The sequence below is a fragment of the Manacus vitellinus genome, unplaced genomic scaffold (genome assembly GCF_001715985.3).
Source record: "Manacus vitellinus isolate BGI_N305 unplaced genomic scaffold, ASM171598v3 scaffold_54_pilon, whole genome shotgun sequence".
Lineage (NCBI taxonomy): Eukaryota > Metazoa > Chordata > Aves > Passeriformes > Pipridae > Manacus > Manacus vitellinus.
In genome coordinates, this window is record NW_021940645.1 from 1,039,995 (window position 1) to 1,184,173 (window position 144,179).

Sequence of the window (144,179 nt, forward strand, 5' to 3'; positions counted from 1 at the left end):
CATAATTACTTAATCCTCCACCACTGCTTTTGTTTCCAGTTCTTAGATGTCATTAACAGAAATGGAAACACAGTAATTATCGTGCTGGGAGAGAATTTTTCAGATCTTCAAAATAGTTTATATTGAATTTCCCTCTACTGTCATTCAGAAGAATGATTATTGAATCTAATAAGGGACAGAATTTTAAGGGAGACCAGATTCCTCACTGGCATCTAAGTACAGCCAGAATTAAAAGTGTCTGACTCCTAGAAGCTACTCTAAAATCTGGTGAAATTTTATCCATGCCTGGACCTCACTTGGTGGGTTCTAAAGCACTTGAGAAAGCTTCTCTTATTCTGCTTCACACTCACCTTTCAAGTTTGCATGGCTGAACTATTGCATGAGACTATTCTTTTTGTTTTCTGTAAAGACAACAGATCCTGAAGCTGCTATCTCTGGCTTACTGTTTCTGATGAAGTAGAATGTTTTCTTAAATATTCACAATTTTTTTTTTTTGGTAATTGTTATAAAAAAATACTGTTTTTCAAGTGATGGTTTGAAAAAACATACTTTTTTTTTTTTTTTCTATTGCCTTTCTCAGACCACTCTCTGGGAGAGCTGAACCTCTAATAAATAAGAGCCAGTTATAGGACAGCTTAGGAAGCATGTGCTGTGTTCTATTCAGGATGCATTACAACCTCCTAGTGTTGCTGCAGTATGAGTTAGAGGAAATGCTGTCTGCCAGTTAATACTATTTAAAGATTGTTCCAGTAAGCAGATTGAGCTTCCTGGTGTGGTGCTGCTTGTTGGGGGCTGTGTATTGCAGTGTTTGGGGTAGTGGCAGTGGCTGCAGGTCTGTAGTGTCCTAAAACTTCAGTGCATCTTGGAATTCTAATCACTGTGGTGATTATAATGCTGGAGGGAGTTTAAATTGCTGACTCTTAAAAAGCAATCTGATAATGAGTTTGGAGCCTGAGGATCCTGTTAAGGAGGTGGGGATGTTTTACTGACTCTCTTGCTAGATAATTAAAAAGCTGGTCCCTTTGGCTGAGCTTATGGAGAGGGAAGATGAGCTGAATTCTGTCTGGCCTTTTTCTTTTTTCTTCAGTTGTAATGACATGGCTTGCCAAGTTGCATATGAATTGGAAAATAAAAGTCCTTGCTATTTTACATCTTGTACTGGGGAAATTTCTTACGTGTCTATTGCCTTATGTGTTTTCATTGTCTCATTCAGAAAAAAATGTGTTCTACAGATGCTGTATTTCTACAGAAATATAGTCTGTATGCTTGACTGCTGAGATCATTCATGAATAAGCTGCGTGTCACAAGATGGTGAGACTTTCCTGCCAGTTCAGAGATTGGCAGGATGAGCTGGTTCTTGTCTGCTTTTGGGTATCAAAGGTACTGCTGTTTATCGAGGTCAGAGTGCAGACTGAGGCTTAGGCAGGATTGCCACATGCTGTCAGCATGGGCAAAGGTTGGGATATTTCTGAAATGCAAGCAAGAGGAGTAAATGTTAACATTTTATTGGCAGTCACGGTAAACTGTGAAGCCCCAAAACAGACAAAAAACAGAGGGGATGAGTAGGTGGTGTTACTGCAGTATTAGGCATGCTAGAAGCATTCAGCCTCCATAGGGGCCAGTTCTAGTGTGTTTTGAAGTCAATGGGGATTTTTTCAAAGAAACGCTGGACTTTCAAAGAAACAGGAAAATGGTAATAATGAAAAAAATTAACAGCTTTCCTTGATAAAAGATTGAAGACAACAAAGGAAACAAAATGAGGTATATAGTAAATGGGTGAAGACAAGTAAGAAATCACATCAGATAAACACATCTTCAGTGTCATTCATCATCTTGCTGCGGTGAATACTAATGAGGAAACAGAGGTTCATAACACTGCACAAAGCACTGACAAACAGCCAGGTATGGAAATTCTGTGCCAGATGAACTGTGATTTTTATATGCAGGCTAATCAGTTTCAAAGATTATGGAAAAATAAGACAATCTGGGAGTCTAAATTTATAGAACAGCACTGTTGAGCTAATACATCCTTTCCATTTGAATATAATCCTGCAAATCTGTTGTAAGAGGCACTGCAAAAGGTTGTTACCAGCATCAGGTGCTGATTATGTTGGGTGCTGTACAAATGCACAGTGAGCACTTTTTGCACCAGGGAAGTTTCCAACCACACTGAAAAATCAGAGGATATCTCATCATTGTCCTGGTGGAGGGTCAGTGGTGGAGGCAGTGAGAGGAACCAGCAGTGTTTCTTGAGTGAGGGCGGCCCAGGCTCTGCTCTGGTGAAGCATCAGCTACTCAGCACTGCTGAGAGAGACAATGTGCTTGGGTCTGAGGCTGACTGTGTGCCTCTAAAGCTTCTGAAGTAAAGCTTAGTCATCAAGGCCTCCACCTGGGGCACCTGAGGTATGTTTATGCTGCCTCTTCTAGGCACATCTCAGGACTGAGAGACATGGAGAAATTATTTTCTCTGCAGATGCCAATGAAAAAAAACTTATTTTCAGCAAAAGAAATTATCTAGAATAAATGGAGAAGTCTTTCTTCCCCTCTTAGTTGATGGATTGCTCTAAGTTAAGTTCATCTAATATTCTGCAGTGTGATGTATGTCTTATCTGAGGATTAATTTACTGCTTTAATTTTTTACAAGGTGGAAATGTGATTTATTTGATTTTGGCTTCAAATAAACTGTCCTCTTTTCAGGGGAAAAAAAAGTGGACGGTAGGTACCTGTGTTGATCTGAGCAGTAAAATACCAGAAAAAGACTTATTGGAAAGGACTCTATGCTGGGGAATGTACACTGCTTTCATATAGGGTAGTTTCTCTTCTCTGCCTTTCAATGCTAGTGAAAGGGTATTTTATCTGGTTCATAGGGTCTAGCAGATGCAGTTATTTTGGGAAAATCAAAAGATTTTTTAGAAAAGGAGCTATCATCATTTTACTTGCTCAGCATGAAACTTTTGTAACTGTGATGAAAACAAACCTAACAGAACAGAAGGGAAAGTGGAGGAGTTGGAGCAGGGGGTGAGCATATCAGAGAGGAGAAGTGAGAACCTGTGGTCATGCTTCAGTAAACTGCTTGGGGGAAAGAACTGGAAATAAGCTGATCTACAACATGGCATTAAGGTGCACAGCGAGCCCTGTTCTTTTCATGGGGACACATCAGCACACAGGGGGTAGTGCACAACAACATCACAGTGCTGGGAGAGGTGGGGCTGCAGCTCTCCCAGCGTGCTGCAGTGCTGCTCAGGCTCTGGAGAGGACATCAAAGATTTATTGCTCTCTGCAATTCAGATTACTTGGAAGTACTTTGATGGGGAATCCATTTTAGCAAATACCATTATTGAGTTTAGAGGTATGCTTCTGATTTATTATGAAAATACTTATTTATTCTTCTGTGTAAAAACAAGTAATCACAGCTACCAGACTTCTGTCCAAGATTTCCTGAAAAGAAGCACACACCTCTGTTGTGCACTGGATTTACTGTACATGTCCCTGTGCATGCTGGATGTGATATGAGCATGCTGTTTGTCTTGGATTTCTTGATATTTTACAATTCTCTTGCAACTCCAGGCCTGAGTAGGCTACAGATATCACCAAATCCAGGACAAATTGCCATTATGGACCTAGAGCACTCTGGTCCCTGTGCACATGCTAGAGACAGAATTTCTGCATATCCAGGGACCATGTCTGGAGTTCTGGCAGTTTGGTCAGGGTTTTATTGGGATGTACCTAATGGTTATATTCTCAAATTGAGTACAACATTTCCTAGTGGTGAAAAAAGACTTGTTCAATGAGTGTATGAATTGCTGCTGTCACTGGTACTTCTTTTCAACATTTTTTTAATTAATATACCTCCAATATTATGAAAATTTGGCCACTAAATCTTGTCTACCCACTAAAAAGTCCTAGCTCTATGAAACTGAGGCAGTGGTTCATCAGAACACTCTTATTTCACTTTGAGACTGGCTTAGCTTGGTATTCCTCATTAATTAAAAGCAGCAACACTTACAATATGGTCAGTAGTACTTCAGGTACATTAGGATTGTCCTTTCCTATACATCCATGAAGCACCTAGATCCTTTGAGCCTGTTTGTTTTTTAATAGTTTTGTCTGCCTTCATTCTCCATTGCTGCAGTTTTTATGTACCACTCTTAGCTTTCTCTTTTGTGTGGTGCCAGTGCAAGAAAAATACACATACACCCACAGATTTTTATGCTTTTTAGTACATAATAAAAATAGCAAATGAAAATGGAAAGCATCAGATGCCTGTTGGTTGGTGTGAGTATCTTCAGCTGAGGAAAAACCACCAACATATCCTACCTTTCCCTTGACTTGCATTTTAAAGAAGTTTATTTGGAGGTTTCTATGATTGACAGAGATCTGAAGGAATTGAAATCTGTGATTTTTATGAACCAGAAAAACCCCCCCTCTTTAAGAAAAGGCAGATGAAAAATACCAGTCATTTCAGTCCTCATTTCTAAGAGATGCTTCTGGAAGGCAAAGAAATGACTAACAGGAATAGATGTAATAGTTACAGAATTTAACTTGGGTCAGGAAGCTTGAACATGAAGATTCTAGTTGGTGGTAATGCTGCAATGCTCCTGGTTTCTTACTTTATGTGAGTATTTTTATGAGGCCCACATGCTAATGTTTCTCAGAGTAGCCAAAACACTATTCCTAGCCCTGCTTGGTATTGCAATAGTGTCATGGAAGAAATCAAGACTAGCTCTAAGGCATAAGCACCATTAGTTTCAGGATGATGACCAAATCACTGAGTGCTAAAGAGTGACTCTGTTCCATCCATACTGGATTTGGATTTAACATTTTAAGGAGTGGTGTTGGGCAAATGGTTTCTGTGGTTTCACTCCAGAAGGTCATTAATATGCTCGAGTTTCACTTCTAATTTGCCCATGTTGTGTTTCTGTCATAGTGGATCAAACACACCTTTATTGTGATAATCTGTTGCTATTGTGTGTGTTTATTTGGAAGTCTGGTGGGTTTGTACTGGTGCTGCCAGTGGAAGTCCTTGGGCTGCTTGAAAGGCCATTGCACAGACTTGCACCTATGGAGCTGCATCTGAAGTGCTGTGTGGTAAGATTTATTTCTTTGTAGTTTATCATTAAAGGGGTTAAAACAGGGTTAATATTGGCCTCTCTCCCTGGAATATTGAGGCCTTAGTATTTAGGCAGTGAATAAACTGACTTGTGAATTAGAAATCTGTGAGTTGCATTAAGGTAGTAAAGCCTATGCAATCTTAATGTGCATTCTCCTGAGCTCTGCTCAGGGGGGCAAGAACTGTGGATCCTTGTGACCAAAAGGCAAGTATGAAATCCTAGGTTGTCAGAGGTTCACTGTGAGAGTTTATTCATATAAAAAAGGAAGGAAAAAAAAAGAGAGGAGAAGGGGTATTAACTTTTCTGTAAGTTCCCTAGCTTTGTTGAGGCTGGGAAATGTCATGTCCTTTCATGTAACTTACTTTCAAATCCTTTTTCCCTCAGGACCTTGGTGAGTAACTTTCTGAGAGAAAATTAATCAATTTTTTAATTCCTTTTTAGAGACTAAGCAATGGTCAGAGGAGTATCAGTGATGATCTGAAGGGCAACTGAGCAAATCCCTTATTTAGGAGAACTGTTCTGCCACTATGTATTTGGAAAATATTTTGGGTATTGTGTGTACCAGGCAGATTTTAAATTAGCTATAGATTTTTCATTCTTCATGTCTGGTTCAGTAAAAAGATAATTTGCCTTATAGCATGTGTCACAGTAGCAGCTGACTGCACACTACCGACTTGGTTTCAGAAAAGTTTTTTGTGGTTTTGACAGTTCATTTTCTTCTGCATTGGGAAGATTTCATCTTCATTTTTATGTTTCCACAACCAGAGCTTTAGTGGGGTGTCATCTCTGGAGTGGAAACCTCGGGATTTCAGTTAGAACATTGTGGGTACATACCAGGCTGGTAAAGCTGGTTTGGGAATGGACAAATGCACACACCTCTGTTACTGTGTGCTGAGAATAGGTTTGAAATGAGTATTCATCCAGGTACATCAAAGATTTTAATATTAGGGCTAGTGCAATGAGAATGTCTCACTTTCATAGACAGACCTAGCCCCAACAAGCCTTTCTTAATGAAATGTTTATTGATAGGTCTCTGAAATACTTAGGCTTTCACAGACCTTTTTTTTTTGTTAAAGCCATTCTGATAATCACTAATTATTTCCATCCACGTGTGACAACATGTAGAGCACAAAAGGAAAGGTAGATCCTGCTTTCTGCAATTAGTACATTTATTACTCAGTGAAAAGGCATAGAAACAGGCATTAGATTCAGTTATTTGTACTTTATTTCTGTCAGACTCAGAGAATTCGTGTATTTGACTTCAGAATTCAAACAACACTGTAATAAGTAACATTAGTGAAATATTCAATAACTTCTATGCCACTTTTTAATTACCTATTTTTCTATAAATCCTGCTATTCTTTTTCATTTTATAATGGCGATCAGAGGAACTTCTTCACTGCTGTTGTGGATTTTCAACTCAGTCCACTTTGGTGATGAGAACATATCATTAGACATAAAAAGTTATGAGATTAGAGTTTTTTCTTCTTGAGTGGAGTTGCATATATAATTTCTAACAGTACTTGTGTTATAAGAAGTGTGTAAATACAGAAACATATCCTTATTTATGGTTTTGCTTATTGAACGTTTAGAAAATATTACAAACTTATTTTGTTAAAATATAACACCTGCAGGATACAATGGAGATTGGATACAACCAGTAATGGAGAATCACCTTTGCATTCAACCTGCTGTTGAATTATAAAAAGATAATTTGTTCATAATGAAGAATAGACCATAGTAAGTCTGGAAGTTAATGAATGTTTGGGAGGCAAACATCATGGAAATCTGAATCTTGTCTGTAATTTCAGAATTTCCACCTGTTCAGCACCTGCAGTCCTTACACCACAAAGGGATCCCTCTAGGAGAATAGTTTCTGATTGTAGATCTAGAGTACAGTGACATTTTTGTGGTTAAAATTTGGGTTATTGCTTTATAAAACAGAATGTAGTCTGTTTTTTTTATTTTTAGTTTGTAACACTGTTAGCTCTTCCTTTCTCCTTTTTTTCCAGTTCAGCTCTGACCTTAAAATGACTTCATTTATCAACCATCTGCATCTTCCTGCAGCTTGTTTTTTTTATGAGTAGGCATTTAGTCCCTGTTCTATATACTGAATGTCTGTAGTATCACTTCTAGAGACTGCAAGTATTGCACATCTTGCTCTACAATGGATTTTATTTCCAGAAAATAAGTAATTTTAATGCGTCATTTTTGTAATGGTACAACAACAGCTAAAGAAATATGGTCTCTGAGTATTTCTGTAGAATCATAGGAGAAGAGACTGAAATAGAAAGGGAGAAAATGCAATAAATGACAGTCTCAAGGACCTAATTTTCTGTTTAGCTGAGCCAGACTCTTTGTATACCCTTGGAGTCTGTGGGAAGGGCCTGGAGTGACGTTGGGGCAGTTCAAACTCCTGTGTAGCCTAGAGAAGCCTCAAGGTTGTTATAGTGCTCTACCTACTTTTTCTAGGCCCCAGGAAACCTGGATATGCATATTTTCTCTACTTAAACCACCACCTGTTCTATAGTGCCCTGCTGATGCTTTGTAGCTTGTCCTTCAGCCTGTAAGTTTGCTTGGTTTTGTGAGCTGTTGTATAGACTGTATGGAGCAACACCCCCTATGGCATGAGGAGTCCTTGGGAAACTGGCTCAGCTGGTTCTATGGTCCCTGTGGCTTCCAAAGAGCTACATCTGGGATAAGAATTTAGGCTGTATTTCCCTATTCTGCTAAATATCACATAATGTTGTGTTCCTGGTAGTTACTGGGCTTTCTTCAGGGAGGATACAGTGTCTGATCCCATTTCTTCAGGGACTTACGAAGCTCTTTAATATTACACAGTCTAGCTAATCCCATTGGTTTTACAAGAATTGACTATACAACATAAAGTTAAATGCTTGCTTCAGTCTATATTTTCTTTAACAGCTGGGTCAACAAAGGAGACTGTCGGGGACAAATATGCAATAAAATCCAAATAATGTTTAAGAAAGCACTCTTGTTTTCATTTTTGTAAGAATTACGGCTATGACAATTATTACTTTAAATGATTAAAGACAAAAAATAAAATTAGCGGTATGAGTCCTGCATCACTCCAATACCTTCTGGCATTTATCCTGTTTAAGTGCTAACTTCTTTTTGCTGCTTGATGACAACTCCACCCAGGAGCAGTCTGTCTCACTCCTGGGTGAGTTTATAGATTCATAGTAAATAAGCCAGAAGGGACTATTGAATCATCCCGATCATCACAAGCCATTACAGCTTCCCCCAGTTACCCATGTAGCATTTGTTCTTAAGGCTGACTAAACAGATCTGAGATCTTCCTGAATTTCATAGGAGAAAATGGAGTGGCTTCATGTGGTTCATTGGAGCACCCTAAGACTCAGAATTGGTGGTTAATTTAGTTTGCAAAGAACTGTTTGTGGTGCCAGTAGTGAAAAATTAAAAGCTTCTCACTAACCTACCTCATGTTAGTGTGTGACTCATCTCACTGAGAGACTAATAATTATCAGTATAATTTAATCAAAGGAGCTCCTTGTATCCCTAAGATGTAACCTACTGGATGAGAGAGTTAAAACTCCCCCCTCCAGCAAATTGATCACATTTTACCAGTCAAATCAGAGGGAGCAGGTCTCCGTATTTCAGACTTTGACCCACAATGCAGTTTGTTATGTTGACTATAAGAATTTAGCAATTACTGAATTCCCTGATGTCTCACCTTTACTTTCATGAGCTGATCTGCTTGCTTGCTGTCACGAGGAATAAATGTTCTCTTCTACCTCACAGGTTTAGCAGGGAGGTAGCAGTACACTGAAGGGCAGCACCAGGGGCCAGCTTTGTGAGCAGTCGGGAGAGCTGGGCCACAGTCTGTGCAGATGGTGGCCATGAGATAGTGTGCCTGCCTGGACATTGGGGTTGTGAGGAGAGGACTGAAAGAAGGATGAGGGAAAAAAAAACAATGAACTGCTTTGAAGTTTGGAGCAGAGCAGTTCCTTTAGGCTTCTGTGTACGTGGGGTGTGAGTGGGGAAGACCTCTGAGCTGTTTGCTTGTACACTCAGGGCAAGTGGTCTGTGGAAGAGAAGACAGGACCTATTAGGAAGGCAGCTACTAACGTGGAGTATGGTATGTACACCTTGGTCTGAGACATCACAGTCCTGAAAATATCACAGGAACTGAATGATGTGCTAACAAACTTCAAGGAGCTCTGGTTATTCCAACTGTGGTAGAAATGGACCTATAGGGAACTGCAGCCACCTGTGAGTGGCTTTCAGCTGGGGACTCGAACCATTACAGGCATGACTGTGCCCATGACTGGAGCATACTTTGGGAACTGAAGTGTAGCAGCTACCTGAGTCCTACTCGAGATTTCTGAGGGCAGCTGACAGCAGTTTCTGTCTTTCAGTGCTTTGCAGGGAGTGGAAGAGATCCCAACTGCTGATGATCCATTTGGATAGCAGTGAGAAAGTAGAAAAATATGAAAAAGTAGTAGTGGTACACTGCCTACCCCCTGGATTCACTGCCCCATGGTAAAATAAAGAGGTACTTAAGGAATTCTAAGATGAGCATGTGAAACTAATCTTGTTTGGCAATTAGAAATAATATATATTTTTTAAAATCTCAGAATATCCTCCTGAGGGCATGTAGGTGGCTTAGGATGACTTACCTAAAGGAAAGAAAAACTGGAGCAGTAGCCATAACCTGCTTGTATCCATTTTACTCAGGAATGGCTAGAATATTTGCCCAACATATGCTATAAATCTCTTTGCAGGAACTACTTTGTGTGGTACAGTGCTAGCTTCACCAAAGCAAGAGTTTCTGGAGAAGGAAATTCCTCAATCACCTCTGAGTACTTTGGTCATTTTGTGGCCATATTCTATAATATATTTAATATAACAAAGTGTATTGCCTCTGCATATTTGGGTCATGAGGAACGTAGAGGGCACATCTTCCTTTTGGGAAAGGGGAAAGGTGGGATGCCACAAGGACACAGTCCTTGGTTGCAGTGAGAGGAGGTGGGATGAATTTGCTTAAGCTGATCATCTTTCTCAGTCAGGAGCTGCTGACAGTGGGCAGAGGCTTAGTGCAGGAAGCAGCAGTAGCAGTGTAACATGCAGAAACTTAGAAGGAAGGAGGAAATAAAAGTGTGAAGAACTGCAGAGCATGACAGTGTTGGAGAAGAATGAGGAGGTGACTCTCATGACTGAGGGCATGATAAGGGAAGAGAGAATGAAGTAGAGCTGCTCTTACTTTGTAAGTCTGCCATGAGGGATTGATAGGGGCACATGTCTATTGTGAAACTTGGATCTCTCATGATGTTGCAAATAACTTTGAAGAGGGTATTTTCTGTCAGGTGAATGGAGCACAGAAGTGACTGCCAAAGCTGCAAAGGCTTGTATTGTGAAAATGAGCCAGTGGGCTTAATCCAGGTTTTGTGGTTTGAGACTGAAGGTGATTAGAGTTAAAAAAAAAAAAATAAAAAATCAGATAAGTTTCAGCAATGTCCTGAGCTGTTCTTTGTCCCACAATATGGGACAGGAGTGGAGAAGGTCTTAAAAAGGCTCTAAGTGAAAGGGAAGGATTTTCAAAATCCTTTAGGTACTGCTTTTTAAACTTTTGAACAGGAACTCAGCATCGAGATGTGGAAAGTGCTGAATATGATCTGCAACAGAAAGTTCAGCACTTATTTGCAGCAGAGTTTTTCCCACCTTAGGAAGTGAGCAGCAAGTGAAGCTGAAAACTCAAGAATAAAAGTTTTGTAGATTTTTCTATTTGACCCTTGAAAACAAAGAAAATTTCAGTTCTTATGGTGAGTGAAATTTTAAAATTAAAAAAAAAAAACCACCACAAAACCAGAACAAAACAAACCCACCCAAAACCTCACCAGAAACAAAACTACCTTTGTCTAGCTGGATTGTTGGCCAGGTCTTGCAAACAAGAGTCTGATAGTCAAAAGAAATCCTTTGAAGTCAGCATTCAGATGATGCTCTGCCTTCTGTAATTCTGTAGGATTGTATTGCCAACAAAGATGACAAGAAAAAAAAGTGGCTTAAATGGACAAAAATGCTATTCCCTGAAAGTAAGTCACTTGCATGATGCCACTAAAGCAAGACATTTTGTATATAAAGCTGATGAGTCACTTAAATGATTAAAAATTTTCGTATCAGTGGCCTTCAATTACACAAGTAATCAATTTAGCTGCCATAATGCAGTGTCTAATATGATGTGTAGCTGATATGATATGACTGCTGCATTATGTATAATGCAGCTAAATTATACCAGGGAGTATATTAAAGAAAATTAGCTTTCACATGATACATTTTGATGCACTTATGGTTAGGTAAAAAAAAGTGAATTAACTGAGCATTTTCATAAGTTAATATGTATCTGAGAAAAGAAACTTGCATAATTCAGTGCATGATATCTCTTGGGTAGCTTATTGTAATGAATTTCACTGAAAACATACCAAATGCTGGAATAATTTCATGTAGCAATTAGGTCATTCAAAGGTGTCTTGGGCTTTGCAGATACACAAAGCCAATAATTCCTATGAAGCAGAATACTGAATTCCTGCTTGAAGATATATATCCTGTCAATATGCAGAGAGCTGGCTCTTGGAAAGTTGTGTGCTGGGGGGACAGGGAAAGAAGAGCAGACTATACCAGTGTTCTTTAGACAGCTGTTTGTACCTGGAGTTTCATCCTAGGTTAGCAGCTCATTACAGAGATTGGATAGAAGTAAATCAATAAGAAAAAAAGGTGTGTAGAACCTTAAGAAAAACCTGTCACTGCAGAGTTGAAAGGCAACCAATTCTGCCATGGGTGACCTCCCTCAGTTATGGTGATTTCTGCTGAGAACCAGAGGGACTGATGTGTTTTGCACTTGCACCACACAGGGCTGAGCTGCAGTGTGAGCACACACTGTGCCTGACAGTGCACTGCAACCTCAGGAGCTGACAGGAGCAAGGCAGTGTGAATAGGAGAGCAGGAGGCAGTGCATTCTGCATATCTTTTTGAACTAAGGAATTCCTTGGAGGCTGTTGCCAGGGGGCCTTTTAATCTGTGTTAAGGCTAGATCCCTGCAGACATTTAGTGAGCTATAATTGCTTCCTAAGCAGAGCCTGCTGCCTGCCACCCGAGTACACCCCATTTGCAGCTGAGGGGCCAATCTGAAGAACTTGATTACTGCTTTGTAAATGAGATGAACACCAATAGGATTAGACAGCACAATCCTAGTGAGAGGATGGTGAAGTATTGAGAACTCTGTTTTAGTTAACTGCAGAGTATGTGAGTGGTTTGCCTTCTTTTTCTGCCCCTTTTCTGCAAAGTAATGTCTCTACAGTGCCTGGCTCATGGAACACTAGTTGTTACTTGCAAGCCTATGTACCATGTTTTCTTAGATGAATTCTCTTAAGGTATCTTGGCTTTTTTCTGTTTGGTTTACTTTACTAGCTTTCACTTTGAGTTATTTTAATAGTGGATGTTTCATTCTCCATTTGAAAAATTATGATGGGACTTGCCAGCTCTTTGATGTATTGTGCTATTGTGAGTATATTAATAGCAATGAACATCAAGTATGTACTGTTCTAATTTGGGTTGCATCCATGTCTGTACTATAGAGGTATTAAAACAGGTCCAAACTTACAGCTAACAAACCTGTATTAACCTTGGACCTTTGTAATGTCGGTCAGAACTTCAAATATCTACTATCAACTTGAAGAAAAATTGGAGAGCTGCCCTTTCCCCCAGCTCCCCAAACCTATGATAAATTGTGCTGAACCATGAAGGCATCACAGGCTCCACTGCAATTGTGTGTACAACAGCTGTAGCGTGGAACACGAAGGGATAGACCTAAAGTAATCTTGCTGGGTAGGATTGCCACACTGCCAGGCAAAAATAAGCACTGATGTGACTTCTGAAAGGCAAGTGGTGTTGCAGAGTGCAGAATTAACCTTGGGAGAGTGGAGTAATGAAGGATGGCTCCATTCTCTGCAGCCATGGACTCCAAACACTACCTTTTCTGGGTTAGTTCCCATCCCTTTTTCTTTCCCTACTGTCAGTGCTATCTATATCTAATTTCCGTGTGGGACTGAGGAGTAATAGATTTTAATAAAATAAAAACAACCAAAAAAACAGACAGCTGATAAGACCCTTGCCACTGTAAGTTATCATTACATCATTAAAATCCTGAGTTAGCATCACTTCACCTACAGCTCTATGACTGACAGCTCTTCTGCTGCATTTCTTTTCATTAAGATGAGGTTTTAATCAATCTATTTAATTCCTAATTTACTATACTTATCTCAGTTTTTTTCTTCTCTTTTTTTTTTAGTGATGGGAGTATCTTGTAGAAATAGCAGTCTGGAACCAGTACAGAGAAGATGATGAATATGCAAAGCCTGCCCATGCTCCAAAACCTGTCGTAACCTGATTTACTAATACTTGCCTTGTATAGAAAAGAAGGTCTGGAAGAACATACCCTCATTCCTGCTTTATGTGGTGCTTTGTAATGGAATAGCAGCTTCAGAGAAACAATCATTCTGATCCAGCTGCAGACTGTGCTGTTGAGAAATTCATTTTAGCCCTTAGAGGGAGCCACAGCCTTGACTATGGAAATGGAGTGAAAACAGGCAGGTTTTGTTACACCCAGATATCTGTGATAGAGGAGGTGGGGAAGGGTTGGGTCTCAATTGGTTTTGTTTTCTCTAGCTTTTAATTGATGGGAACTTGTGAAGCAGGGACAAGACTGGTTTGTTGTGGGGAGTGTCCTAACATATTTGCTTTTCCAGTGACAGATTTGCAGGGTTTGGAAGGTGTCAAACGAATGTTCATTTTACCTTTCCCCTTTTACATGATCAGCTTCCTCCTGCACCTTTTGGTTCCAAGTTCTACTGTTCTCTTTTTGATGCTGATACAGCAGGACTTGAACAATTAAAATGCTGCACACTCCTTCCTCATAAAAAATGGAAAATACAAAGACACAAACCACAAAAAAAAAATTTGATTAAGGCCATGTAGTTCACAGTCTGGAAATCATGATTGCCACATTTTTTGTTTACTGGTTTTTCTATTAATTATATCCCTTTCTTTAAGGAGAGAGTTGCATTACACCCCTTTCTTTCCCAGTAATGTGTGGCTTACAGCACAATATTTTTATGTAAATGACATGGCTAAAGTGAGTTATATGGCTGTGTCATAAAATCCAAATGAAAATGCTGTTCTGCTGGCTCAGCATTAATCAGCATTGGCAGCTATTCCCTGCAGGGAATGGAGGCTGCACATGCTCAGAGCAAAATGGATGAAGAGATTTGCAGGCCTTAGCCAATTAAGCACTTCCTCTTTTCTTAGAAAATGAAATTAAAATGTTTTTCTGTGCCTTTTCCTCTCCCTCCCCCTTCCCCAGCAAATGAATCCTAGTGGCAGTGCTGAGGAGTGCTTAGCCAGAAAGATGCTACACCAGAGATGGGATAGAATGTGTCTAGTCCCAGAAGATTCCATTTAAGATTAAAGGAAACACCAAACTTAAATTTTAAACAGCTCTGAGCTCCTTGCAGAGAGTGCTAATAGTTAGATCATCAAGTTGTGTGCCAGTAATGTAATGCCTGCAAACAAAGAACTGCATTAATAGTAGTTTTTATTTTGTGTACAGGCCTTTGAGATGTAATGTCTTCCTGTAATGATTTTTAACTTAGCTTGGACTGTTGAATGAGGGGTAACCAAGGTGGAAAAGCACTGGAGACTTCATTATCCTTTTAAAATATTCAAATACTTCCCAGGAAGGCTGGAAAGATGATGGATGGCCATAATCAGGAAGTGGGTATCCTTACTTCAAATTTCCCCTGCTCTTCTGAGTCATTAATTAATCCAAATATTAATCAGGCCTGGGAAAGGAAGGAAAGAGAGAAATTTTTCTTTTACAATTTTGTGTTTTGCCTGAGTTATCTCCTGTCCCTTAGCTTTCTGACTTTGTTGACTGGAGCTGCAAAGCTCATTCATTACAAAATATGAGCTAATCCTAGAAATAGCAAGAGTTTTTATAGAAGGTTTGGTGTTTCTTCAAGGTTGCCAGTTTTAGACCTCATAGAGTTGTTTATTTTTCTGAGAAATCAGGAGAGTTAATGATAATTTCTTCATGATAAGTCAGACCATGTATTTGAAATATTTATGAAAAGGTAAACTATGATGAGAATCAGTGTCTACTAGGTTAAAAATCTAATTTTGAATTGGCATAGGTTACCACTGGGAACATTTCAGGTACAGACAACAGATTCACTGGGATACAGAAGAGAGAAGCAGCTTTATCCCTGTAACAGGACCATGTCTCCAAAGCAGAGAAAAATTGTTTTCTTCCTCTCCCTTTGAAAGTATAAGTTCAGAGTTATAAAATCTGTTCTTGGTTATGGAAGGAAATCTGTGACCTCTCATTTTTTGACTTTAACTGTGGTGTTTTCTCTGAATTTCTGATTGTCAGACATCTCTCTCTAGCTTACTGTTAGTGAAGAGGGTGAGCAGGAAGCAAAGCTGCACAGATGCCTGTGACACCCCTGTGTGTTATGGGAGTGGGCTGTGAAAACACTACTGTTAAAAAAAAACTAAAGGAAGGATGTGAAGAGGGCAGTAGCATCTAAAATGATGTCTGCACAGGAAGGAAGACAAGTGGTGTAGAAATACAATGGTTCTACACAAATATTATTTCATTCCAGATAAAGGATCACAGCTAATCAGGATAGTTCTTACATTTGGACTCCCAGCTGAGGAAACTGGCTTCTCAAGAGGCTTCATCACAGTGGGCAGGAAAGCAAGTGGAGAGGCTTGAAAATAAACTGGGCTGGAAAAAGAATGAGGGGGAGAATTTTCCTGCAGTCCATCTTCTTTGTCATGATTATGACAAAGGGGCAGATGACTATGTTTCATGTAGTCAGGTTTTTTTATCCCTTGCAATGCATGTTTGGAGTCATTCTCACTGTATCAGAGAGGTCCTTTAATAGTTTTCTACTAGTGCTTCAAAAGTATTTCTTCAGAGGGGAGAAATGTAATTCTGAAGAGATTTGTCAGATGCAGAAGAAATTTGAGGTTCTGGAATAGTGGTTAGTGATTAAACTTACTTGTCTGAATTATTTGTTGCTTCTTAGTGCTTTTGGCCTGGTGGGGATATATGGAAGTTGGACCTACTGTCAAATATCCTGCAAGGTGCTCAGCATAGAATGGTGGTGTGTTGCCAGCTCCTGATGAGGGAGCTTCAGCTCCTGATGAAGCCAACAGGCTGGGCCTAGTTTGGCCCAAAATATGCAAAGCATGGATTTCTCAGAGTGCCACCCACCATTACTGTTTTCTAATAAGTGGAACATGGGATGATTTCTCAAGCGTGCCTGGTATTTACTCACGTGACTGAGGTTCTCTGTACCTTTGGGATCTGCAGGGAGGTAACCAGCTCTCTTCTGCCACACACTCTATTCTCGGATTGTTATCAGATCAAATCAACTATTAATTAGTAAGGGAAAAGAAGGGACTGGTGAAAAAACCTTGATTCTTTCCCCTGATTCTCCTGGATTTTCCACCCCATAAAGCAATGCAAGTCATAAAACAAATTTAGCTACCAGTGATAGCAAAGAGAGAGAAAGAGATGATGAAAAACTGTCACTCATGTGGGAGTCCAAAGACCAAGCGGTGTGTAGCAGAGTCTTTTTATCTTGGACAGGAAATTAAGGGCAAAATTTAAGATGTCTCTTTCTGCTTCTATTGGATCTTGACTTATGGCAGATAGGGTGTTCTTTTATCTTCCTTGCTTTTCCTTTGTATTTCCAGTTTTTTATTTTGGGATTACTGCAACCCAGAGAAAAACTACATCAGGGGAAGTCGATCAGATTCACTGCTGTGATTACATAACACTTCCACCTCTAAGAAAACAAAATAATTCCCCCACAGATTAATTCCACTTGATCATTTGGTTACCATCTTCAAATATTTTTGGTGAATAATCTTCAGGGTTGTTCATTTCCTTGCTCTTGCTGTTTTTGTTGGGTGGTTGCTCATTGAAAATTACCAGTAGCTGCCTGAAAATTTGTTTGTGTGCTGTCTTGTGTCTCCATCCTGAGCTACTTCTGCAGCTGAATGCAGTTCAGAAATGATTCTTCTTGTCATGCTTAAATGCACATAATCCGTGATGAAGAGTTTGTTTTTTGCACTGTGATAGTTTCTGATCAGGATTTGATTTCTGGTCTGGAAGTCAAGCAAAATAAAATAAGAATGATGACAAATGACTAAAACAGCAAAACTGCTTGCCCTGAAGCCTTTGAAAAGGTGAGTCTTTTTCAATTAGTGCCAAAATGTGGAGCCACAGCACTAATATAATTGAATAAAAGCAGAGAAACAAAGCCAACCCCCTCAGGGTCCCACTTTTCTGTACCTGACCAAGTGAAATAAAGAAGCAGTAACAAAATCTTCCTTACCCTAGGATTTTTTTTGCCAAACCCTGTTTCTTAAAAAATAATAATAAAAGAAAAGGTATTTTGTTTTAGGAGATAAAATCTGTACATAAGAGAGATCCTGAATTGCAGAGTAGCATGTGGACTTGAACTCTTTAAAGCCCAAACACGGGTTCTGAAATTCTGCTTTAACTGAAGGCATCATTCAAGCTTAATCTTTGGTTTCTAGGTGAATACAGTGCCACAATCATGCTTCTAGGTGATACAGTGTCTTCTCTGGAATTTTGGTTTATGTCAGTTTTGTTTTCTGCCTAAATTAGGACATTAGTATTTTGCATACGTCAAAAGAATGATACATGAATAGATGGATTAGCAGTTAAGTTTTTGAATATAATATCATGGAAGTCATTTAAGACTTTGACAGCTCCCTATCTATAAAGCAGATATGAGGAAATGCAGACCTGCTTTTGCTCTTCCTTCTTGTGCAAACATCAAGCAGAAGGATGTGGCTCAGCCTGCGAATGATCTGTGTTTTGTTATGACTCCGAGGTCTTAGTTCACCTCAGAAAGTGGCCCCCTTCCCACAAAGTGCCACCCTTCCCTGGAGGAGCTGAGAGCTGAGCCCCTGTCCAGTGAAAACTGGCTCCCAAATCCAGAGGGTTTGCTTTTGCTGTTTTTTATATAATTAATTGGCTGTTGGCCCTGGTGCTGAAATAATATTGTTTTACCGATTTTAATAAAACTGTCACATAGTGAAAAGCCATAATCTCCTGGAGAGCACCATTGTAACTTTCTCCAGCCACCAAGTGGAAAATGAATTACCATCAGGGCTTGCAGAGTCTGCATGAATTGCTGAGAACTTAGTCTAGTTTAATTAATATTAATTTATTTATAAAGTGATAAGATTCGTGTGGCTTTTGTTACATCTGCTTTTAATTTTAGAGGCATTTTAATCAGTTTGCTGCATGACAGTATTTGTCAACACCAGGTAAATAGGACCTCTAATATGACTTACTCTGTTGAGACTAGTTAACAGCCTAGACTGGGAAATAATACTCAAACTCGTTTCTCCTCTCTTATCAGGAGAGATCAGTTCCCAAAGTGACATAGATATTGTTAGTGTAGGTGATACCTGTAGCCATGACATCACTATAAACCCTTGGCAACACTTACACCCTTGGGAATGTATTGCTGCTGAGGGGAACTGCTTGACCTGAAAGTCTGAGACTTTCTCTCCATTGAATTTCCTTCTGCTCAAGGAACAAAGCCGATGGGTTCAAGCAAGAATCCCTAATTTTTAGTGGTTTGCAGTCAAGACCACTGAAGTGACTTTTTTCTTTTTTTCTCCTGGACTTTGCATTTTATGTGCTGTTGTTATCCTTGTCTGTTTCTCCTCCTTCCATTCCATTGACACTTGTCCCTACCTTTGGAGGATGAGATAAGCAGAGAACTCTGTCCCTGTGAAGTCAAGGAGCAGAACATGTCTGCACAAAGAGGGCCAGAGCAAGAATCAAACCTCTCCTGGGCAGGCAGGTGTGGGAGAGCTCCTTTGTTGCAGGTTTCTTTTTGGAGTGCCATCAGTGGGGTTTTGTCACTGTAGTGACAAGGATAATTAGAAGCAGATTTCTTTCTTTTTCATTTTTTTTCCTCCTTTTTTTTTTTTTTTTGGAGTCACCATGCTGCAGCAAATTTTGCGTGACATGTATATTGACCCTGAGCTCCTGGCAGAGCTGAATGAAGAGCAGAAGCAGATCTTGTTCTACAAAATGAGAGAAGAGCAGCTGAGGCGCTGGAAGGAGAGGGAAGAAAAAGCCCGACTGGAGGAGGCTGTGCTGAGAAAGACAGCGAGGCGCAACCAGAGTAAGATTTGTGACCTCCTTCTATGCTCAAGGTCTGGGGATGGTGGGCATGCAACTGGTTGTGGCACAGCAGGGATCTGGAGGAGACTACAGGGAGGAGTGCCATCTGTCCCCATAGGCAAAAAGACAGTCCGGGACAGCAAAATCACTTTGTTCCTGCTCCTTGTATCTCAAGGCTGGTTCTTTCTCCAGGGAGTAATTTAATGTTGGAGTAAGGGGAGTCATTTTGAAGTGCATGTTTCAGTCAGGAGTCACTGCTGCTATTCTCTCAGCAACAGATGTACCATGACCAAGTTTCCCCTCCACTCCTGTGGGTTTTTTCCTCACCTGCCATCCCCCTCCTCACTGTCAGTCAGGCAAAAGCCTGTGCTGTTGAGGTTTCTTGAGTTGGCATAAAATGTTTCCAAGTAGCTGGAGTAGGAGATAAATTTATGAATTTCAGCTTGTCAGGAAGGGCTGTTTGTGAATAAGACATAATGTCAAAACAGCCATGCCATATGAGACTAAATTTCCAACTGCACTAATGAACAGTCTCCAAGAGATTACGTCTAGGGAATAGGAAAATAGTGTGGCAAGGCTGCAAAAAAAGTAAACAACCAAAACCTAAGAAGAAGAAACCAGAAATGCATTTTCATGCAATATGTAGTTAAAATATGGAGCTCCTTCCACAGGCTGTTATGAATGCTGAATGTGTGTGTTGACTTCAAAAGCAAATAAGCAAAATAATGGAAGAAATATCAAAAAAGGCCTCTCCAAATGTCATTTTCAACTGACTAGTCTTGGGTCCAAGTGGTTTGAAATAAACAGAACTTCTTAGCTCCTTGCTCTTTTCTCTGAGTAAGTGACTTCCAACTCTCTCCCCAGTCACAGGATGATGTTGTTAGGCTGGTGTAAGATAGAAAACATTTTCAGCTTTGAAATGTAAGTGCAGTGATTCCTCACTCAACAAGGAAATGTCAGAGATATGTCAAACACTCTTTTCCCTGCAAAATGCCAAAGATCTTATCCTATCTTTAAATCTATTAAAGCTTGAATATTCAAAAATTTCCATAACTTTTGGTAGCTGATTTTGAGAAAGTGCTTTAATGGTTATGGGACTGCAGTCAGTGTTTAAGTGTTGCTTATTTTAGTGTGCCCATGGTAGAAAGCACCCCAATATAGAGAGATTTTTGGATTCAGTTGTCAGACTTGAAATACTTAGAGCTTCTGAACCTTATGAAGTGCCCATTAGGTAGTTATCAATTCAAAGACTGTTATTAGAAGTGTGTTACAAAACAAAACTCTTTTCCAAGGCTCCCTTGAAGCACAGGCCTTTATGAAATGACTAGACTAAGTTACAATGGCAGTCTCAAAATAAGGAGGGAATGTTCAGAACACCCTAATCGGCCATAACAAGAGTTTAAAATGTCCCCTCACAGATGGCAAGGTGGATGTTGGAAAACCGCATTCTGTTTAATTTCTGTTTTCTTCATGTTAGTGCTCTCACTGTGAATGGTGCTCTCCGAAGAGGGATGGCATCAAAATAGCTTCTCTCATAGGGCACAAAAACCTTGTTCGTGTCGATTGATTTGTAGCTGAGAAAGAATTAAAAATGCAGTTCTGCCCCACGTACCAAAATAACGTCTTATCATCGAGATAATCTGTTATGCTCATTCTTTGTGGAAGACAGATACAGAAAAATTTAGCTGCAAAAATATTTACATGAGGATTTGTCACAGTGTTGACACCTAAATTTCCATATATAAATTATACATTAGACCTGTTCAGCTTCCTACTACAGGAGACCATTTTCTGGGTAATTAATTTTCTGATTTATGAAGAGTAAGAGAAAGAAGAGCTGCAGAGTAACCTATAGATTACATTTGCTCTGACAAAGGAATTCACAAATACACATTCAGTTAAATTTCACAATAACCACTTTCTGTTTTACCATCTTAAATTGCCAATTTAAGGTATTGCTTAGGTCTGACTTTTGCCCACTCTTAGAAACTTCCTGCTTCCTTCAGAGCTGTATTGAAGAACTGCTGGAATCAGATTTGCAATTCAGACACTTGGTTCTGCTGAAAATATCTTTTACTTTCATGAACTGATGTGGACCAGAGTTAGAAAATACTTCTTTCAGGCGTGCTGGTCATTAACTGTACAGATACTTGTAATTGATTGCTACTGTGCAGTTCCATAATGTGCTGGTAAATGGTCTCACAGTGGAGCCAGCTTCTTGTTTAAAAAGAAAAGCTGAAAAAAACCCGACCACAAAATATGGGTATAAGATAGGAATTACTGTGCAATATTCTTGCCTATATGGCTCAAAAGGACAGAGTAGATCACAATAATCTTTTCTTATCTTAAAATATGTTGGTTTTTTTTTTCTTGAAGAAATTTGACATCAACTTTTTTTAGACCTTGAAGCTGCTTAATTTTCAGTTGCCATTGATGTATAAATGAATTTCCAAACATTTTTCCCCTGCTACACAGTGTAGAACGTAGAGTGGTTTTATTCCTGTTTTAAATTAGTGGCTACCAAAAAAATGCAAAACTACCATAATTAAGTGTTCCTTATTCCTTTGAAACTGAGGGATTTGACCTGTTTCATCTGCAAGTGTTGGTTTTGACTCTACTGCATGACGCAGGTTTTATATTCATGCCATTTTGTTGGAGCCAAGAGTTACTCTGGCTTTATAGAAATCTTGGCAGGTTGACATAGAGCAGAATACAGATGTGAGACTTTGATATCTCTAGTGTTGTTCTGAGTTTGTAAGAATGTATAATTGACAGGAAAATGTGTATGTTGCTGGTGAATATCACATTGCATTTGTATAAAATAATTTTATACTAATTTAATTGGAATTGTCTTTATAGGACTGCCTTTGAAATCCTTCTGGTTTTTGTTATAGTTTGAATAGCTGCATATCCCACCTCTTTGGGATGGGATATGGTGATATTGAACAAAAGAAGTTAATGACTTCTGTAGTTAAAAATGCTTTCTGCTTGATCTGGAGTTCTATACCCCAATTGCTACAACTGTCCATCAATTCAAGAGCTTAGGTTGGCTTATCTTAGCTTCAATGGTATGTGTGCATCCAACAGCATAGAGAAAGGGGTGGATTTTCCAAAACACAGCAGTGACTGTGAATCCAGTCTTGATTTCCTACAGTGACTTGAGGATGAAGTGTTCTTGTGCAAGGTTTAGGTGTACTGTCTTAGGGGAACTGTAAGTGCAGAGTTGGGACAAAAAGAGTGGCATATGCAGGTCAGAATGGCCTTGTGCTAGAGCTAAAACCATCAACAGGTTTAAGGAACACTCATTAGCATGATAATTGTTTAAATGTTTGGAAACTAACTAGCAAAAGCCCAAAATCTGCATTGATTTTTACAGAAGTGCCACTGAGCACAGATTGTCCATAAATGTCCTATTCAGTACTATTAAATTTGCAGTGTAGAAAACAAAAGCACGTCCAAACCATAATAAGATATAAGTTGTTGAGAGTGTTTATCAAGCCAAATAGTGTACCAGTTTGTGTAGCTAGTCTTATGCTTAATTTCTAAAGAAAATAATATTAGTCACCTGTAGTGAATGGTAAATTGTGCCTGTCTTTCCATTTGGATTATTTAGTTCCCTGTGTCTTGAGGAAAGGTTAAAACTGAAATTAGTATCAGAATGAGTCAATGTTAAAGAAATTATTTCACTTTTGGGGGTGAATGGTATGTGTTCAGATTATTAAAGAGTTTTAATTTCTTTCCCATTTTAAAAACACAGATTGATGTCTAAAAGGGAGCAGTATATAGATAACACTTCAGAATGAAGTATTTCCTTTAGAAGATACTGAATAAATTGTTCCCATGTTTTTGTTATTTGTATCTTGCCTAAAATTATTAGCAGAATTTGGGCATCTTGTGGGTCCTTTCAAAATTGCAGCATTTAGTGAGATTATTCAAGGTAAAAGAAATATTTTGTGGCTCTAATTAAATAATGACTGCTGGCTGATACTGGAATATTGCCACAAGTGAGTTGAATTCTTGGAGGTCCATCTTCAGTTCACTTACGAATTGCTCCTGGGCAGATGGTTCAGGAACATATCTTCATTGTAATGCAACAGTTTGATTGTTCTTACTGTGCTAAAATCACTGAGAGAAATCTCCTCAAAATTTCAAGATCCCTCTGGGGTTTAGTGAGAAGTGACTGACAGGCAGCTTTGCAATTTGCAAGCAAACATATTTGTGATTAGGCAGGAGCCCTTTAACCACTACAGCTGAGTTGGGATTAAGCAAAGGACCCTGCCAATTTGGATTTTGATGCTGATGTAGTATCTAGAACGGTCAGCATTCCCAAAATGAGATCTCAAAAACTGTTGAGCATTAGGTAGCTGAAGGACAGCCATGTGGGAGGGGAGATAATGCTGGTCTGCTGCTCCTTGTTCTGACATTTATTCATTATGAACTGCAGCTCGTGGTGTTCAGTTGGGAGCTATTTGTAAACACTCTTATTTACCTGTCCTTAACAAGAGTAGCTGTGAGAAAATAAGGTAGGCTTATCACAGCATGGCTAGGAAATAATTTATTTGTATAAATGGCGTTTGTGTTAGAAAATCGTTAGAGAATAGATGGTGCTATTTGGAAGCAAGTGTTTCAAATATCCCAGGTGGATGGTTGGAGGATACATCAGTGTCAGATGAGAAGGCCAGTGAGTGGGGATGTGTTTCAATAGATGTACATGCACTGACAGTTTTTTCTGATTTTGAACTCAGAAATGTATTCCTCATGCTAAGGCCTCTACATACCCTGGTAATCCTATGGAGACATGCTCCTGTCATTGTCCATTGTCTCTTTCTCTGTATCAGTGGATATGGGTCTAACCAGAGACATCAGGCTTGGATATTTCTGAAACGTCTGTCCATATGTGGTCTCCAATTCTGTAGAACCCTGTCTTTTGTTTCCAATTCTGATACAGAAGGAGCAGTAACAGGAGAACATAAGCAAGAATCTTAGAATAATTTTTATTAGGGGACTGAGCCCAACTAATTTGAACTCGTTGACAAGTTTAAATGTAACATTCCTGACATATCTAGCAGCTTGAGATGAGCTGCAGCTTTGTTAGTACTGTACACCTTGGGGCCAGAGCTCAGCTGCTCAGAGCTCGTGCTCAGTGTGGCTGAGGAAGAGGTACAGTCAGACAGGAGCTTCTAAACTCTCTGTTCACTTCTCCAGACCTGGGGCATGCAAGACACCTCTAAGTGCCATATGACCTAGATTTTCACCAGATGGAACAAATCCAGAGGGAATTCTCTGCCCTCCTATGATTAGCAGTAAGTCTGTGCTTTTTAGTCTCATATCTTGCCCTGCAGCTGACTTCTCACTTTTGCAGAAAAGTGTCAGCAGAATCTTGCTGGCTACTTGGGCCTTCTCTTGCATTCACACAATCCTCAGTGCTCCTGGTATCTGCAACATCTGGCATCTGCCACTTTTTGAGAGGCTACTGGGTTAATGGAGCCACTGGCATGGAGAGCATTCCTGTGTTTCTCTGCCTCGTGTCCTTCCACGTGTGTGGACACAGGGGTGTTAGATGGGCTTTCTTGTACATACTAGTGCTCTGGTAATGGTATGGGTTTGTCACTGTCTGCAGACTCATAAATACTTGATATGGAAAGAGAGCAGGACTGTGGCCAAGGGGAGAATGGGATTCACCCAAGCAAATTCAATATTTTCCTGCTGATTGTGCCAGTTATCAACAAAAATGACTAAAACATTCAAGGACAATGGCACCAGCTTTTGAGAGCAGGATTTGAAAGATACGGAAAAACTCAATATATTCAAGTCAGCAGTGGATTTAGCCAGACACTGATGACAGTTCAATAACCTTTGAGTCCACTTGTTTGCTATGGTGCTAAAAAGCCTCACTATAGTGGCATAGTTCTCCCTGCTTTTGTGTTCCTGTGTACCTGATAAAAGGAGTCAGTGCAAACCTACCACGCTGCATTAAGTAGGAGAGCCTGGTGCAGAAAGCGATCCATAGTTCTCTATTTATTCTCTGACACAGAGCCTTTATCCTTCCACTTTGAGTTTCCAGCACACCCTGAAGCAACCATGCAGACTTGGTTTTATCTTATTCTCCAGCAAAAGGAAAGTCTGGAGGCTTTGTGAAAGGTCTGTGTGAGAAACCAAGCCCTGTATATAGCTTTTACTCTTTACAAGAGTCAGTTTGGATTAGGAATCAGAAATTATGGGGCTATGTTCTTGCCTTATTTTTTTAATGAAGAGAAATAATATCAAATGAATCGTACTGATGTGAATGATTTGAAAACCTTCAGTTTTGCTCTGATGTTTACTTAGATTTTTATACTGTTGTATGCTTAGATCTTTTCACTGCCATGGTTTGAGAACCCCAAAATCCAATTCCCTAGTCCAAACCCCCTCTCACATTTCAACCCAGTGTGAGATGGTTTCCAGACACTATACAAGACTCAGAATGGGGAAAAGGGAATATATATTACAATGACTGTACAAAACGAATACTACAATACATTATATACAATCTTAATTATCTCTACCATGACAACTGTTTACAGTGAAAAGATCTGTCATTAAAAAGGACAGACAACAGGCTAGCTCTAGATTATACCAGGAGTTAGAACAGTATCTTTAAGAAACAGTTTTGAACGTTGTCTCCCAGTTGAAAGTGGGCAAATTACAAAATTGTTGTGTGTAACAGCATGTCTTGGCTAGGTAGCCATGAAATTATCTGGAACATACTAGATAGAGACCACATAAATGATACTTAAGTTCTGTGTTTCTTTTATTTTTTTTCTTCTTTTTGGTTTAAAATGTGCAAATCTATAAGAATATGTTGCATATATACATGCCATGTGATAATGCAAACCCACTTACCTTTGAGTGTTGTGTACAGTTATCCTTGCTACATTTCTTAATTACCAGAGTCTTATTTGAGTAACTGCTTCCTCCCTTAGTATTTGCTCTCTTCAATCACTCTTCCTTTATTTGATCCTGCAGGGGTATATTGCAGCATAATTATTTCCATGGTAACAGGCTGTAATTCCATAAACAGAAGATTGAGTTTGTTATATGATCAGGAAGCAGCTGGGGAGCCATGAGGGCTGATTTTTCAGCAATGCTGAAATCCTGCAACCCTTGTTGATATATTAATGTAATCAACTGAATTTCTTTCTCCCTTTGCAAATCCTCCCCCAGATAGAAAGGCACATAACACAGTGTTGAAATTTGAGGGTGTGTAAACTGGAATGTTGGGGGGCAGATTTTTTGCCCATGTTCTTGTTGGTTTAAGAATTGAAAAGAAAGGGTTTTTTGAATGTATTTTTGGAAGAGAGAGGTTCATACTCCTATGACTATTAGCAGGGGCAGAGCACAGATTAATTATAGCAAATCTTCAGTTTATTGTGGGATGATGTTATTTTTATTACTTTCCTCATTACCATCTAATTATTGTCTATATATTTTAATGGATTTACCGCAGTTAAGATTTTGAGAAGTGCATTCTGTCCTTTGAACAGTCTCTCAAAAACATTCACAGAAATTTCCTAGGTTTTCTCCTTAGAAAGAAATGAGATAATGTGCATCTATTTGTGTGTTTGTATAAAAATGAAATACAATTAAATCCTTGTACTGGCTAAACTCAAGGAACTGAGAACAGCCTAAAGCTCTCATTCACATTTTCATCCTAATCAATGTGCTTCTAACATGTGTCCTGGAGCTAATGAAACTCCGAATGGAACCTCATCTACCCTGTAGACTATCAAAATTCAAGCTTCTATTTTAATGAACCCATAAAAATAATTTGCTTGGAAAACCAAGAAATCTCATGTAAAAGACATTGTGCTCAGACCAAAGTATAGCAGGTATCTGAACAGCAGGACAAAAAACCCCAGCCCTACAAACACACTAAACTCCACAAGCTATGGTTTAGCTCTCCATGGCAAAAGTGGATCAGATTGATCAGCTTGATGTCAGCAGTGAACACTCATGCAGCCCATTTCAATTGTATAATAAATTTCAGGAGTGTTTTTTCTACCACAGAGAGAGAAAAGACAAAACAAGACTGTTTTCTAAAGCAAGTCAAACGATATTTGTATGACTACAAAGCTTTCCAGCAGGTGAGGAAGGAGAGTCAATTGTTGCTGCAGAGATCTGTAGCTGCCAAGCAGGAGAACTATGGTGGGAAGCTCAACCTCAGAGAAATAAGTTTGTTCATGGAAATAGCAAATTCTTTTGAAAAAACTTCAGCAGACTTTGAATGCTGTCCAATGTTTCTGAGACCATAAATAAGTGATCTTCTAATTTTCTGTAGTATTCCCTGTGACAGAAAGGCAGTAGGGCACTTGATGCTCTCTATCTGCACCCGACTAAGCAGGCAGACTGTGGCTGAGTGACAGCCCAGCTGGCAATCTTGACACCAGATCAGGCCTCTAATGGTCCTTGGAGTAGTTCCCTTGTGAACACTGGATCATGAATGGGAATTGTTGGGGATGCTGTAACTGTTAAAGCAGTGGCAAACAAGCTTGGAGGAAGGAAGCTGACTCCAGTAGTATACTGTTTGCTCTAATTATCATTATTTTTAAAGCACTTTTAATTTAAACCGTGAGAAAATGAAGGCAGATATAACCCAAAACCACAGAAAACACACCGAAAAACCATCACCTGTAAAACTCCTAAACCAGAGGTTCAGCTCCTCTGTTCCAATTAGCTGAGACAGTGTGTGGCCCAGTTCTCCTCTGTATAACTATTTGTTTAAAGCCCTAGTCCATCCTGGAGCTGATAGAAAGGGAAGCCCGACACAGCCTGATCATTGCATGCAAACGGGATTCCCCATCCCTGTGCCATCAGCTGCTGTCCTCCTCTCTCTCCCACTAGGCAGTGCCCATGTTCCCTGGCAGAGCTCAGCCGTGGCAGCAATGACACCCTGCTGACACCAGGGTGACACAAAGGCCAGGAGCAGCCTGGGGTGTCCTGCAGCACAGCCCGTGGGAACACTCCAGCACTCTGGGTGGGGTGAGACCAGCAGTGCTGCTGGCAGAAGCTCATAATCCTTGTGGGGGAGAGCTTCAGTTTCCTGTGGCTCTCCAGGACATTGTTTTACATTTCCATTGCTGTTATAGAATTGACTCTGTAAATTCAAACAAATAGAATTTTTGGTTGTGTGTGTTTGTATGTGCACACTTGAGTTGCTGTTGGTTCACGTTTTAGGTCTCCTCGAAAGTTTTCACTGTGATCCGCTTGCACTGCAAATTTGAGAGACCTGATTTTGCATTTGTCTCATCTGGCATCTGTTTGGAGTAAGGAATATTATCCAGAAACCAATTTGCTGGTCTCAAAACAGTATAGATGTAGATTTAGAGGAACTCCATGTGAGATACTAATTCATGGATGCACCAAAAAGGTTAAAAGAACTGTAAGAGTTAATGCTGTCTTCTTGTGGTGCTACAGAGTTGTTTTAGGTGAAAAATGGTGGAATATTAAAGCTGATAATCATTGATCTGAAGAGTAGGGGTGGAGAAGACCTGGTAAATTATTCAGTAAGTTTTCCTGACAAAGCAACGTTTGTTTCTAAAACACTTCCATTTCTACACTCCAATCCAGACTAATTTTGATGTCCACTACTTCCTAGTGGTAATTATTTACCACCTGTTATAGTCTCTCCAGGAAGAAAAAAATTACTTTTGTGGTCAAGGCACAAGACTGGGGCTCAAGAGATTTAATTTTTGTTTCCTGACTCTGTATTAGTATTTGTGACTGGGCTCAGAAACCTGCTTCTAAAAAGGAAACGTGAGGTTCTCTTGCCTCTTTCTCACTTAGATTTCAAATTTTTTTTGTCAGGACCTGTCTCTTTTATATTTAGTTGAATCTTTATTATTTTTTTTTTGTTTCACTTGGAAATAAAATGTATTAACAAAACATCTTATTTTGCAGAAAAATTTAATACCTGAGAGACATTTTGAAGCAGAAATTATTTTGTTTGAATTGGCCCTCGATAGTGGTAATTCTCTGCTTGCAAAGCAGACCAACACTAGTTTCCTAAAAGTATTAGGAAAAATAATTTTCTGTACTTTCATCTCGAATCTTGCCATTGATTCTGCAATTTAAAAGTGCAAGACCAGTATCATTAGCCTAGCAGAGCTGACACTATCACTGCGAATGTGATTCTGGAGGCTGCAAAGACTTTTTGTGTGGCAGAAATTCTGTTTTCTCATTGCCAGATTTTCTCCCTGAGGCGCTTATTTCTTGTTCTGCACACTCATTTTTTATGTTATTATGTGCTAAGAAACTAAAACATAAAGTTTTATGATCAAAATGTACAGTAAAGCCTATCTCCAGCTTTATGGGAGCATAGGTCTAAGGGAAGCTTTACAGGGGGCTCATTTCTTAAAGTAAAATAGGTGGTTGGATGTGAAAAGGCCTTTTCTTCTAGAGAAAACCCTGAAAAAAGGCATATGTGCTCAAGCTGAACTTGTATATATGGAGGTCTGTCTGTTTAATGCTAAAGCTCAAAATTTCCAGGTTGCTTGATGCTGCTGTGATCTTTCAGCTTGACCTGTGGGTGTGTGCACAGCAGTGTACTGTGCTGGGGTGTGCTGAGCCAACAATATGTTATACTGGTAGTTTCAAAAGAGTTGATACATCTACTGTCTATAGCTTTAGAAGAGAGATCCACTGTTTTAGAAGAAGAAAGAGAACAATTTCTCAAGACGTCTACAAATCAGCTGTTTGTTTTACGGGGCTGGGTTGGAACGGTTAAGTTGTGTCTCTGAGGAACACATTAATAACTCTTTGGCACAGGAAACCTGGAAAGAAGTAAAGATAAAATTTTTCTGCTTACCTGCAAAGGTGGGTTTGGGGTTTCGTTTGTTTGTTTGTTTGTTTGTTTTTAATTTATTCTCTTTCCATCTGATAAGGTCATAAATGAACAGAAGTAGTGAAGTTGTGTGAGAACAGTAAAAGTATTTGCTGTCTACCAGTTATGGTACAGATCAATTAACATCAGGCATGTGTTTTCCAATTTTTTTTTTTTTAAGTATCAAATAAAGAAGAGCAACTAGGATATTCAGATTCCTTATAGGAAAGAGGACATGGAACACTTTTAAAACAAAAGCTGTCATTGGTTATGTGGGACTGGTACTCTTGGGAAATCGTTCCATACTTCTTAAGATGCTTTACCATGAAATGCAGTAGGTGAAAACCTTTCAGGCAAATACTGATATGACCAGTCAGGTCTCAGCAGATGGTATTCAAGTTCTGTATCCAAAAAATGCAGCATAAATGTCAGGTTGACAGGAACACAGAAATGTACAGAATGAGAACGGCAATAGAACACATTCGCATTTATAACCTGAGACATAATCTGATAGACTGGGAAAAAGTAAATGCTTTTGAGAGCTGTTGAAGGAAAACACTATTAGCTTAAATTTCCAGCCCCCCTTGAAGTCAGTACTGTTAGGCCAACCCTGGGAATTCGTATAAATTACATTTTCCAATTTGATATAGAATATTAGCTTTCATTGTGAGATTGGATACGTTCCCTGCCTTCAGTTCCTATTGTCAACACTTGTGAGTGTGGGCTGGCGGGGGCACTGCCTGCTGTCAACAGCCCCACTTCCCTTCCTCCTGCACTTGTCTGTCTGCAGGCTGGGATATCAGAAACACTTTATTGATTGTGCCTTGGGAAACTTAATCCAGTTAAATGGATACTGTCCTATTGCAGAATAAGAGAAGTTGAGGGTGAGAGTAGCTAAGCTGGTGATTGTAGAGAAAGATGTGGAAAAAGCAGAAGCAGAACCTGGCCATTTAAATAGGACCAGATTTCTTTTAACTCTTATGGGAACACTGGGGAAAAACCTACTTGGAAAAATGGTGCCCTGTCCATTTCTTCACATTTTCAAATGAGGCAAGGTACCTTTTAAAAACCCACCGTTTTCTAACCTCAATATTTGGGTGAGAGGGTGAAATCTAGAGGACTGTAATATACAGGGAGTGATATGAACTGCTGAGCATTTATGTCCTTGTAGTGTGCATTGTTTAAAATAAATCCATTGTCCACCTTGGCAGCAGTCTTTGTGGTGTAATCCTCTATTGTTTGTTGAAGGATAGTGTCAACAAATTTGCAAGAAATAAAACATAAAAATGGATGTGTAAATCCTTAAATAAATTCCTTATTATGAACCTCTAAAATGCTTTTAATATTTGAGAGTTATATGCATAAAAGCAGTGGGAAAAGACCAAACTACACTGAGTCAGGTAGTGTATATTACTGTATATGAATGTATTCAGATAGGATCTAATCTAGTGCCCTTTGCAGTCCTGTAGTTTGTTCTTGAACATGAAGATTCACCAAGTGTAGTCTGTTTTGTAAAGAACTGTCAGGCTTTTTTGGTGTTCTTAACATCGCTCTGTCAACACAGTAACTGTAGATTTTTTCATGGTGTGTTTCTTGAAAACTGAACCAGAAACTTAATCCCTTTCGATTGCCTACGTGAACAGAATAGGCTTTGCAGTGTTGAGTGGTGTGCTCTGAGTATTCAGGCTCCCTGAAACTCTTCCTTCACACAGTGGGATCAGGAAATTCCTGGATTTTTTGAAGGTGTTCTGGTGAAGTCTCTCTATGCTCAACACTCAACATTTTCTGTGCATAAAGGATTGCAAGTCACGTTATGTCTGACTGTTGATTTTTGCCCCATTTCTTTTTCCATGCTCTTCATTCATCCCTTGCTGAGTGAAGAAAGAAAACGTGACAATTAAGTAGGGATCATTACACCGAAATTCTGGGAAATGTATGCCAGAATTAATAACTTTTATTTTTGTGGGGCAGTGAGTGTTTAAAGATTGTGTGATCTGCAGCACACAAACCCCAGCACGGTAGATCGGTCAAATCAGAAGATTTCTTTCAACCTCTAAGTAACGTTTTATTCTGACTTGTAAATCGCAAGCTTTGTTGTTTCTAAACTGCAAATTTGCCAATCTCTTCACCTGCATTTGTGTGAGAACTTGAACCAGTCTTTACATTTTGGGTTGTTCTCGGTGGCTGTCGCAGGTAACGGCAAACGCGTGCAGTGGCTGCGTGGGAAGGACGGCGAGGTCTGGGTCTGGGTGATGGGAGAAGGCCCAGGGGACAAGCCCTACGAGCAGATATCCGAGGAGCTCATAGCAGAGAGAGCCAGGCAGCAGGCCCAGAGGGAGGCAGAAGAGCTATGGTGAGGATTTATGAAACTGAGTTCAGGGTCCGCTTGGCGTAATGGGAGACGCGACCTTGTAGAAAGGTTGCGGGTAACGGTGGGTGGAACTGGTAAGTATGTTCTGTGAACATTGGCTTTGACTTGCTTTGGCAATTTTTCAGCATGTAAAAAATGTGATTTTGTTTCTCTTGAATATTGAAAAACAAAAATCCTCTTTTACCAAAAAAAAAAAATAAATAATAATAGAGCAAGTGTTTTCCTTTTGGGGAATTTTGCTAAACCATTGACAATTTTGTAAATAAAGAAAAACGAAACAATTCTGAGATGATTAAATTTAATATGTTTGTTGTATTATGAATCTGAGCCCACAATGGGGATTTGGTACATAAAATCCTTTTCAAAATGGGTTTTATTTGCATTTTGCTCGCATTAATTCTTATTCTGGCAGTTCAGAAACTGATTATACTAAGTGCCATGCTGCTGCTTCCAGCAGGGCCTTTCCCAGGTTTGGGAGAGATTCAAAAATGTTTTGATGCTTGATATTGTTAAGAAGTAGGCCACCTGTCTCGTACACTTCCTTTAGTGCAGTGCTGAAAAGTGACAGTTAAATATCAGGTTATTCTATATTATCCCTTTTTGTAGGAGATTCTTCTTTGCTTTTAGTAATTTCATATTTAAGCAGGGATTAAAGACCTCAACCTGATCTCTGCATTCCTTTTACATTGTCAGTATTAATAAACAATCTAGCATAAGAATTTGTCAGATATTTGCATTGATATTTGAAAAACAATAAATTCCTGATCGTGCTTTGCTAGAAAAAAGTGACAGAAAAATCTGTTTTTGCGACCAGGGACAGAAAAAAATAAGGTATGGCTCAAAGACATCCAAGAAGTACTTGTCTAATTTAGAATGTTTTACTTTAATTAGTCATCTATCAAAAATTGTAAATTGTCTGCTTTCTGGATAGTTTCCTCAAATCTGATTTGTGGCAGGTCTCCTGTTAAATATATTTTCTTTCCTTGCATAATTCCATGAAGTCTTATGCTAATTGTTTGTGGCAACTGGTGAGTAAGGATTGATCCTCAATTTAAAAAAAATAATCAGTGGCTTAAATTTTTTTTATTTTCACATCTTTTCTGAAGGAGACAAAAAGAAGCTGAAATTACAAAGAAATTCCGGGATGCTATGGCTCAAGAAAAAGCCCGAATAGTGGCAGAAAAATGGAAAATAGAAACAGAGGATCGGAAAGCAGCCAAATTGGAGGAAGAAAAAATTCAGGAGGAATTAAAGGTTTGCATAGAGTAATTTGGTTCTTTCAACAGTGTTTTAATAGAGACTCAAAGTTCTAGTCACCTTCAGTGCATGTTTATTAATAAGCTTTAAAATCCACAGGTGTAATTTTTCATTCTGGAATGTACAGGCAGCTACATGGTACTCACCAGAACAGCTGGGTGAGTGATAAGAAAAAATTACAAACTCATTCAGAAGTGCCAGAACAATCAAACTGGTTATTCAGCTCACACCTTAACAGAATTGTTCAGTCAACTGTTCTGGGTGAATCATACTGGGGGAAAAAATGTCCAGTGGTGAAATACCTCACTTTGAGTTTGTTTGCTTGAACATATTCTGTGTATTTTGGCTGAGTTGTTCATGTATTGAACTTGAAACTTGTGTCGCTTTCAAAATAATAAGGGATGGATCCTTCTTCTATCCAACACATGGGAAAGACCCAGTTGGCTTTGCTAGGAGAAGTTCATTTGCCTGATTTTTATTGACTTCATAATGAGCTTTCCATGACCTGTTACAGTGTTTTAAAGTTTTTTTTGAAATAATATTTTTTTCACTTTTTTTTTTTTTTTAAATAACAATTTAAAAACTCTTTCCACTCATTTCATATTACTGGATAAAGATGAAATCTTGTTTAAAAACGAGAAAGAAAAATACAATTGGTTCAGCATGCAGAGAAATTATCACAGTCTTCTGAGTCTGGGATGTGCAGGCTGGGACTGCACACGATTGGTGAGGCTGGGTTTCCATGGAGAAAGTCTGTAGCAAAATATGACTCCTAGGAGATCTGCATCCAGTAACTTCCATCTATATGCCTCTCCCCTGCTGACAGCTTGCTGTATCTCTCCTTTCCTTTCCTGACACAGTGATTAAAGGTGTGGAAGGGGTGGATAGACTTCCCCCTTGTCCCTCTGGGATGGGAGGAACGCTGACAAACTCAGTGTTAAATTTATGTGGTTTGATTACAAACTAGAGTCAACAAGGTACTTGTCACTGGAAAGTGTGGGCCTGGGATCTGAGGGTGGCTGTGGAGCACAAAGCCAGGACCATTCCTGCAGCCTCCTCTGCACAGAGTTGCTGATTTACCTTTGCACGATTAATTTGAATTCACAGGAGAGAACGAGGCCTTTGAAATTCCATGTCAATGAGTAATGAAACTATACCTTTCAAGTGCTTTATTAATATATGAATAATGAGCAGAGCAACTAATTAAACACTCTTTCCTTTGCCCTCTGGAAAGCAAAGCCCTCTTGAACAAAGACTGATACAGTGTTCACTTATATCTCTGTGGTTGATTTACAGGGCACTCAATGGGGTAAATGTCCACAAGCTCACTGGTACTATTCTGTTTCAAAGAGACTTTTTTAAAAAGCAGAGTGAGAAACTTCTGAGACTTTTAGTGGCCAGTATTCATACTTTTCTATTAAGGAAAACTCGTTGTTCAGTCATTTATACAAATAACAGTAATGGCACCAAAATCTACTCATTTTCCTATTAATGGAAAGGTAATGTCAGTGTTCTGTGTTCCCACTGTTTCTCAGGACATGAGCAGGTGTCCTCCATCCAGCTGTGTGCCTGGTAGGAGCAAGGAGCACTGCTGTAACTGGGTTGAGAATATGGTTCAGTTTCTACTTTGAATTTCAAATGCTAAACATTGGCCAGCATTTCTTTAGGTCTGTTCTTAAAGTTGCCAATATATTTATCTGATCAAAGAAATAGAAATCTTTTCTTCCCCTCTGGTTTCACTTAAATCCAGCATTTGTAGATAATATTTGCAAAAAATTTAAATAAGCAGACCAAAATTTTTAAAACAAGACTCAGCAGAAATGAACTCTGTGGCTTAAAAAATTAGTTTGGAAACAAGATTTGATGCAGTGGTTGTTTTTTTAAATGCCGCTTTATTGAGCGTGTTCCTGGTATTTCCTTTGTTAATACAACAACATAGGCTAATTCCACTTTCAGCCCTGATCTTCAATTAGGTCTATAATTTGAGATCTGTTAGGAGAGACTTGGACTGACATGGGGTTTCAGCAGCAGAGATGCAAATGCAGGATTGATTCCTCGTACTTTAACACCACTCCTTTACTACTCAGAAAAGCAACTTATCTCTTACTTGGTCTTGAAAGAGCAGATCTTGGACATTGTGCTGTAGAACTACTTCAAGACAGTAAAGGCATTTCAAAGACAGGTGAATCTCACGGTTTCATGTGGGGGGCTTGTTAATTTTTCTGTCCACTGGCTCATTTAATCTCACTTGGCTTTCCTTCTCCTTCCCATTTTACTCATTTGATAACTATTCTCGTGCAGTGGAAGAGCTACATGAAATATTTGCAGGCTGAATGAGTGGGTAGGTACCAGACAAGAAAAGAAAGTTATGTTTCTGGCATCCACATCCAACTACAGAAAGGGAATAGAACTAGGGTTCTGGGAAAAAGATGAATTAATGAATCTACTCATGTATGACTTAAATAATTGAAATAATGAAGAAATGGCTGCAGAATTAGGTGCAAATCAGTTAGCAAGCCCACTTTAACAGGTTTAAAATATTTAACATCTTGGTAATCATCCTTCTGTGATGATGACCTGATCATGTTTAAAGAGGTCTCTATATTGGGGTATGAAAAGTTCAGTCTCTGCTAATGCTTCATCCTGTTGAGGCATTTTGAGTTGGGAAATTGCAACTCTGTCCTTTCTGCTGACTGTTTAATTTCTAACCATATTGTATCACAAACACTCCTTTTTAAAATACTTTTATTCCTTTTGACCTATCATGGGACGTTAGGGCTGTCTGCACTAGATAAATGATATCTCACATATCAAAGTGAATGATGATCCCTATTTCCTTTTCCAACACTATTAGAAAATTATTGCTTTCCTTGGTGTTTCTTAAGCAGAAATGCCTTTAATTTATGATGCTAGAATATAAATGTTGACTTCTCTATTTTTGCAGTTTAAGGACAGCTATTCTTTTATGCACTTATTGCAAAGGACAAATAAGAAAGCCAATTACTATCATTAATCTTTTTGCTAATTCACAAAGGCTATGAGATCATAGGCATAATTTTCTACTGTTATCAGTAGCTGTCATTAAGAGTCTTGAACAATGTGCAAAGCTAAGGAAAATTAAAGGTATGAGTGTCAGCCAGCCAGGGACGAGTGATATCCTTCAGCTACATTTAGAATTAAAAGAGAGATGGTTTCTCAGCTCACTCTTTGTGGTCTACATAAAGCAAGAGAATATTAATTGTGAAGTACTGTCCTTATGACAACATGAGATACCTGCCAAATTTAATAATATAAGCAAAGTTGACAGCAGAGCTAGATTGCTTCTTAAAAATTCCCTGGGAGATGAAATATGTCTCTTCAAAGAAGACAGGTTGAGAATCAACCTTTAGAGAAGAACAGAATAATTAGTGCTTCAGTTCAGGAAATCTCTAATTAAACTTATGCTTAATAAAAAGAACACACTTCAGTCCTATTGACTTGGATGAGCTTTCAACATGTCTGAGTGCTTTACTGTGCCCCAAAGGGCTGTGGACCTGATTCTTCAGACAACTGCCAGGTGTAGAGTTTATGGATGCAGTGAAATGTCACCACCACTTGCAGTACTGTGGGTTCTTTCTGATGTAGCTGTGAGCATTCTGTCCTGAGCTGAAAAAAAATCTGTCTCCAATAAAAGTCAAGCACTTGAGTGGGACTGTTATCTTTAAGAGCAAATAAGCTGTAAGTTCAGCTCTGTGCTTTGCTGTGCCAAGAAAACATTGAACTTTTCCCCAAAGACAGCATATTTAGAATCTAGGAATGTGACAACAGCTTCTTGCTGGGATTTGGCACCCAGTTCATTATGAAAATGCCTTAGTTGGGTTGTTTCAATGGCAATTACAATAATTGAGTAATACTTAATTTTGTTTTCTTTTGTGAGACTGCAGTTCAGAAATCCTTTCTTTTCTATGCAGTTGTCTCTTGAACAATGTTGGAAATGAGGCAGCTGTTAGTTACAGTTGGGAATTGGGTCTTCAGGTTTTTCTATCCTACTTGTGAGAAACTGTGATATTAATTTGAAAGAAAAATCTCTTCCCTGGTGACATCTGTAATGACTGCACTGCTGAAGCCACTGTCTTTATTCTGGATTGCTAGTAAAAACTAGCAGAGCTTTGGTATTTTCCATGGGTGAATGGGAAAATCTGAGCCACTAAGGAGGATAGTTTGCACATTGGGAACTCAAGCTGTGAGGAGTCCTTAAGATCCAGAGACAAACTTTCAGTAGATGTTCACTGGAATTATAGCAAGTTACTCAAGCAGAGTCTGCTCCAGTGTGTGTAGTAGATGTCAGATCTCTCCCAGCTGGGAACAGTCCTTAGCTCTGTTTTCTACCTCATCAAAAAGAGGATTTTTGTAAACCAGAGTATGTTGTTACTTCCCTGTATGAGACATGCATGTCCTGGGACATATCCATGACTGAAACATAGCTTCTTCTGCATAAAGCATGACTGCATTTAGTACATTTGCTTTTATGCAAATACATGCACAGTGAAGTGTTGCAAAGCCTGTGTTCCTCTCTGAGACATTGGTAGCAGAGAAGAAAATAATGTCTCTGCAAACACTTTCATTTCTGGTGCAAGTGAGACAATTTTCTCAGAAAAAAGCTGGGAAAGGAGTTGGACATATTTCTGCCATTACTCACAGCTCTGGTGAAAACTGTCAGGTGGGTTTACAGAGAAATCTGATCTCTGAACTCAGCCAGCTGTGTTGGCCTTGCTGAGAGTGGGCTGTCCTACAGCTGGACACCCTGGGATTCCCAGATTTTCTTCAGAGGAGGGAGTCCTAAGGGCTCTCAGCTATGTGGCAGGTAGCCTGCATGTCTTCCCTGGGGCAGAGGTGATTGCTGAGTGGGCTCAGGAGATTTGCTGCTGCTGGAACTTTCAGGGCTGCCAAAGATACTTCTCGCCAGCCTGAAGCATTGAGGGAGTCCCAGGCATCCTTTTTGTTGCAACGAAAACACTTTATGGGTTTTGCCTTGAGCATGATGCTGGTCATTCAGCTGCCCTGCACCCTGTGAGACTCCTCAGAGAGACCCCAAGAGCCGTGGCAGCCAGGAGCCTGGTTTTCCATTGTAAAAAAAATCCACTGCTCTATTTTGGCTTTTCCTCAGTGTATATTTTAAATCTTTCTGCAGCAAAAACTAAATGCTGACCTAATCTCCTCTCATCTGCCTTGGACTGAAACATTAGAACCTAACCATGACTAATATTAAATATTATTTAGAGCTGTCCATAGTAAAGTTATCAAACACAGTGAGGCACACATAGACAGTAATAAGTTTGTGGTAAATTCTCAACTGCCAGAGGATAGATAAGACCATTTAACATGTTCAAATTCTCCAGTGGAGTTAATACCTGAGAGGATTACTGCTGCCTGTTGAATTGTCAGTGTGATTTGTTTCTTCAGGTTGGTATTTCTTAGCAATTTAGCCACTGTACTGAATTGCCAGCTTCCTAATTATTCTGGAAGAGCTGAAAGGGACACGGCACAGAGTACAATCTCTTAACTGTTGGACAGAAGGTGATGCTTGTAGGTTATTACAGCTCTTCACTCTCAGCTCTGGTGTGCAGGATTGAGTTCATGGGGAGAAGCAAATAAACTGGTTGCTGTATTCTTCCAGTGGAGCAAATGTGAGAAGTCCAGTTGTTGTTCATTGTAAATACATACACTCTTTAACCATACTTGACAAAAGGATCACTGTTCTTTCCTGGGTCACACTAGCAAGGGTTGTTTCTTCTCACATGCCTTTAAGGAGTTGTACAATGTACTTGTACATGCATCCATGCACTAATTAAAAAAATAGAAATCAAAACTTGTCTTTCTTTAGAAAGGAAAATTGTATGACAAAGTTCTGGTGAATTCAGAATCAAGTGCCAGTGTTAAGTTTTTGTTGTTGTCTCTTCTTTGTCTTAAACCTTCCTCTTTTCAGCACAAAAAAAGTGGGGGTAGGATTTTCTTAGTAGGCATTCTGCTTTCCATTAACAGCTCAAACTCTACCTGACTTCTGGTTTTTGGTGGAGGTTTTTTTCTTTTTTTAGATTGTGTATTTTGTTTGTTTGTTTTTCTTTCATCTTTTTACTACAAATGCTTCAATTACAGCTACATTAAAAACCAAACCCCAGCTTGTGAGAAAAACTCCGTGTGATTCAGGGAAACTGCTGTGAGATTGATTTTTTTCCTCCTTCCTCTATATTAAATTTTACTCCATGGTTTGAGAGGTTGAATATAAAACATTATATAACCCAGGATTACCCTTGTGTCTGTCCATCTTCCTGAAAAGATAGCCTAGATGTATTGAATTGTTTTAGGTAGTGAAGCTAAGTAAATAAATATTTTCCTCATAAGAATAAAGAATAACTGATCTCATACTTTTTCCAAGAAGGGAACAGAGCTATTTATTAGCGACTGAAATATGGAATCACTAATTCTATAGGGATATTAGAAAAGATTCTTTTTTTTTTTTCTTAAGGAAGCTGCTGGGCTTTGAAATCAGTGTTATTTATAATAACTGACTTTTCAAAAATAATGACCTGTCCACTCAATTTGTGTTTTTAGGGCTCTGGAGATAACTGTGGGAGGACGATGTTAGAAATAATCAAAGATATTAGCATTAAATTCAATGGGAGAACAATACTAGGATTTTCTTTCTCAGAAGTAAGAGCAACCTACTGTATTGTTCATAGAATCATAGAATGTTAAGGATTGGAAGAGACTTTAAAGGTCATCTAGTCCCAACCACCCCTGCCATGAGCGGGGACAACTTCCACTAGACCAGGTTGCTCAAAGCCTTGTCCAACCTGGCCTTGAACACTGCCAGAGATGGAGCATCCATAAGTTCCCTGGGCAACCTGTTCCAGTGTCTAACCACCCTCATAGTAAAGAATTTCTAACTAATATCCAGCCTAAATTTCCCCTCTTTCAGTTTGTGCCATGACTCCCTGTCCTATCACTACAGTTCCTAAGCAGGAGACCCTCTCCAGTTTCCCTGTAGGCCCCCTGCAGGCACTGGAAATTTGCTCTGAGGTCTCCTTGCAACCTTCTCCTCTCCAGCTGAGCAGCCCCAACTTCCTCAGCCTGTCCAGACAACATTGTTTGAACATTCACAGTCCTATATTTGGGTTGCCTTTGTTGTTTGTGCCCTGGCAGTTGTTAAGTTAGGACAGACAACCTTTGAATGAGGATTTTTTCAATGTATTATCAAATAAAAGATATTTACTGTAGGGAAGTGTTAATTAATATGTACTTTTACAGAATTCATATAGCTTTTGGATAGTTCTGCCCTTTCATCCTAAAAAGATGCAGAATTATACCGAAAGTTTATACATAGTGTGAACTTTCAGATAAGTAGCATCTTCAAAGACTGAACAGAAGAACCTACATGGAAAAAGAAAAATGCAAGTTACTTTTTGCAGGATTATGAGCAACATCATGAAAACTCCATTTTGCATCTCTTGAACCCACAGACTAAGTTTAGAGAATAATAGAAGTAGATTTTGGCCTCAGTTTTTAAATCTCTCCACTCATATTTGTAGTACTTAAAATAGATCATGGATTGTTTTGGTCATGCTATGGATCCTGCTGTGATGAAAGTTTGTTTTCAAACTTAGAAATATGCCCTTTCACAAGATTCACAGTGTGCTAATATTATACAATGGAAGGTAAACATGTCTAATTTCCCTTTGAAAGCAGGAAGAATCCCATTTGATCATAATTTTCAGAATCTGCATCATACCATGTCTTAAGAAAAAAAATTACCAGTACAAAGTCTTTAGCTAAGAAACATTTGTTCAAATATATCAGCTCAGCTGATTGCTGGAATGTCTCAGTGGATTGAAATTTCTTTTCCAGTTTAAAGTAATCAAGGGGTTTTGTTTGCTTTTTGGTTTTGTTTTTCCTGTGCTCAACTATTGCTGGTTCTAGTACAATAATTACTGAATTTTACAGATTCTGTAGATGATGTGTGCAGTGCTTGAATACAGCAGTATCTTCGATGGGAGTTACATGTGGACTTCAAACAAGCTCTGCTTATGGACTGTAGGATAATACAGCCTTTGGAGTCACATGATAAAACATTTTCCATATACTTTTCAGATTTTAGATATTTACATGTTCCTCATTCCTATGATAGCTGTGCATTTCAAAACATACCCTCCTCAGGTACAAAACTTCAATTATGCCTGTTGTGATAAGTAAGAAACCCAAAGTTAGAAGAGACAGGGATTTGTCCAAGGGTAATGCAGCTCCTCTGTCACAGGAAGCAACTGAAGCAGTGTCCCAGCTTTTGGCACGTTCTTCCTCTTTGGTCACTTGTGGCTTACTTCCTTTTGCCTAGAAAAGAGAAGAAGAGGAAAGACAAAAGGGTGAAGAACAAATCAGGCAGCAGGAAGAAATCCGAGCAAAGGAGTTGTATCTGAGCCTCAAGCAAGCTCAGCAGCACAGTCAGCACAGCGACGACGACCAGGAGTGGGAAGAACAGTGTGAGTAAATCACCTTCTCGGGATTAATGTGTTTCTGAAAGCAAAAGGAAACTTGTAGGATGGAAAAGGTGTTGCCAAAAATCTCTTCTACCTAGGAGCAGTACAAAAAGCTGTATTATTTTGGCAGGAATTACCAGCTTAACCTTATAAACAGAAGTTTTGTGTTTCTTTTTGAACCCGTTTCAATGCCTTACAGAAAATTTTTCTTGTACAGTAACTGAGATCATTAATTTTTTTCTGAAGTACTTAATGAACAGTTTTGGCTTAGTAATAATAATTCAGGAAACAGTTATTTTGACAGCTTGTCCATAGCTATTTCTGAAGAGGTAAAATCTGTCTTCATCTGTATTTTAATTGCTTCCACATGGTAACTAGATGAAGCTATGATATCAGTGCTGAAACTCACTTCATTCCAAAAGGTTACAGTAAATAATACTTAGATTGTTGATCTAAAAAAAAAAAAAGAAATTCTTATGATGATGGTGATCTCACTCCATGGGGGTACTGTTCCTTTTTAGACACCGTAAAATTCTTTATAACGACCATAATTGTGATTAATTGAATTTTTTTAGTAATTTTTAAAACCTTACAAGGAGTAGAACAACTCTATTACTGTATATGAATACATTAATACTGTAAATAAGTAAAGGTCCGCATTATGAATAAATGATATTTAATAACTTAAATATTTAACAAAGTGCCTATATATCTGTCTATTGTGCAGTTGACTTTGGAAGTAGGAAATTTGTTTGCAAGAGGAATTGTACATTTTTTGGGGGGGAGAAGAATACTTTCCATTTCTCACATCTATACTGATTTGATTACTCTGAAGAAAAAGGAAGTGTAATGACTGGAAAGTATTAGCTCCTGTGGGGTTATTGTAGTAATTATATGTAACACAAAAGTTAATCAACTAATAATAAAAATGGAGTTTTAGGGAGCTGATATGTTGTGCAAGAAATACCTCATGGAGTAGAAAAAAAATATTGCTGTAGTGTTACTTATTTCCTGACAGGGGTAAAAAAAAATTCCAAATATACAATGAGTTTATTTTATGGTTTTAGTCATCACTTCATTAGTTCCTAAGGACTAATTATGGAAGTGCTATTACCTGGAATTGATCTGATAGTGAATCATTCTGCACAACATGAATTAAATCTATGTAAGATACAGTGGTGCCATTTTCCAAGCTCATAACAGGCTATGCTTTTTTTTATCAATAAAACCTCTGTATATTACACTGTCAGTAAAGAGAAGGTAATTATTTCCCAGAGAATTATCTAAATCTGTGTGTATATATTTATATGGAAAGAAAAACTGTAACTTTCTGTATTTTAGGTATTTAAGAGCAGAATGAGTTGGGGAAGAAGTAACCCTTTAGTTTTGTAGAGAATTATCATCACCGGGCAACCCAGTATAGAGAGTAGTGTTACGTATTTGACATTTCTTTGATGGTACATAGGGAAAAAACCCCTACATTTCCAACCATGTTGTTAAAAAAAACCCCCTAAGTCCAGTCTATCTTTATACTGAAATTGACAATAAAACAAAATAGTATAAAGACTACTGAAACCAGGTATCTTTCCTTACTATTGCATTAAAGAGGTAGCTGAGGATTTAAACTGTTGCTTCCGTTTTCTCAAGGAATGTTCTTTGTATAGAGACAGACATCAGAACAATGCAATAGAGGAATTATGGGAGAAGACAGAGAGAAAAAGGAATCAGCTACGTAAGATTTTGGCATTTTTGATCTGTCAAAACCCTTGTGACTGCACCTCCTGGTGGGTACAGCCTGGCACCAGTGCTGCTTTCGTGTGTGAGCTTTGAGGCATTGTGGGTGCTCTGAAGGAATTGTATCACCTTCAGCCTGTGTGCCTGGATACCTGCAGACCTGTCTGCTTGTCCTGAAGGTGTCCAAGGGCAGCTCCCATGATTTCAAGCTGTGGAGCCTGGTCAGCAACAGTAGTGCTGCCCTGGGGAACAACAGCTCAGCACCTTCTGTGGTGGCACCAGAGCTGGGCTTTGCAGCCTGCCATAACTGCTGTGCAGCCAGAGTTTATGCTGTTATCAGTAATTGATTTAGCTTTAAACTAACTGCAGACTAATGACTAGAGTGTATCACATCCTTGTTTATCCTCTTATGCTTATCTCAGTGTCTCAATTTATCCCAGTTGGTTTGAGGGCTTAGAACTGTGCTCCATTAGCAAATGGGTGTGACAACTGAAGATATGAAGATGCAGTGTTCAGTGCCTTATCTCACACCAGTTCCTGGCTGGTTTAAACCATGCTATCAGACTTTGCATTAAGCTTCCTCAGCCATATTAACACCTTTCATTTCCTTAACTTTACTGCACAAGCTAGAATGTCCAGCAGACAGGCAGTAGCAAATATCTGGAAATGGGGGCATTGGAAATTGCTATGGAATTAATTAGTACCTCAGGTTCACCAGATTTCTCAGTTTTTATTTCAGTTCCAGAGGGTTTTTTTTTTTTTGTAATCCTTCCATTTTGTCCACAAGTACCTGTGGAACACCAAGAAACAACTTATTGAAGTTAGGTAAAGCTATCCAATAGTCACTTTTTTAAGCAATAAATAAATGCATGAATGCATAAGAGAATTACAAGCAGATGTAATATTTACATCTTCTGCCTCTACACTCTCGCAGTGGAAACCATATTGCTCATTAGGAACAGGGCCAGGCACCTTTGGATCTTACCTCCTTGAAGTCAGCCCTTTGTATTCCACAGTGCTGGGGGTCAGTACTGCAGAGGAGCAGCAGGGCTTGAGCAGCTATTGTGGAGAGCAAATGCAGCAATGATATTGATGACACCACTAACTTATTTAGTAGATGGAATTTAGAATGTGATGAGGATTCATCACTCCTCATTGCATTACCCCTCAGCTGTTTATTGCCAAGGCAATAAGCAAAGTGTTGCTAATATTAGTTTCTCTTGTTTGGTTCAGTTTGCTTCTGCTGTTTGCCAGATAACAATAAAGGCCCGTAGAACTGCTGTGTTAATTGAAATACATAATTTTAGTGCTTTTTAGTAGGGTAACTGACAAATGTAGAATAACTTAAGAAATTAGTACTAAAGGGGAAATATGATGTTGCAAGAGCAATCACACACTTTGATTTCATAAAATAGATATATATTGGGTTATTTTAGAGGGCAGTTGCGAGTTAATAAGTAGAACAAGTATATTGGTTGGCAAATGAGAATAATGAAAAAGACTGATTCAGAGTGTCCACTGTTCAAAGCTCTTATTCTTTGAGACTGAGAAGTGAGAACTAAGGCTAAGCTTTGACAGAGGAGGGTGCATATTCTTATTAATTTTGGACCTTTCTGTGGGCTGTTCCATTTTTTAGGTTTCTAGGGTGTTTAAATGTGACCTCTCTCTGTGAAAGCAGAAAAAGAATCTGCAAAACATAATAGAAAAAAGCTGTAGCATGAATATTCATCTGATTGGATGTTGCAAAAAGTATTCTGTTAGTACAGTTACAAACCCCTGCAAACTGCACCAAGCACTGAAGTGCTCAGATACCATCTGACCAGCTTTACTCATCTGCAGACAAAAATTATTCCAGTAAAAATGTAAACATAGATGAGTGAGTTGATCTATTCTTATGACTCTCCCCAAGCACCCACTTTTGGTCTCTGTTGGAAGTAGAATACCAGGCTGACTCATTATAGTTTCTTTTATATTTTTATGTTCTTCTACAAATGTGTCTATGAATTTATTTTTTGTCTGGTTTTTAAAGGAATTCATTTGGTCTTTATCTTCCACAGAAATTTAAGTGAGTGAGTTTACTGGCAGGAGCATTTGACAAAATGCTGAATTTTGAAGTGAGTAGTCCCCAGTTCAGCTATACATTAGCTAAGCAAGTGCTTAACATAAAGTATGTACCCTCTGAACTTGAATAGGTCTCAGAGTGCATTGCTGAATAAGAATGGGATTATTCAAATGCTTTCAGATAAAAGATTGCTGAACTGGAGCCATATTGCAGAGTATTTGTGGGAAGTTATTTTCCAATTAGGAAAGGCAAAAAAACCACTTTGTGATTTGTCTGTGCACTCAGAAAATCTGAAGATTGGATTTTATCTATTAAGTAGTCATTTTGAATTGCTCATAAACAAGCTTCCAAGAATTGTTAACAAGAGTGTAAAGCCAAAACAAAATAATTTAAAAATTAGGATGTATAATCATAGCACATGTTGTTTTCTGCTTTCACATATCTCTGACTGTAACTCATAGCTCTTCAAAAGCACAAAATAGATTACAGAAAATAGAAAGTTCCTAGTCTTTCACAAATTATGTGATCAAGTTCAGCTGCAGTGCACCATGAATTAATCCTCATCTGTATCAAAAGATTTGGTATTAGAACTTTACCAGGGTTGCTAATAGGGATTTACCAATCCAAAGCGAAAATTTAGAAGGCAATTTTGCATTTTCTCTCAAAAGACAGCTTAGGTTAGCATCGAGGAATAATGGATTTCCACGAACTCTTCAGGGAAAACGAGGCAATTGCCACGTCTAGGATTGTAAGAGCTGTTGCACACACCATTCGTGGTTTGTTCTCTGTTGTTGAGAGTATGTTGACACTGCAGATCACATAGACATGTCTGAGCTGGCTTTAAACTATTCATTTCTAGTAATAATAACTGTCTTGGATATATTTGTTAGCTTTCCAGGAGGGTTAGGTAACCCATTTTTGGCCTGCTCTACTGAGGCTACAGTCACATTGACACCTAACCTATATGAGCAGCTCAGGTATTTCTGCAGAAGCTACAGTTCCAGCAGGGCAGAAGTGTGCTTCATTTTGCAAGTGCTGAAGGAAAAGTTTCCTGTTATTGGTATCACCAGCACTGGAAGAGAAAACTGGTGTTGGAGCTGGTCTTACAGGGCCTGGCTGAACTGTAGATTTCCTGTGAGCTTAACAAATTCCTTGTTTCCCTGGCTTGTCAGTCCTTCCGTTATTCTGTAATATAAAAGGAAGATTAGGTATATGTAAATTATTATTGATGTAATTCTTGATGCTAGATATATGGAGCTGGGGTGATGATTCAGAGTGTAAGATTTTTTTCACATATCTAATCTCCCTAGTGAAAATATTGACTATTGAATTTAGTGTTTTGCACAGGGGTCATACCAGAAATACGTTTGGTGTGAAAGGACAGCTGGTCAAGAACAATAACCTCTTCCTATTTGAGGGAGCCCTAGAAGTCCTGACTACTTTTGCTTTCTTATTGTGAGAAAGGCTATGATGCCTTTGAAAATACAAGTAATGCAGATTTTTGGCTTTTTCTATCTTAAAATATTTGTGCTAGACTAGATCCAGACATAAAGTTCTTATTCCTAGTGAGATGGTTCAGAGCCAAAGAGAGAAATATGAATATTCACAAAATTCTATTGTAAGAAAAATCTGCTACAGAAATAGATCCTGATTTACCTTCAGACTTTGAGTGACATTCTCAAGATAGAGAAATTTGTGGGAAGTGTCAGTATGGGAGGATGGTTCATGTGGCACACATTGCTTTGTCTGGAATGTAGTGATAAACCTTTTTGCAGGTTCCTGACTGCAATGGCTTTATCCACGATACTGTTTCCAGTCACCAAAACCAGTTATTTGTGCCAGTGACTCTGATTATTTACCTGAAAAGTCCTTTGACAAGTCAGACTTTTAGAAGTAACTTAGAATAACATAGCAGAGCAGGTCCACAGTAGAAGCTGTACTGAACAACTTTGAAAGATAGGGGAAAGAGAGAGATGTTTCAGGGAATAACTGTAAGGAATGGGAGAGGGAGAAAGTCAGGACTCCAGTAATGAGAAAAAAATGGATTGAGAGACCCTATGCATCCCTATTGTCAATGATAGAATTCTTCAGATAAAAATTCTTCTTAATGTGAAAGAGATGACTTTATACATATATAGATATAAACCTAAAAATCTACATACAGCCTTCCCTATCCTGATGTATATACAGACACATACACAAACACATATACATGGGTATGGGTATGTTGATAAGTGCAAATATATACATTCAAAAGGTTTTCTGAAAGTTGAAATGTCGATATTTAACAGTTGCAAACTATGCTACCTCTCCCCATAGTTTTGTGATAAGAAGCTCTACAGTTTGGGAAAATGTAGCCTGGTCACCAGCCTCTGATGGTGCAGATTTATTAACGAGCAAAAACTGAGCAGGAATGTCTGTTGAAAGGAGTGTTTATTGCTGAGGAAAGTGGGCCATGAAGGTAGCTTGCTTTTTTCATTGCCAGGCAGCCTGTACATCAGTAGAGAAGAATCCCAGAAATTTCCAGGCAGTCTACCCTCAATCTGTATATTGTGATTGTGGCAATGACCAGTTTCTAAATGCCTTGCCAAGCTGCATTGCACTCATCTTCCTTGCAGTCTCTCCGTGTGCTGCAAAGACAGAGTTCATATTTAAAGTGGCCGTTACTGACTTTAAAAAGGATAAATCAAAGAAATGTTGTAACTAATATACTTGAGCCACTGAAGTAGCATATTTAAGTGACATTATCTACCCTTGAAAATAATGACCTGTGAGATAAATAGTGAAGTCTGTTACTCATGTTTTCTGTGCTGTACATTTGTTTGTTACTTTGTTTATCTAAAACTACAGGGTATGTAAAGTGAAACTGAAATCCTGCCAGTTGTATACATATGAAGCACCTATGACTCATTTATTATGCTATCTTGATGAGCTTTCAGTCCTGTATATCTTTCTACTTATGATATTATATAAATCTAAGCTTAAAGGTCCTTTCTCTTTCCCTTGTTTGCCCACAATGTTTTATTTAATTTCATTTGGCTTTGAGTGCTTTTATTGCTTGATTCCATTAAACCTTCTCATAATTTGGACAAATCAATTTATATTTCTGTTTACTTTAAATTGGGAGTGTAACTCAGAGGGATGCAAACAGCCTAATGAAATGCAACTGTGTGGTGTTATGTCATGCATTCCTAGTCACAGGTACAGTCACAGTGGAGCAAGAAATAGTGTGTGCACTTTATGAACTGGGTATGATCTAAGCCAGGATAGTCATGGCAGGATTGCTAATTGCTACTGGAGGCAATAGCTAGCTTCTTTAATATTTGCTTCACTGGATGTTAAGGGTGTGTTTTGCACTGGAAAAATTTGCCTGCCTGCAGTTATTTGTGACTCAAAAAATCATCCAAATGGGGCTTGAGGCACCAGAAAAGTGCTGATACATGATGAATATTTGCAGTACAATTCTTGGTGCATTTAAGTTATACCATTTCAAAGACAGGATTGTTAGTACATTAGTTTTAAAATGAAGAAACTTTAGTAAAAGATACCTGACCTGCAGTGGCCAGAGCAGCAGTCTCATTTCAGGTTACAGAAATGGGTAACTCCCTGGTCAATGCCATTGTTAAGTGTGTAATAAATCTTCCAATAGAGATTCTGGTTCTTTATATACAATTTTAGAGACTCAAGTGTGAGACAACCCCGTCCATAGCATCAGCATGCCCTTTCCAATGGTTACTAATTTGTCCATTGTTACTGAAACCATTTTTAGACTGAAATTTTCAAGTTGGAACTTCTGTGACTACAAGTACTGTGACAAAGATAGCATATGCTTTTCAGAAAGAAAACAACAACGACAAAAAATGCAAACTACATGTTAGTTTTAATAATTGCAAATTTTGGGAGTAGCTTCTTCAATTCTAGTTATGTTCATAGAGGCAAAAAACTCTGTTAAACTTAACTTTAAGCAGCAATTAAAATCCTTTCTTGAAACATAGGACTTGATGCATTGCCGATGGAAAAGATGTCCTGAAGCAGAATTTCTCTTATTACAACCAAAGCAAGGTCAGATGTAATCACAGTACGTTAGAGGCTCAGTTATTGCCAGTACTGATCAAATCATTGATATCTTGAGTCTGGCAGGCTTCTTCTAGTGGTGGAGCTGCATTTGAAGCACGAGGAATGTCACCCAGCCTTTGGTAATGCGTTGTAATTTATACACCCTTAAACTGAGGTCACACAGGAGTAAAGGTAGTAAGTTGCTCTGTAAGGAAAGGAGTAAATGGCTGTTTGTATTTCTAAAGTCTCTCCTCCCCACCCTCCCCGTTCATCCCCCCCAGTGCGCCGCTCCAAGGCCGCAGACGAGGAGAGAAGCCACAAAGCGCGCCGGGCGCGGGACGAGTATCGCCGGCAATCCCTGCGCGCCATCCAGAAGGGGAGAGTGGCCGGCCTGAGCAACTTGTTCCAGGGGACGAGCCTCAACAACCACCAGGAGATAAAACTGAACAACAATAGTTCCAGTCCTTTGCTGTCTCTCTCTGCAGCGTCCAGGTTGGTTTGTACAGCAGTGACTTTGAAGCAGTTTTCTGTTGAATGGCTCCCTCTCCAGTTCCCACCATCTCAACAAGCTGGTCTTCAGTCGCTGGGAATTCTCAGTCTTGCTGTTTCACTGTGACCAGAAAAAGAATGTTTAAAGAAAAACAAACCCAGGTTTAATGTTAACTAAATGCCATTTGTTTTTCAGACAGATTCCTTAGAATTCACACAGAGAGAGATGAGTCCTTGGAACGTCAGTATTAGATCAGTATGTGAGGTTGTGGCACAGAGAAATCAAATAGACAAATTCTTAGGCAAGTGTTAAGCCTCAAGCCTAAAATTGCCTGCTGCTTAATAGCTCCGTTTTACAGAGAGCTGTCCAAAGTTTCAGGAGGTTTTAGGTTTTTGGTTTTTTTTCTGGCCAAATCCAGTGTCTTTTTTATTTATTAATCTTTCATATGACTATTTAGGGAGCACCAGAAATTGCAGAAGAGGAAAAGAATCCAAACTGGCAGATGACTGCTAGGAAGTTGACTAATCACTCGACTCTTTTACTGGTTATTCCTTATACCATTAATTTGGCTTCGTGTGGTGATAAAGGCAATGTGAGCACTGACAGGATGGTAACATTAAATTCTAAAGAAACAACAAATATCCAAGCTCAGAAAGGAGAGAAGCCTATTACATTCTTTTTCCTTCCCAGTCAGTGTATCACCACAGATATTCCATTGTTTGGAAATGTATTCTGCTTTGATAAGTTCTTTACCCTACTGTATTAAGACATAGAAACTCTTCCATAACAGCAACCAAAATTCCCAGTTTGAGGAGGAATCAGAATTTCATTCTGAGACAGCAGGTTCTTTAAAGTTACCATCAAATCAATTTGTCAAAGGAAGTCTCTCATTATTTTCCCAAACTGCTTAAACTCTCCTTCAAACTGAAGTAGTAGTAAAAACACCAGTAAAATGGCAGATTTTGAGAGAAGACAGTCCGTTACTTTGACTGAAGTTCTGAGCTCTGCCATGAAGTTATTTACTATAGTACTGGGTGGTGCTAGATGTGATCCTTTTCAAAAAGGACCCGAAAAAAAGCTGAAAAGTATTCTGATCATTATCCAGCTCATATTCAATATTATTTATCTGTTTCTAAGCTATGTTTATACTGCAAAAATGAGGTGGTAATTATTTTTTCTTATCCCTTAAGGCTTCTCATTGTCTGGCCATTACTTGATTGTGAAGGTGTCAAGAAACATAAAAGTTGCTTTTAACAAATGCTTCAATAATGAATATATATAAATATGCATAATTCAACTTCTCACAGTTTACACTGGTATGGAAAGGCAGGAGCAGATGTGAATCTAAGATTTTGCTTTGCCAGTGACCTGGGAGGTCAAGGAGGAGATGCACACTAAGTTGTTATTTACCACAGCCTATGAGACAGGCTTTTTTTTCCTCAAGAGAATGTAGGTTCAGTGTTACATCTCTAAGTTTTTCAACATGAAGTGTTGCTCCTGTAGTTTTTTACCTTGCCTTACCATTTCTTTTAAAAGCCACATGAAAATAGTATTCTTTTATTTTTACATGAGATCTCTCTCATTTCTGTATAGCTATATAGAAAACCATTTGAATTTTTTCCTACTGTCTTTTTTACTTTGCTGAGTATTCTCCTCCTGATGAAACTCTTTGGCCTGCTTGTTCACTTTTATCCTTTTGCCTACTGTGGGGTTTTTATTTTTACTTCTGTGGTTGTAGTTCTTTTTTCCTGCCCCTGTTGAACAAGCTGGAGCACAGAAGCTGTACAGAACCTGACACAGTAATTTTGAGATTTAGCCTAGGGCAGCAAAAATGATGGACGTGACAAGCTGTTCAAAACTTAACTGAATTAGAGAGAAATGAGTTAAGGAACAAGAATGGACTGTAGAACCCTCTAATTCAAGGGATTTTTGTCTTTCTTTATATAATGTATTGAAAAATGAGATATAAGAAACATGTGTTGTTTGGTTTTTTTCTTTTTTTCAGTGTGCGTCTATAACTGAATTCTCACTTTTCCCCCTCACTTATGGTTGTATCTTCAAATTTTACAATGAATATTGGTCAGATCTGCTCACATGCATTCATGTAATTCAGCAATAACTATTACATTCACTGTGGGCTTCATCACTTTGTATCAATAGAACCAAACACTAATTTAACTAACAGCAAGATAAACTGAAAAGAGGACTCAGCTGCATATCACCATACTTGAATTTGATATGATATACCTTACATCTTATTTGTGGTAGTTGGATGGATCTTCCACATATTTTACCTGATTTACCTCCTACTATCTAAAATGTACAGGAAGTGTAATGCATAGAAAGAGTAAGGGAGGCTTTCAAGTAGAGAATGCAAAGGGAATATAAGGGTTTAAACAAGAGATTCCCTCTCTTGTCCTTAGTAATCTAGAGACACAATGTATTATAGGAGTATACTCTAAGTAAAAAAATAAAATTTGCACATCAGTGTTTATCTTGGAATAAAAATGAGGTAGAAAAGAAAAACTGACTGAAATGTCCATTGCATCTTTTGTGATAAATTGGTTTTCAGTTTAAGTTAAATTTAAGTGCTTAAAAAATGTCTAAGCTTCCACTGCAAATGTAAAAACCACAATATTGTTGTTTCCATAGAAGCCCCAAAATACTTTTACTAGATTTTAAAAAGGTTAAAGTTGTTCAGTGAGTTATACTGAACGGAAGTTATAATGGCCATTTGGAAGCTGTGTGTTTTCTAAGTATGTAGAGGAAAAAAAAGGTTAAAATTTATTTTGTCTCTTGTTTTCATGCACTGCTAGTTCTCTGTCTTTCCATGCAGTAACATCTGGGAGCGTCCATCCCGACCCTTCTCCCGGGATGTCATCGTCCGCTGGTTCAGAGAAGAGCAGATCCCTCGGCGTGCAGGATTCGAGAGGAACACCAACAGGATTGCTCAGTGGTTCCATGGTAATACACTCCTTCTTTAGTTCTTGTATAATAAAGCTGTGAGCATACACTCCAGAAATAAATGTTTCCAGCTTTCATCCCAAAAAAGAGAGTCTACTGGCATTGTGAAACCGAGTGCCTGTTAAAACAAGATTTTTGCATCTTTCCTATTAATAGCACATGATTTCCCTGTTTTATTTTTTCTGATTAAGCAGACTAATTTGGGACTCTTATCACCAGAGTTTTTTTGAGGAATATTTTGGCCAAAATATAGTTGCTGTAAAATAGTAAGCCAAGCAGGAGTAGTGAGACCGAGATAGGGTGAGAAGGACTCCAAAATAAACTGGCAAATAGTGTAGTGGTACAGTACCTGGATGACTGACATTCAGGTTTTTAACTTATCTGATTTGCAAGAAAGACTTGAACTCATGTATGTTTAATCCCTTGTACTTTATAAACTTGGGCAGCATTTTTTATTTCTTGCTTCCTTTTGTAACAAAAAATTATTGAATTTATTTTCTCAAAAATAATTGAGAGTGTGTGATTTTAGACAGTTTTCATGAAATGGGAAAAAAACCTCCTGTGCAGATCCAGAATTTGCTGAGTCTGATTGAGTTCCTATCTCTGAGACTTTTGCTCTGTATAGAATTTGCCATCCAGCTAAATCTTTGATATCAAATTCACAGGTAGGAGATTTTATTTTCCTAAGTATTAGCAATGATCTTTATACTCATTATTCTTAGATATAAAAAAAAAAAAATTCTGGCTTAATTGAGAAACTAGAACAACTTTAGAGTTTAATCTCAATTTTTCTTTTTCATTGCTGCTTTTGGTCTGATATAGCTTTGCTCGAAGCACTAAGCTGACCCTGATCTGATTCATGATTCTCTAAGCCTAAGATGAAGAGGTGTGGGCATTCTAAACTGAACCAGACAAGGAAGATTTCTAAACAAGTTTAGTGTTTTGTATATTTCAGATTGATTTTTATGATACACAAATCCTTCTGTGTTAAAAGACATCAACAAGCTGCTGTTTTCATTGGTTTAATTAGTCAAAGACACTGGAGTCAGTCATGTGTAGCTTGTAAATGCTACATACTTCCATTTCTTATGAACAATGATGCAGACACAGTTGTTTGTTCTCTCACAGAAGACATTTGGTGTGGTTGCTTTCTGAGACACAAACTCATCAAAATTTCATTAGTGGACTTTTTTCAAAAGTACTTTCAAACATGATCTTTCTGCGTGGTCCAATGGTAAATGTTTTCCCTGCACGTGGGAAGTTGACATCCATATAAATTGCTGTGAGCAGTTATGAACATAATTCACACTTTAGGAAGGTATCTGGGCTTGAGTTAATGCATGTGCAGTCTTCCTAATAATTTCAGTGGCTTCTGGATTAGTCTGTTAATCACTGCAAGAACTGAGGTGTTCGTGATTATTCTTTAGTTTCTCAGACTGTGCTGTTCGTGTCTTAAGGAGCTGTGACTATGCAATGACATTTATAAAAGTGAGCAAAGTGCCTTGTTTCTCCTCCCACTCAAGGAGCCTGACAGGGCACTGGTGCACTCCCAGCCTAAAGCTCAGTGGGTTTATTTGCAGGGATCCACGAGTGCTGCTTTGGTACCTGTTTGCTGGGTTAGTCATTTTGGCTTCTGTAGCTCTGGTCGGGTTCATTGTAACCTTAGTGAACAATGCAGCTGCCTTCTGACTCTTGTGCAGTGGTGGAATCCAAACATCAGGTTCTTACAGGTCCACTGGTCCGTGTTTGGCAGTGTTATGTAGTGTCTGTTACATTTTGTAATGTAGACAAACTTGGAGGGAAAACAAACAAAAGCATTGGAACAAAATATTAGGAAGTATGAACACATGAACTTTTTTTCCTGAAAAAACCCTTGTTCTTTTCATTGAATTGGCCTCCAATTTGAGGGCAGGGGGAGAAGGGAGAAGAAGGCAACCAGAACCCTTTTGATCCCAACAAAAATAATTTTTCTATTCTTTGTTTACTTCTTGTTAGAATTAAGCTTTTGATTTCTATTGTATAGACCTATTTGGGATCTTCCGTGTGTTATTTTGTATTATATTTAGGGACATTATATATGACTTTTTATTATTCTTGTGTATTAAAAAAATACAGTGGAATGTATCTGACTTGTATAAGATATTGGCCATACAAACAAAAGCCATTCTGCAAAGCTAAGAATTATGACTGACAACTTGAGCCACTGGGGCAACAATAAAATTATCATTTGGATAGGTGGATGTTTCTGTGGGAAGAACTGCTGCCTAATATTCAGTGTTGTCTAGTGTTGAGCTGACAGATTCTTAAAACCTCAAGCATTTCTCAAAAAAGGTATAATCAGATCCTTCACATCCTTGAACAATTTCTGTATTTTCTTACATCCCAATTTTGGACAACAAAATGGGAGCTTAATATTCTGCCTCACATTAAGGGCTTTTTAAGTGCAATGCACTAAGAGAGCTATTACACAATACCAAAAAACTAGATACTAGTTTCTTACAGAATTACATGTTTTTTCTGGGGTCAATAGACCTTGGCTTACCTGCTTTGACTGTCAGGTTGTTCAGATTTTTAGCTAAATTTAAGCATTAGCAAATTCACTGTCTTCAAATTGTACTATGGACATATAATATTTGCTAGTTATACAGAGATTAAAGCCTTGAGGCAGAATGTGTTCAGCTAAAATAATGAAGTCCAAGTAGTAATGCAAAAATGTCTTTATCCTTATATATTTGTCATGTTTTCCACTTCCAGTGATCAAACTGACCTGGATTCTGTTTCAAAATGTACATTGTCTGGGGCATTTTCATGGTATGTGAAATAGGGTAGCATATGGCATGCTTAATGTACCTGAAGTTTTCCTTTTGCCTTCATTTCAAGAATCACTACAAAAGGTTTCATTTGAAGCAGTGTGGTAAAACCTGTAGTAAAGTCTTTAAAATCGTAGCATTTCCTTCTTTATTCACCAAAAATTACTCCTTAAATGAATATTAACTTCAACTTCATCCATCTCTATTTGTCTCTTGAAATTATCATCCCGTATCTGATGTTTTTAGCTCATTTTGAATAGGATTTACTGTTTTCTTGGTTAAAAAAATGGACATGTTAAAAATACAGACTGTAATGTACAGCTGAATTATGGATGTAAATTAATTTTTTTGCTATGTTTGAATAGTAGACCCCTGCCAAAATCCGGATCATTTACCTCTTCAGTCTAGAATGGCTTTAAAAGTTTTTAAAGAAAAAATATTTAAATTATCTGTTTTTAAATGGTTTTTATAACTTAAAACCATGTTTAATCCTGTCCTAAATCATAAAATTTTATAATCTGGATTGGGAAGTAATGAACCTTTTTTTAAGGGAGCTTATGCTCACTTTGTGGCAACAGTGGAATGATGCTGAGTAGTCAAACTGATAAAACAAAGAAGAACCAGAGCAAACAATTAAGGTGCCACTAAAACTTTCTTGGGATATAAGGTAATTGGTGTCTATATCTTTTGTACAAAACAGCTGTTTCTTTTGTACTGTTCAATAGTTGCCTTAGGTTTGAGTGAAAAGAATTATGCCTTTGATTTTTTGACTATGAGAACTAAGAAATTGGTGTAAATTTAATTAAAGGTAAATTCTACTCAGTTTGATAACCAGGAAGTTAATAATTTTACTCTAGTTTCTTATCTGCTAATTGATGAGTATGGGCAGATGACTCAAACAGCTTAATGTTGTATCAAGCTGTAGAAGTGCTTTAGTCAATCTGAATTCAGAGCGTTCTGTACCAAGATCTCAGTTTGTGGTATGCACTGAAAGTCGGAAAGGAAGTTGGTGCTTAGGATGGCAGGTTTGTCTCTCAAAAGGGCTGAAAAAGGAGAAATGCTCATTTTTGGCCAAGTTTAGCTTTGAACTGGATTTTTTTTTTTTCAAACCTCTGTGTGACCCATGCCAAGTAAAGTTACCAGCCTTCTCTAGAGGTTGAAGAGTTTTGCCAGACTTTACCACAGACACTAGCAAATTGCAGTTTTCAGTTTACTGAGGCATAAGACACTGGGAGTAGAATTCCACATGGCAACAAAACTAGAGGCCCCTTCCTCCCATAACTATTTAACGAAAGGCTGCTGATGGCTGAAACATTTGTCCTTCTTTCATTTGTCCTTTAAACTTTCTCTGGTGTTTGAAATCTGCTTCATCACTTTTTTCCCCATTCCAACCAGTTTGTCAGCTGTTACTTCAGATAATTTTGACACTTTCAGCTTTAGATGTTAGGCTTTTCACTCTCACATATTTTGTCCTGAGTTTGGTTATTTCCTATTCACAACATAATAGTGCTGCTTTTGCAAAGGGTGCTGATCTCGAAATATTCCCCACCTTTAGTTGAGACCAATATTTTATGATTGTTGATGTTATTTATCTGCAGTATAACAGGGGTGTCTCAGATATGTGGTGAGCACAATACAGAATTTTTTCCCTGCCTGTCTGTGGGGTGGCTGTGTGCATATTTGCTAAGCACCTGCTGTGGCACTATCGGATCTCCACTTGCCTTCAGGTTGAAAGGAAAGTTCAGAGGCTGATATCACAGATCTGGAAACATGAGGTAGTTGCCCTAAAGGTTGTACCTTTACAGTGTAATTGCAGTAGCATGGATCCTATTGTGGAGAACTATTTTATCAGGGAAAGTCAGACTGATGGTGCAGTTACTGGCTAAGGGAGTGTTGAGCTGTGAAGAAGCCGATCAGAGCAGGTTGAAGGATGGACTGAAAAATGCTGAGAGAAGCAGAAGCTGAGTAATCTCTGAGGTCAGGGGAGCCAGGGAAGACAGTTTTCAGAGTAACAGGAACATGTTGCAGATATTTACAGATTAAGGTTTAATTTCAGATGGCTAATGTTGATTTCAAGAAGAAACCTGTTTTCAAGAGGAAAATCTAGCACACCTAAATTATGACAATGCTTCTGCAAATCAGGTGCTCTCAGTAAAGAAGTCAAGGCTTAATATTTCTGAAAGTCTACTGATTATGAGTCCTTAACAGTGGTGGCAGCACTAGGCATATTCATATAGCTGAACTGTGGGAAATGCATCTTATAAAATACAGCTTTACTGTAATATTTTCTAAGGAACACAGAAATGGCAATGGTTTGGTTTGAAAAACATGTAACAGTGAATAAAGTTTGTTGCTTTGAGCATAAAAGCATGATTTTTCTTCTGCTCTTGAACCTTCCAATTGTTCAATGAATGCTTGTTAGGAAGATGAAAAGCAAGTGTTGTAAATCCAGCAGAAGTACAACCTTCTTGATATTAATGATCTAGTTTCTAATTCCTTGCTTTATCATTATCTAGCTTTTATTTCTCTTTGAGAAAGTGCACAGACAGTCTCTGTTTAAGTGCCTCAGGGGTCTGGGATTTTTTCACTACTAGAATTGTTGTTGAAGGGGTATTCTGTCAGAAAAAAGATACAAAATCTTGTTAAAAATCTGAATTCATTGAGAGCTTTTCCACTGTCTTCTACAGGACTTGAAGAATGCATGAAAAAATAGCTATATGCAAACTTGCTATTTAAAACATTCTGTGTCTGGGAAACCTCTGGAATGGAATCTGAGAATTCCTGACTCAAATGATAGAACCAGCTAAAATAAAAATTGTGAATGACAGTGTACCTGTTGTCTTGCACATATTTGCAGGACAGCTCCAGGTCTCTAATTTATGCCAGTAAATGAAGAAGGTGAAGTGTGAGATAAAGAGTTAGACAATATCAAAATTTATTTTGAACCACTGTCTGGGAAAGAATTAAAAAAAAAAAGAAGACTTTCAAGACAGTAGATTTAGAAGATGTTATGTCTTATTCTCTTCATCAAAAAAGTAGATTTCTCTGTTCTCTACCAGCCTCTTCTCAAAGAGAGAGGGCAGACACAGCTGTGATCAACAGTTTGAATATCCATAAACATTGGGGCTTGTGATTGCTGCAGGGATACACCCAGGTCGACGTGAGCTGCTGGTTATTGCTGCTCAGTTGACTTTGTGTAAAACAAGTAATGCCATAGTCATTTAGTATCAATCATCATCCCTAATCTCCCCATCTCTACTCTGTGAGGTTTTCTCAAAAAACTTTGTTAGGAATGAATGTTACCTTTGAGGGAATCTTGGCAGGAAGAACAGTTAGGGGGCAAGTTTAGATGCCAAATTACACTCTCATCACAAAACCCTACATGAGAAAATGGGTCGAGGAGTTCCATTAGACCTGAGTGGGAAGGCATGTGCTGCTGTCACCTCTGCTGTCCCCATTCTGTGGTCAAACAGGGCACATTAGTTTCCAGAGCTGCTTAGTCCTGTGCTTTTCATCCCTGAAAAGCAGGCACGGAATGATTCAGGCACAGAATGATGATATTCATATCACAATGGTGACGTGGGATGAATGAGAGCCCTCTGCTGTATTAGATAAAGGAGTTGCTAAACACTCAGTGAGGCTGGAAAGTCTGTTTTGCATTTGAAGGACAGAAGGACTGGCTCACTCCAGTTTGGTACCATCACCTTTAAATAGTAACAATACTATTTTTGTGTTACTATTTTGTAATTTTATTTTACTTTGAAATAATGATGAAGCAGTAATTTTTATAACCTACATGTAGATATTTTATTGGGGCACAATACATGAACCAGTTTGTCCTTGCAGCTTTATATATATTCTCTCTATGGGTGGATTCAAACATAGCTCTTAGAGCCAATATTATTGTCATGATTATCTGTTTACTTGCTGTGAGATGGAGCACCATTTTTTCCTGAACATATTCTTATCAAACATCTCCTGGATTTTCTGATAGTATTTTTTCAAAAATAAGACAGTATTTGGAGTTGTGTTGAGGTCCTGTGGTGGATTCTGGTACTTGATTATGGATGTCTGACTTAAGTCAGATCCATAACCTGACAAAACCCAAATGCTTCCTCAGCTTTAATTCAGCTCTCAGCTTCTTCCTTAAGAAGTGAGAGGTGTTTTGCTGTTTTCTGAGAAAGAAGATGATCCTTCACATACTAAGTGATTCCACTTGGGTCATAATGATTGTTTCAGTTTGTCAGTTCTTTTGAAGGCTTTGGAATTGTTTTTCTCATGCCATTAGAGTTCCAAAGTGTCTACACAGACAGGTTATTAGCAAACAAAATAAATGTTTTAGACTCATGGCTCCTCTTGGAAGCGAGCAAAGTATCAAAGTGAGGTAATGTGAGCTGTAACATGCTGCAAAGAGAAAGGAAGCACAAAAGAACAGCAGGGAAATTGTAGAATGAGGCAATTGAATAATTAATGTAAATAGGCTAATTGCTAATGTGAAATGAGCTTTCTTATTCTTTTACAATGCATCGTCCTTCTTGACTGCTTTTTAACTGGAAGCTATATTCGAAAGATTAGGCATGTTCTAAAGATAGAAGGCAGCAATTTTTTGGAGCAGATTTTGTAGGCACTAAGAGTCAGAGATAATAAAGAACGTGTGACCATAAAGGGGAAACAGTTGTGATGTGTTAACAGTTTCATGGTCACAAACAAGTCAGGTGCAGAGCCCGTACAGTACAGTGCTAGTTAAAAATAAAGTTAAAAAGGTGTCCTTTCAAGTTTATGTCAGACAATTCTTTGCATTTGTGAAGAATATCCAGCAGCATTTTCATAGAATTTACTCCCAGGCGAATTTACTAATGTCTTAATGAACAAATATAGAAAGTCAAATTGTTTTACATCCTGAAGATGTCTTGCCCTCTTTATTTAAAGCACTTTTAAGATTTTATTCTCCATCTGGTTCTACTACAGCATGCCACAGTGAGCAATTATAATTTTTGTTTAGGAAGCCATCGTGGTAGATTACTGTATTTACCTGTGATTTTACGTTACAGTTCTAGCTCTCTTTTGAACTGGACCGTGTGTGAGTTCATTTTTCTATTCCTGCAGCTCCTTCAGGCTTTCTTTATCACATTGTATAAAACAAAAAAAGAAGTGTTTCTGAACAGAAAGATATACTGTTGGTGTTTGGAAATAAAGACATTTATAAAACCCATGTGACATAAGAGCATGAGTTATTTGGAAGAAACCATATCTAAAGACATAAAGTTGATGCTTTTACACAAAATAAGGAGTGTTACATACAAGTAAAAAGCTCTGACATCTACAGAGGTTGTTTATGGTAAGACTGGAAGAAATTATGGTTGTTTATGGTGACCAAAGTGAACGCAGGCAGCCTTGTACATCTGTCCAGCAGCCTGAATTGGAGCTGTGGTGCCCTGTGACATCTATTGCAGTCTGGTCCTTACCTGCAGGATCACACTTTCTCCTTTCAGTGGCAGCTGTGCATGTGTTAGCTGGTTAGTTTATCCATGCACAAGGCACACTCAGATGTCAGTCACTACCAGCATGAGACACTCAGCTCATACTGTGTATCTCTAAATGCTGTATCTGGATGTTTGCTGATCACCCCCTCTGGCATACCACAGGTGTCCTGTGTAGAACCTTGTTAGTCTTGGATGAATTGCTGATGTCCTGCTTATTGTTAGTCCACATCTAACTGCTTATCAACCATGCCTCCAGCTCTTGTTCCCTTGCCAGCACACTTACAACAATATGTTTTCTGTTTCACAGGTTTCATTATATATTTTTTTCAGCTTATGATAGACTAAGTTATATTTATTATTTTATCTGCAATATTTTCTGTTCAAAGCACAGCAAACACTTGCAGACCCAAGGTCAGTAAATCTCCCTGATTTCCCAGCAGAAGGATGCCTTACTGGTCCTTCTGTCTTGCTGCACTGAAACCACAGTCCTATTGATCCAGCCCCGAGGGGAAAGATTACAAGTTATTGGTTTGACAGCTCCTCTGAAGTAATACTATTTTCCTGCTAAGCATAGACAACTCTCTCAAACAGGGTACCAGCAGGTATTGTGTATGTAGTCATGCAGGGGTGAAGCAAGAGGCTGTGTGAAATTATGTTGCTGGTTTAGCTTGACTCCAGTTCACCCAGTTAGGAGCAGATCCCGACACTTAAAGTGGTTTCACCGCAGGAGATAAACAGTAGGAGATGATACAAAAACAAAGGGAAGAGGTTTCTGTGACTCTGTAGGCAGCTAACCTCTATGTATGACTTCCCTACGTGATGTTGGCATGGAAGCAGAATGATTTGGAGTGTGGGAAACAGAAATTTGCCCTTGCCCTGCAAACATTAAGGGAATGACAGCCTCCTTTCCTTCCCTCTTCTGTTTCAGAAAGGTTGATTCTCTCTTCTTCTCTTTTCAGTGAATGAGACTGTCAAATCACAAACTTATGAATCTTTTTAAGAGGTAAGAATCCAAAAGAGCTGTGCAGATTTGCACACTGATTAACATTGGCTCTGACTGCTTCATACCCTACCTCTCTATTCAAGATTAGCATCTATAATATAATAACAATAAATTCTTAATCCATGACAGGGAAGACTCAGATCTAAATTATATGTAATTCCACAGAACATTCTTCCAGTGCTGTTACCACTGTTTCTCACAATTGAACACAGCATGGATCTTACATGAGTGTGTGTGGCTGTTGGAAACTCATTCCAGTACGCTTGATAAAAATAATCTTTTGTACTTGAAGTGACCTGCAAACATTTATAGATATGCAATCCAAGCTACAAGAAAATAACAGTTCATTAGTTATGGGACAGAGCCTCCTCTCTTCTTTTCTCTCTTAACCATGCTACTACTGTTTACATGGTGGGGAGTGAAGCTTTGAGATAGTGGTTGCAACAAATTATTCTGTATAGTAGCTGTCTGTGTCCAGTTCCTCTTATCATATAAACTGGAATAGTTTCATTCATGAAATTTAGCAAAAATGAAATACTATTAATTCCAGACTCTGAATTCAAAATTAAGTAAAAAATTCTGTTTGCTTCTGTTTGGAACTTTTTCAGAACTTGAGATGAAGTTGGTTCCTCCATTAAAGTAATTTCTGTTACTAAGTAGTGGCTTCAAACACCTAATTCAGATTATCCTGCTGTGAGTTTGAGCCTGGCTGCTAGCTCACTTACCTTAGTTCCACTGTTGTAGGAAATGAGGCAATTTAGTGGCTGTTTTTCAGTGGCTTAACTGAGAACTGTGTCAAACCCCAGAGGATGTCCAGAACTGGATCCCTGTCAGAGCTGCACGTGGTTATTATACTGGCACTCATTAGATGTGAAGTTTTTACTATCCCAGTGTTGTTCTCATTTGACTTTCAACAGTGCTTCAGTGTCTGCTTCCCTTTACTGAGTGATTAAAGGTAAGCTTTCCCCCTGAGGAACAGTGCACTGAATCAATATGCAAGAACATTGCAAGCAGCTGGAAAGCACTGTAATTAACAAAGTTAGCCTAAAGTTCCCAAATTTAGTCAAATGTGTGAGAAGAAAAATTAGCTATCAATATTATCCATAGATTTATTTTTCTTTGATCTAGATAAAGAAGTATAGTTTCTTAAGTATGTACAGAAAATGCTTTGTGGAAATCTATCTGGAATTGCTGTTTTAACCTGAATATGGGAAAATACTTCAGATACACCATGATTTAAATTTGTATCCCTTTTAGCAATGAAAGTTCTAATGATTACCTGATTAAAAATCATGTAGGAAGATTTCTTATGAGCTCAGTGTTGTCATCTGGAAGCTTCTCATGGATGTAAATAGATTTGAGATTTGACTGTTAGTGTACCTAAAAAAATCTATACATTCTTAAACCTTACACAAAGGGAATATATTTAAGGAAAAAAACATTTTCCTTCACCTGTAAGAAAAGCATGAAAAGCAAAGAACACAGTATTATTTTCTGCCTAGTTATTGCAGTAACACTCAGCTGTAAAATTTGAATTCTAGGGCTCCATGTCAACTGTGACTTTTATTTTTCTCCTTCTGTTGAGAGAGCTCTGCTGACACTGTGACTTACTAGTGCAGCTGTCATTTAAGTTTATGGAAAATTTATCTTGACAGCTTCTTCAACACCCATGAGATTATAGTGTTCTAGGTGAACTGGAAGATATATGTGCTTTTGAAGACCATTATGGGCATGTGTATGTGGTTGTACACATGTCCTTGTTTTGTGCTTTTTGCATTCTATTAATTTAATTATAAAAATGAGAGGGGTTGATCAGATTTTTGATTGTGAGCTGTATTTTGGTTAAAAAAAAAAAAAGAGAAGGTTTTTTATTATTTAAGACCAACCTGAGAATGCATTCCATTGTTTTTCTTCTGTCTAATTCACAGTCAAGAACATTACCATTAAAGCCTGCTGGAAAGTTTTCATATCTTATACCCACAAATTTCTCTGGTGATTGTAGAGCCAGTTGGAGAACTATACAGTTGCCATTATCAGCTGGCATCTACTCAGTATATTCACAATACTCATGTGTCAAAGTGGCTATGAACTGTCGACCCAATTTATGACAATAGTCTATTTTTTTCCTGAAATTAATAGTTTCATGCTGGGAGCACACAGAAGCCCTCAGCTGTGTCATAAGTTGCAAGGAGACATATCATGGGAAGAGAGAAGCTGGAGCTCACTGCCTTCTGTGATGATGCCATTCTATTCCTTCCCCACCCAAATGATCCTTGGGCTGCTTTTCTGGGCTGATGTAGAAGGGACTCCAGAGTCTAAAAGTCAGCTCTGGTTGCTGGAGGTTGAACCAGAGGTTTGATGAGTGGATTGTTGGATGCAATGAAGAATCGAAATCTAACTTGCCTATACTCAGATAAAAAGCAAATTGAAATTAAAATAGCATAGCTACAAATCAGTATGAATATCAAAAGGCCAGTAGAAAACATTAGTAATTCTAGCAAATTAGCAGCTTGTCAGGGGCTGTAATGTAATATTTTGTTTACTACCATGGAACTCAATTAACTTGTAGACATTTCAGTGTCCCTTGATTGGGCAAATGCTCTTACAGTGAGACTCCTAAATTAATAAAATTGTATTCCTAATGCATTCCCAGTGTACTGAACATTCCTAATGCTCAAAACATGACCCACCTAGATATCACTTCTCTGTTAACCAGTAAAATTACAAAACCTTTCCCACCCAGCCGTGCATTTTGTGTTACACTATTCAAGAACTCTGTTCACAGAAATTTGGCATTTGCATAAGACTTACTAAGCATGGATGTTTTTGGAGAGAGTTGGGTTTCAGTTCACGTACAAGTGGATTTTGAACATCTAATAGGCCTTACTCAGGTCAAAATCTCACCCCTCTCTTTCAGAGTAGTAATTGTGAGGCTTGTTTGTTTTAGGTTTGCCTTTATGTTTTCCATAAAGGCAAATTAATTGCCTTTATGGAAAGTATTTTAAGTATTCATTCAGAGGTGCATCATGTAGAAAATCTGAATTGTATAGAAAATTATTTGGATCCATCTGCTAGTCTAAAGCCAGTGCAGTTGCTTTCCTTTTTATAAACACTAACATGATCATTGTTCTTCAGGTGCTCTAAAATGTGCTTTCATTCAGTACATCTCATTTTTTAAGCTTTTTTCTAAATAGGATGAGAGTATATATCCCGTTTGCCTGAAACCATAATCTGTATTTTTAATTGTGCTCTGATACCCAAATAAAATATGTCAACCCTCTGATAAAGACAGTAAATCGAGTTTCTAAATTCAAATTTGAAGTGTGTTGGGCCTTATCTTAATTTTTAAAAAAATGGGACAAACTGAAATATATATTGAAGATATTTTTAAACAGTCTTTGTTTTTATAATGAAGACATTATACTGCTTTAATACCAGACACATTGGCAAGATGTATGGTAATGTTGAGAAGGAAAGAATGCCTGAGAATTTCTTATCTTTTTTAAAATTAATTATTATGTTTTAGCCATTAAGAATGGCATGCTTTTTATAATTTGGCTCACAACTGAATGCACTGTTTTCCCCTGCTGTTTTATTTTGGTTTGGGTTTTTTTGTATGGTTCTTGGAGATGATCTGATAAAAGCAGGAATACCCATAAAATGTGGTGATATAGGGACATCTGCCTTGCTTTTGTTTGTCTTTTTATACTTGGTCTCTGCATCATGTAGCCTCCATGATTTCAGAATATTCTTGTTCATTTTGCTGCTTCTCACTTGGCTTGATGATATTTGCCAGTAGCTTCCTATTTTTTAAGAAATTCATTCTTGTTCTTCATTTAGTAAATCCAGTGACTTTGTTTCATAGCCATTTACAACTATGGCAATAGTGGCATGGGGAACTACACTAGGACTTAACGTTGCTGTCTTATTCATTCCTTTTGATATAAAATCAGAGCACATTACAATGTTCAGTAATTTATTACTGTTATTATTAGAAAGCTCTTTGGCAGCTGGTTCTCTCAGTTCAGTCTGTGTGGATAAGGACCTGATTTCTTAATTTCTCTGTATTTTTTGCACTTAATTACATGATGGAAAAATGATAGAAGCTGATAAAAATCTGATGAGACGTGTTTTTTTCAAAAAACCAATCCCTGAGACTGACAGTAGTTTTAACATTTGCAGTTTTTCATACTTGTCTTCCATTTGCAGAAAGTGGGAAATGGTAACATTTACACATGCTCAGTGAGCAGGCGTGTAGAGTTTTAGGTCCCAAATGCAGCTTGCATGGCAAGTCAGAGAGCTGGCACTCAGTTGTGATTGTAATACCTTCAGTGCTTAAAGTGTCCAGTGATTGATGATTTTGAATTGCAAATAATTTTATTTAAATTCTTTTTTTAAGGAGCCTCTGATTCAAGAAACAATTACCCCCAATTTCACGGACTTTCCTCAGTTTCTGTGTGTTTAGAACTGTACCTCCCAGCTCTCCTACAGCAACTTCCCATCAGCCAGGCTCTTTGAAACCCTGTCTCTGCAGGAATGTCATCCCAGCCAAGGCTCTTTAGCAGTTGTGCTATTCTGTGCACTGTTCCTGTCCTTGGTCCATGTGTTCCCTCTGCAGTGTCACCTGGCAGTGTTGCCTTGCAATGGGTCATACAAAGCCAGGAAGGTTCTACTAAGAGACTCCTTTAAAAGGCTCCTTTTAAAGACTCCTTTTTAACTAATTCTTCTAGTTTGCCTTTTTGCAGAAATCCAGAGTAAACAAAAATCTCACTCTGGGCTTTGTTGGTTTGGTAGAAGCTCAGTCTTCCATGCCTGTTCACATCCATGTTGCCCTCCAAAGTATTTAGGAGAAATCTGAACTTAACGATGGCTGGAGTTATGAGAACATAAATACATCCCAGGAGGGCTTTTTGTCTCCCCTCCTCTCCTTTCACATATCACCTTTCTCATTTTTTCCTTGATTTAGCTATAATTTGCAGACTAGAAGACTTTTTTCTCTCTCATTTTCAAATTCAGCAAAATTTGAGAATTTAGATGAGAAGTAACAAGGTGAGTAATAGAAACAAGTGAAGTGCTTGCAAAAGATGCCCCCAAGCTAGGATTTCCCATTCTTTGTACTCTGTTACCTGCAAGACCAAGACTGAATGAATGCAAACATTTTGTCTGCCTGGAGAAATGACTGTGAATACTGGCCACTAACCTTCTAAAGAAGCTGCCACGCTTTTCAATTTTCACACAAATCACAATGCCAGTGACTATTGTACCAGAACAGATGTGTTTTTCTTTGCTGAGCCAGGAGCAGAGCATAGATCAGCTTCTTTGCTCTGTTTTTATTACAGCACTGTACAATTTCTATCCCTGTCAGGCTCTCATGAGGTATTACTGTTTGCTTTACTGATTAGGCAAATTTTCGTGTTTCAGAAGAAGTTGCAGCGAGGTCTTAATATCTACTTTGCATGTGTCACATCACACACCCATCACAGAAGTTTATTGATAGTCTGGATAGTTTGCTACATTCTTCATACATAATAGAAATAAAAATTCAATCCCATCTGTATTGTAAGGAGGTGAATGCATCCTATGGGAATAATATTTTAAAAAAGTTCCCTATTTTGATCAGCGTACAGATATTTTCTCAAGTTTGGAGACATCCTCATGAATACGCTTATTTTCTGTGCTGTTTGAAGGAAATGCCTAGAATGTTTATATAGGCTTGGAAGTACTTACTGATTTAAAAAAAAAACCAACCAAACAGAAACAAAATGACACACCCAACCCCCCTGTTGTTGCTGATCTTCAATTGACTTCACTAGAACATAGAGGCTTCCAACTTTGAAACACAACAGTGATCCAACAGTGAAAACAATAAAAAATGAAATATTCTTCACCCATCATTTCTGTCAGTTTGCTGAGCATGGATAGTAAACTGCACGCAGATAAGTAAGTATAAGAAACCACTGAAAATGGAATGGTTCCATTTTTTAAAAAATGTTCCTTTTTTAACATGAGCTTCTTTTCAGAAGCTGTTTAGACAAGAAGAGAAAACTCAGAAAAATTAAAGGATAATAGCAGAGGATTAATGCAGGAATTTCAGGTCAGAACAGCCTATATCTAAAGAAAAAACATATGAGGTAAAAAGTTAAAGGTACTTTGTGCTACCTTTTTTCTTCTGATATGTGCAATTAATAACGTACAAAAAGAAGAGATTAAATTGTTTTCCTCCCAGCTAATGCATTCTGTAGGCTGATGTGAAAGGAAGGAAGGAAAGAAACCAACACTAGGCTTTGAGGAGACATTAACAGAAAACTTTACAGCTTTATTATACAGTGGTGTATTCAGACAAGTAATACCAACGCCTTTCTTTTATGTGCTGCACTGCTTGCTGGTGAATAAGGTGTAAACATTTTGACAGTCTGCATAAAGGGGTTTTACAGTATTTGATAGTTTGGATGTAGAATGAACTTTAAAGGAGACAGTTAGGAGGTATATTTTCTGCAGAGTGCATAGGGAATTAACTGAGCCAGACTGGCAACAATGGATGTAGCACACCTGATTTTCTGTAAACCTGAAGAAAAATACTCATTATAACTGCATTACTCATTTAGATGTGATTTTTGAAGATTCCCAGGGGAGTGAGGCACCCATTTCTTTCAGAATTTCAGTAGGGTTTTAATTGCTTTAAAGAATCTCATTTTTAGGGAATTAAGAAAGCTTCTGAGATCTGAGTTTTCTTTGTTCTAAGAACTGCAGTACCCTGACAGAACAGACAGCTGAATCCACATTATAACAAAAAGCAAAACCAACCAACCAAAAAACTCCACAACCCGTCCCTCCACCCCCAAACAAAATGAGGTGTATATATTTTTACCTATGATACTTTCCCTTGATAAATTTCTCTTGTGTATAGAGACTCAAGGCAGTCCTATGCACCTTCAAGGAGAGCTTGTTTAGGGCATGATGCATTATCAGTGTGCCTCACCCCTGCCTAAAGGGATCTCTTGCCATCAGAAACACATATTCCTCTGGGCCTTGGTTTTCTGCACGTGTCTGTGTGTAGCTCAGACCATACTTTCTGTACTGAGCAAGGCTCACTGGGGAGGGAGCTGAGTTTCACTGATGTGTTGTTTCCCAATTCTGAGTATGTCACATGTAGCAGGATGGTTCCAAAGGAGAGGAATGGTGAGGAATGGGTAATGGACTCCTGCTCACCTTTCAACAGCACAGATTTATCTCCATCTCAGGTATGTTTTACTGCATGCATGACTCCTGAGATTGTACACAAGGTGGTGAATGTGGAGCAAAGAAAGCTTTCACCAGAGGGTCCCTAAGAAGTGTCACTTCACTTGGCCTTTATAGCTCAGAGGAGGATGTCCCCAATGACCTCTGAGTACTCAATTAGCCCATATGTGACATAACCAGTGTATTTCACACGTGTATTTTACCTGGTGATTTCTAAATGCATCCCAGCTTTGCCTCCCATTGCAGTTCTATGCAGATAGGAAGATTTTATTTACCCATATTTTAGGTTTTGATTTTTGTGACCTATTGAACACAGTTTCTCTATTATCAATATCTATAAATATTACTAGGACTTACATTACCATCATACAGCACAGCATGAAATATCTGCATTCCTACTAGCATTACATAGGAATTCGGCAGCCCTGGGCTCTTGGACTCTTGTCATGACACTTGTGGCTGTGAAAAAATGGGTTTGAAAAAAAATTAAAAATCCACAACAACCCCCCCCCAAAAAAAACCCCAAAAAACCCCAACAAAAAAACCCCAAACCAAAAAACCCCACCAGTCATTGTGCTGGGTTTTTGTTTGGGTTTTTACTGGATTTTTGTTGTTTTGTTGTTTGTTTTTTGTTTGTTTTTTTGTTTGTTTTTTTTTTAAACCTGGCCATTTATTTCAATGCCTAAATGGAAACAAATCTTTTGAAGATCTACTCCCATGTGAGTTTATCCTGCCTTAACAGCAGATGGTGAATAGCTTCAACAGCTTTGTTTCTATTATCAGAAGTCTTTGATTTACTCCCTTGCTTTGCTTTTTTAGCCTTTATTGCTTTTATTCTGAAATAGCAGAGGTAGAGCTATTGTTACCACTCAGCTACAGCTTTTCTCACACAATGCTATTGATCTCTTCTTTCACTCTTTTTGTGGCACTATCCAAAAAAGTATTGTGACTAAAAGGAAGGAGAGGATGAAACCTCTTTAAGAGAGTAGTACACTGTAAGATCCTATTGCTGCAAATATTTGTGCATGTATTTAATTGTGCATGCTACTCCTGCTGGAAATACCAGAAAAATGACAAGGTGTGACCTAAATATGTATGTTATCCTTTGACTATTTTAGTCACAACTCATTCCATAAACTGATAACAGCATTATTTAAATTATATGTGACATTGTTAATCTCAAAGATAATATAAAGTATTCAGTCTAGACACCACATTTTTATAGATTAATGGTGTCCTACCCAATGAACAACCTTCAGTGTGTTCAGTCAGTTTAAGAGTCCACATACAGAACTGCACCTGTGGGAGAGAATTGAAGAAGTCAGCCTGAGGAAACTTGTTTTGAGTGATGTAGAGACTGCTTTTCCTTGAGAGCATACACTGTAGCTGTGCTCTAGTTCTTGCACTGCAGGGAAGCAATCACTTCATCTTCCCTGCTTTTATGCTTTTGATCTTTCTGAGTGGTTGAAGGAGCTGAATTTTTCGCCTTCTCCTAGGCCAGAGATGGTTGGTAGTGTCATGCATTCGAGTATTTGTTCCCTGTCTTTATTGCCCCACCTTGTTATGGGATCTCAAAAAGGTCAGATTTATTCTAAACCTCAGTTCTCCAGCTTCGGATTCCATCTCTCCTTGTGTTTATTCCTCATGTCTATCTTCATATTCTGTGCACTCTGAAAACTCTGCCCCCTCCATTAGGTTCCCAGATTAGTTCTCAGAAGCTGTTCTTGCTCCTCCTGACCATGGTTTATGTTAATGCTGGCATGCTAACACGGGCTCTGAGCTCTTCAGAAACCACACTGGCTGCAGCTGGATCAATCCCTTCTGAATTTCTGTTTACTTTTCTAGTTATTTCTTTCAAAACTGATTTCTTGTATTCAGATTTTGATCCCAAGTAAGTTTGATTTTCCAACTATATAATTTTTTAAATTATAGTGAAGTAGGGAGAAAAACCCATGAGGTTATTTTCCTTTCCTCAAATCAGAACTTTTTTGTTTTGATTCAAAATGCCCAAGATCCTAAAGTCTGTTCTATACAAAGTTGTTTTCAGGCTTTTGTAGTGTTCTTTTCTGAAATTTATTTCAGCTTTTTTTTTCTTCTTTTTTTTTTTCCTCATTTTTTTTCCACAGTGAGGTGTAATCCAACTTTTGACCCTTAAACTAAGTCCTGGAGAGAGAAAGTTGATTTGGAATTTTTTTTGAAATTTGATTTTTTGCCACTGGGAAATGATTTATTCCAAATGAGATAGAGTAGTATGTCTGTCTAGCTCAGTTTTTCAGCTCAAAAAAATGGAGGGGATTGGCTGATGCTTAGCAAATTGATCCTTCTAACCCTTGTGGCTGTTTTATCACTATCTTTCAAATTACTGACTAGATCTGCCTGTATAATTAAGCAAATATAGTCCTTTACATTATTGAGGAGTTACCTGCTAATTTTTCATAATTCCTTGTGTTTACTCATTTATTTTGTGTTTACACTTGCTCTGTGTGTAATGTGTCTGTATAACCTCTAGCATGCAAGTCATTCATGCAATGATTGCCAGGAATATTTGTATTCATGTGGGTTTTGATCTAATCCCCTTTGAAACAAAAGAGATGCTGGTATTGGCTTCCCTCTGCTTTGGATCCTGATTAGTTACCTAAATCACATGCTGCCCTTAGATGTCTTAAGTTGTATAAACAGGATGAATCTCTTTCTTCTTCATTGATTACATGTGAATATTCATAATTGTTCAACAAATCAATTTTGCATGAAATAGAAGGCTTTTCATAATGGTCATGAAAGCACTTTTGGCATGATTGCTCTCATTACATTGCTCTCATTTATTCATGCCAGTATTTGTGACACTTTTTCTCTGTGAATAAAACCTTATGTAATAGAGTGTTTGAGATCAAGCTAATGAAAAAATACGAGAAAACATTGTCTGAGCAGACACCTTCTATTGCAGGAGGGTAAATGAGGGCTTCTGGGCTGTGTTTGTACCTGCTGGCCCTCTAATCTTAGCCAGCCTTTTGACATATATAAATGCACATTTGTATATTAAAATATACTGACCATTAAAAGCCAAATTATCTGTATATTTAGACATTATTATTACATATGGTACATTAGACCACTGGTAGATTACAACAATGGATATGATGTAACTTAACCTGTATAATAATGAAAAAATAATTTTAGTCTTGCCTTGTTGGTAAAGTTCATCAGCTTTTCTAGTTTGGATTCAGGGTTGTTACGGCATTCTCGTAGCAAATATTTGTGTATTTTACCTCCTGAGTTTCACTCAAGGACATATGGAGGATAATGCTGAAGGAAGAGTGGGAAGCTGAATTGTCATTGCATAATATTTCAGAATAGCATTTCTTGCTATTGAGACTGCTGTAAAATTGGAAGGCAGCATCAAGACTTCTTAGCTGTGCTCACTAAATTCATAATGAACCCTCCAGTTTCCATGTGAGCTTAGTACACCCTAAATATTAGGATGTTCTTTTTCCTTTTTGGAAGACTGGTGGCAAAGATGTTAAGACATGCCTATCATCTAAAAATTTTCATTATAGGCCCTGTGTTTTATAACTGAGGCTGTTAATTGGGAACATGTTAGTTGATGATGAATGTCCTATGATTTGAAATAACTGTCTTACAAAATGTTAATATCTACAAGCACTGCAAAACTAGAATGTTAAAAGTGGAGAGGTAGATGCATGTAATGTGATAGATGCAGTGAATCTGGGGGGCAGGGGGCTAAAACTCAAGCCAACTGATAGGGTTTCCATGCTTTTGAGAGGAGTTATTTATACCTTTGATCCTCTCTCAGCCAAAACCCCGCTGCTCCTTTATGGTTTGTTATAAACAGCAGTTTGTACATCTGAGAGAAATTCTTAGGCATGACAGGTAGAAGATGTGTTTCAGTGGAGTAGCTGCTGTCCAAATATGCTGGGATTTGGCCAAAAGATGAGTTAAAATGACGATACTGATGATAGATCAATTAATTGTGAAATATTTATTTAAATGATTTATGTGAAAAGATTACTGTTTGATGCAGTGTTGCTTTAAACCAAGTGAAGATGTTGCAGTTTTTCCTTTTTTTTTTTTTTTTGTTTTGTTTTGTTCATTTGTTTTTGGTTTTGGTTTGTTTTAGAAGACAATATATAGCAAGATTGAAAGCGAGGGGAAAATTAGTTTTCAAAGCATCACTGGTTTCTTTTCTAGATAATATTTCTAATTAATATCCTAACTAACACAAATAAGAGCATCTGTGAATCTAAACCTCTTACTGGAGCCTTGGGAAACCAAAGTTTCATGATTTTACCCAAAACAATTTCAAATGTTCATGTAGGATTTTCAGAGAAGTTGTCTATCTCTACAGCTGTCTCAGAAGTGAACAGTGCCACTCTTTTTCCAATTGTCTTGAGAACAGGATAATGTTTTTCAAAGGGTAGAGGGAGAGTTTCATTGCTGTAATAATCACCCACTAAAGAATTGAACTAGAGACAAATAAAGTAACTGGGAGGCAAGGAGAGGGAGGAGATGGTGGGGAGAGATGGTTCCTCATGGGCTGTTAACAGAAGCAGAAGAGAGAAAGGAAAGGAAAGAAAGTGTCAGGCTGATAATTTATTACGCCATTTTTAGTAGAAAAGAAAATTAAAACAAAAAAAGAACTTGGCTGTGAGCAATGTAGCATTCCTTACCTACTCAATGATATAAAGTGCCCAGAACAAAAATAAGGTCTGGCAAAGAAGATTAACATCATGTGGAAGCCTGCAGTGTCTTAACTCCACTGGTAGGAGTTTACTATTGTAAAATGAAAACAGATTGTTTACTATTAAACTAATTGATGCTAAATGAATTTCATATTATATGCTTGATAGTGATGGTCATTCAAACCCTAGAAATATCCTAAGAATAGTGTCCACTCTATAATAAAACCTCTACTTTTTTACAGCTCCCTTCTTTTACAAATCCTCTGTATTCATAGAGGCTAAATTATCTAGGCCACCTCGTTCCCTATCCGGGCTGCATAACAGTTCTGACACTGCTTAGAGAACAGGTAACAGCACCCAGTTCCTATGCCAAAAATTACCAGTATGGTTTCAATCTGGAATTACAGTATAAATATTGATTATTGTAATGAATGCAGTATTTGCTGGTGATGGGACTGTTTATCCTTTCCTGTTATTGAACGCTCTGGGCTTGTTAGTGGGGCTCATCTACGTTCATTTCCAGCAGAGATTTGTCAAGGAAGTAGGCACCATAATCACTAATAAAACCTTTCATGTATATTTAAATCAGGCCAATTTGAGTGAAGACTGGGTTAACAAATTCTGTGATTTCAGAATAAATTTTTGTGTAATTCTTGGCACATGGCACCTGATATTGTTATCTAGTGATATGGCTTCACATAATATGCTCTATACTATGGATTCATATTGGTACTATCTTTTTATCTGAACAGAGTTCAGGAATTTTTAACAAATCATCTTGGAATACTTTCAATAAAACTATTTTTAGTTTTGCAAAGTGCAGCAATTGACACTGTTGGCTGAGCAGTTACATGCTGTTTCTAAACAAATGCTTATGTTTGCATGTCTACTGCCTGTTTCGCATGTGTGGTGCAAAGATGCTGTAGTATCCTTCAGAACATAGAAATGAGAGTCATTCAGCAAATTATATGTGTGTATGTTTCTTCTTAGTGCTGAGGACAATTCAGTAGGGACCTCTGAGCCCCATTGCAGCAAGTAAAACGGTAAAAGACATTAATTTTCTTAAAGTAGACTCTGAAAATCTGAATTTGTGATACTTTAAGCCTGACAAATAAGTTTATCACGCAATAAAGGAATAAATTCACCTATAAATCAACTGCTTGGTGACCAGGGTACGGGGAGAAAATTTTTTTCCTGATTGAACTTGTCCAGAGAGGTAAACTAGCTTACAGAGAAAGTGACCACAGGGTGACACATACTGCAAGAAACCCCAACTAATTTTGTCTTCTCTTGTTGTAGAGCAAGGTGCATAGGTCATTATTTTTCACTATGAATTATAAAAATGAACTCACTTCTGGTCAACAAATACAATATTCAATCTTTTCTCTGTGTGGGGACTCTTTTAGCTCACAGCTACAGTTTTTAACTGGAGGAGACTATTACTCTGCTATTGAGCCTAAAAGGTCCCAGAAGGAAATGCAGAATGATCTTTGTTTCTTGTTTTCCTCTGTGACAATGTTTCCTAGAAATGCAAGCCTGTGAATAAGTCATCTAACATACCCATGTTTATGAGCAGGATTTGATTTCTTTGTGCTCCAGTTTATCTGTGTGCATCTATGGATATGTGTGTGTGTGTATGTACAAAAACAGACAAATACTTTTTCTCCTGGCACTTGCTTTATGTTCCTTCTTTAGGACCTATAAAATACTTGTGGTCCAAAAAACTGCAATATAATTGCAATTACCAGCAATGTATTTGAAATTTAAATTGCAATGCCAAACCATCCTAATCTGCTTAAATGGTCCCTTGTACAGAATTCTCTGGTCTGATAGGCCAGTTGCATTCATGCACTTTCTTTGGAAAAGCAGTAAGGATGGGAAAAAAAATTCTTAATCACAGAATTAAAAAGCTTATCCCACCAGACTCCATCTTATAGCTATCCTTCAGAAGCAAATAGCATAAATATTATCTCCATTGCTTCTACTCCTGAATGTAAACATTTCAGTCTTCAGAAGTGACACCACTTTAATTTCACCACTGCTCTGTATTTGTTGCGTTTGGTTGCCTCTGACAGACTTGTTACCTGCATAACTACAGTTGTTTCTTTTTTTTGCCAGGTATTATCAGCCGTCAGGAGGCAGAAGAGTTGTTGATGAATAAGCCTGAAGGCACATTCCTGGTGCGAGTCAGCGAGAAAATCTGGGGCTACGCGTTGTCTTATCGCCAGCAAAGCGGCTTCAAGCATTTCCTGGTCGATGCTTCGGGGGATTTCTACAGCTTCTTGGGGGTAGATCCAAACCGGCACGCAACACTCACAGATCTGGTCGATTTTCACAAGGTAACACTTGTGCTGGGGAGAGATCAATAGCTGAGTGGAACGAATTAATAATTTAACGAGGAGCTGTGTAATTTGAAACCACACTGGAAAATAATAATGGCCATAGTGGGGGGAAGAATATTCTACACTAAGCCTAGTTGTAATGTTCGTAGTGTGTGTCTTTTGTTGCAGTGAATCAGAAGGCTTTTCTCCTTCTTTAAAATGCTCCAGCATGTATTTGTGTCCTCTTATACAACTCATGCTCTCCTTGGCTACAAATGGACTAATAAGGGCTCACAGAGCTAATGCTTTTTCAGGTTTTTTTCCTGTGGAAAATTGGATTGGAAATGCCATAGAAAGGCCTTTCAATGAAATTTCAGCATTTGTCTACCTTTTGATGTGAGGACTGTAATGTGCAAAAGCAAGGGAGCAGGGCCCTGCAGTAAAGAGGGTGAAGAGAACATGGAGGGGTTCCCTTTTAGGGACATGTTAAGGTCACTCCTTATTACCCAAAGCAATCTTACAAGAGTAATTTACTACTCGACTTTATGTGGGTTTGAATTACTTTGCCTCTGACTTTTGTTTCCTGTTGCCAGACTGTAACTAAACAGTAACACAGTTCTGATAGCATAAGTTGTTTTTATGATCTTGTATCTCTCTCCATCTTCATCAGTTTTAATTGCTTTTTTCTTAGCCACCCTTATAATTTCTCTTCATCCTCTCTTTTCTAGTTCCTTTTCCCTTTTTTATCCTTTTCTCACTCTTGTCTCCAAGTATTTTTATACATTTTTTGCTCCTCCTTTTCTTCACAGCTTTTTATTTTTGAGGTGTTCAGCCTCACAAAGGTTATTTTTCTTCTAAATTCCCCCTCTTTTAAATCTTTTTTTTTACCTTACCTAGTTTGCAACATCTGTTTAGTGTTCTCTTAGTGTCCCCTCACAGGTCACTATTACATGTCCACAAGTTATATTTCCACTTGAGGATATAGTAGGTGTCCCATTTGACTAAAAAATACGTCCTCCCCTAATTTGATGAAATCTTCTCTCAATGGCCACCTTGGAAACCAAAATCCCCTGTCCCCTTCTTCCTCTGCCTCAGTTTTTATTGCTGAGCATGACATTATATGGTATGGAATATCCTTTTGACCAGTTTTGGGTCAACCAGCAGGACTGTGTCCCCTCCTAGCTTCTCCCTTATTTCCAACCTACTCTGCCAGCAGGGGCCAAGTAGGAAAAAGAGAGCCTTGATGCTGTGCAAGCACTGATCAGCAATGGCCAGAACCATGGTGTGTTATCAATACTGTCTTAGCCACAAATTCAAAACACAACATCCCAATTCAGCACAGGCTGCTGTGAAGAAAGTTAAGTCTACTCTAGCCAGACCCAGTACAACTGGAAAGAGTCAAACCAGAGGCTTATCAGGGAAAGAAAAGCAGATATGCAACACCTCAAATGCAGATTGTCAGGTGCTGGATGTAGGTCGCTCAGGTAGTATCCTCTCTGCTCCTGTAGAGGGGTGATGGTGACAACCAATTCCAACCAGCTCTGTTCCTGTATTTTCATCACAGCTCATGCTAAGCAATCAGTGCATTAGAGACACATCTATTTACAGACAGCAGTAGGGCACTTGTCAGAAGCAGAATGACTTTTAGTTCCTTCCATTAAAACAAAAAACCAACACTTTCTTAGGTGTCCCCTGATAATAGTTAATAGCTGCCCCTGTAGGAAGTCTATCAGAGAAACTGGTTCATCTTTAATGTCAACACACAATTCTCTTAACTGTCTAGCTTATAGCTGTATTAAATTGGTCTCTTTGGCAATCCCTTCAGGAGGCATCATCCTGTCTGTCACATGGTTTTCTTTGAAGCTTTTCTTCCTGCTCTTTCTGGTGAAGTACACTGTCAAGAGTCTCAAAGTCTTCTGGTAACCAACTAAGCAATCTGTATGTAAATGGTTGTGCTGTGGGCACACTTTCTCTTGCAGCTATTGCTGTATCATTTGGAGAAAATGCTGCTTTCTTCAGGACTATTTTTGTCAAGAGTATACTTTCCCACCCCATGGGTTGCATGGACTTCTCTTTGAGGGTCTTTCTCGCTTTCAATCAAAATGAGCAGGACTATTATAATTAATTTTTTACTTGCTTATAATTATTGATTCATTTTGCTTCATTTTGATTAAAGAAAATAAGAACAGGTCATTCAAGCAACTCAGCTGACAGACACAAGTGATAACCACTAGCTGAAAGAACAAACCTTACAGAATAAAGTGCTACTGTGAATCTTCTCTTTTTATTATTTTCATTTAAATACTGTGTGGAAAGCAGCAATAAAATCTCAAAGATAATCCTCATAATCTTATCTAGTTGACAAGGTGGTGATCCATCAAAGGTTAGACTCAGTGATCTCAGAGTCTTTTCCAACCTAAATGCTTCTGTGGTTCTTTGATTCTGAAAATCATTTAGTTTGGGTAGTAACTTTCTGAACTTATTCTCAGTCTGATGTAGTGACTGGGAAGGAATGACAACTGGGAGCCTGCATGTGTTCTGAAGAAATCAGGCACCAAATTTGCATTGAATTTCAATAGAAACTAGATAGCTTTTGAACATGTTAGGCCCATATATAGATCCATAACTTGGATCTAAACGTTCAAATGAAGGGTTGCTATTTTAGTCAATACCATGTCTGGATCCTGGCTCATTTTGGTACATCTATAAATCTTAAACTTCTACAAAACCAAAAATGGACAATCATGACTGTAGGAATAAATGCAAGGACCAGGTTATCTACTTTTACAGTAAGTGAACTGGTAATCAGTTACTGGAAATACACACTTGGCATGTGAGTATTTAATTAATGAGAATAGGTGCTATTTGTAAAGACTGTCTTTATCTTAGTAAGGTTAATGTCTCACATTTCTGTAATCAGTCAGAAAGTTGTTCGTGTTGTGTGTGAGCACTCAACGTTGAACTCTTGTTCTCTCTGCCCAGGGAAGCTTCTTTCATCCTATGGAATGACTGTGGAAATAGCATAGGAAGACTGGCATATGTCTGTTAAATTAACCCATGAGAACATCCTTTACGGGCATCTGTAGCTGGTTTTCCTAAGTAGTGTAGCAACTTGCAAGTAGTACAAACCTCAGCCTCTTGCATACACTGATTGCATTATTTGATAGTAGCACAGGTTACTACCAGGGTAAGTACAAGATAAACAAAGCATGAAGAAAATGATTAGTTGATAGGATCCCTTTTCTGATCTGTAATTATTTTATCAGGTGTTTATTCATAATTGGTTGCCAATGACAGTGGAGTGATGGTCTTTATTGCTATTCTTAGAAGATAGGGAAGGCTTAGATCTTTGATATTTTAATTGGTTTTATCTTTCCAGGAAGAAATCATCACATCATCGGGTGGGGAGCTACTACTGGAGCCATGTGGACAGCAGAAGAATCCACCAGACTACAGTCCTTTATTTGAATAACTGATCCAGGACTAACAGGGACACATTCTGGATAACTGTAGTAATAAATAACTACAAAAGTAAACACTGAAAGTATTTAACAAAATTCCAAAGCCACTGGTCTTGTGGCCAAAAAGTATCCTCAATAGAAGGCATAAACTATTCCTGCTTTGCATCTGATTTACCATCATTATTCATGTTGCTAGCAAGTGAAAGGTGAGAAATTACCAGCAAATTACTAAAGAGAACTACTCCCAGAAAATTTTCAAGGGATTGTGGCCAATTGCACTGAATGCTACCTTCCTATCCTAATTTTTTCATGTCTGATGCAGCAAGAAGCACGGCCAGGAACTGCTCATAGAGTAGTGTGAAGTATCAGTGTTGGTGAACAGATTCTTTTTTCCAAAGCAAGGTTTGTCAGGTTTTCTTGACAATCTCATTACTTGGTGGTGCACTTTTGATAACAAGAGAAGCAGTCTTAAAACATCCTTCTGCAGTTTGTGATTGCTTAGATAGGTAGGTGTAGCTTGAAACTTGGCATTATGCTTTTGAATTCAGGCCTACAAAATTCCTCATAGTGGAGACAGAACAAGGTCACATTATATTTACAATTTCATGCAGTCCAGCAGCCTTGGAAGAAACTTTACTCCTGTACAGTAAGTGGTCAGTTTATTCTAAAGAAAACAGTTTGACTTGCTGCAATTCTCTCACTGTCCTTGTCATGTTTTCTACTTTTAGATGTGCAAGAGACACACTGGACATTTCTAGCTTTACTTTGCTGTAGGACCAGGTATTTTCCTTAGCAGAGTTATAAATGATAGTGGGCTGGTATATTTGTACATAGAAAAGGTACAACTAATTACATTATCATCGTGCTATTTTATGTTTAAAAAAGATGCACATAATGTGTTCCTCATCCATTTGCTATATGTATTAACCCCATGTAAATAGACCAGGAGCTGAGATCTGTGGAGTAGTTGCTTAGCTTGTGGACTATAAAAATAATAAAATATCATCACAGTAGTTAATTTGTCCTCTTGAAATTTGTGTCTCAGCCATTCTTGCACTCTGGGCTGTCACATGGTATAGATGCAGTCCTGCATTGTTTCATTGCAGGACTGGACACTACTAGGGCAGTCAATTCAGAAAATGGAGTGAGAGACCTGCAAAACTGTTCCTATTACCTTCCTGGGCTCTGTTCCCATGAATGGCCAGATAGAAACTGCTGAATATAGAAGTGGGATTTTTTCAGCTCCAGGCATTCATTTTGCAGGGCAATATTTCAAATAAGAGGGTTGTGACAGTTTTGCATGTAACTGATTTGTTTCAAGAGTGAAGTGGAAGGTGAGGGAAGTAGATGTGTACCTATTGGATAGTGTCAAAGCTGGGACTTTATTAGGCAATTTCTCTGTGCTTTTCATTCGTGATGTGTATTTTGAGGTGTAATGTGGACCAATCCATATGTGTTACTGTAACTTCGTGGTTAATTTTTCCAAAGAGCCTCACTACCTACCAGATGCTTCCTCTGAGAAACCAGCTCTGCACTTGTTCCATCTATAAAAGGCATCTCTAGAATCACCTTGGCCTGGAATTATTCACAGCTGCACATGTTCCATCACAGAACAACTGGATCCCTACTTTGAAGGAGAAGGGGAAGGGACTTTTTAAAGTTAAGGTATCCATAGACTTACCCTGAGGCCAGAAAGCAGCAGCTGGCTGTGTAGGACTGAGGGTCCAGAGGTGGTACTGAACAATTAAGGTGGTATTTAGACACCTAGGCATCTTTGCAGACTGGTGTTTTGCCTTTATGAACTTAAAAAAAAAACCACAAGCAAACAAACCAACAACAACAAAAAAACCCCCACCATAAAATGCCACCTTCTCTTTGGAAAAGGTGCTAGGCATGCTAGAAGACATGCAAATTACAAAGTTTTTGGAAGATTACTCAACCCATGGTACACAATTCTGTGAATATTTATAGACACAATATTGAAGAACTCGTTCCACATGGAATTCACATCCAGAAACTGAAAATAATACATCTATTTATTTCTAGTGTCACACTTCCCAGCACCTGCTTGTGTTTTGTTTAGCCATTCAGAAGGATTGGAAATACCAGCTCTAGCTTATGTGGCCTCTTGTGATGTGATTAAAATCAGAACAGCATCATCATTGTCACTTCAGAGCACATTCCCTAAATTCTAATTTTCTAAATTTTTCTATCTGAATTCCATCCATTTCTCATTCTAAGTTTTACCTAGCTTTAAAATAAAGCCCTTGTAAGTTCCCCTGCACATGATATTACTTAGAAAACTGCTATTTCTTGAGAGTTTTATTATGCTAATAAATGGCAGAATTCTAAAGTAAAGAAATTGCTTTTTTTTTTTTTCTCCATAGCCCTGCAAAATTAATGAAAAATAGCCAGTCAATTCATAGAGTTACAGTAAAGAAAAACTCAACAATATATACCCAGGAGCAGCAGCAACAATGAAATACAGTGCACTTAACCGAAGGTAAATTTTGAGGGAAACAAAAGGAGATTGTAGGTAGCAGAAATTAAGAAAAACAAAAGCTTTCCTTGGTAGAAATGTGCAGCTGTTTCCAATATATTTGAGTGAAGTACAAACATGGAGATCTTTTCTAAGCTAACAGATGCTTCTTGCTGCCTTCCAAAAAATAAGTGGACTATGAAAAGGTAAGTCAGTTAATAGGAAGAATAGAAGGAAAAGCAGGGAAGGAGTAAATATGGAAAATTAAGAAAATAAGAAAGGGGAAAATGTGCTTATCCCATTGCTTTGAAAGCATTTTTTTTTTTTTTTGCTACTCCGGGAGGAAGACTGGGTGCTGCTACCTCCTTTTCTCTCTGCGAGATTTCATCTTTGAGCTAACAATCTACCTTGGAGCTAGAGTTTACACTCTTGAATCTTAACAGTTGGACTGGTCTGTACTGCAGCCTTGAATGCTGCATCTGCTTCACTCTGCCTCTACATGTAATGCTGTCTGAAGCTGTTCATCACTGGGTAAAAATATGTTCAGAATGCTGCCATTTCCTTGTCTGCAATTGCTACCTATATTTCATCACACGATGACCTTCCAATCTTGCTTTTTAACCTCCTTTCTAGTGGTACCTGTTGTTGAGCCATAAGAGGTGCATGTTATGGATTTTCATTGTAAGATTTCCTGTCACTATTTCTTGTTGATGAGACCATTGGGAATACACTGAGAGACCTGCTGTGGTAATTGTGTTTCATAAGGAAAAATGCTACAGCAAGAAGGAAAACTTAAATGAAGTTTTCTCATATCTGTTTCACACCAATGACACACGAGGTCCCAAGCTTGTTTGAAGGTATCTTTGAAAAAGCATCTCTTGAGGATTTATTCTTGCTTCTTCCTGGATCCACAGATCCATCTGTTCTTTTGAATTTTGTTTTAATCTCTTATTGTACATAGATATCTCCAATTTAATACTGCTCTCTTCTCTAAAAAAAGAACAAAAACCAAGCAAAGAAATGGACAGCAATCGTGGAGATTTTCAAGGCTACTCAAAGAACATAGATGCCAGTCTATTACCTCATTATTAATGGACTAAGGATGTAGTATGAATATTTATATATTAGTTTTATAATAGTTGTCCTGGATTATTATTTGAAGTACTAAAACCCTATTGTCCTGACCAAGTATTAAGCAAAAGGAGATAGCATCTGCCTCAAGAAACAAATACCTAATTTTTTTTATAAGAGATTTAGTTTCAGGCTTACTGAGTAGAAAGTCTTTCCAAAGACCTGATTCAGAGTGAGAACTTCCACTAGATTTCAATCACTTTGAATTGAATTAATAAAACCTGTTCCACTGCTGAAGTGAAGCAGGATCAATAAACTGACTACAGTAAAAGAATTTAATTTTGTATGAACTAGGGATCCACTTCTGCTCAGTCTTCCCTTGGTCACCACAATAGTGAATATAGAGCACTAATGGAGTTACTCCACTCTTCACTGCAGCCTAAATTCTTCCCTTTACATAAAGCCACAATAGAAACCTCATCTTGAGCAGAATGTGGCAGTTCACAGTAGGAGAAGCTTTTCTCTTCCTTTATATGAATAAATTTGTTTGCATTATTCACAGCTTAGAGTTTATTTTTCAGTGATTTTCAAGGACTGACTTTCTTTACTGTTTCATTATGCCTTTGCTTTAAGATTCCTTTTTCCCTTCCCAAGAGGATAAGGTAAGTGACCTCTGTGAATAATGTGTCCCTGGCTGGGCTATAAATTGCAAAATGAGGTGTTTGCACTTGACCAGATGCTTGGTTTGTGTTTCCTGAGATGAATCTCCTGGATGCATACTGTCTGGTGATAATGATGCATAATTGATTTTTATAGCTAATTTCTTGCCATGCAAGTGCTGTGTGAAGCCTTCTCTTCAAATATTTGTTTACTGCTAATGATTAGTCCTGTAGCTAGTATATTTACATGATGGCCCATAGCTAATGCAAATTTTCTTCTAGGCTGGAACCTTCAATGAGTTGGGTTTTTTCACTCTTGGAATTTCTTCCATAGTTTTAAATGAAGGTAACATTTTATGGTATCTTTATTATATATCAAGAAGTGATTTTTCCTATGGAGGAGAAATAACATCAAAAGAGACTGGACATTGAGTTTGGTCCTAATCATGTTCTTTTGATCTATGTACAAAGAAAACACTTAGCATGTTAATGTTTCCTTTAAAGTTTAGCTGCCTTTTCTCCCCTGTTCTCAGTTTTAGCGAGAACTGTGTGTGGGAGAAGGTCATATGCTCAAAACCATGGAGAGAAAAGAGAGAGGAGGCAGGGCTATTTTATTCCATGTAATTTTACAATTCCATGTAATTTTACAGGCAAAGCTTGAATGAAGTATTTCCTGTGAGATTTTTCCCACTTAGTATTCAGAGGACCTATGCTGAGACCTGTGGTTACTGTTTTCTTTACACAGCAGCAATAGGAAGGTGTTTCTACTGGGTATGTAAAGGGCACAAAGGGAGTTCAATGAGTAATATTACAGTGCCCCAGGAATGGTCCAGAACTATGCAGATCAAGCACATGACAAAGACATATTTTGTGCATAGGTGTGTAGAGCAAGGAGTGGCTGCAAATTCTTGTTTGCTAGAAGTTAATCCTTCTGGTTGTATGATTGTTGTCATTGATGGTCAGTGCATGTGAAGACATGACCAATCTTAATGCACCTCTGATTGCACAAATTGATAGAACATAGATTGGCTGAAAGGAAAATCAGACATAGTTGTCTTAGACAAGTGCTAATAGGTAGTACTGTCGGATATTTATGGCAGAAAATTTTTAAATGTATAATGCACGTCAGGATACACAAATGCTAAACACTGCTTACCACATAAAGCATAATGAACTTCTCCATGTGACTTTTATAGCAATTAAAAAGTCAATAAAGAATAAAGCTATCCTTGGTTATACTGCTCTCCTGTAGGAAATATCAATACTGAAAACAAGAAAATGTCTTCTCATTTAGGAATTTAAGCTTGATAATGGCCTACAAGTCACTTCTGAGAGCTGTACAGTGATCTCCCATTAGTAAGACAGCCAGCCTGTTGCACTTATAACTGTTCTTGATTCTCAAAGTTGTCTTGCTTGTGATAGCCTGAAGCTAATGAGAAATATGTTTTTACTAAGTCATTCAAATCCAGTGTAATGGAAGATGTGTTAAGGTGTATGTTTCACTATCATTTTTACTGTTAACCTTTTCTCTCAAGGGATCCTAGAAAAAAAAAATTCTGACAGTGAAGGTCTCACTTCTAGATGACATTTTGTTACCTGTTATGTGCTGTACTCACAGTATGCTGGTTCATTCATTTTGAATTTCAGAGATCTATGTGCTACATTGGAACCTATCTCCATTTTTTAATAAGAAAACAGTAGATACATGTGTGTGAACGAACTGTTCTGTGGGATGAAAATGTTCACTCAACTCCAATGCTGAGCCCCCACAACATTCACTGGAGTTCATGTGGCAGTCCTTAGTTGATAAATATGAAAATCTTTTATTGGGGCTGCCTGTCAGAATCATTTTTCACTTTCCACAGAAAGAAATTGAGCTACTCTAAAATCTCCCATTGATAATTTTTAATGGAGAAATTTTGTTTTCAAAATGAAAAACTCCATGGAATTGTTTCAATTTTTTAGAGTAAAAACAACATTTAAAAGTATCTAAAGGCATTTTTAATTGCATAAAAAATGAAAAGTAAGCAAAAATCTAGCACAGAAAAATTCTATTTTTTCATTCATCCCTAAAAGAAAATGTGTTACATTAGGCTCAAAATTCAATACAGATATTCAATGTTTTTGACATTTCATTAGGTATCCATTCTCTCCCTTAGTGCTAGTTTTCTTTTAAGGGAAAATAGAAATACCCAGGGAGCAGTTATTCAAAATGTCAAGCCCATTAAATATCTGATTTGATGACTGAAATAAATTCATGAAGGTTTAAATAAGACCCTAGATAATTTTCTCCAGAAAAAAAATCAAGCTAGGAAAATGAGTTCAATAAAAAAACCTGATGCATGTCATTCACAGTTTTGAATATTTGGTGTTACATGCTTGGATTCTTACAATATGATTTACATTTATACATTACTAAAAAGTGTGAGCACTGAAAAATAATTAATTTAAATAGAATAATAAATAACATAGTGGAAATTAAACCTGCTGTTCCAGTTTCTCTAAAAAAGACTAATTCTATCAATGGTTATGTAAAAGACTAAGTCTAGTCATGAACTTCTGCAAAAAAAAGGATCTAATTTTCTAAGTAGTCATTGTGACTATTCACAATAAAAATCTCATCCTGGATTAAGGTTTCTGATTAAGAATGCAAAGTTCTGACTACGTGTGCAAATACAAAATGGAAACATTTGCAATGAACCAGTTATGTGTAAAAGTGAAACCTCCCACAGAATAGTCACTGTAGTGTGGAGAAAATGAGTAGCTTGGACTCCAGTCGTTCACCTCAGGCTGGACTAGAAACATAGACTTCATCCAGAATTCCAGGTCGGTGTGATATCAGCTCCTCTGCCAAAGAACACTGATTATTCAAGGAGACTTGGGGTCAGGAGAGAGTGTGAAAACTTTTGAAACTTTGAAATATTACCATGAAAAGAAAAAAAAGTACGTCCCCCTCCCCACCCTAGATAAGGATCAGTTTGCAAAAGGAAAAAAGAGGCATTATGGAGCTGGCAAGACATTGTTTTCCTCTTGGTGAACAGACATGTTCACAATTTGTTGAAGTCAATGAGAAGAAAGTGGGGAATAAGGATTTCACAGCCGGGTCATTTTTTATTCATTCTGTTCTACAGCACCACACATATAGTCATGAAGTGCTAACCCATCTGTTCTCGGAAGCAGTTCAAATCCAGTGGGCTAAAAATACCCTGTCTGCCAAGGAGACAGTCAAGGTGGTTTGAAAAGGCTTGAATGCTTTAAATTTGGGACACAGATAAAGGTGATAAATTAAGAGGCATCAGGGCTTTTTTTTTTCTCTCTCTTCCTCCCCCAGACTTATTAATAATGAACCAAACTCACAACAACCAAGGAGAAACCTGCCTGCTGGCTAATACTCTGTTTGTAATCCTGTGTCTGCACCTGCCCTCAGTGCTAAAGTTCATTTCAAGTTACACTTCAGTAATTGATGATCACTTGCCATATCCCTTTATAAAGCTTTTTTATCAATGTCTTTAGTGGTTCATTTTCTATCAGCAACAAATCAATGAAATTTTAATGGAACAGAGTGCCCTACTTGAGACTGAATTATGTTGCTTTACCTGTTTCAATATCAGATGAAGTTCTCAAAGGCTAGACAGATAACAGCTTTTCAGATTTTTTTTTTGCTGATAACTTTGTTTCTGTAGAATGGTGGCATCCTTGTAATCAGCTGTAATAAAGATTGAAGACATTAATAAACTTGTTTCTACTGTGAGAGACAATGGAAAAATGTGGGGTTTGAAGCTGATAGCTGGATCCTTGTAAATTGCACAGTGGTGTAGGTGGGAACACATTGACTCTTGGAATACTGGCTGGGGATTCAGGGAGGATCTGAAATGGTTTAAAAATCTGCAGGGTCATGCAGTAATTAACTATGCACAGGGAAGTACAACATGGTCATGAACTGAGTTCTCTTCTTGAAAACTGCAGGAGGAGCCTGTAACTGTTGTCAGAATAATCCCCCAGCACTGCAGGAACAGTGCCATCCACGACATCCCCCTCAGCCCAGCCTGGGAAGTACAGATGTCCTGCCACTGGCCCTGTACAAGGGCTTTCCATGTGTAAATCCTACCAGGCTATGTCTGCCACAGATTAGGAAATTTAAGGATCTTGAGAAGCTCCAACAACTCTTACATTGTCTTGGAGCCATCTGTACAGCAAAGTGGAGGAATTATTTTATTCCTTTGTAGAAATTCTTTCTTAGTCTTCCTCTAAGCCACGTGACCTAATCAAGTGGTATTTCATAATGTTTTTGTGCTACTGTATATCAATGAAAGAAATATGACAAGATAAAACTACTTTTACTGAAGCTTAAACTGACTTTTCCTGGCAGTTTAGCTCCAGGCCTGTGCTCCACACCCCAGGCCATGTCACACAGGGTCGGCACTGGGCGATCCTGGTACAGCACACACAGGGGAGCATCCACTGGTGCCTCGGTGTGATGTGGGCGAGGCAGTCTGAGGTTCCTCGGAGCTACCTAAGGATAAACATCCCCCGGAGATGAGTCTTTGAGCAATGATGGGGAGCAATGAGGTGCTGGGTGATAACACACAGTGGTTGTGGGGCAGACTCACAGCCACGGCGTGAGGCTGGCTGAGGAGGCCACCCTGAGAAGAAACTCGAGATAAGTATCAGTCAAACACTTCTCTCTTTGTGTGGGGTAAAATTCACTTGATCGATTTGAACTCACCTGAACTGATTGGGATTCACTGCCTGGCTTTGCTTTATGTCACCAGTTCTGGTGGATTCCCCCTTTGCTCCTGCTCTGTGGCCCTGGTGTGTCTGAGGGCAGCTGGATGGAGGAGCCGCACCCCGGCCCGTCCTGCTCACTGTGAGAGGAGTCTCCCTCTCTGGATATTCCAGAGCTGTCTGGATGCAGTCCTGTGCCATGTCCTCCAGGATGACCCTGCTTGAGCGGGGAGGTTGGACCCGATGACCCACTGAGGTCCCTTCCAACCTGACCAACCTTGTGACCTGTGAGGGCTCGGGATGGGATCCTGCGGCTCTGCCGCGGTGGCTGGAAGGGCTGGTGGCTGCAGCCGTGGAGGAGGAGGAGGATGCAGGATGGAGTTGTCCCACCACACTTTGTTCATCACTGCTCTGCAGTGAAGACTCAGAGGCTGAGGGCTTAATTTTGCAGCTTTGCAGGAGGAAATTTCCCTATCAGTTTTCCTCTGCCACGAGCCTCCTGTTTCCTGAGCCCTACCGAAAACCAGGCCTGAGAAAAAGGCCTGACAAAATCTTACTCCATGTCTTGATTCCTCTCAGGCTGAACAGAGTAGACAATTTACACATTGACAGGATGAAGCTGGCAGTAGGAAACACTTGGGAGAATGCTGAATTGCTCTGTTTTAAGAATTCTCTATCTGATGAAGAGGATTTAGTTGTGCTACTTGTGGCTGGACAACAGAGATACGAAGACTCTCAGGAAGGAAGCTGCCCTGTTGTCTCCAAAGAGAAGGAAAGGAACCCTCTTCTCCAGTAATATTTACCTGATGGAGGCAGACCAGTAGGTAAGATGCATTTTTTTTTCTGGTTTATCTTAGAGTCTCATAATTGTCAGGGTAACAGTGCTGCAATGCTGGAAAAATACTAGCTGATTTTTGAACAGCAAAACCCACGGTGATTGCTAAAGAGGTTATTGTTCAGTGCCCCAATTTGTTAACCACGTCCAAAGTTCGAGTCTGATGCAGAAACAATCTAAGGGAAAAATTGTCCAACATGCTTGTATCTCCATGAATCACTAAACACAAATCACATATTAGTTCAGTATTGAGGTTGTGTACAAAAATGTGAATGTTTTCCAATGATTCCAATGGGATCAAGCTTTGAATGCAAAGGAAGATAAATTTGCCTTCTCACCTTCACAGTCACAGCTGAAGCACACATTATCAGGGCAGCTTGTGTTTCCCTTAATGGAACTGTTTCTATTTGATGAAATAAACTATATCAGACTCTGAAAATGTAAATCTCATCACTAACACCTTTCTCCATACAGCACTAAACACAATTTCAGATACAGCAGAGGGAAAACTGTCTGAAGACTTAGAAATGTCAAAATAAAAATGTCCAAAATAGAATTGTTGCGCTAGAGAGTGGAGTGGCAAACAGCTATGTTCTGGTTGATTTGATGTGCTTTGCTACAGTCTATAAACTTTCAAAAACTGGGAATGTATAACACATACTGAAATCATGCTCAATAATGTAATATAAGAAAGCTTTCATATAATAGGGAATGTTGTAAATGGCTACCAAGAATGCAATTTTGCCTGATTTTCACAATGAAATTATTCTGTTTTGATTTTTTTTTTTTGGAAAGTAATCTCAATATGCATCTTTTCACTACAGGAGAACAAGCTACAGAATATCTAAACAAAGTTAATGCTTTCTCAAGTAGTTCAGATGGAATGTTTATGTTAATATTTTTTGGATGTTTTCCATGGTAATTTAATTTTCAACAAGCTGAAGAGTACAACAGAGAAAATAAAATGTGAACATATGACACTGTAATTTTAGTTGAATAGAAGCAGCAAACAGAGGATAAAGACTCTCCTGTGCTCGTTCTACAAAGCACAAAACTTGGTTAAAGAACTGCTTCATGACATACAGGAAAGGAAGCTGCTTTTAACTCAGAATGGAAGAATTGTAGAATCATAGAATAATTTGAGATTTTCAGGGATCTTTGGAAGTCCTGTTTGTACTAAAATTTTAGAATATCTTCCTCTGGATTTGTATGGAGTTTGCTCAATTTTCTTTAATCTTTCAGTATCTGGAATTTTATTTTTTTCCTTGTCACCAGACCCTCTGGAGGACCATAGCTGATTAATTTGTTGGTTCAATCAATAGATCTACCCATTTATTTTCATTAATTTCTTTTATATTGTCATTCTTAGAGCTCATCTTTCCATAAAGTTTTTGCCATACACCTTTTTTTTTTTTATTATTTTAATCTTACATTACAGCAGAGCTGCTGGAATTCATTATGTGTGAATACAAGCAGAAGTTCTACTGCAAAAAGCTGAAAAATATTTTACAGAAACCAACTGGAAATTCTTGCCCATGTTTCATTTTTGCAGTATTAAAATTCTTAATATGTATGTCATAGAGCTATAGAGGGGTGTTTTGTTGGTGGTTTTGTTGTTTTGCTGTGGTTTTTGCTAGTGTTCTGTTTTGTTTTGTTTAAAAAATATTTAATGGGATATTAGAGGATTTGTTGAAGGCTTCATAAGCCTAGACAACTAGAGTTTGTTCTTTAAGCTTGATATTTTACAGTGACTGCTGTTGTTTCATACATAATGAAACGCTGTTGCTAGGAGTTCACAGCTACAGATGTGGCTGAGAAAGTGTCTGGGGTGTTGGGAGGTGTATAAGAAAAAAAAAAGCAGCCCATTTCTAACCAAAGAATGCAAGGAGACAATTTGTTGTTATTGACAGCATGAAAATGAATAAATATTGCAATAGATACATGTCTACTCAACAAATTTATACCAGCAACTGAGTGATGTCTTTTCTCAGGAAGGCAAGCAGACCAGTATTATCAGCTTCCTTTATGGAGATCCTTCCTTTCAGGCAGTGAATTTGTGGTGTGAAATCAACATCTTGTTTATTGGTTTTCTTGTGTTCTTCCTCTTCCTAAAGTAGTATGCACATTATTACATTATACCATGTTTTAAAAAAAATAATCTTAGTTGCATGTCAAGAGCTAGACTCCAAAATTCACAGTGGAAAAGGCCAACTGAGAAGTCTCAGATATTCCACATAACATATTTGAAAAATTATTATTCAATACAGACATTAAAAAAAATGAATTTTGAGCTTCGTTGAGGCACAGAAAGTTCTGACAGTCCTTGTCAATGAATTTAGACACATATTATGAGAGTTAGTCACTGATAATAATCATAAGGCCACAATAGCAATCAGTGGATCATGTTTTCTGAGACAACAAAAAGTTTGTTTGTTGTAGCACAAAGCCTCTGTACTGGCTCACTATTTCTACTTCATTCTTCTTGTTGCTCCATTTTACAGGTCTGTGATCTTCTGCTGCTCTGCTTCTTTCAGAGACATTGACATCTCCCCTTCTTGATTCCTACCTCCTTTTCTTCCTTTTTTTTCCCTTTTTGTTACATTCTAATGTTTACTAGTAAGTTGTAGTCACTTCAGTGCCCCATCAAAGTGTGCTTGACACATTCCTTTGGCAACCATGCCAGAGCAGTTATTGTAGAAAAGTTATTGTAGGAAAAGTAGAGAAGAAAACCTTGGATAAACAATTCAGTTAAAAAAAGCAAAACAATTTCAGGAAAACTGCATTTGTTCTGGTTTTATAGGTAACCATAATAGAACTCTCTTGAAGTTAAAGAAAAGTTCTGTGCCTCCACTTCCAGTCCCCTTAGGGTCTCATAAAGTTCCTGGTTCTTACTAGTTTTGATCTGAGTGCTGAAAGGATGCTCTGTTAGTGCCTACCTGATCCAAACCTCCTGGAAATCCATGCAAGGCTGCCTTTATCTTCATCTTACAACTTGTTAAATGGCTGATACAAGAGGATGTATAAAGAATGGGAAGTCTCCAAAGAAGACCTTGATGCACCTCAAAGACCTGAATTCCATGAAACACTTTCAGACGAGGGTCTGAACTCTTGTGCTTTATATAAAAGCATCTGAATTTTTGAGAATGGCCAATCTCTAATGAAAATGTCTTTATGTATTTTTTAATTTATCCTGCTACTTTGGATGGTAAATCCTTTAAAAACTCTTCAAAATACATCAAAATGTCATACTGTGCCAAACGCCTACTTTTTTCCCTCTGGATCCTAGCTTAAAAATGAATTCTGTAGAGTAGGAGATCACTCTGGATTACAGAACAGCTTCTTAAAATGTCAGTGGCAAATAGTCAGCAAATCCCTCATTATCAGTAAAATGGCATTGATATGCAGTTAAAAAGGCATTTGTAATACTTCAAACCCATATCCTCACAAACCTTCTATCTTGTAGCAGTCTCACCAGCACCAGGCAAAATACAGTTTAATGCAAGAGGGACCCTTGGGGTTTTTGTGTGCTTCATGAACTTAAGTAAAGGCTTTAGAAACTCCTGATGGACAAAGGACTTTGATTTTAATAGTGTTTTAAATGAAACCATTTAAAGTTGTTTTTAAGTCATCATCTTTCATCACTGTAATAGATATAAAATCCTTTAGTATGTTTTCAGATACCATTAATTTTCTGGATGAGTCTATTATTGTTTATGAAACTGCATTGCTCTGAATACTAGCTTCAATGTCACTAAATTAATCTTGTTGAGGGTTTTGATATCTGACTTGTGTTTAGCTACTTTATTCATTTACAGATATTCCTTAAAAGCTCTCTAACGTGTGAAGTGAAAAAAACCCACCTCTTTAGTGTTACCTGTGTGGAAATTGTAACTCAATAAGCCTTATGCTAGTATTTCTTCCATGTAGGTCAACTGTAAAATTCTCACTGACTTAATTGGCAGAGGAGTTAGACCTATATGAGAAACAGAGAAAGAAAACAAGTCAGTGGAAAAAGAGCATGAAAATTTTATACTATCAGAGAAAATGTGGTGGTGTTCAAAACAAAAAGCGCAAGCACAGTGACAGGCACTGGTTTTGCATTGAAGAGTACAGGTTTGTTTTATGGTAGTGCTGGGTTTTCAGCACCACATTACTGTAAACTCATCTTCTTTCTGCAGATTTTATGGCTGCAAGGATTAATTTGACTCTATACTTTTGACTTACCTACTGAGGCTTTCTGACTGGCAATTAGGTGGCTGTTTATTGGGAATCCCATTAATGGAACACAGCTCATCTTACATTAACATCTGTGAGTGAGCAGCCTGAACTGAGCTGTCCTTGAATATATGACTCACAAGGGCAAGTCTAGGTGTTGGATTGCAAGCTGCTGGCAGTCAAACCTACCTGATGTATTAGGAGAGCTTGTAAAATATAACTCACTAAGAAAAAAAAGCTGGCCAGAAGATTAATAGATCTGTAATTTTTTCTCCAAAAGAATTACAATGAAAATGATCTTGTAAAATGCATCTGTTATGAATTGTTGCTTACCAGTAAACATTCTTTCAGTAACATGCAGCACCAGGGCTCAAAATAGAGATGTTTTTGAAAGGAAAAACTCTCAAATTTTTGAATAAAGAGTGGCTAGATTTGACTTTCAGAAATAATCCAGTCTGAGTAAACCAGTGTCATGAGTGTGTGTCAAAGTTATTCTCCAATATCAAACCATTTTAAAATAAGATTCACGAATAGGAGGTAAGTTTCAAACACATACATTCTTTTTTATAACACATTACTCACGTGCTCATGACAAAAGTTGTAGGCCTCTGGTTGACTTCACTAAACCTGAACTGCCTGTGTAGATTTTCTTGTGTTTCCTGAAAATATTTTATGATTCTTTTTGCAGCCTCTATTTTGTTCTAAGCTGTCAATCATGCTCATAATTGAGCAGTCAGCAGTGCTGACAGTGAATTGTGTAGTTGAATCTCAAAACACTTTCTGCTGGGAGTACAGATTAGACTATTACTGTGGTATCCTTCATTTAACACTTGGGTTGGGAACAGCCAGGGTTGAACTTGCTTGAATAACTCCATCCAAAAGGATGGAATGTGCAAGTTCCAGAGGATAGTCTAGACACACTTCAAGATGTAGAAAGTAGAGTTTTAAGATGTAAAAATGAGGCTCTAAAGTTTGGTGGTCACCACAACAGCTCCTCTGAGGTAAAAGTAAATAATGCATGTCAAGCTGTTTCCGTAGTCTAATCTATAACTTGGTTGTTTTGACTCTAAAGAACATAATCCTCAGCTTCAATTCATTCCCTACATGGGGATTTAGATGGTCTTCTTCCCCTTACATTGCCTAGTCCTCTTATCCTACCAGAGAAAAATTCGAGCTTATTCAGAACACCAGCACACAGCCAGTGGAGATCTTAAGTACTGTTTTGAAGTTTCTGATCAGCTGTGTAGAGGGAGTTGGTATCCTGGGACAACTGTAATGGTGCCTTGCCATGAACAAAGTGTTTCCACAACCTGTTAGAACGAGGCAGTTGGATGTGGGCTAGAGACATAAGTAGAAAGAGTGTTTGCTACATGACGGGCTGCAACCCAGAGAAGGTCCACCAGAGCAATAAAGTAATGATGAAACAAGTTGAAGCCAAACATTACTACTTTAATACAAAATTTTAGGTACCAAACATTTACTTTGCTCAGAGGGTTTATTTAAGGCTACACAAAAAGTACATCCAGTTTGTGAAAAGGTATGCGCTGCCTGAGGAAGAGAAGTATAATTAAAACCTCATTAAAACTGATGTAAAAGGAAGTGCTTTGAAAAAACTACTCTTTCAGAGGTTCAGCATATCTAATTTCTTTCCTTTTGAGACTAGTGTAAAGAATCTGAAAATGAGAATATAGTCTAAATAGTCTTATTCACACCGATATCAGTGAAATCTTCTGCTTTGCATATTCCTGCTGCAAGCAGATGTAGAAGTATTCCTCTTGTACTCAGAGACCTGAAGTCAGTGAGCATAGTGCTGAGCCAAACTAGTAACCCTGAACCATGTGTGTGTATATTAACTCAGCTCTGACACTGTGCAAATTGTTAAGCTCAGCTCATCATTTTTGGTGCTCAACTTGATGATCATCTATAATTAATAATGCTGGAGTCAGGAAACTTCTGATGGGCCAAAGTTAAAGAAGGAGGAAAGGGGAAAGAAAGATTTTGCCAGAGCTGTTCCGTTTTAATTTCTCTTCTTTTTTTTTTTTTCCCTGAAGTGCATGAACCTGCTACTGAGTTTTGTCCAACTTGCGTAATTCACCAGTGATGATTATTCTCAACTGTTAGAGATCTTCTTGTAAGCTTTCTTCTAGAAAACATTTTTATGTCTGATAGTATTTATTCAAATAGTCAAGAGATTTAGTCACTCGGACAAGCATCCTGAACTGGGACTGTGTAGACAGGACAATTGTACTTTGACTAGTTGCAACATCCTTTAAAAAAGTATTTTACTGAACCAAGATGCCAGATCAATGTCTTTCTCTTTTGTTCTTGGTATAATAGGAGATATTTGAGTGACTTGTAGTTGGGTCAGTTTCATAATTATATATAAATATATATATATATACACACACACCCAGGCAGAGGAATAGAGCAGAGGACCCCCTGCTGCAATATTCCACCAAGATTTAACAAGGGTTTATGACTCATCATAAATGTTTAATGAGTTTTGACAGGTATGGAGTCAAGAAGGTTGCATTCTGGTTTTGTCTGGAGATTCACAATTAAACCTTTCTCAGGGTTTGGCAAACACAGCCAATTTAAGATGTTTCAGATCACACTAAAATTGAAACAGGCATAAAATCCTCCTTAGCTGGTGTGTTACTGTCACTGCAAACGGTTTGAGTACTGAAATGTCAGTTAATTCACTTTCTCATCACCCTTCTACTTAGGAGACAAGCGAACAGTACCTCTGTAAAATAAATATTTTAATAATATTTTTTTCTTTGGCTTGCATGTGGTGTTATGCCTTTAAAATTAAAGCCAGAGAACAAGAGAAAAATTGACTTGTTTTGTAGTAACAATAGCCATTTATGAACCATGATGATTATATGTTCTTCCAAGAAATGTAGCAGACAGGGCTGACTCTTTTGGCAGACAGTGCTCTGCAGTTCATGTATTTGGATCTCACTGGGCACATACTACAGCCCAGCTTTTCAAATGTGATCTGTTCTTCATTAGAGCTTCTAAGGGAAATTAAGGGTCTCCAATATGGTTATCAACAAAACTGCTCAATTGATGAATACTTTTGATGTATGTTAAATGTAGCACACAGATGCAATGCTGTAACCCAGCCCAATCAAGTGAGAGTGTTTAGTTCCTGTCTAGCCCACCACCATCTTTTTGAGAAGATACAGGGGTGTGTTGCCAAAACAGTAACTGCTCCTCCTCATCCAGTGATGTGTAGAGAAGAGGTTGTTTTTGCAAGAACAGGAGTGTGTTTGCCTACAAAGGAGAGGAATACTAAGAAATACTTCAGCCCTTTTGGCTGACCCAGTCTCAGCTGGAGGATAGCAGCTGTGATGCCCCTGCACCTCAGGTGAGGGGGATGATGAGGGCTAAATTGCCCCACCCGTTCATTGGTGCCTCCACTGGTCGATGCAAATTTAGGATGTCTCTTCATTTCCTTTCCCCTTAGATGGGAATGCATAGGAAACGTCGGTGCAAGGTAAAAGACCTTGCAGACTGAAATAAAGTGGAAAAAAAAGAAATCCTTGTTAGCAAGTCTCCAGGCAGTAATTCACCTAGGAGCCAGGCTAAAGTTCTTGTCCCTTTTTCATGATTTGTTGCCACTGCTTCTTCTCTTCTACATCATCACTGCAAAGAGTTGTCCTTTTGACTGTGTAAGCTTTCAAGGTCTTCAGGTAAGTGTTATTAGGAAACCTATTTCTTTTTTTCATGAAGAATATAATGGTCTACGACTATGACTTTTGTTTTGATATATCAAATTAATTTCAGTATTTTAAAGTCTGTTTAAAAATGTGAAAGAAGTTTATCTAGAGTTTCACAACTCTAATGACTACTGAAAGTAGTCAAATCCATGGACACCACTGAAAGCTGTCTTAAAACAAGAACTTGAACTTCAGCCTCTTACATCAGGTTGCAGGTTAAATATTTAGTAGGCTTTTGGCTATCTTGGGTAAAAGCTTCTTCTCTGTTCCTCCCTTCCTTTTCCTTACCTCTGTATTCAGAGAGACTGAATTTGTGTAATCAATGTATCTTCTTAATGTGTCTTGTAGCCTTCTGGCTGTGCCACTAACATCAGATGAAGACATCAGAAATAGATTTGTTGTCTGGGGGAGAGGTGTGTTTATGGGGGTGTTTCTTTGGGTTTTGTGTGTTCTCCTGACTTTCTTTCTCCCAAAAGTAGAGCAAGAGGCTCCTAGCTGAAAAAAACTGGGCTCAAGAAGTTAATGAGGGGAATAACTGGAGGCTGATTGGCAGTGGAGGGTGATGAAAGTGTTTCAGCATGCAGTCAGGAGAAGGCAGATATATATGACTGTATGCTTATTTGCATATCTTAAGCAATTACCTGCAGAGACAGTAAGATTGCTAAGCAGTACTAAATTTTGGGAATATGTTTGTAGTACACTACAAGCACTGCCAAGGCTAAATTGCAGACATAATGGCTGGAATAACATACCATTATTAATCACATTTACTAATTAAGAAAATTGCACTGTTCCCCCCAAATATCATTAGAAAGAAATTACACAGTATTGACATTTCCATGAAAAATCAACAGTAAAAACAGTGTTGTTTTCCTGCTAATACAAGTAATTAAATAGGAGGAAAAGCAGCATCAGCACTAAATTCCATGGGTTTCAGACATGATAGCAATGGACATTGTGAAGTGGGGTTTAAAAAAGAATATGTCTACTGTGAATACTTTATATCTTGCTTACAAGATTCATCTACAAAACACCAGACAGATTTAAAATATTTGTTTTGAATAGCAGAAAATGGCTTAGCTGTTACTCAAACTCTTTCAAAGACAAAAATAAGCTTAAAAAGGCAAGCAAATAAGCTACTTATGGTGAAATTTTCTATTCAGGACTGGCACATACATAAATCTGGGAAAAGTTACTATTACCTATCATTCTCACTGTAAAGCTGCGTGAATGTGTGTGGTGCTCACAGCTTGAATGTGCAAAAGAATACACTGTGCAGGACAGGTGATGATCAATGCAATTTAAACATTTCATGAACATCTGGGCTTTCAGTTCTTTTAAGATAGAGAAACAATGGCTTGACATGTTGACTGTGAAACTGCAAATGCCAGTATTGTACAGTATTTTTCAGTATTTTGTTTTGTGTCTTTCAGTGAAAGAATGCATACAAATCTTAGAAGAGTAGCATTAACAAGAGACATTTCTATGTAGCTCATCTCCTTTCAGTGAGGTAGTGTTCATGAGAGATGTTTTGTCCATCATTGTCTAAGCAGTGACAGAACTTCCCTGGACACTAATGATAAACACAGAAACACTGTGAATTAGAATTTTTTCCCCAAAATTTCTGAAATCTCTTTTGCAAGCAAAGTTGATTTGTCTTTTCCCTTCTTCCAGTGAGAGTAGAGAACAATTTATAGCTACAGCATTTTTATCAGCTTTCACATTAGAGAACTGTTGACATGTCACTTGGAAGATTACTCTTCTCTAGACTAACCCTACTGAATTCCTGCAGCCTTTCCTTTTAGTTCACATTTTTAAACCTTTATGACTTTTAATGTTTTCCTCAGGATTCAGTAGTTTGCTTTTGTCTGCCTTAAGCAGACAGACCAAAACACAGTCACTGCTCTTGCTGAGCTCTCACCAGGGCGAGGAGAAGCAGAGCAATTTGCTCTGCTTCAGATTTAAAATACTCCTGTTAGAACATTTCAGAATAAGTGCCCCAAAATGTTGACCCTTATTCAGGTTTAAACTTAACAACCAGATTTTTCCTGGCATAATCTGATGGTTTGCTTCCCTTCTTTTATTTATGCTCTTTATTTCCCCTTCCTATGGGTAGTGCTTTACTCTGATTCCAACTGAATTTGTCTTACTGATTTTAAACCGTTTTTCTGATTGTCCAGGGTTATTTCAAATTATGATCATCTCCTTTAAAATCCTTTTAAATTATCCCAGTACGATGCAATGTGTGATTTTTTTTTTAATGTGTGTTTATTTTATTACTCAAATAATTTATAGACCTTGTGGCTTGAACAGTTAAAAAAGTAATTACAGGGCAAACCTCTGAAAGACCTCACTTAAAGTCTCCTAGTCTGACACCAAGTCATAAGCTATTAGTTTCTGAGATTTTTTTGCCGGCCATTGTGCAAATATTTCTAGTTTTTTGTAATGTCAATGTCAAATACCTCACCAAAGCTGAGGTGTGGCACATCTATTGCTTAACCTTGTTCATTGGGCCAGCTAGCAGGAAATTCACTTGCTGTAGAATCATGTTTTGTTTACCTCATGGAGGGGATTATTTTATTTACTTATCACTATGCTCAGAATGCTGCAACTCTTCCAGGATCTTCCTAAGTATCAGATAAGGCTGGGTGGTCTGTGATCCTCAGGTACTTCTTTACTCTTTTAAAAATAGGTATTCTTTTCCCCTCCTGCTTTTGCAATCTCAGTCTTACTTTCAAGTTTCAACTTGCTTCAAGTTTCTGATCTTGAAGTAAAAGTGTGTACACCTTTGTTTCTGGGGGAGCTCTTTCCAGCTGTATGTTTATTCACCTTGCAGACGGATTGCATTTCTCTTCTAGGTGTCACTATCTACACATGCATGCATGTATTCAGGCACTCCCAGAAGTCTTTGTATGAAAGAACTGAGATCAGAAAAAGCAGGCTAGAGCCCACAGAACAATACAACTTTTTCAAAAACTATATCACAAAATATCAGTGTCTAAAAAAACACACATGAAGGAATGTTTTTAGGGATGGAAATTTACCTGTACTGTGTAAAGTGGGTGAGATACTTGCTAAGGTTCCACAGAATACATAGACTTAAGTGAACATGCAAAGTTCTTAACATTGGATAATTATTTTCTCCATTTCCACACCCTAAACTTATGAAGGAAATTAAGAGAAGTGTCTCAGAAAAATGTGAGCTGTGACTGTGACCACCAGATAGCCAGTGCTCCTTCTCAGGATAAGGACATGCAGGCAATACTGAAAGCTGTTAGTACAGGGAAGCCATAGTCCCAGCCTGAATTATAGGGTTAGAGAAGGATTTTAACTACTAAACAAAACTAAGCCAGTTTGTAGTTTGCATAGACGAATTTGGAACTGCAAACATACCCTGCAATTCCCCCAACAACCAGAAAACTCTTTGCCTGGTCCATAATGGAGGGGTAGAGGGAGGGCAAGCACACAAGGGTGTCTGTGTTGTTATTAGATATCATACACTTGGTGTATTCTGATCATAGGTTACAATCCAAGGGGTGAATTAAGATGTTTTTAGTGAGACATACGTTACAGGAAATCTCCAAGTGAATGAGATGGTGGAAAATAATAGCAAAGTAATAAAGCACGAGTTAGGAAAGTTGCAAAAGCTACCTTTGCTCTGCAATATTTATTTTAATTCAACAAAGGGTCAGCACTGTTGCACAGATGGTTATTTGCTAGTATTTATTTAAGAATTGAAACAAGAATACCTGCATTGTTAGAGCCTAGACTGGATTGTTGTCACTGGATATGTGCAAGCAAATAAAGTGAGAGCAAAGGCATAAGAAAACATTCAGGATATTTCAGCCTGCTGCAATTATTTGGTGAAAATGGTTCAGAGCATATCTAAGTCCTCAAGAGTTTTCAGGGGAAAACTGTTAAGTGTATGACGTTGATACGTGAATCCCACAAAAGGACACTTAGAAATAGAGGTCCTGCATAAGAACTTAGGGAAGCACTATAATAGATAGAGAAGGTAATCCTGGCTGAATGGTGTCAAAGTGCTGTTACTGATGTTTTCATGTGCTGACATGGGTCAACTTAGTGATCAGTTGAATCCGGGAGATTTTTTTAACGAGCTCAAATTACAAATATCACTAGTTATTAGTGTGTCAGAATGGTTAGAAAGTATGGCCTGGAGCTCTGGCAATAACCCTGGGGCTTGATTAGTACAAGTAAAATGTGTCTGTTGCAAGGGAATGGAGCAGACCTTTGTCAATGTATTTTTTTCTGAGGTATTTCTGAGCACTGCCTCACTTGCAGTGAGAATCTTTGTGGGAGTCTGAGACTGCTACCAGGTTAGGGAAAAGACTCTTAAAGCAGGATTTACTTTGAAGTAATCTAAATGACTAATTAGATGATCGATACACAACTTAGAGCAAGGTATCTAGAAGTAGTCAATACTCTCTTCTGAACTGAACTCTGTATCTCCCAACAGAACAGAGGTTTGTGAAGTCTCATAATCAAATATTGGACCTTCAATGCAAGTTGCCCAGCTTCCATGAGATCAGCTGAATTTTATCAGTATACACCAGCTGAGATTTTCTCCCACAGGCTTGTAACAACAGGAGATTGACAGTCAGATAAACAAAATTCACGTGTCAGGTTTTCTTTTTGGGAGCTACAGTTTATCTGGGAATTAAAGTTTAGTGTTATAGGGGAGAAAAAGCCTTTTAAACATGAAAATAATTAATGAACATTAAGCAGCAGCTAAAGCAAAATTAAAGTGGATAATCATGCCTTTCACCAGTAGTTCAGATATATGTTGTTATTTTTCTTTCAGAATGTTCAGTCAAAAGGATTGAATTAAAGAAAGTAAGATAATAATAGCCTTTTATTTTAATTGTAAATACTTATTTCTACATCAAAGACTCCATTTCTGCTTTCAATACTGAGCAGAGAATGTTTTGAAGATTTAATATTTTTTCCTAAACCTATGTTTTTTCAACTCCAGCATTCCAAAACCAATTCTACTCTCCCAATATGTGGTCTTTCATCACACTGTTAACTTTGAGAAAAGTCTTTCCAACATTTCAGAAATTCTTTAATAGAATAAATGGCTGCAGTTACAATAACTGTTTCTTGTGGCCCATGGGGGTTCACGTGTCTAATAGTTGAGGAGCAAACGTCTTTTTATGTGTTGAAAGGGAAGAATGACACATTCAGGCTTTGATGCATGTTATTGCCTGAGACTTCATCACGTTCATTAGGCCTTGAAATTAAAATTTCTTGTAAAATTGAATGGGCTTCTACTAAGATTTGCCTGGAAAAATACAAGAGCATAGTTGTACTGAAATAAAAAATGCCTTTGTTTGTTTTTGGTTTAGTAACATTGAGAGCTACAAGTTGTATGCTCATTTTATGGGTTAAGTAAAAAGCTGCATTTTTCTGAAATGTTACCATGACTTTAGGGATAGTAGCTCAATATGATAATTAATTTTCACGTATTCTCTAAAGGAACTTCTACATGTTGGAGATGTGGGACAGAAACCCTTATTATATTCATCCTTTACAGCTCCTAGTAGAACCCTGTGACTGCAGCTTTCCAGCATGACTTATTTCTTCCTCAGAACAATAAGGAGAATTAGAGCTAAAAAAGTCTCTTTCTGATTTTTGCAATATCTGTCTGAATCAGCCAAACTCTCTGGAGTCCTTTCATTAATTTCAGTGATTTGCTGTCAGTGCATTTTAGGGGCTGATTTGATGCCCTAGGACTATAAAAGGACTTAAAAAATTCTTAATGACATTATTTTAATTGCTATTTCTTTTATGAATATTTTACTTATTCACTTGTTTCTCCTAACTATCAATCTTACAATCCCTAAATAAATGTTGGTACCATGTCTTCTCAAAGTTATATAATGAATTCAACAAAACCCTTGTGGTTTCTTTTTAATAAAGAATTGCTTTTAATATTAAATATGTGGGATGAAGAAGAAGGAAAAGAGATAAAAAAAAAAAAAGAGAGTTTCCAAAAAAGATATAAAACTCTCCATCTCATAGTAAACTGTGGACAAATTTTCCATGAAAGCAAAGTAACTTTTTCCTCTTGCTGTAGTTTGGAATTGATTTAAACAACAAGTAGAGGCTTAAAGAGGAATAACATTAAGACAAAGAGGATTATATTGAGTACATTTAGCTAAATAAACAAACTCACTATCCCCAGTGACTTGATGGAACACAAGAACAAGATTTTCTTTGTTACCACTACTTAGAGTATAGAGTATACCACTCTCACTTTTTTTAAATTTTTAGATTTATGCACATATACTTGTTCAACATGTACGTAAACACGTATAATCTGCAGTGACAACTGTGGCGTGTGTTGGAGACACACAAGTGGAATTATTAATTCTGTTTGTTGTCAGTCTGAAATCTCTATTGTCTATAAGGAAGGTACAATATCTAAGCCTCAAATTGAAACTGGTAACCCTTAATTATAAAATCAACTAGGAGAGAATGTTAAAAAAAAATGGTGTTAGTAGTTACTACAGAAAGGAAATGGTGCATGTGCAACATTCCCCATAGTAATAGAAAAACTGAAGTTCCATGTTTTAAATTAGTCCATCTAGACTAGATCTGTTTCTTACTTGCACCTTGCTAAACATTTATTCAGAATGAGGCAAATGAATAATCATTCAGAATTATACCTGTAGATTAATAACGTTGAAGAACTCTTTGGTTAATTTTTTGTTTGGAGAATTGGGAAATTGTAGAGGTATACCATGAAACTACTGAAAATAAGTAAATTATGCTGGTTCAGTTGACATTAAAACTTGGAATGAAACTACACATGATTTAGAAGGATACTTTAAGGAGTTCAGTGTATTTTTTCTTCTATACTAAAGTCATTATGTGCAGTAATTCCTAGGAAGCTCACAGTACAACGCAGCTGTTGATACTTGAAATAGTTGTAGTGGAACCTGGGTGTTTGCATTGCCATGTTTTTGGAGCACATGTTTACAAGTAACTGTTATAAAGTCTATAATACAGTGGCAGAGTTGCCATATAGAGAGAGCTTCACGCTGCTTCTGCTGTGACTAGAACTTGAGTGGAGTAATCAAGGTGGTTTTCTCTGTTTCATCTGGCTCTAATACCCTCTGGTTAAGGGTCAAGGCCCTTAATCAATTCTCTGGGAGTCCTGTGTATCTGATTTCAAGCTGCCCTGATTTGTTCCATAGAGAATTCTTACAATCTCTCATCTACTGCTATTACCATCAAGAATTTCTGTTGGCACCCAGCAAAATGAGGTCAAGAGAACTGAAAGCAAATCAGGAAAAATCTTGTGCATTTTAGGTAATCACTGTTGTACTTCAGTGGACTTCTTGCAGGCACACAGTAAAAACCAGACTGAATAGCCGTCAGACAATGCTGTTTATTTTAGCAACCCAACAAGATCAAAGTTACAACCTTGAAAAGAGATATTGCAAACAATTAAATATGTCTATTACCAATCAAGGGGGGGTGTAAAAAACCTAGACTTTTACAATAATTTGACTTCAGATTTAGAAAAAAAATCCCTCCAAGGAAGTTTGGGAAACTGATGGTCTATGATGAGCCCAAAAATGAGAAAATTCAAAAAAAAAAAAAAAAGGGGGGGGGGAGGAGAAATCCCAAATGGAGAGTAAACAATGGTTTGCAAGATGAAACCTTGTACTGTATCAGATGTCCTGATATACTGAGCTTTTTTTCACTTCCAGTTATGTGAAGGACAATTCACTTTGTAATGGTAACATTTGGACATGGTATACCTGCCTGCATAGGTGTCACTGTTTGTAGTTGGGATTTTACACTGTTCCTAGTTCCTTTCTAGTGTTTGCAGGAGTTCCATAATCATCTGGTTTGGTACAATGCAGCATAAAAGTCTCCTTTACATGATGCCAAAGCAGTTGTACCACAAAGGTGCTGAGCAAGGATTTCTGCTGGGCAAGTTACAGGTTTGGGCAAATTACAGGTCTGTCAAAAGAATAGCTGACAGAGCTGCAGAAGCTGTGGGAGCAGTGTTGATGGCTAATTGTGTTGTAGCAGAAGTGTGTTGACTGACTGGGATGAGCACTGTGTGTTGAATGCATGTCAAGCTGATAGAGGGTGCATGTTCCTCATCAGGTTCCTCAGAAGATCTTGATCCTGAAAGACATATAAACTAGGAAGTGGGTTATTGCTGTTCTGTCCCCTTAGTGTGAGTGCATAAGTAGAAGCACTGAGTCTTCCTGCCTAAGTATCGTGGTGTTCATTGTTTTGGATATCGTGGTGTTCTTATCCTGGCCCATTCAATCTCCACATCTGATAACACTCTTCACTGCTCTGGCTCACACCCATTTCCTACACACAGTGTGTAGGCTCACATCCTTCTTAATCTGTTCTTCTGAGAACGTTGTGTTTTCTAATGAAATATTAATTTCATTTATTATGCATGGTTTCAAAACCTACATTCTAGTCTAATATTAGTCAGGAAATTTTAATATGATGGAGTCTTGCAACATTCATTGTGATGGAACAAACACAGCATTAAGGCTAGTGCTTGCAGCCTTAGACAAAATTTATTAGGATTCATATAGAATTTTATAACAAGGATAAATGTTACAGTTAAAATCCCAAGGACAGGTCAAACAGCTTTTAGATAGAATCCTGTTTTCTATTAAAGTTCTACAAGCAAACCTCACATTTCTTATTACCAAACAGAATGGATATTCTTACTATCTAATCTTATAGACTATATAATCTTATATGTCTGTTCATTTTTCTTTGCACAGGGTGACTTTGCTGATCCATGGATATTTAGTATGTAGGTGCTTTTCAGCTTTGAGAATAAGATATGAAATAGAACTTCAATGAACTTTCCTCTTGTAAAGATTTTTGGGTTGGATCTGGATTTTATTTTTTTATTTTGAAAGGGCATCTGGCTTTACATATATTTCAAGAAAAAGCTTCACTTATTGTTGTTTTCAAGAGACTTTGATAGTTTTGGTCCCTTCATCCATTATTATTTAGTATTACAATGTTTTGTTGTTGCCTGTGAAAGTACTGTCTGTTTAGAAACAGATCAGTGGAAAGTGTTATAGGTGGATATTTAGAAAGACTCCTTTTGCAAGTGGGTTAGCCATGATTCATATCATCTTGACCTGATTTGGGATAATAATGAAACCCCAAAATAGTCTTTTTTGAACAATTTATTTTATAATTCTATTGGGCCAAGGATGTGAAGGCGAAACTAGCTGTCCCCTGATAGGTGATAGGGACACTTTTCTGAAAAGTAGTCACAGAATTTTGTCAAATTGTCTCGATTTTAATTAGTCAGATCAACCTTTGAGTTGCAGTCAGAGGGTTGATACCTCTGGGTTCTATGGCTTGGCTCTGTTTGTAGAGTAGCAATAGTACTCCCAGGCTGCAGCACATGCTGTGAAAGGCCAAGGAAGCTGATGCTGAGTGCCAGTCTGGATGCCCACCTCTGCACAGTCCTTCTGGCTGTTTGTGGGATTGGTGCTGCTGTTCTGCATTAGAACATTCATCTGCATTTCATTGCAATGCTGTTATGGTAATAACCCTGGCATCCTTTCTCTATACAGATGCTTCCATGACTCTGCTCAGCAGGCTGCTCACACGCCTCACCAAGACAGAGAGCTAAAATTCCTCAGAGAGAAGAAGCTTTTTATTCCTTCTGCCAGCACCATCCAGAGGCAGAAAAAAAGTTATCTTGAAAAATGAGTGAGGCTTTTCTTTGCAAAATTTCGCATAAATTCCCATCTGCAGAAACATCTTTCCAAAACCAAGAGATTTAAAACATTCTCTCTGACATTGTTTTGGCAGCTAATGAAGCTTGAAGTTTAAATGAATTTGAACTCAAACAAATTCATATTGTTGCCTTTAGAAGTATAAGGAAAAAGAAAGTCATTAATAAAAGAGATGATTAAGGAATTATTATTTTATATTATCTATTCAAGATTATTCTGTCCATCTTCATTGTTTTGGATATGATTCCCTTTTTCCTCTCCTTCATTTCTGGCTGAATAGTCCTATGCAAGTCTGAAGGTCTTATAAAGTGAACAAAAAAATAAGTTTAGGTAAACTGATGAGGCCACAATTCCACTGTCTTAGGAATGCAACTGGCTTACAGAAGGAGCCTAAACAGCCTGAAGAAAAATAGCACTGAATTCAAGCATAAGCTAGAATTTGAGTTTAAATTTTTTTAGCATGTGTGTCAGGTAACTTTATCACATTCCAAACCATTTATATATATTAAATCTCAGGGAAAAAGGGTTCTACCTTTACCTCTCTACCTCACAATTTATGTGGTATAGAATTCACTAGTTTGCTCTGGTATGGAACTGAATGAATATGTTGGTTTATTATTTAAGATAATATCTTACAGAAATTATAACCACTCAAATTAGTGGTTACCTACCTAGCTGGTCACTTCAGTGCATATATTCCATTTTTACTCGTACATTCACATTTACATGAGCAAAATTCAAGTCAATTGACAGTGTCATCCTGGTTATAACTACAGGAAAATTTCCTCATCATATGAAATAAAGGGAAAATTATATTTTGACAGAATAGTCATCAAGGTAGAATCAGTACAGATTGAAACATGTCTGGGAAAATTAAGTAGAGGCACCTGACAAATAGATTCATCTTTCTACAAAATAGCATCCCATTTACTAGAATAAGGTGAAAGAAATCAAGAGACCCATGGCAAAACAGGGCCTTTTTCTCCTTTGGAAGACTTTGCTTGTAGAACAGGACGTCTCATATGGCATATTAGAGATAATAAAATTCAAAATACTTATGAAAATAGTTCTGCATGTCACACATGAAAGCTTTCACATACCTTGTGTACCTATGTGTACCTTGGAAGTTCATGTCACAGTTACACAAAGGAAAAATATGGAGGGAAGACTAGGATAATACTGTGATGCTCAATGATAGTCTGCTTGTGAGTTTTCATAGATAACACAATGTGAGCATTTGCTATTCAGACTGTAATTCATTCTTCACGATAGGAAAAAAAAAGAGAATACTTTCTTCACCCCCTGCCCTCAGGAAATTGTTAGTAAGTGAAGAGCTGGCCGGGTCTAGTGCACCCCTCCTGTAGGTAAGTCATGCAGGAACTCTCAAGCATCATAAATGCACATCACTGTCACTTAAGAACCTGAACATTTATGTGAAAGAACTGCTTCTACTCTGAATGGTGCACTCAGGTATGTCAATTTAAAAGTGCCATGGTGGGCAAGGGAACAAAGCAGTTTGGGATTTTTTTGGAAGACGGCATTTGAATGAAAAAAAAAACCCACAACTACACAGGAATGCCTTTATTAGAAAGCTTGATGTAGTGTTCTGTTTTCATTTATTCAGAAATCATAAGAATTAGAACAGAAAATTCAGATAAAAACAAATAAGGTGGATCAAAGCACCTGTGGCTATTTAATCTTTGGTGAATATTTAAAATCATGGCAGATTTCTTGCATGGAGTCCAATTAATACTTTTTGTAATGAAATGTGAGTGACAAAGTAAACCCAGCAACCTGGACTCTAACCCATCAGAATTTTTTCTCTCCCCTTGTTTCTTCTTTTTTTTTTTTCCGCTTTTTTTTCCCAAGTACCTACAAAGACTTCAAGGGGAATCCTTAGATCTGATTTCCTGGATTCAGTGCCATGGAAACTGGGTGCTTTCTGCTGGTGTCTATCACATCACAGATCTTGGCAGTTGACTGAGTGTGCCAGTGTCACTTTAAAACCTGTGGGTCAGGATGTCCTTCCTTGCTGTTCTTCTGGAGGCTGTGCACTGCTAACTCTTAGAGCTGCACTTGATTTTTCTCTTCAGAACATTCCCTAAATTACACTTGCTAACAGGTTATTCATGTAGTCTTCACTTCCACACTAAAAGACACAGTTTACAGACCACGGAAGAGGTCACCCTGTCTGTAGCCTTGTCCTTCTTGATGGTTCTATTACTTGGAGTATAATGTGTGGTTCGTGGGCTTTCCCCTCATTTTACTCTACTGTGAGAAGATCTTACAGAGAAGAAAGAGCAAACTCATGTGCCTCAGGTTCCTGAATTTTCCCTCTGTTCCAGGGTTTGTATGTGAATGATAACGCTGAGTATGTGCATAGAGGGACAGCGGGCTTGCTGACAAACTAGTCCATGTCTCCTCGAGGTGCAAGATTTCTGATGCTTGGATTCTTTTGAGGTGTCTGAAAACATTCTCTCTTGCTTCTGAGTGGCCATGGCACTATGGTGAAATAAATCCAGTCCCAAAGAGGATTTAGATCACCATCTCAGTATTTGGCCTTTGCCAGTACATGACCTTCATTGTAAGAATTCTGTTTTGAGGTTTAACAAGAAGATTGTGTTAACTGGTGTAGGAGCTGAGCAGTGTTGATGTAGATTGAGATCTTTTGATGTGAAAATACAAACATTCACTTACAGAAGATCTGTAGTTTCTTCAATTTAATGAACTTGACAGTGGAAAGTATTTTTTGTCTGCTTCATTTCCTTACCTTCATACACACTGTGGTTATATCTCTCTCTGAAATAACTTGTCTTTTAGTTGTAACAAAGGAAAAGAGCTCCTATTGCATGAGCTGCTAGCATTTACTAATACAAGATGACAAAAGTCTGATTAAGCTAAGGAAAGAGACTACATTAAGAATAAATGTGGAATAATTTGAAGATGGAACCTTTAAACCCACTGTTGTAACCTGAGGAAGAGTCAGATGGGTATGCACCTTCTAAATGCACAGCTCATTTGCACCTAAGCTGAGTCTGATTTCTAGACAACTGCCACACAGATGCTGTCCTCGGTCGTGTTTGTCCGTCTCTGAAAGAGAAGGAAACCCGGCCAAGGGCAGGGAGCCTTCTTGCGGTGTGTTATACAAAGCAGGGCTGTGAAAAGATCCGACCATGAGCAGTGTAAAATGAGATGTTCTGCCTGAACGAGTCACTGGCCCCGGAGCCACAAGTACCTGGAACTTGTTCTCAGCAGGTGGCACTATTGGGCTTATCATCTTAACACAGCTGCTTCCTCACTTCATTTCTCCCTCCCCCTCTTTTTTAATAAATTGTATTCATTTAACATCATGGTGATGCTTTCTGCATGTGTCTCAAACTGCAAGTCATGACTGGGTGGTGTTGTACCACTTTAAATGCCGAGGGCAGCAAAAACTGTACAGGAGCAAGGCTTCTCGCATTGATTGTGCTGGAAGTCCATTTCTTTCTGCTACTAACACAAAACCTGTTCTGATTCTGAGTAGAGCCTATTTCTATCACGTTTTTAATGACTAATTTTATTGCTTAGATGCAAGAAATTGCATGCATATTGATAGAATATATAATGGCATAGCAAACAGCTTTGGACAGAATTTACAATGGCTCAGTCCTCTCAGCATCTTGACCTGTGTTCCAGATGTAAAATACATCCTCTGAGGGGACCTACATGGTCTTTATGAATGTTGGCCCTGGCTTTGTAATGAAGTGCCTCCCAAGCAACCTATTCCTAATACTTTGTGTCATTCTGCAGAGGTATTGATGTAAGAAATGCTTTTAAAAGGAACATTCTGGTTTCTGTAGTTGTATTTTTTAACTTCCCTGCACTTACCAAACCAGTTTCCAGCAGCTGAATGCTCAGATTTCACCCCTGCTGCTTCACAAACTATGAGATCTTAGGGTTGTCATTGATGTAAAACTGATCATAATGAAGGTCTAATCTGCTAAAGTTGACTTGTATTATGGGAAAGTTTGGGTTTAAAAGAGCTAAGTATTCCTGATTCATTCTTGTGTGGCTGCTATCTGAATTATGTTCTTCTATTTAAAAGAAGGGTATACTAATTCAGATCTGTGTACTTTTTTTACTTGAAAAGAGGATCACCAATGAGAGATGATGAGTAAGAAGAATGAGGAATAACAATAAATACCCCTGAAAACAGTTCCTCAGTGTAATTTGTAAGAGATATTCTACATTAAGACTCAAGAGGAAAAAGAAAGAAGAAAGACTGTGACTTAAAAAATGCTTGCAACTGGAATGTTAGTATTCTTAGCAGGTAAATAATAGCATCCTTCATACACCCTCATTTATGTGCATAACAGTTGACAAATAAAAAATAGGTTCCACAAGACAATTAAATGTGTCTATGTAACATCACCCAGACATTATCTCCACTTTTTTTTTATGTTGATTGCATCCACTCTGGGGTAAACTGTGCCCAAGACACAATAGAACATAGATGTGTCTGAGTTATTCCTGTGCATAATGTCTTCTTTGCCTAAGTCTTTAATAGTAAGAGCCTTTGATTTTGGGTACTGAGCCCACTGAGCTGGAAGACAGGGATGAGGAGCAGAATGAAGCCCTCACTATCCGGGGGAAATTGTCAGTGCCCTACACCACTTAGGCACACACAAGTCTATGGGACCAGATGGAATCCACCTGAGGGTACTGAGGTCACTGGCAGAAGAGCTCCCTGAGCCACTTTCTGCCATTTGCCAGCAGTTCTGGCTAACCAGGGAGGTCACAGAAGTTAGCAAATGTGATGCCCATCTACAAAAAGGGTTGGAAGGCGAATCCGGGGAATTCAGACTATCAGCCTGACCTTGGTGTCAGGAAAGGTTATGGAACAGATCAACTTGAGTGCCATCATGCAGCCTGTGCAGGATAACCAGGGGACCAGGCCCAGCCAACCTGGGTTTAGGAAAGGCAGGTCCTGCTTGCCCAACCTGATCTCCTTCTATGATAAGGTGACCTGCTCAGTGGGTGAGGGAAAAACTGGGGGTGTTGTTTGCCTGGGCTTTAGTAAAGCTTTTCACACTGTTTTCCACAGCCTTTTCCTGGACAAACTGGCTGCTTGTGGCTTGGATTGGGTGCACAGTTCACTGGGAAAAAACCTGGCTGGATGGCTGGGCCCAGAGAGTGGTAGTGAATGGAGTTACATCCAACTGGTGGATGGTCACTGGTGGTGTTCCCCAGGGCTCACTACTGGGGCCAGTCCTGTCTATTATCTTTATCAAGGATCTGGATGAGGGGATTGAGTGCACCCTCAGTCAGCTGGCAGATATCAAGTTGGGCAGGAGTGTGGATCTGCTGCAAGGGAGGAAGGCTCTGGAGAGGGATCTGGACAGGCTGGATCGATGGGCAGAGGCCAATTGTATGAGAGTCAACAAGGCCAAGGACCAGGTCCTGCACCTGGGTCCCAACAGCCTCATGTAGGGGTGCAGACCTGGGTCAGAGTGGCTGGAAGGCTGCTCAGGGGAAAAGGGTTTTGGGATATGGTTGACAAGCATGAGCCAGCAGTTTGCCCAGGTGACCAAGAAGGCCAATGACATCCTGGTTTGTATAAGGAATTGTGTGGCCAGCAGGACCAGGGCAGTGATTGTCTCCCATACTTGGCACTGGTGAGGCTGCACCTTGAGCACTGTGTTCAGTCCTGAGCCCCTCACTTGAAGAAAGACATTGAGGTGCTGGAGTGACTCCAGAGAGGGGAAATTAAGCTGGTGAAGGGTCTGGAACACAAATCTGGTGAGGAGTGGCTGAGGGAGCCTAGAGGGCATTTCACCTGGAGACAAGGGGGCTGAGGGGAGACCTGAAAGGGGGTTGTGCCAAGGCCAGGGTCGGTCTCTTCTCCCAAGTTGCAAGTGACAGGATGAGAGAAAACGGCCTCAAGGTGCACTAGGGAAGGTTTAGATTGGATATTAGGAAAAATTTCTTCACTGGAAGGGTGGCCAAGAACAGGCTGCTCAGGGAAGTGGTTGGGTCACCAACCCTTGAGGTATTTAGAAGACATGTAGATGTGGTACTTAGGGACATAGTTTAGTGGTGGACTTGGCAATGCTGGTTTAATGGTTGGACCTGGTGCTCTTCAAGGTCTTTTCCAATGTAAACAACTCCATGATTCTCAGTAGTGGGATGTCTTGCTCATTATTTTTAACACCTTTTTTTTAAAAAAAATGTTTGCTATATTCTTATACTTAGTAACATGGAGCAAGAGCATATTGCACGTTGTGTGTTAATTTTGCTTGACTTTGTGTGGGCAAGTAAGAAGAGAAAAGTGACTAAGAGGCACAGTACATGCAGTTCTGATTGTGATCTGTCCTTGTCTGCTTGAGAACAGGGGTGTGGCCATGATATATTAAAAATGTATTTTGGACAGCTAGAATAATACTGGCTACTTTTAGCAAGAATCTTGATATTTTGTTCAGAAACCGTCCATTGACCTATCAGTTACTGTCTAGGTTTTTTTTGCTTCATGAAAGAGAGTGTGTTTCTTTACTCATCACTTCTGAGGCACTAGCAGCTTTTCAGGCAGGTATTCCATCTAACTGGAGATTCAAAAGATGTAGGCATTTTAGAGCAGATGTTTCAGCAACTCATCATGGCTGAGATGCTACTGCAATATCAGAACTTATCCTCTCTTAAGACCAATAAGAAATAATGAAACTGCAGAGATGGTGATCAGAAGTATGAAACATGGCATGTTTCAAGGATGTGTCTCCAAACCTTTGTTGCTCAAAGGACATGTGATGCCTCTAGACAAAATTGTTTCCTAACACAGCATAGAATAACATCAGCACTCTTATAATGCACAGCTGTGTATCTTGTACCCTGTGGAGCTTAGTCTCTGCTCTGGAGAATTGCTTACATGACATTGCCATCTGGATGCATGCAAATTGTTTTGTTCTTAGTTTTATAAAAACATTAGCCTGGCTGCTGAGGTGAGGTCATTCAGAGTGTCTTTATCCACATGTACATAAACACACGTTCCCTGCCCAGACAAGCTTACTATGTGTAGTGTCAAGGACAAAAGAATGACTTGATGTAAATAATAGTGATGCTATAGGTATATAAAGAATGTAACAGTTTGCCTCCTTTATTTTACTAGTGAAGGCTACCACTGCAGCAAGCCTCTTTTAGTTGTCTGTCACTTATTGTAAACTATATCTGTTCTATGGCAAGCCCAGCTTGCTGGATATGGTATGAAAATATCTCAAACTGTACATTTTGGTCATTCTGTGCTCTTACCTGTCCCATGCTGACCTTGCAATTGCAAGACATCCTCCTTGTAAACATAATACATGATTTATTACAATTCCCCCTCAGTCAGGCTTCCAGCAGAGTAGCTGCTTTGCTTATGCCTCTTCAGAGTTCAGGGCTATATTTGCTCTCTGGTTTTGAACAGTCCTGAGCAGATAAAACCTGTTTTGTCATCTTTATAGGCTTGTAAATTAGCAAACAGACTGCAATAAGTTTGAGTAAAGGGTAATTCAAAACAAATGGCATTGTCCATTTGTAAGTTGGTTTGTTTTTTGGGGGAGGGTGACTTATTTTGTCTTCTTTTAAGAAGTGTGTTTAATGAAATAATGTGTTAGGACACCTTTGTATGTGCATTGCATACCTCAGGAATTTGGCAGGTTGTGTCTGCATGCTGAGATATTTGCCAGCCTCAGAAAAGAAATTGTGTTTTCCTCTATTACTGATGGCCTGTAAGGAAAGGGTGTTTGCCACCTTCAAACACCTTTTTGTTTCCCCCCCCCCCAAGCTATTCAAGTGTAATGATGATAGCAGTGCTGTGACATACGTGGGCAAGATTTAAAATTCCTTTTGGAAAAAATTCTCAAACCATCAGAGCACCTCACACTCTTTAGCTGTGTCATCCTGACAGCTTCTCTTGGGCAATACATTGATTCCAATTTACACTCAGAGAAACTGAGGCACAAATAGGTAGATTAAATACACTGTCAGGGTTACTCTAGAGAAATACAGCTTCATTATAACCATCTGAGCCAAGGTCTGGGAATGTTGGATCTGTGACTTGCCTGCAATTACACAGACTCAAAGAAATTTTGAAATTAATGTTCATGAAGACAATTTTTCTGCTCAAAACAGGGTTTCTCCCAACTGTAGATCCTCCTGTGAAAATTATTTTTTTCTTATGACCAGCCTGTACTTACTGATGTACAATTTGCAACTGTGTTAGCTGAGAAAGAGGTGTCACCTAGAGGGGATATCTGTTGGCCCTCCTACCACAGAGGAAGAAATTCTGTAAAAACTGCCTTTCCTTTGACTACTGATAGGGACATAAGCACCCATGAGTGCTCAGGTGTAGGCAGTTCTTCCATTCTTTCCTATCTAATGGAAAAGTAAACAGACATTTAGACTGTTTGGAGAATAAAAAATGAAATATCAGGCAAAAAACACAGAAAAACTGTTTCACCATGGTTCAGTCAGAAAACTGAGTCTGCCAGAACAATGACATTGTCAGAACACTGAAATATTGGACTTGATAATTTTTCATTTGTAAATGAGAATAATTTGGTATCATTGCTACTTATTTTCTCATTAATCACATAGCTTGTTAAGTGGCAAAGAATGAATCCCCTCCGGGCCCTATTTGTTGTACTGTCAACCATCTAAAGAACTTGGAGACACTAAAAAGTTGACAGGTTCAAACATGACACCAGGTATCTGTGTATTCAGAAGCTTGGTGAAGAATGCTCTGCTGATCTTAGCACAGCAGTTACATGACCAAGTGACTGAAAAGCAGCAGGTAAGACGCCGTGGAAATGACCATCGTAGATACTACACACAGCACAGACTGTCCATGGAACTGAAGAAGTGCACAAACAGCAGATCTGGACAATTACCTGCAGCAGTAGAATTAATAGAACTGGCTAGAAAGTTTCAAAAAAGAAGCGTTCTTAGAATAAATGCTCTTAGAAAAAGAGAGAGTGAAGAAGAATATTTCTCAGGTTGCAGTCACGCTTCACTCATTGTAACCTGTATACTTCAGGCACTGGGCATGAAATATATTTCCCTGCTGGTGCCACTGGTTCATAATACTTAACTAGTGAGGTCTGCTTAAACATTGAGTGATTCCACCCTGAACTCAAATTAAGGTTTAAATTCTTGAAACTTTGGCACAGACATGTGACAGGTTATGAAATGGAGATAAGCTATGCCTTCTTTATTTAGAAGATATTAAGAGAGGTGATGGGTTTGGGAGAGCCAAGTGACCTTTTAGTGGCAGGAACACTGAAACATTCTTGCTCTTTTAGTTTTGTAATAAGAATATAGAATAAGAGAAATACATAGCAAAAAAAATAGTTGATGTTGCTTTTTCATCACTTATGATTTTCTGGATTATTCAACAGGCTAAGAAATGCTGAGATTGTTCTTAATAAGATAGACCATCATCTTGAAAGTATTCAAGAGTCACTGGTCTCTCCAAGTTTATACTTTGTTGTGTTGCCTCAAGAAAAGGTAGCAAGCAAATATGGTTGCTTTTAAAATATGGTAGTCATTTTTCTCCTTGTTCTACAGGGAAATAAATAAGCTGTTTTCTTCACCCATGTGAGTTCCTCTCTTTATTATCACAGTTTTTCTGTCCAGTGCAACCCAGCTCTCAGTTCTCTTTGTAGAAACCCATTAAAGTCTGTTTTGGCCAGAAACTATTAAAAAAAATAAAAATCACCTAAGTAGAGGTTTAAGTAGAAAAGCTTTCTTTTGGCAGCTTCATGATAGAGAATTTCCTTCATTGCTCCCTGACTTATTAACATGTTGACTTTTGCAAGACATGGCTGTCAAGAGCATATTATGGTGCTGAAGAGAAATTACTGGAGATTAAGAGCTCTCAACTTCTGTCCTTATTATCAGTAATTACCTAAACTACTGTCCCTGATAGGAGAAATTATTTGATCAGTTTGTTAGGCGTGGGTAGTCAATACTAAAACTCCAATTCAATCCTTTTATTTTCTCTAAAATGGTGTATTGTGTAAGAAACATAGATGTCAGGGTGGATAAACAAAAATGAGCTTTCAAGAAAAAGCTATGGAATGAGGTCTAAGCGAGTCCTTGGCTGTTTACAGTGGAGACTGGTGAGAAGGGAAGGATTTTCATCTCTCTTTGCCATAGGTATGAGTGATACTGAAATTCTGTTTGAAGTTGCAGTACTCATGTTCTTCAAAAGAATGTTGAAAATCTGATGGTGCAAAAAAGAAACAAACCTGTGTGTACTAATTGGAGACTATTATTTATAGAGATACAGAAGAGGTCAGCCTGATTAGTTGCCCACCAGGGAAGACATTTCCATCAGCTAACTTCCTAGTTAGCTCTTTTTTTTTCATATAATTGAGAAAACTGTATTTTTTTCCATCTGACCTTGATATAGCTTCTCATTTCAGCCTATGTTGTAATTCAATATTAGTGGGTTGAGACTTGGAGGGAATGATGACTGACTTCTTAGCTTGTTTGTCCATGGAAACTGAAGCAAGGTTTCTGGGTCTAAACCAGAGGACAATGAAGGACACCCTTTGTCAGTCTCAAGACAGCATGGGGTCATCAGACCCTGCCATGCCAGCGGATATGAAAATGTGAAGAACAAGCACGCACAGTTATTTAGCATTTTAACACGGTAAAATAATTCTATTTACATGACTGTCTTCTCCAGTGACTACCAATACTGCATAATAAATCACCTAAATTATATCTAGAGAGACTTACTGTTCTATAATTGCTGCAATAAGGTGTTTTGTATGCTATGATTGCTTTCTACTATGCTTGTTTCACTTGGAAGACATTGAACCTCTTCCCCAAACAAATTTCCACTGCAATGTGTTTCATAGTCTGCACAGTAGACAATACCTTTATAAGAGTGGGGTCAGGAGAGGGAAGCAGAGTGAAAAAGTTAATGCTGAGAATCATCTAAATACGTTGCCTCACCAAAAGTAAAGCAGTAACAAACTGAACAACAGCTAGGGCTTCTTATGATGATTTCTCTCCTGTTTTTCCTATGAATTCTAGACCAACATGCAAGGTGAAAACTTAACTATCAGAGATGCTCATGGGCAGTGAAGCATGCCAGACTTTATTGGAATTTAAAACTGCAGTCAATGGCATTTTCTGCCATTTTGGTGTTCATCCTATTCAAAAAGTAAATTCACTGTCTAATCACAGGTTGCATTGTCAGTCTAAACAGAGTAATGCAGGCATAAGGTAATCCCACAAGAATGACAGCCAGTAAAATTACTCTTGTGTTTGCTTTTTCATTATGGAGGGAGCCTTTGAGCTTTCAAAATTAGTGGCCTTACATTCTTTGGGGCTTCCTAGGTGTGAGAGTCCAAGTTATACATGGCAATCAGATAGCTGGTCAGCTACCACTTTCCAAGGTTAAATGGTGGAATTAGACACTGATGGAAAGGAAAATAAAATATTATGACCACTCTGTAATTGCTTCATCAGAGGCAATAGGGCTTTCATTTTGGGTACTTGCATGTGAAGACTCTATAACTGACCTGGGCAAAGAGCTCATGGTCCATGACCCAGCGAGTATTTTCTATTCAGTGATGCCCATTGCAACATTTTGTATTGTCTGGCACAAATTAAGGCAGACATAGAAGATTAACAGCCCTGGAGAAGCAGGCCGATGGTGTTGCTGGGAAGTCATTATTGACCTTTTAATTTTGTGCATTATGCACCCTCAGGGACACCCTCAGGATAACTGTATTTTAGAATAACCTCAATATTTTGACACGAAAACCTTACAAGGGCAGTAAACCAAACTTAAATCAGACGTGTTACAAACAATTCCTCCACAGCCAAGTGCAGAAGGGGGGTGCTCAGCCCTGCAGGCCAAGTACCATTCTATGTACCTTTTGGATGTTGGCCTCAAGTTTAATGTTACTAAAGTAATTTATAAAGTGCCTTCCTAATGGTTTATGCAAATATTTAGAGGGAACAGTAAACACAATAGCTAAGAACTTGTTTCGCTGAGAAATGTAACTTTGAACTTATCTGTTCCTCACACAGGTGATCAAATATTAATTCCTCAGGATAAGATGTGCTTATCTAGATGTTGAATAAGGTAGTCTAACATACTAGACACCCGAATGTATAGTAATCTAGAATTCTATTCAGTTAACTGGAATCAGAAACTTGACACTGTTTTCCTATTTCTGACACAGCCTTCCCAGGCAACTTGACTTGAATCAATTAATCTTGTATGGTATTTTTGTATTACAGACATAAGACTTTCAGAAGCAAGAAATAAATACTGTGAGATAGAAAGGACAGGAAATATATTTTCTTACATGTCTTTTGCATTTTTCATGGTGAGGTTTTTTTTATGTATACCCCAAATATGCACATTTACAGAGGATCATTGGTCTCCTTTCTTGAGGGCACACATATCCTTGGCAGAATCATGCATTTGAACCACTGCAAAAGCCACCCAGTCAGAACAGCTGACACTGCACGAGGTATTGGTCTAAGAGCAATGAGACTTACAGAACCAAGCTTCTCCCTGGTTCTATTTTAAGCCCAACACGCTTAGGGAGCTTGTGCTTTGACTGTAAATGCTACTCCTGTCCTGAGATGTCTGAAGAATTCGTGTTCTAGAGCAGTTCATCTGGCAGTTCTCACCCAGAAGCAGACTGCTGGAAATCAAACAGCAATGGTCCCACCCCTGTTTTGCCTACATCTGGTCCTTGACAGGTGGGTCTTGCCTCTGTTTCTGCTAAGCTGAGGTGAGGTTTCAGACTGACTACAACCTCTGGCTGCTGCTGCCGTTTGCAGCAGTATCAGTCACCAGCCAGGTGGCTCTTGAGATCTTTTTCTGCTGCCACCCAGAACTCAGTGGAACCCAGCCTTTCCCTTCCCTTCTTAGTCCCTGATCTATGGGGTAGCTACGTTCTGTGTCATCTTCAAGTGTCCTTCCCACCACTTATTGTAGTTTAATCTGAGCTCTTCTAAACAGTACTGCAAAACCTATGAATTAATGGAGAATACAATTATATATATTTAAGATGGTAGTGCAATACAGGCTTATGGGGGGGGGGTATTTGGGCCCTTGTTGACCTGAATTTTAGAAAATTGCATGGCAAACTAAGAAGGTTTTTTGGTTTTTTTAAGAATCCATTAGCTTCCAATGCAATGACAGGTTTCTTTCTCTCATATGAAAGAAATAAAGGCTGACACATCCTACAAGACTAATGTTTGCATGACAAGAATCAGGAACAATGACAAAAATAAACACCACTGGAAAACTGATTTATGGGACTTGTTTTTTAATCTACCCAAATTGTATTAGTCTAGACCTTTTACTCCAAAGCTATTACCTCAGTCTGTTACCCTAAAGCAAACTGGAGAGAAGGACAAATATTTTAGTACCAGACTACAGCCATTTATATTGATGTGCTTAAGTATAGCAACAGGGTTTTGATTCATTTGATAGAAAAATAAACTCATTATCTAGAAAGAGGAGTCTAGTGGTTAAAACCAAAGATATCATTTCATAAGCTTCATAACTGGTCAAGTGGCACTTTAAAGAAATAATCCATCCAATAAATAAATGACATGAAAGATCTAAATTTAACAAACAAACAAAAAAAAGCCAAGCAGTCTACTTTTTTTTTTGTCTTTATGAGAATAATAATATCTAACAGTATAAGTAATTTCATACTTTTATTTTGTTCCTGAATTTCTCTGAATTTTAAAATTTAAATGGAATTTGAAATCACTCTTCTTTGTGCCACTAATGCTCAAACCCTCAAAACTTTAAGAAGAGATGAAAGTACCCATTTTGCAGGCTAGGACAACTGCCACAGTTGAATGTAGAACCTTATCTGGGTCCCTTATCTGGTTCACAAATAAGTAATTATGAATTTCAACAACTTATATTTTTATGTGTGATTTTTCTACCTAGTAACAGAATTACAGGGTTATTTAAGCTGTGTACTATTCAGTAGCTGGCAAGAGCCTTGAAAGGGTTATTGGTTTACACTACTCTGTAATTAATAAATTATGCAGAATAAGTATTTTTTTACTCCAACATCCATTATGGTCTTTTTAGAACAAGCACACACTGCTGAATGAAGGTCTAACTAACTAATACACTCTGGCTATTTTTGCTTTCTAGACTGGCAACCTCACAGTCCATGTGACCTTTCATATTTCTTCTCTGCACTAACTTACCAAGTGTGACTCTTTCTGTAAGTGCCACATAATGAATAAGGTCAAGGTATGGGTTCACATTCAGGGAAAAAACCAAACCAAAAAACAACTTAATTGAGCAAAGTATGTTAAAAAAATTGTAAAAAATGTTCTCTGTGGTTTTGCTAAGTACCTGCTGATTGTATGCTGAATCTCTATTTCCATTGGTCCATGTGTGAACAACCATATACTGTGAGAAAACTAATTACAGTGGAGAAAGGAGAACCTTATATGAGTAAGGGGTTCTAAGTCCAAGCTTGGTTTGAATAGTTCAGAGTTGGAATACATGACTATATGGGGCTTCAACACTTTTGAGTTCAGGATAGGACTCATATTTGGCTAGTTTACTATAATAATGCTTTGAACATCCCTTATTCAAGATTTCTGGAGAGCTTGTAGTGACAAAACCAACTTTGTTGTGCATACCTTCTTTCAAGTCAATTTTCTTGATGTCTGAAGCTGCAAAAAGTAAACTATTACAAATTTTAACCTTTTTTCCACTGAAAAGGTAAAGAATACTGTGTTTTACACATTTTTTTCCAAGGTGTTATAGGGTTCATTACATGCAATTTTGCTTCATTGTAAGAACTGTGGCTGGGAAAACAGACACTTTCATAAGGTCTGCTACTCTACCTGTCCTATGTCTTTGGCAATCAACCATGGCTTCTCTTTAGACTGAGTAGAAGAATATTTTGCAAGAGTCGTGGATTTATCTCAAATTTTTGATTTCTTGACTTATTTGTGTGACAAAAGCGTAGCTTTATCAGAGACTAAATTGCCGTGCAGAGTTTTAAATGATTACACAAAGGTGTTCTAGTGCTAATAATCTACTAGTACAGGTGTGAAATGCAGAATATGTTTTCAAAGCAGATAATGCTGAGTGACAGCTGAAATCATTTATAAAAAATAAACAAGTATTAAGTTCCTCCATTAGAATTACTGTGACAGGATATAGTCATTACCTCTCCATTTTTTTGTTGTGATTTTTATTCATCTAATAATAACATCAATTACATGGGTAGAAAAAATACCTTGAGTATGTGTGGGAAGTCTGCTCCTCAGAAGTTTGATTTGTTGTCATTGATCCAGTTTTATGGGATATTCAATATAGGAGAGGCAAAGAAATCAAGCAGTTTTTCGTAGTCTAGAATGAGTGACATTAAAGTCTGGCTTCTACTTGCTAGCCAGTGTTTAGGTTTTCTAAGTAACCAAAACTCTAATGCATGACAAATTGGCCACCTATCAGCTTTTCTTTGCTTTGTAATACAGAACATAACTAATATTGTCTAATACTGTCAGACTTTAATGCCCCTTCCCAAGCGTTTTTGCCCTTTCTACTGTGGGAAGAAGGGACGTGCTTTGAAGGCTCATCCTTCTTTAAGTGGACTCTGTAGGAATGGAAGTTAAGCAAGACCAGACTCTAACCAGGGTGATGACTCATGTTAAGTATTTATAGATTAATTGTGCAGAAAAGAAGATGACATCGCTGATAAAAAGCAGTATGTCACAAACTTTTTTTTTCCTCCCCAGAACTGACATAAAGCAGGTTTCTAGGGCCCAGATCCTGCTGTTTTTTCTGTCTCTGTCTCTTTGGAGATGTTCTAATTTCACTAGGCTGAGGTATATCCATGGGAAACCTTAGATTTGGATTTTTCACTTGATTCAGGATTTTATTTTATTGATATGATAGATTTAAAAAAATATTATTAATCTCTTCCTATTCTGTAAGCAGTTATTTTTCAGGGTATTCAGATTTTAAGCTTGCTTTCCATCCCACCTTAGCCTCCTTAGAATAACTGTTTCTGAATTAATTCAGCTGAAAAAACCCCAAAACCTAGTAATTTTTGCTGCTGTGGACTGACTTCTGGCAAACTGAGGGATTAATTTCAGGTTACTTGTCAAAATATCCTTGCTTGGGAGTTGAATTAATCTGTTGTATTGTCTCCTGAATGGTCTGTTCTGTGGGCAGTTTCTTTCTGGTGTTACTTCCCACTGCATACGAAGCACCTCCCTCACTATCAGGTGTTATCTCAGGGATTTTTGGGCTGCTTTTCCTCAGACACCTTGTGGTACTTCTCCCTGAGACTGGATTGAAGCGCTTGCCACGGTCCCCGGGGGTTAGCAGGGTAGTGGAGCACGATGCTGCTCCTTGATTTGCTGTGGAGGAGGGGGGTGTGAAGTGGATAAGAGCTGAGAGGTGGGTGTAAGTGGCTGTGATCGTGGAGTGCTGGAATAAGAGCTCTGGATGAAGTGGTGGGGAGAATGAAATTAGTGCCTTTGAACTGCTTTGAAACTGCTTGGCTAATAACTGGCTCCATTTATAAGGCTGATAAGTGGGTTTCTACCTTCTATCAGACACTTATGACTGAATAGAAACCATTTCACTCTCCTGAGGAAGAGAGGTTTATATTGCCCTCAATAAATTTGGAGATCTTGTGTTGCTAATTTATGTTTTTGGTGTAAATATACATACATACATTTATGCACATATATAATTGTATCAATAGATCTTCAATGTTTGCCCACAACATGTGAAATCCTTTCCTAAGAATACTCTGAAATATTGAGCCCCACTAAAGGGCTTCCTGCTTCTGAAAATGAAGCTATTGACAATATTCTAAATGAAATTTCCTAATCTCCCAAAATATTCTGAATTAAGTTTTCTAAACTCCCTTTCAGTTGGTACATTTTTTCCCATATTAAAAGGCAGATACCTTAACATCAGGACTAAAGGTTCCTACAGTATAAAATAAATGACCATGAGATAAAACCGAATTTTTTTTTAACATAAGGTGAATAAATATCCCAAATCTGACTTCAGCTTTAGCATTGCTGACACACCTACTAACAACCCCATGTCAAATAAGAAGGTGTCAAATAATACTCTGTGTGTGACTGTAACTTTAACTTACAAAACTACTGTGGAACTGGTATCTGACATGTATTTGGTCACTTTTCTAGCAACAGCAGCATGATATGGGAATCATATACTGTGACAAAAATGAAGGTAAGAAAGATAACAAATATAGCTTCCACATTATTTAAAGTACTGAGCATTTCAAAACTGAATTGTCTGTGAAATGTTCAAAGGGTGGACTTGAGATATGTAAAACTGGAGAGACAAAGGAATCCCTGTTCTTCCCTCAGCTTCACTGCTTTCATCTCACGCTTCAATCTTTCATTTATATATTATAATTAAAAATTCATTATAATTACTAAAAACTAATTTCATTTAACCAGATAAAATCCTGGGCTAACACGATTTAAAATATTTTTACTCGGAAAGGAGAAATCAATGATTATATCACATGCTGGAAGACTTATGGGTAGTCTGCATTTTTCTGTGCCACAGTTTACTTGGAAATACCTTTCCTATCTTGAAACCATTATTTTCACCATTAGAGAAATCAGATAAAACCTCTTGTTGTGTTGCATTATCTCACTTATCCTTCACTTGTGGGAAAATGGAGAGCAATACAAAAGCATTAGTATTTATTTTTGTATTAATTTTCAAGTTTAAACATGAATGTGTGGAGGAGGGAGAAGTGCTTCAAATCCTTAGCTAAAATCAAGTCTTTTTAAACTTACTTATGGCTGATCAAGAGGACAAAGATTCAATTTGTAATGATGATGTATTTAGCATACTTTAGATAAAATCTTACCGTGCATTCAGGGAAATGTTTGATTGTTTGCTGGCTGGATTTGTCTCATGAGAGCTGGTTGAGAGAGGTATTAGTGGATTAGCTAAGAATTCGTTGGCCTTCAACTCAATACTAGCATTTATACTGTGAGTTTAGTAGATTTATGAAGCCCTGACTCAATACTCAGGAGTCAAACAAGGTAGAATGAATTTTAGAATTTTTCAGGAAACTCAGTGAAAAGACCAGATAACTTAATTATGCCGCTTCTACAGCCGTGATCCATTCATATTATCACCACTATATACATCCATAGCTCAGAGTAGATGGAAAGACCTCTCCACAGATGACTGAGGAGAGGATGAGAGAAGTCTGTGAAGTCTTGGATGGCTTCCTGCTTTCAGAGAGTATCAGCAGCAAGTGGATTGTGACAGGCAAAAGGACCATGAGTAGAATCTGACTGTAGAAAAGGACTCTTATCTTTCAGAAGTAGCAAAAAATTAACATTAATAATGTTTCACAGTAGTGGTATTGCACTGTCACCAACAGTTTTTTTTCATTGTCTCTCATCATAGGACAAATTAGGTTCACATGTGTCACTTCCCATCTGCTTTTGTTTACTTGTACACAAAGTAATACCATTCAAAATTTGTCATGTGTTTGAGCCCCAAAGACATCACAAAACTTGAAACTGTTTCATTCTATAATTTCATTGCTCCCTCTTTTCCTTTTCTTCCTACATAAAATTCTAGTATAACTTACTTTTGAAGAATTAGTAGAATAGGCACTTAGTAAAATTATATTTTTCTGTTTCTGACTTAATTAATTGATGTAGAAACTGGATTTCAGAGAATGAGAAACAATTGCAGTAAGGGCAGCTAATAACACACTTCTTATATCCATGTAAAAATCTTTTTTTTACCCCATTGTTACATCAGATTCCATATTTTGCTCCCACCTCTTCATGTCAGGAGCTTTTTACCCTTTCTCACAACACAGTTTTGAGGTTTCAGAAACTGTAAACTGGAGAATCCAAAGTATTAGAAGATCCAAAATTCTCTCTGAAACAGGCTTCAGAAATATTACATATTTACATGTCTGCATACTTCACTCTGTTTTACGTCTCTCTGAAAATCTGTTTGTAGACAAGCAAATTTCCCACTCTGAGTTTCCTAGCCTGTGCTGTAATCCATTCCACTCTTGAACAGATGCCACACACTTTCATTCTATATGATTTGAATGACTTGCCCTTGGAGCCACAAAAAATGTGCTGAACTTATTTTATTTGACGACAACACTGAGTTTAACTCAAGGCTCAAGAGGGCAAAAGGTTTCCTAATTATTCACCATGCCTCTTGCTGGAGCACTGACTAGAAAATGTCTATTATTTTGCTAAACAGCAAAAAAGTGTATTTATATGTGCAGTTAGCATGCAACCTTTTCAGCGCTTCCCTGTGCCTTACATTTCTGACGTCTTTTTCAGTTGTCCTTCTGAAAATGTCATGGATCAAATCCTTCAGTAAGGACGTAACACAGAACAAACCTGACTTGTTATGACCTTAAGACTGATTTTGTTGAGCTGTATTCTTTCTGTTTGCAGAATATGGCTTCCTAACCTGCATAAGACAGTTTTTTGATTTGGTTTGGTTTTTTTTGCTTTGCATAAAAATGGTCCTAGCTAGTAGAAAGAACACTTCTTGCATAATAATCAACATACTTCCTTAAATAAGGAATGAATGGCAAGTGTGGGCCCACCTTATCCTTTCAGGGAAATACCTCCCTATACTCCCTCCAGTTACATCTACACTAGTAAAGCTTCACAGAAAGGAAAGAACTTTGTGACTCTGCTTTATATTTATTCATATTTTGTCAATTGCTCTGGCAGTACATTGAAAATATTTCCTCTCAGAGTCCTGTTTTCAAATCAGCCAAACGGAATTTCCAACAAGCTCTTTTACCAACTGCATCAATAACAGATTAAGGACAGCAGCTTTCAGTGAACAGGATTATTCCTGTCAGTGGTATAAACAGTACCACTGTCACTTGTTTTGTTTTGATGCTGGAATACTGGAGTCTTGACTGTAGATTCTAAGAAGAAACCTTGGATACACAGGGAAAGCTATTTTTGGACTGAGGCACTGCAGTTAAAGCAGTATTGATCAATCCACAGGATAAAGCTTGTTTAAATATTATTGGTTTCATTGATTTTTCTTTTTTTTACCATTGTAGCACAATAATTGTGAGGTGCATTCTAGATATTGTCCTCAGTTGTCATAACTGTCACTTCCCCAGAGAAAAGTGCCATTGTAAACATAAACATCTACACTACAAAATGAAAAAAAAAAAAAAGTGTGTGTTATACTGGGCAGTACCTGTAAAAACAATGATTAACCAATGAAGATTTCCTTTAGTTTAATTCTTTGTATTTTGGTCTGCCTTTGCAAAACCCTTTCTCTGGGAGGGGTTAGGAGTTTTCTATTTGAGAAAGCTGAAGGAACGTGAGGGATTTTTTCACCCCCAAGCAAATTCCACTCTACTAGTATTTGTGTGGAAATAATTAATTTGGATTTAATCACAGTAAATTTTACCTATATAGCTATAAGCAGTGTGGCAGTTAATTACAAAATCACTCAAGTAGTTGTTACTGAAGGAACATAGTACAGAGGGAAGAGTATTAACCTAGCAAATCAAAATTAAATGAACCAGCAGGAAGAAAAATAACCCAAAAACCCTCCTGAAAAAAACTTTCACTTTTTCAAGGATTTATTCTTTCCACTCCTCCCCAGTTACTGTCAAAAAGCTGTCTCAAAACATTTTTTCCCAGAAATGTAATTGAAAAGGGCATCTCATTTGCAGATGAATTATGTCACTGAAGACATTACTGAAAATATACAGCAGCCAAATCACCAAAGGAACGTGTATAAGGATGAGATGGTCAGCAAGTCCTAAAGTGATAATCTGTTTGTAAATCTGTGTGTAGCAAGCTTTAAATAATGAAGAAATGTCAAATCCATGGTACCTGTTTGACTTCAAATGTATTCTTCACATCCACTGGGACCAAAAAGAATTTCCGAACTTGGTAATTATTTCCCAGCCAGGTCAAAAGGACACAGAGTTCATGATGGTGAGAAGGAATTGAACGTATTGACACAGTTTTCTTTATGCAAAATTTATAAATGAAAGGATTTTGCTGTTTTTCAACAAATGTCAATACCAGCCTTCATTTTAGACAGATATTCTTATCAGATCAGTGAAACTTGTAAGCAGTGAATTTAATTTTCCTACTATTCTAAAACATGTCCAATCTTACATGGATACTGGATATAGGGATGAATATGTTTTAAGACAACAGATTGAGCTGTTTGTAACTACCAAATTTAATGCAATTTTTGCCTAAACAGCAGTTTTTTGAGTTATTTTATTTTAGAAATTTTACAACTTTTCCATTTACACAGAGTAAAAACAACTCCTAAAGGTTTTCCTGGTTAAAACCATTTCTTATTTTTAGCAGTAAACAGTAAAAAGTACCCCAAAATAGAATTTTCTTTCTGCTGGCTTTCCCATAGAAGTGATTTCTTTTTTAACCCCGTACATGAAATATATACTTAATTGTGCCTTGATTTGAAGGCACAATTTAATTTCAGTGCTGATAAATGAAGAATGTTTAATTGGAATAACACTGGATATTCAGCTTTATTGTCTTTCTTGGCTGATAGAAGCTTTATTTTAAAGCCCTATTAAAAACACATCACATGTCCTTTACTGCTGTAGTGTCACAGCTTGCCCAATTTGTAATCCCTGGTATGACATGTACACACAGGTCTATTTGTATTTGGGACTACGTTGAGTTTTGTAAGAAAAAGCTCTGATCTTGATTTTTGTAATGCTCTCTGCTGAGTAGAGGATGTTTTTTGTAGAAGGAAGCAGCAAAAGAATTAAATCACCTATTGGAGCATTAATTCAATTGACCTCTTAGGGAAGAGTTTTGTCAGGTGAATGATTGCTCTTTGGCTGGAATCTACCCAGAACTCTTGGCCTAGAATTACATTTCCTCTTTTCCCTGTTTGGTGTATCTGTGCAATTCAGTCACGTTACTCAGGTTTCCTCCAGAACTGAAATCAAAGGTCTCAACTAGAGCTTATAAGTGGAATGGAACCCTGGATGAGATGATGGCACCTGGTATCAGAAAAGAGGTACAAGAGAGCAGAATGGGTGTGTGGATGTTTAAGGTGACTGTGTCAGGCCTCGAGGTGCTGGTGACAACTGGGATATTGAACACCATCAGCAAAAAGCTATTAAAAAAAACCCAAAAGCAGTATGCGACATATTGCCTTTCTTTCCTTGAAGGAAAATTTCCAACAGATCTTAAAATACAAGTACGGTGTTTATGGCATCTCTATTTCTTAGAATATCCATAGTTTTTTTTAATTGTATTCATTCATTTGGGAATCTGAATGCTTTATCTGTGTGCTTAAATGCAGTTCTTTAGTGATGAACTATTATTTAAAATCTGATCTTTCTTTCTCAGCCACAATTACACTCCTTGGATAAATAGAAAGTCAGGGAAGTCAGAAATAAAGTGAATATACTAACTATTGAAACTTAAGCTTCGAGGCATAATGATTCTCTGAAAAAAGGGACAGCCATTTTTATTGTAAGCCATATGCAGTAGCAGGAGGGCAACCCAACAGACTAGTGAAGAATATTGCCATGAGACTGACTCTAGAGCCAACAGGAAGCATGCTTTATTGCCAGGAGATTCATAACAATAACCACAGCACTGATTTTTTCTTTATAGATCTTGGAGAAAAAAATAATAAAATGTAAATTGCAATCTAATTAGAGCAGAAAACACAGCACAGTTGACTGTTATTTCGGTTCCCATAGAGAGTGAGCACAGAAAAATAAGATCCTAGTCAGTGAGAAGTAATGTACTGCTCCCAAAAGATCCCACAAGATACTAGAAGCTTAATGAACACCGAAAGAACTCCCCTTATATCTTTGAATTAATTCATTTAAGTTGTGAAATAATACACATTACTTGGGTAACAGCGGGAAAAGAATTCTAGCAACCTCAAAAATAATGCCACCACCAGAAGGCTAAAGAAAGGTAAGGAAGGTTAAATAGGACAAAACCACAATAGACCATTAAAATCAGTCTCCAGAGCCACAAACAAAACACTAACCTAATTGGTTACCCACATTTACACTATGTTCAGTGCAAATTTTGTCTAACAAAAAACTGTGACAAAATATATATTAGGTTAGTGGGCTAAAATCCTATTTGTAAGCTCAGAGGGGTCTAAGTACAGGACAAAAGAGAAACATCATTTGTGGCTCAAAATCCTACCAGTAGAATCCAGGGTTCCACCACTGCTCTTCCAGCCCTTTTCCTTGTCAACTTTCTCATTTGTCAGTGGTAGAGCAGAGCTACCATTAAATTTAAATAGTGAAGGATGGGACTACAGGCACTACATTGGAGAGAATGTATGTAAAATAACTCCCATTGTTGGTGGATATGTCTTTATTTCATCAAAATAAGATTTAGCTTATATGAACAATGAGTAAGTGGGCTTTGTAGTGGCAAATTTCAAACACTTTCAAGGGGTCTAGTTTTTTTTTATTTACATTTAAGGATTGTGTGGTAAAAACTTCAAGGATATATTTCATGAATATTCTGCAAATTTGCAAATAATGCAATATATATCAGGATTTAAGGAAACTTACTATAGCTGTAGAGAAAGGTGAGAATATGAACAGGTAATTGATTCAAAAAACCTGCTTTTAGTTTGATATTATTCAGATTTATTTTCCCTTTTCGTGATGACTAAATTTCAAATATTATATTAACCTTTTCATTTCAAAGTCTTCATCTTTCTCTTTTTCATATTCCTTCCTTCCATGTGTCATTTTCCTGAGATACCACAAAGCAGTAACACTGCTGCAGTTAATTGCTTGAGAATTAAATATTTTACAAATGTAATAACTATTTTTTGACAGTTTTTACCCTTCATAAAACAATTGAAACATCTTTCAATAAAAACAAACAACAAAACAAGGGATAATATAGTCATCTTGACTCAAATGCAAAGCTAAGGGAAAGCTTAAGTGAACCTCTCCACTTTTCTCTCACTGATGGCCATGTTCAGAGTAAGCAGCTTGAATAAATGACTCATTTGAATATACCATTAAAATAATTGCATTACTTGCACTGCTTTGTTGAAATAACTGTATGACGTGTTTTTAACTGCCCATCATTCTTGAATAATTACTTAGAAAGATCTGGATTCTTCTATGTACATTTTGCTTCAAATCTCTGTTTGCATGTTTTATAATGTGTTATGTCTGTCTTGGGCTATATTATGAGCAGATGGAAGTACTTCTTTTTAGAACATATTAAAGGAAACTGTCAGAATCATATCTTATCAAAATGTACCATTTCCTCTGGATTTACGTGTTAAAATACGTGATAAACACCTTTTCTTTGTCAATGAGTCAATTATCAGCTAGTCAATGACTCAAACAAAAGAGTCAATGCTCTTTTAAGAAATCTGGGAAGAGGGATGGGAGGTTGCTTCTTACTTCAGCAACTTCTGAGCCTGTTCAAGGCAGAAGATGCTCCAAACATACATGTGGGAACAGGGAGCTGAGAGCCTCCAGCTCCAACAGACAGTGTCAGAGTTGAATGAGAAGCAGAGGCAAGAAAACCAGGCCTAATTGGCAACAGAAGTTGGAACTGTATTGGAAAGAGGAGATGGTAATTTCACTATTGATTTCATCTCAAATTTTGTCCCATTGGAGTATCCTAAAGTTTGGATACGGATGCATGAATATATCAAACTAAACTGGTCCTTCTAACTCTGATCCTTCACATGCTTTTTTATCCAAATGGAAAAGAAAAATTACATGCTCTAACTGAATGAAAAAATGGGACATAGACGTAAGTGAAAGGGTATAATTCCCTCAATTAATAAACATTGCTGGGATAATTAAGTGTTAAATAAGAGAGTGTGGCAAGTGGTATAAAAGGAAATTGGTATTTTTCTTTGTGTTCAGTGTAACATGCAAAAGAAAGCACTTTGATTCTAATTCATCACACCATTTAAGGGCATTCTTCAGCTCAAAGTTTGTAATTTTTAGCTAATAAGCCAGTTACAGGTCTATTCTAGACTGGCAACATGTGCTTACTAGTGGGGAAGTAACTTCTGCTCCCTTCTCTAAGGACAGCTGCTGATGCTGAGTGAGACTCACCATCCCAGCTGCCCTGTAACCTCCTTCATGTTTGCAGTGGCCAAGGCCAAGCACAGACATAGCTTTGGTGGCTTCAGGTCAATCTGGCTCCCCATTGTTAGAGTCTGCTGGGTACTGTCTTTTAGCATGTTTTTATCCAATTTGTGGATGAATAAAGAGCTCTGATCATCGGAGTGGAGTGCCTGAAATGACAGCAGTCGGATCACTTAGCATGTATGAAACATCCTAAATAACCCATGGGAATTAGTGTCATAAATGGACTATAAATTAAATTAAACTAATATTTAATGCAACCTCCAGAGTTGGAAGGGACCCCCAAGGATGAAATTTTTACTCCACACAGGGCAGCCTGAAAGTTAAACTACATATCTAAGAAGGTTTTGCAAATGTTTCTGAACACTGACAGGTGTGGGGCCGTGACCCCTTCCCTGGGAATCTTTTACAGCAGTTGACCACTATCTCAAAGAACCTTTTTACTAGACTCCAGTCTGAACTTCCCCTGATGCCACTGTAAGCCATTTCTTCATGTTCCTATCACCATGCTTCTCATGAGGAAGTTGAGGGGAACAATGAGGTCACTCCTCATTTTCCTCTTTGCTAAGCTGAACCAAGCTACTGTCTTCAGCTGCTCCTCATAAATCAGGCCCTGTAGTAATTTTATTTTATTTGTTGCTTTTAATAATTTTGTGTACAGAATTTGGGGTGGGATAAGAAATTACCTCTATCAATGTATGTGATGTCTAATAAGGAAGTAATGACCTCCTTGCATCCTACTTGCCACATACATAATGCAACATAAAGTTTTCAGTGGTAAAGATGTTGGTAAGAAAAGTCTTTTGTTTCAAATTAACAATGAATGATACGTAGAAAAACCCCAAAAGTCTCACACTTAATACTACACTAAGATTAAAGCAGTTTATTTTTTATTGTCCCAGACTAAACCAGATTATTTCTCAAACCAGATATTTATACAAGAAACACATTTTGTGAGAAGGAAACATCTATGTGGAGGAGGAAAGCCATTAAAATAATTTCTGACCAAATATTTGCAGCTGCAATGAGAACTGATGTACAGTGGAAATTCTCAGGGAACTGATTTTCATTTATAAACTGCAGTGATTTTCAAATCACGAAGAGAGTGGGATTTAAAAAAATCTGTGGGGTTTGGCAAAAATTCTGGTGGTAATCCTTTGGAAAAAGTGTGGAAGCGAATACAGGGGTTTTACAAATGAAATTTTTGTTTTAAGAATCAATGTATTACCTATGTGGGACAAAATCTTATTCCTCCCTTTCCTTTTACCTTGATGTGTATTGATAGAGCCTCAAGGCAGCAGAAGCATATTTCAAATTTGGTAGCTGTGGCAGACAATGCACTGAGCTGGGGCAAAGTGTCAGGATGATGAAGCAGCAATCCACAGTGCTTTGTTTGCAGAGTGGGAAGAAAGGAGGAAAGCTGGAATGAGCTATAATTGGGGGGCAAAGGATCCTTATAGTCATAGATCATCTGCCAAAAACAATGTCATGGGATGAATACCCCCCTGAGTCCTCAGCAGTATCTCTTATGTGCTTATAGCTGTCCTTTGTGACCTGTGGAAACACCCTACTACCTTCAGTAACCTTGTAAAAATCTCATTTAACTAGAATTTGCAGAAGGAAACACTAGGACACTAAGTTAATACATGTCTAAAAATACATATGGCATAGTAACTGTGATGCTGTTATCAGGTGGCAATCCTTGTACACTTTAGGATGTTCCTTGAGATCACAGTGCCTTTCATTGCCATCCTTATTACACATAGAAGAGGAAGGAAGAAAGGTTTAATTTTTCCTTTCTTTCTCTGCTAATAAGGAAATAAATTACAGACTTAACAGATCATGTTTAAATCAGTAACTCTCTTTTTTTATAGTGGAGACACTGAGGGAGTCAGCAGTTGATAATATGGAGTGACCAAAGTAGCATCTATTATTTCTTATCTGAGACATACTTAGCCAAAGAACTGAAGGCTGAATTGCAAATAGACTTACCTCTTTCTGTGTTATTTACATACTATTTCAAAATCTGTTTTTATTGAGTGGCTTTGATATTATCTTTAGGAAATGAGTGTGATGAGATATTAATTTCCTTCCTTCTAATTTTCCACTGCAGATTACTCTGCTTTGCAAAGCTAATCATAATCAGTTTAATGGAAGTGTTCTTTTCATTCAAACTTATTTTTATATTACTTTATGATATTTTAATATAGTACAGTTTTTCACCTGATTCATAATTTTCTTCAGCTAAGGTACTAGATTCTGGAAAAAGCTGAGTTTTCAGATGCATAATGTGCATGGCTTTCTCTTTTTGGTTTGGATCGTGAAGCAGCAACTGTAGTTGATACTTCTGAGTTATGACATAAACTGCAATACATAGAATGGATTAGAATGAGGACCAGTTGTGTTTCAAACTCACTGTGTCTGCTTTTAGATATCATACATTTTAGATCTAAAATTAGGTTCTGCCTGAATACGAAGAACTCAGAGAAGTGGGATCTGCAAAATGGGGCTATAAACCTCTAAAGAGCATCTGTCACTTTCTCTGTCAAAAAATTATGTTGAAGAACAACACTAGGATGTGCTAGATAGAGAAAAAAAGGAAATTTTGGGCTCTGTTTTCAAAACTTCCTTGGCTGGATTTGACTAGGAATAATGTGTGTTATTTAACCTTTTGATATACTGTTGATGTAGCTCTCAAACTGAGGGAATCACAATGTTTTGTCTGAAGAGCATGTGAGAAAGAGATGTGAGAATAAATATTGTGGATGGTGATTTGCAGGTGCTGTTACACAGATCTGTTCTACACTTCACCGTTTTCATCTGTGTCATGCACTTCTAAACTACCTTAGCTTCACAATACCTGTTCTATTAATTTTATATTCACTATCTTCCAAAAGCTCTCCCATTAGAATGATATCAGTAAACAGGACCCCACTAATAGTTGTGACAGTGAATAATTAGCACATTGGTATTTAGGTTTCCAGGCCCTCCCTCTGCTTTGTTTAAAGAAGGCAGGCGTGAAGGATGTCCCTGTGATCTGTCTTGGCCTTCATCACTGCCAGTTGTGTGAAAGTTTCAGCAGTGTGAGACACAACTCATTAACACACCAGGTTTACCAGATCTGTTATGATTAAGGCTCGTTCTGTCTTCAGCAATAATCAAATGTGATATTTTGTGTTGTAATTGTGAGATTAAGAAATAGGCTTCTGAATGTGTGGGAAAATTCAAATACTAAATTCCATCTCAATTTCATGAGAATGGTATGGAAAGATGTGGTATGAGAAGCACTTGTAACTGACAACCTGGTATATATGAAATAATTTTCAGCTTTGAAAATACACTATTTTATTAGTAGTATGTGTTATAGTAGTGCATAACTGCAACTAAAATAATTATCTGAATCAGGAAATTTTAGATATGTAGTGTGTAAAAACAAGGTCCTGCATATGACAAATCTGGGAGTGGTGAATAAATAATCTGAAGAAAACTAGAAATCAATTACATATCTTATGTTGTCTTACATACATTATAGTTGTAATAATATAACAGGTAATAAAAATAACAGGTAAAGCAATGTTGTAGAAAACTGGTGTTGCAGAGTGAAATATCTTGTTTTGGTAGCACTTGACACTGGAAAAATCTAAATTATAGCTGAATTTATAAATCTCATCATTTTAATAATCTTTTTATTGTAATTTTTTCCCCTCATGTAATGTGTCATTTAAATATTGCAATTTAAAGATCAGCTCTATAAATATTTGGAATTTTCATGCATTTAAATTGTTGTTGCTAGTACAAGCTGCATAACAGATCAGACAGAAACTCCTACCCCCCTGTGCTCACCCTCTGTCCCAGGAACAGAATGCACTGAGCTGTTGGGTTGGATCAACAAGAAAAATCTGAATTATCAGTCTAAGAGCACAGTGTGTTGAGGTAAACCAAAACTGCCCCTTGTTTTATTGTAATATATCAGGCTGTAATTTGTGGTTATTCAGTAGCTGCTACCCAAATCCCTGCACTTCCCCTGTAGTCAGCTGGAGGGGATTGCACGATTGCTGCCTCAGTGCAAGCCAACCCCAGTCATGAATCAGAGCCCTGGATATTTTCAAGAGCTTGGATTTAGCCAATTGTTCCCATCACTCTTCTCTCTTGACTAGTTTTAATAAGTTCTGTGAACTAATTAATCAATTCAGTCACTAAATGAGGAAACCAGGAAACGAATATGCTGGTTTGGATTAAAGAAGACAGCTGAAGGGTACTGGCTTTTGTGCTGCAGATAAGCAAGTTTTACTGCATCTTTCTCAGCAGTGCAGAAACTGGAATCAAGAGAGTTAAATTAGGTCACGGAAATCCCTAAAATTAAAAAAGGGTAGATTTTTCTCAGAAAGATTACATAACATGCCACCAGAACTAAGTCCCATTCATGAACCTGGAGTATTCTCTGCACAAATGCTCTGAATTGTCCACTGCAAATAGAGTTACTACTTGTTGAGGAATACATTCAGTGCAGGTAGCTTGGAGTACAGCTGGAGGCTGAGCTCCAGGGGGAGCCCAGACAAGAGGCTGCAAACTGCAGACTGCACAGCAAAGGGCCTGGCCACCTGTGGTCTGGCCAAGGGAGGGACACTGAGGGACATGGCAGGAGCCAGGGATTCCCAGACTGTCCAGTGCTTGGACTGTGAGAGGATAAAAGCCCAGGGTTTCCTTTGTTCAGAGTCTCTCCTCAGAGGCACCAGCTGGAGATGTTATTTTGCTATTTAGTTATTGCTCTGAGATTAAATTATTTGAAGGATCTGCATGTCTGAAACATTGGGAAACCTGGGGTGAAGCTGGTAAAGAAATTTGGTCTGACTGTGTGAGTGTGGGGGGTGTAGCTGTGAAGGGGCCTCAGTCTCCACTAAAGTGGTGGGAGTTTGAATTCCAGAGCAACTCCTGGATGGTCAGACAGGGAGATTTCCTTCCTAATGATATTTAACTTTCCCTGGAAGTGTTTTGAGCAATACACACAAAAAGTGCCTCTACCACCACCTGAAAACTTTCAAGCCGAATTTTTTTTGAATTTTTTTTTTTACTCTTAAGAGTTCATGCATATAAATTTTTATGCAGCTGATATCGTAAGGAGAAAAAGAATAAAATGTTGAGAGGTATGAAACTATGCTTTACAAAGGTCAGAACGTATAGTTTAAACCAAATCAGGTTCAAAGCACTTAATTGGATACTTTACAACATGTAATCAACAATCAGTGAACTATACATTAAGAATCAGTATCCAATAAGCCACCAAATTGGGTGCTTTCAAAGTGTTAACATAAGCCTCCCAGATAGTTTTGTGTAATTTGATTCACTCATGTTGTTTACATTTGCATTCAAGCCTTTGCAAGTGTTATTCAGACCATTTGTCAAAGGTTGACCATGGGAGCACTCTCATACTATTCAGTTGAAAAGAAATATTTACAGTAAGTGTTTTGAAAGCTTTTGGTTAGTTTTCAGCTGTGGGTGGATGGAAACATTGGTGTTGAAAAACATCAATTCAGATCTTAAAAGACAAATGTGAATGCTTTGGATATTTTCACCCTGTCATAGCTTTGTCATGTACTTGGCCATGCTTGTCTGTCTGTTGGCACAGTTCATCTTTCTGCCCTTAACAGAACAGAACCATACTGAAAAATCAAGGATAGATCAAAGTGGTTTTGTGTGTCCTTGATAATAGATAAATATACATGGCTCCTCTTATAACTTTTACACTAACTGTTATGCAACATACTTCCCAATTTGGTCTTCATATTCATTTATATTTTACATTGTGTTGGGGCACTTCAAGTCTTGCATTATGTTCACATAATAAGCTGCTGATGAGTTATGCTACATTCTGTGGCTTATATAAATTAATAAACCCTGTATTTTCTGCTGGAAAGGACATTTGCTCTCACTTCTATTTATCTTTACTGTGTCTGCTTTATAGTTATATTTTGTAAAGGCTTCAAAATTGAATGTTACCTATGTATTTAAACATATGTGTGTTATGGTGATATCAAAGTCTTTTTTCACCTCTTAGTAAATCATCTTTTGCTTAACAAAGGCAGACAAGGATATTCAAATGCTTGGTTAAGTTAACTTTGCACCTTTGTTTTACAAGTGTGTTTATTTTTAAAAGTTAAATGGTGAATAGAAAGGAGCAAGTAAAACTCATGAAAACATTGTTTTCCTCCTAACTTACCTGCAGCGAACACTTTAAAGAATAAATATGGGTGAACAGAGATTCCATTTCTGTGTTTTATTCATTTTACCTCCAAGCTTTTACTGCATTACCTAGAGGAGAATTTAGGTGCTATTTGCAGTGTCAGTAGACCACAGGACTGAACCAACTTCTCACGTTTAGCACAAGGCTAAGTACATTCAACACTCATGACAATATTATAGCTAAAAATATTACAGGATGAAAGTAATTTGCAGTGTTTTAGTTGAAGACTGAAATATTGTGCCTTTAAATACACAGGCTTCAAATTCATGTGGAGAGCAAAACATAGTCATGGTCTCTACAATCCAGGACAGTGATCTTTTCTTCTCTCCATAGCCAAAGAAGCAGAAAATTAGAGGAATGTATTTGTGCAGCAAAAGTAATTGAAGTACCCTGATATTAAAGAAAACTGCTCTCTCCAGTCCTGTCAGAAGAGGGAATAATAAACCTTGCTACAAGGTAAGTACTTTTTCCTTTCCATTGTGGTTGGCATTTTGCAGTGGTGAGCATATCCTTGATAAGGACTTGATTATGGTACCAAAGAAGATTCACACATTTTAGCAGGAATGATAACTTTCTGGCTTCTGGAGGCTTCCAAGGTATTTTTCAGTCACTATAATAGCTGTGTATTTCTTGGTTTGCCTTAGGTAAAGCTGCTGCTATCTTTGTACCTCTTTCTTACTCTGTAAAATGGTTTTTACAGTATGTCCTTTACCTTTTTCTATTGTAAACCTGTATACATGTATATGTGAGCTATTGGGTTCAGCTTCTGATCTTTATCTTAGTATGAATTACATAAAAAGATCCAGGAGGAAAAGAACAATCTTTGTTATTTTGATTTTTTTATATATATATACAGCAAATCCAACTGGGCTAAAGGCCCTCCCCTCATCATCAACTTCCAGAAAATTTGGTGCAGTGGGTCTCTGTGCATCACTGCCCAACACTGGGCTCATTATAAAGTCTTTCTCCCTGCAAACTAGCTTATGTTTAGCACATAAGTCCACTGGAGTTCACAGAGTACATGCGTGATAGCAGCAAGAGTTACAGCAGATATTAAAAGGCAATGTAGATAACACATCTGAAAATGGTAATACAAAAGGCATAGTTTGAAACACTATTGCAACTCTCATACTGCAATTGCACTTGATGTAGGAAGAACTTATCCTTTGTCCCAGGAACAAACACTGACAAAGGTATGTCCAGCTTTTCCATCCAAGCAGCACTCCCAAGTCCTTCTGGCCAGGGCTGCTCTCAGTCTGTTCATTCCCCAGCCTGCATTAATACTGAGTATTGCCCTGGCAATGATTGCTATCATACCAATTCCACAGTAAAGAGGATTACACTTTGCATCAGGAGCCTTACTAAGTGTTTGCTGGATCTAGCAATAAATTAGAAAGACATATGTAGATTTATGCCAGGATAGATCAATTCTTTTATCTTGCCAATCCAATGAATGGCTAGGACTGGACCTTCAGGAAGACAACAAGAACTGAGATAATGGTGAAGGACAGGCAGATATCATGAATAGAAAGAACTCCAAGTGAAGGGAGATGGGGAGAAAATAGCTAAAAACACAGAGAAAATGTCTCCTAAAGTCATTTGACCAAGGAAGAGCCAGGGATAGAAGTCTTTTTATGTGTATGTCTTTTTTGATTCAACAGTCTAAGAAGACTCAAATTTACAGTTTAATTTGTGGACTCAGTAGACAGTTAAATAGCTCTTTAGGAAACAAATATTGTTTATTAGTATATCAAGGATGAAAAGACTTGGTAATAACTTTTATGCTACTCTTAATTATATTTTTCCATGCATGTGTTGTTTTTTTTTTGGTTTGGTTTTTTTTTTTATTTGTTTGTTTGGTTTTTTTGGTGGGGTTTTGATGGTTGTTTTGTTGGTTTTTTGTTTGTTTGTTGTTTTTGGTTTGTTGTGGTTTTTTTTTCCCTTCAGCAATTCATGTTATTGATAAATTCTCAATGTATTCTAATGCACCCAAGGCTCATGTTAGCACAGAAACCTGGATGATAACATAAGTTCTATATTCAAGAACTGAAATCTGCTCTGTTTTCTCCTCTTCCTTTGCCATAACAATAATAGAAAGAATTGACTGTGTGAAAACTAAGCTTATGGTGCTTATGGTTGTTGGGTCATTCTGATCCAAATATTATGCCCCTGGGTTTGGTGAAGAACAGTTTTATTTTGCATTTGCATTTTCATCAATTAACTTGTAGTAGACCCAAGGAAATAAACTGTTATTTCTCATCTGTATTTTTTTTTTTACTTTTTCACATTATTTAGAATCAGTTTGCTCTTTTTTACCACACTTACAGTAATCAATTGACTTACAGGTGTTCTTTTTGTAGAAAACCATTAAAAGAGAATAGCGTATGACAAAATAATTTCATTGAGTTTGAGATTAACAATTGTAGCCCTGCAGCAGAACTATTTGCTGAAACTTGGACAGGGCAATATTCAACCATCAATACAAAAAAAAAGTTTCAAAACCATCCTAAAGTTGATTTTGTTAAACTTTTTTTAGGACGAATACTAAATACTCAAACAGCATCAAAATACTCTACTTTATTTTAATATTTTGAAATGTATTTTTATGTTCTTTAATTTTGCTATTAGGTATTAATGGTCCCACGTAAACACAGGGTTTTTTTTATTGCTTCAAGAATTCTTAAGACTTAAGTCTTCCCTTAGAGTTTGAATGAACATGGATTTTTCAATCTCATTTTTTCAGTGAAGCTGCCATTTTGTCCTCTGCACATTTCTAATTATGCTCCCATTGAGGCTGCAATGTGCACAGTGGTTCTTAATTATACTGTACAACAGTGCTTATTCTGTGTATGGAGATCTGTACATGTGGCAGGTTCAGCCCCTGTAACTACTGAAATGAAACAACTCCTTTCTTATTGTTTGTGAACCTCCCTTTCTTTGATCAAGCATTGTTTTTTCCATGACCATGTGTTAACTTTCTCTGATCTATTTTTTTCTCTGCACTTTTTCTGTACTTCCTAATTTTAACATAACCATAGCAATTTGCTAGGCTGTAAACAGAATGTGTACAGGCCATTTATATCTTGTAGCCACTGAAATTCAAGGCCAGTGCAAAGGCAATGTCAGATATGAGCAATATATTCAAGACAAAACAGTGAATCACCTCAACTGGAGGAATGGCCCATTTTCAGTGCTCACCATTCTTTTCTTCCTCACTTTTATGGCTCAGATGTGGGACATATTTTGGATGATGGTGTTTGTTCAAAGACCTCATCTCCCTGTTCAGGATGGAATCTGAATTCCAACCCTGATACACTGTTGACACTAGAAACAGATGGCTGTGACGCCACTGGTGTAAAATAGCTGCTTAGAGAGGTGAGCTGAGCTTGTGTCCTGTTTTGAAAACAGAAATGTCAAGAGTCAAGGAGATTTATATCTGTTTCAAAACCTGAAAGGATTTAGTATCTTCTATTGCTTATTTTGATCACAATCTATATTTTAAAGTCAGACAATTCCTACTAGAGGTATTACTCTAAGTAACAGTCTGGAAGAGGTGAAAAACTGATGCCTTGTCTTATGGGAATCAATACATCCTCGGACTTTCCAGAATGGTTTGAAGGTAAAAGCTTTGACTTAAATCTAATTTGTATCAGGAAAAGGAACGTGATGTAATTTCAATATACATAGTGATAAACATTGGTAATTCAGCAATATAAATAATACAGCAACCTAACTGCAGGTCAAGGACTCCAACACCTTGATTTATATCATAAATCTTTGTAAACTGTTGTTGGGAAGTTTTTCTATCCTCAACATTTATTTATTTATTTATTTATTGAATAATAATTTGTTGTTAAAAGGAGCTGGGATGTATTTGAACCACACACTGCAAAACTCATTTTGTGGGACCAAATGACATTGGGAGTTTATGTCAGGGCAATAATTATTTTTCACAAGTGTCTCCAGGCCTTACATACTATCAGGATTTCAGAACCTAGATAAAAACAGAGAATAATATGAAACATAGTAACCCAGGGTGAGAGACAGGTGGTAAAAGCCAAGAGGAATGTCAGGCTGGAAGGTTCCCTTCCTTCCTTCAGGCCCAGGTGAGTTCCCTGAACCCCAGTCCATCCCTGGTGTGCCTGCAGAGAAGCTGCAGAGGTGGCTGCACCCAAGCTGCCCCTACTTGTCTACTGTGTCTTCAGCTGGTACTTTCCCCCAGCACTAAATTACTTTATATAGGTGAGGGAAACAACAACTTAACTCTCTCTGAAGAGTCTTTCTCGAAGCATATTGGATTTTCTGGTTATCTACAGTGCCAAACTAGAAGCCTCTGATGATAAATATGTAGTGTGTGTTAGCAAAGCTCATTTGGATCTTTATTCTTTACATAGATAATCAAACACCCTGGAAATGGTCTTCAAAGTGCTTTAAGATAGTTTCCAGATCTACTGTAAAAATGTAAAGCTGTGCATATTTTTCTGAAATGCAGTGAAATAGGAAATAATATCCAACTTTGTGCTGCAAAACTATTTAAACAAGCATAAAGCTGTTAATGGACCTAAGTGCTAGAAGACAAAATATATAGTGA

The 144,179-nt window shown here is 37.9% G+C and overlaps 1 protein-coding gene across 1 annotated transcript; it reads left to right on the plus strand.

Annotated features, from left to right (window-relative positions):
- Positions 1–19,192: 19,192 nt before the first annotated feature.
- On the plus strand, positions 19,193–80,794 carry SH2D4B (SH2 domain containing 4B). The gene is made up of 8 exons (XM_029963183.1): positions 19,193–19,390; positions 32,441–32,600; positions 33,725–33,872; positions 42,244–42,388; positions 50,519–50,733; positions 53,544–53,691; positions 77,042–77,262; positions 80,624–80,794. Exons 1-8 carry the CDS (start codon positions 19,207–19,209, stop codon positions 80,714–80,716), a joined length of 1,314 nt encoding a protein of 437 aa, XP_029819043.1. The 5' UTR covers positions 19,193–19,206; the 3' UTR covers positions 80,717–80,794.
- Positions 80,795–144,179: the final 63,385 nt, after the last annotated feature.

What these genes read in the sequence shown, in the direction of transcription:
- SH2D4B (XM_029963183.1), top strand. Translation starts at nt 19,207, where the DNA reads ATGCTGCAGCAAATTTTGCGTGACATGTATATTGACCCTGAGCTCCTG. An exon ending in AGGGAGGCAGAAGAGCTATG is followed by an intron (nt 32,601 to 33,724) that starts GTGAGGATTTAT and finishes TCTTTTCTGAAG; the next exon opens with GAGACAAAAAGAAGCTGAAA. An exon ending in TCTCTGCAGCGTCCAGGTTG is followed by an intron (nt 50,734 to 53,543) that starts GTTTGTACAGCA and finishes ATGCACTGCTAG; the next exon opens with TTCTCTGTCTTTCCATGCAG.